Genomic DNA, 144,179 nt, shown 5'->3' with positions numbered 1-144,179 from the left:
TTCTAGATAGAAGTGTAGTTCAAGGTTTCATCTTGCCCATTACTCACTCTGCGAATAAGTGGATTCTTTTCTAAAAGTTAAGAGAAAAGAATATTGGTAAGACCCTTTTAAATCCTTCAAGTTCTTTCTTACTTTGAGTTGATCCAAGGAATGGTGAGAATGGGGAGCCTTCCCTTGTAGGTAAGAGAGACTTTGTCTCACATGTTATGGTTAGTCTACCTATTTTGCAACTAGATTTTACCCAAAACTATCAATTGCAAAATATCCACCAAACACTTGTATAAAGAAATATGACTGTATGTCTTCTCTTTCTTCTATTTTTTAAACATACATTCCACATAGACATATTCCCCTATATATAGATATACTTAAAGAATGTTTACAATCACTATTCTCATGTATAATTACATCTAATTTTTGAAACTATGTTGAATATCAGTTCAAAATAAAATTGATTTACAAAAACAATAAACTGATTTAACATTTTACATCCTCCACAAGATTTTTCTTTCCTCAAGAATTTTTTTGATCAAATTGAAAAAACAATTTGTGCAAGAGACATGGTTCCAAAAACAAAATTTATTATTGTCAAGTCCAACGTCAAACTAAAATGAGTCCTCCACAACTTGATAAATGTATGACCACTGTTGAAAAATTGAGAATTGATAGGGATTATATTCATACTTTCTTCATAGTTCATGTTATAAAAAATATATATTAAGATGTAAAAAAAGTCTATCTTAGAATTTCTCAAAAACCCATTTCAACATTGAAATATTAGAAGATATAGAAGAAACCTTTTCTGCTTGAACATAAAATCTTCTTTATAATTATGCATCAGATTTATGGTATAACAAATAAAACTTCTTGTCTTAACCATACCCAAGGATCAAGCATACCTTATGTATGTGCAAAATAAATCCACAAGTACCTCTAATTATGTTGTTGAACTCTTCTTTGTTTGACATTATCAAAGAGCATCATCAAGAGCATTTGGGACATATATGAAAAAATTTGTATTAGCATATCTCAATAATGATATGAGTTAAATAAAAAATAATCAACAAGAAAACTTTTGTTATCTCTACATATATACCTTCCTATAACAAACACACATCTTTGAAGAAAACAAATCATTCTATTCCTTTCATGCAACATTATAACATAGTAAAAACCTAAAACTAAACTCTAAACATAGACTGCTAGATAGGGCAGGTCTCCTTTAATGGTAGTGACCCTCAAGATAGGGTTTATAAAATTAATTAACACAATCTCTTCTTTCAAATGCATAAAAAATTCCTTAATCAAATGTAATTATATTTGGATTCTGCCATACGAAACCAACACATGGTTCAATAATGACCAAGTTAAATCAAACAACAGTCAACAACAACCATCATGAGCTAACTCATTCTTTAATCATGATCAAAAACATCCAATATCAAATTCTCTTCATTTTCAATTAATTTACACCTTCATTTCCACATGTGAAAAAGTAGTATTTTGCATTAAGGACAAAACTATAGTTCAATAAGAATGCACTTAACTTTGTTGAGATCTGATTAAAAAGATCATTGTTGCAAGAGATTATTGAAAGAGGGAGATTGTTAAAGAAGACTATGTGTTTCAATCATTGTTTTGTCACTGATGTCAATCCTGCTATTTGCTAGTAAGACAGTTGCTTATAAGATTCAAGTACTATCACTTAGTTGATTAATAGAGAGGATTTGATCAGTAAGAGGTAATAATAACACCAAGAGGAAAGGTTGAGTTATGTTTATATAATTAAGTACAAGGATTAGTTAAGATAGTGATGAAATGATGTATTGATAATCTACTTAAGGTTACAAAGGTTGGTTACACTTAAAAACTTTAGAAAAACAAGTTACACAAAGATTGTTTGCCAAGCTTGACCGAGTGGATAGTAGGTGCCGAGAAAAGTTAGTATAAGCCAAGAAAAAAGTTAGTTTGAGCAAAGTAAAAGAAAATTATAGTGTATTCTGAGCAAGATAGTTGACATCGAGTAAAGTTTAGTTGATGCCGAGCATCAATAAACTTTAGTTGATGCTGAGTGGTTTCATAATTGATGTTGAGCAACACAGTATGTGTCGAGCATTAGAAAGTTGATAATGTCGAGCTGCTATATTATGTTAAAGATCAAAGATTTATTGAATTTGAGTTGACAAGTTTATTTTCTTGAAATTTGTGAACCAGATGGAAGATAAGGTTGATGAGCTGGTGGCACAAAATTTTAGGTAAACCATTTCTAGGTGAATTCAAATGGATTCTAGGAGAAGTTTCTATAATATTTGCAAGATATGGGATAGATACATTGTATCCTACCTAATCCATCCAAACCCTAAAATGGACAATGGAAAACAAAGCGAAAAAAGTATCCTAATTTCCTTATGTCTGGTCATGAAGCAAAAAAAAGGTGGAAGAGAAGGTCAAAGAAGACTAGGAAAGAATAGAGTAAGAAGGAAGACAAAAAGTCAAGGACTCTACTTCATCAAGTGACCTAAAAGGTGACTGAATTGGCTTGCTAAGAAAAAAGGCTTAAGGAGATATATGCTTGAAGGGTGAACAAGCTATCAGAACTGCAAAGAATGAAAGCCAAGTAGAATTGAGGATTGAACAATGATCTAAAATCTGCAAGAGAAGTTGTAAGTTGTATCAGATCAAAGCTCTACTATTACTCTCTAACAATTGTATCAGTTTAGGGTAAAATCCTTTGGATTAAGGTTGACCTAATAGTCATTTGAAAATATTTTACTTAGGTGGCATTCCAAGTGAATGGCCTAAAGTCCTCTAACAAGGCTCACTTCTAACTGGGTAATTGAAATCCCTTAACTGGGTCACATTTAACAGTGTGTTGTAACCTTTAATAGGGTTGGTCTTTCATAGGGCATCACTTAAGAAGAGTGAAAAGGAGTAGCATGTTACTAGTGATTTTTCCCAAATTGGGTTTCCACACTAAATCATTGTGTCAAGTGTGTTTGAATCTATCATGTTTCATACTTTACATTCCTGCAAGTTGATTTGATAGTAACCTACAAGTTTTAGGCAATTACATATTCATATGGATGCATGCATGGATATGAATATCTTATGGGTTCACTAAGCTGAGAAGAAAATTTTTATTTGTACATCTGAACCTTGAATAAATGATTCTCACCCCCTCTCAGCTATTCTAAAGAATTCCAACAATTGGTATCAAAGCTATCTACTTAAGAAGACTAGTTTGAAGGTACTAGAAGCACAAAGATCGAGATGTCAAAAAGAGATGTACCCAAGCTTAATAGAGATAACTTTCCTGCATGGAAAATTTTGATGAAGCTACACCTTGGAGGACTAGGAGATCATGCACGATCTACTATCATAGTGGAACATGTTGATCTAGTTGGAACTCTAACTACTAAAGACATGAAGAAAAATAAATAACACAATCAAGCGATGTTGGAGATTGCCTCTGCCCTAAGTTATGCTGAATTTGGTGATATCAAAGGCTATGACACTACAAAGAAAATATGGGGTGTCCTGCACACCATCTATGGAGGAGATAAAAATGTACAAAGAGCTATATTTGAGAGCCTCAGAGGAAAGTTTGATGATATGAGAATGGAAGAACATGAGAATATTTTTCAATATATTGCTAGGATAAAAGAAGTTGTTGGTGCAATTAGAGGAGCTACTGGTCATTAGATGATGATACTATTTTAAGAAAAGTCTTAAGAACACTACTGCCTATTTATGCTATTAGAGTTTCTGCAATCCAAGAATTGAGATGTATTCTAGGAAATAATCTAACTCTTGAAGGTCTAGTAGGTAGACTCACTACTTTTGAGCTATCTAAATTGATAATTACAAACCAGAAAGTCTTGAATATACTTTCAAGGCCAAGTTGTTATTGAAAGATTATGATGAGAAGAAACAAAAGAAGAAAAGAAAGATAAAACATGTGTCTAGTGATAGTGATAAAGATGAGGAAGATATTGAACAATTGGGATCACTACTAGCAAGAAGATTCCACAGAGGAAAAGGAAAGTTTAAAGGTAAGTTACCTATCATTTATTTCAATTGCAATGAGATTGGTCATATTGCTACTAAATGTCCAAAGAAAAAGAACTACAGAGATAGTGATAAATACAGAGGTAGAAGAAATGAAGACAACAAGGATTACAAAGACAAAGGCAAGAAGTGCTACATTGTTGAAGAGGATGATTCTAATGAACATGATGATGAAGTGGTATATATTGCAATGAAGGATGAATCTGATGAAGATGAGGCAACTGTACTTGTGACTTGTGTGAAAAAAAAAATGATAGATGGATCATTGATAGTGGATTCTTACATCACATGACTGGAGACAAAAGTAAGTTCATTACCCTAAATTGTTATGATGGAAATAGTGTAAGATTTGGTAATGATACACCATGTTTATAAAAGGAAGGGTTCTATCAAACTGACAGATAAGATCTCATGTGACAATGCTTACTATGATGAAGGACTAAACTATAATTTGTTAAGTGTGTCACAACTGAACAATTTGGGATGCAAGGTTGAATTTGAAAACAAGATTGCTAAGATATATGACAGAAATGGGAAACTGATTGGAAAATGTGATCAAACTAGAAGTAATCTATTCTATCTTGATATAGAGGATGCTACTTGTCTTGTTGTGGAATTTGATGATGTATGGCTATGGAACAAAAGGTTATGTCATGTTAACTTTTATAACTTGGTTAGTATTAGTAACATGAAGAAAGTTAGAGGTTTTCCTAAGTTGAAAAATCCTAGAAACATGATATGCAAACAATGCCAGCTAGGCAAAATGACAAAGTCAAGTTTTAAGAGTAAAACTAATACCTCTAAAGGAAAACTAGAGATCGTTCATACTGACTTGTGTGGGCCAATTAAAGTGCAAATCTACAAGTGAGACAAGTACATAATGTTATTTTTTGATGATTATTCTAGAATGATGACTGTCATGTTTCTAAAACATAAATATGATGCTTTTCAAATGTTTAAGTTGTACTTAGCAAGAATTGAGAAGGAAATAGGTAAAAGTCTAAAATGCTTGAGATCTGACAGAGGAGGAGAATTCACATCAAATGAGTTTGAGATATTATATAATGATAGAGGAATCAAAAGATAGACATCTACATCCAGTACCCCTCCACAAAATGGAATTACTGAAAGAAGAAACAAGGCTATAATGGACTGTGCCAAAACACTCATGATGGTGAAAAATGTTGCTTTGAAATACTAGAGAGAAGCTATAAGTACAGCTATCTATACCTTAAACCATGTGCAAGTCAAGAAAGGTACTCATTTTACACCTTTTGAACTATGGTATGGATATCCACCTAATGTAAAATACTTTAAGGTATTTGGAAGCAAATGTTACATTCTTAAAGATGTTAGGAATGGTAAACTTGATGCAAAAAGCGAAGAAGGTATATTCCTTGGCTACTCCACAAGAAGTAAAGCTTATAAGTGTTTAAATATTAACATTAACAAAATTGTGGAAAGAGCAAATGTGAACTTTGATGAATATACAAAAGCACATGAGGATGAATCCATGAAAAAGCTAGAAGAATACAAATCATTTGTATACTTTTATGAAGGAATGTTTGCTGAAGAAGATACTACAAATCAAGTTAGAAATCAACAACAAGTTTTAGTGACTGCTAAGTCACACCCTGTGAATGCCAAGCTACATTCAGGAACTGAGTTGCATTCAGATGTTGAGTTATAGAATGAAGTAGATGCACATTCTAATTTTGAGGTAAGTGTACATGAAAGAAATGCTAATATGCTTGACAAAAATATACATAGTGATTTTGAAGCTGAAAGACAAAATGAGAAAACAAGGTCTGAGCCAAGATTGTCAAAATATGTCAAACAAAATGAGGAAACAAGGTCTGAGCCAAGGTTGTCAAAATATGTCAAAAGACATCATCCTATTGTTCAAATCATTGGAAATAAAGATGCTAGGCCAATGAAAAGAAATAAATTGAGAAGTGAATCATGTTTATTAAGCATAAAACAGCCCAAGATAGTAAAAGATGCATTAGAAGATGCCGACTAGTACAAAGCCATGGAAGAAGAAATTGATCAAATAGAGAAGAACAAAATATGGAGTCTAGTTCCAAGATCAGAAGACAATGATGTGATTGGCACCAAGTGGGTATTTAGAAACAAGCTAGATGATAATGGTGAATTCAAAAGGAACAAAGCAAGACTAGTTTGCAAAGGATATGCACAAGAGGAAGGAATTGACTATGGTGAGACATTTGCCCCTATTGTAAGATTAGGAGTAAGAACTCTACTTTCTTATGCTGCATATAAAAGGTTTCAAAGTCTATCAGATGGATGTCAAATCTGCATTTCTGAATGGCATATTAGAAGAAGAAGTTTACATAGAACAACCAAAAGGATTTGTTGATGTTAACAATAAAAATATGGTATGTAGACTGCACAAAGCTCTATATGGTTTGAAAAAAGCACCAAGAGCATGGTGTGAGAGACTTCATAAGTACCTTGTGAAGAGTGGATTTGAAAGAATTGATGATAACAACAATCTATACATAAAGATAGATAAAGGTAAAGGTATTCTATATCTGAAATTTTTGTTGATGATATATTATTTAGAAGTCAAGATGCTTTACGTAAAGATTTTGCAAATCAGATGAAGCATGAATTCGAAATGTCAGTGTTTGGAGAAATCAATTCTTTGTGGGATTGCAAGTATATCAGCTGAAGTATGGTATATACATCACTCATTCAAATTATATCAAGGAAATATTGAAAACTTTTGGACTAGAGGATTCAAAACTAGTAAGTACACCTATGGTAACAAGACACAAACTATCAAAGAATGATGATTCAACTAAAGTGAACCAAACAATGTATAGGTCTATGATTGCTAAGTTGCAATATGTTGTACATAGTAGACCTGATATTGCATTATATATAGGGATTGTTGCAAGATTCTCTACAAATCCTAGGGAGAATCATTTAATGGTTGTGAAAAGAATAATGAGATATCTAAAAGGAATAGAAGAATTTGGTCTATACTATAAGAAGAATGAAAGATTTGACTTAAGAGCCTACACTGATGCTGACTAGGCTAGAAATATTGATGATAGAAAAAGCACTAGTGGAGGAGCATTCTTCTTAAGCAAGAGACTAGTTACATGGGCTAGTAAGAAACAAAGTTGTACCTCACAATCTACTACTAAAGCTAAATATGTTGTTGCTGCTATTAATTGCACAAATATTGTATAGATCAAACAACTACTCAAAGGAATGAAGGAAGAGATCATAGAACCAATGATACTTTATTGTGATAATGCAAGTGCTAACAATATAGCAAAGAATCCAGTGATGCACACAAAGACAAAGCACATTGCTATCAAGTGCCATTACTTGAGAGAGTTAGTTGAAGTTAAAGAGGTGAAGATGAAATATGACAACTCAAAAGAGAAAACTATTGATATCTTCACAAAACCATTACTTAAGGATGCTCATGAATATCTAAGAGGTAAATTAGGGGTGATACCCCTATCAAAGGCTATCTAAGAAAGAAGAGGATTGCCCTGCATCAAACAAACTGATTGTTAAATGTTGCAAATTAATGCAAAGGATATTAATTTAGGAGCTTCCTAAAGTAATCAAAATGCTAAAACTCCAAAATAGTCACAAAGAAAGGTGACAAAGGGAGTAACTAATGAAACTACGATAGTCTATATCTGCATGTTGAGATGAAAATATGATAAATCTTTGGCATTGTTGTCAAAGAGGGAGAGATTTACTAATCAAGAAAGGGAGAGATCAAGAGTCACAATAGATAGAGAGATTTACTTATCCAATAGGAAACAAGTATATCAGAGAAAGACATCAAGAGACAAGCCAAAACAAAGAGGGAGGCATTCTACTGATCAGAATGGAGACAAAGAACAATGTAAGAGGGAGAAATCCTAATCTACTTAGTAAGAGGGAGTTATAAGAAGATGTTTTGTAACCTAATCAGAAGTTGGAAGTTGCTAATAGAGGGAGAAATTTTCTTTTTGGTATTGTCTTATTGTTTTAACCTAGTTAGTTTGAACAAAGTGTTTTACCATTTAGGTGACTTGGTTGATCATTTTGGTTTTCCATCAACACCAAAGAGGGAGATTGTTGAGATCTAATTGAAAAGATCATTGTTGCAAGAGATTACTGAAAGAGGGAGATTGTTGAAGAAGACTATGTGTTTCAATCATTATTTTATCATTGATGTCAAACCCACTATTTGATGGTAAGAAAATTGCTTATAAGATTCAAGTACTATCACTTAGTTGATTAATAGAGAGGATTTAATCAATAAGAGGTAACAATAGCACCTAGAGGAAAGGTTGAGTTATGATTACATAATGAAGTACAAGGATTAGTTAAGACAGTGATGACATGATGTATTGATAATCTACTTAAGGTTTAAAACACTGGTTATAGTTAGAAACTTTAGAAAAACAAGTTACACAAAGACTATTTGTCAAGCTTGACTGAGTGGATAGCAGGTGCCAAGAAACATTAGTATAATCTGAGCAGAAAGTCAATTGGAGCTAAGTAAAAGAAAATTATAGTGTATGATGAGCAAGATAGTTGATGTCATGTAAACTTTAGTTGATGCCGAGTGATTTCATAATTGATGCTAAGCAACATAGTATGTACTGAGCCTCAGAAGGTTGATAATGTTGAGTTGTTGCATTATGTTAAAGATCAAAGATTCATCAAATCTAAGCTGACAAATTTGTTTCCTTGAAATTTGTGAACTAGATGGAAGATAAGATTGATGAGCTAGTGGCACGAAATTTTAGGTAAACCATTTCAAGGATAATTCAAATGGATTCTAGGAGAAGTTTCTAGAAGAGTTGCAAGATATGGGATAGATACATTGTATTCTACCCAATCCATCCAAACCCTAAAATGGATGATGGAAAACAAAGCGAAAAAAGAATCCTAATTTCCTATAAAAGGAATATCTAGTCATGAAGCAAAAAAAAGGTGGAAGAGAAGGTCAGAGAAGACCAGGAAAGAATGAAAGCCAAGTAGAATTGAGGACTAAATAGTGATATGAAATCTACAAGAGAAGTTGTAAGTTGTATCAGATCAAAGCTCTACTATTACTCTCTAGCAATTGTATTAGTTTAGGGTAAAATCCTTTCGATTAAGGTTGACCTAATAGTCATTTGAAAATCCTTTAACCTGGTGGCATTCCAAGTGAATTTCCCAAAGTCCTCTAACAAGGCTCACTTCTAATAGGGTGATTGAAATCCCTTAACTGGGTCACATTTAACAGTGTGTGTTGTAACCTTTAACAGGGTTGGCCTTTCATAGGGCATCACTTCAAAAGAGTGAAAAGGAGTAGCATGTTACCGGTGGTTTTTCCCAAATTTGGTTTCTATGTTAAATCATTGTGTCAAGTGTGTTGATGAAGCTATTATGTTTCATACTTCACATTTCTGCATGTTAATTTGACAATAACCTACAAGTTTTATGCAATTACATATTCATATGGATGCATGCATGGATATGAATGTCTTATTGGTTCAATAAGCTGAGAAGAAAAGTTTTATTTGTACATCTAGACCTCGAATAACTGATTCACCCCCCCTCCCCCCCGCTCTTAGTTATTCTAAAGAATTCCAACAAACTTTAGTACCTAAGTTTTTCAAAAGAGAAAATTTATTTGAATTTATATCAACAGGTAAAGGGATCACTGTTTAAGCTCTACCTTTGCATTTGGATCTGAAATTCATAGAGATTTTGAGATATTAATTTTTTTTATTATATCATATTATATTATATTTGTTCCTGTTATTAATTCTTATATTATTGGCATTGTGTTAAATACCTTATTCTAAGTGGAAAAATGTCAAAAAATATTTCTAAGTGTTCGATGGAAGAGAATACACAACTTTTCTTTAGTAATCATGGTTTTAGAATATGATCAAATTAGTTGTTTTCTTCTTCCTCTAGGTGTTAATAACACTTTCAACCTGAAGATGCATAGATTCCATGTGTCTTATGTTAAATTCAATTTCTTACATACATGTGCAAAAATGATGAGGCAATGAAAATGCATTCCCTTGTGGATCTACTTGTTCAGACTTATGGCTAAAATTTAAACATTTCCTTAACAATTTTTGCTTACAACTTAATATACTTGGAAACTAGTCGTAAATAGTTATGGATCCTTTACAGACATCCATACCATGGACTTGGCTAGGAATATGAGTTTATAACAAGAGATGGCTTAAGATTTTATGTTATAGTGTAACTTCTTTCTTATTTTCAAACTTGTTCAATCATGCATTTTCAAATGCTCAAATTTCAAGAGAAACCAATGTTTGAATCAATTTATGTTCTTCTTTTGTTTGATGATGCATTGTCTCTATGCTATGCACTCTTAGGTTTCAATTATCATTTGGTTTGATGAACAATACAGTTCATACATTTAATATGGAGATCTGAGGGAGCAATCTATATATAGGAGGTTTTCAAGCCCCTACATGGAAAAATTGTTATTGGTGTTCCTATGAAGAATTGAAGGAATTATATCATCATAACCAAAGTTGGGTTGAGTTTTATAACTAGCCACATTTCACAAAGTGGTGGAGATAATATTAGGAAGTGTTTATGCACAGAGACATGGAGTTTCAAAAATTGAAGATTTAAGAGATGCGATAGTTCTCTTGACATTTCATACCTCCACAACATCTCTATAATGAAAAAGACTAATATTAAGGTTGTGATTCCAACAACTGATAAAGCTATTTTTTTCAACTGTGAATGCTAGCCTATTATTTACTGTTTGAAAAGTCTTATCATTTAAATTTCCAATTTTGGTATTAACCAATAGGAAAAATGCAAAAAAGTTAGATCAAAATGTAATTTTTTTATGAAATGTGTGTAGTTTTTTTCTTTAGGACGCAATAAAATAATAACCATCACTTCAAATGTTTGACCTTTTGTAAGTCTATCATATAGGGTTGTTCACCAACAATTGGATACAACACAATGTAATTTGGAACCAATAGCTTGGGTTTATTGTGTACATATGTCAATGCCAACATACATAGTAATTTGAAGATGATTGTTTGGGCTTTGTCCCACTCTTGCTCCAAATTTATTGGGGAAATAAATTCAGTGTACTTATTAACATAAAAGTGTACATGGGTGACCTTGGATGAAAAATGCTAGTCTTTTTTGTATAGTTCACAATACAAGTCTCAAGGTCTGATTTCAAACTTCATAGTAGTCTACTTGACCCCCACTAACAATTGTTAGTATTAATGTTGATGATACTACATTGGTGGATGATCCTAACCATTGGAAAGTACTGACATGTTGCATTCATGAATGTGTTTGTCATTGATGTCAACATAGTATAGTTTTTGTAAAGACGAATAGTAGACATAGATCTTAGTTGTGTAGACAATGGTTTGATTGTTTGGTGATGTGCAATCATGGACATGTTCTACACTATGTCCAGAGGACGTGGTCAAGTGTGTAGAGTCTAAGTTAAAGATGTACAAAAATTGTACCTACTTTATAGAGAACAATTCAAAGATAGAGTATTGGGAAAGTAGTTCCTGATGTTAGTTTGTTATCTTTCATTTGAGATGTAATGAGAAGATGCATAGTCAGATAGTGAAAATGGATAATATGTTGATGATGTCAGCAAGTGCACAAGCCCTAGTATTGCACGTGTAAAGTTTTGTATAGACTATGAGTTGATAATTCTATTGTACTTATAATTAATTAATTATCTCATTATAATTAATTGGGAAAGCCTCAAGACTAACTCAAGGAATTATTTTGAAGAGTGGGATTTGTCCCACTCTTGCTCCAAATTCATTGGGAAAATAAATTTGGTGTCCTTAATTAACATAAAAGTGTACATGGGTGAGCATGGATGAAAAATGCTAGTCTATTTTGTATAGTTCACAATACAAGTCTCAAGGTTTGATTTTAAACTTCATAGTAGTCTATTTGACTCCAATTGATAATTGTTAGCATGAGTGTTAATGATACTACATTGAGGGAGTATCCTAAGCATTGGAAAGTACTGACATGTTGCATTCATGACTGTGTTTGTCATTGACGTCAAAATAGTATGGTTTTTGTAAAGAGTGATTGAGTAGTAGACATAGATCTTAGTTGTGTAGACAATGGTTTGATTTTTTGGTGATGTGAAATCATGGACATGTTCTACACTATGTCCTAATGACATGGTCAAGTGCATAGAGTATAAGTCAAAGATGTAAAAAAATTGTACCTGATTTATAGAGAATAGTTCAAAGATAGAGTATTGGGAAAGTAATTCCTAATGTTAGTTTGATGTCTTTCATTTGAGATGTAATGAGAAGATGCATAGTTAGGTAGTGACAAAGGACAACATGTTGATGATTTCAGCAAGTGCACAAGCCCTAGTATCACATGTGTGAAGTTTTGTATAGACTGTGAGATGACAATTCTATTGTACTTGTAATTAATTAATTATATTATTATAATTAATTGGGAAAGCCTCAAGGCTTACTCAAGGAATTATTTTCAAGAGTGGGATTTGTCCCACTCTTGCTCCAAATTCATTAGGAAAAATAAATTTAGTGTACTTAATTAACATAAAAGCATACATGGGTGACCTTGGATGAAAAATGCTACTCTATTTTGTATGGTTCACAATAAAAGTCACAAGGTTCAAGTTTGGACTTCATAGTAGTCTATTTAACTCCCACTAGCAATTGTTAGCATGAATGTTAATGATACTACATTTAGGGAGTATCCTAAGAATTGGAAAGTGCTGATATGTTGCATTCATGATTGTGTTTGTCATTGATGTCAACATAGTATGGTTTCTATAAAAACTAGTTGAGTAGTAGACATAGATCTTAGTCATACAGACAATGCTTTGATTATTCGGTGATGCACAGTCATGGAAATGTTCTACACTGTATCTTGATGATGTGGTCAAGTGTACAGAGTTGAAATCAAAGACATACAGAAGTTGTACCTAATTTATAGAGAGCAGTTTAGAGGCAGAGTATCAGGAAAGTAGTTCCTAATGTTTGTTCACTATCATTCATCTTAGAAGTGATGAGAAGATGTGTAGTCGGGTAGTGATAGAGGATAGTCTGTTGATGATTCCAATAAGTGTGCAAGCCCTAGTATCACATTTGTGAAGTTTTGTATAGACTGTGAGCCAACAATGTTATTGTAATTGTAATTGTAATTAATTAATTATCTTATTATAATTAATTGGGAAAGCCTCAAGTCTAACTCAAGGAATTGTTGGAATTTGATTGAAAAGATCATTGATGAGTTAGTGAGATTGTTGAAGGAGTATGTTTCAATCATTTTTTTGTCACTGATGTCAAACCGCTATTTGCTGGTAAGACAATTGTTTATAAGATCCAAGTACTATCACTTAGTTGATTGATGAAGATGATTTAATCAATGAGATATAACAACACCTAGAGGAAAGGTTGAGTTATGACTCTGTAATGAAGTGCAAAGATCAGTTAAGACAATGATGAAATGATGTATTGATAATATACTTGAAGATACAAAGGTTGGCTACACTTAGAAACTTTAGAAGAACATGCAAAACCTAGACTCTCTGCAAAGCCTGAACAAAGTTTATAGTGGGTGCCGAGCAAAGTTAGTTCATGTCAAGTAGATCATCAATTGGTGCCAAGCAAATGAAAAATCTAGTGTGTGCCAAGTAACTTAGTTAGTGCTGAGCAAAATGTAATGGGTGTCAATCATCAGTAAATTATGATTGATGCCAAGCAAAATCTAATAGGTGTCGAGTAACACGGTATGTACTAAGCATCAAAAAGTTAATAGTGCCGAGCTGCTGCATTATTTGAAAAGTCAAAGATTTGCCAGATCTAAGCTGACAAGTTTGTTACCTTGAATTTTGTGAACCAGGAAGAAGATAAGGATGATGAGTTGGTGGTACAGAATTTTAGGGTAACCATTTTTAGGCAATTTCAAGTGGATTCTACATGAAGTTTATAGAAGAAACAAGATAAGGGATGGATACATTGTATCTTACCTAATCCATCCAAACCCTAATTTGGATGATGGAAATTAGAGCAAGAAAAGTATTGTAAATTCTTACTTAAGGAATTTTAGGTGATAAGGTGAAGTAGTGTGTGGTCAAGTGATTAGTAGTTGGAGAGTGGTGCAAAAGAGAAGGCATTGAGAAGGTTAAGATAAGACCTAGGAGAATAGATTATAGATGCTCTACTTCATCAAAGGGCCACTGGAGTGACTACATTGGTACTACAAGAAAGAAGCTTAAGGAGACAGAATCTTGAGGAGTGGACAAGCTGGCAGAACTGCAGCGACTAAATGCCAAGCAAATTTGTGAATCAAATTGTGATCTGAAATCAGCAAGATAAGTTGTAAGTCTTATCAGGTCAAAAGCCCTTATTATTACTCTCTAGCAATTGTATCAGTTAGGGAAAAATCCTTTGGACTAAGGTTGGCTTAACAACCATTAGAAAATCCTTTAATAGGGTGGCATTCCAAGTGAATGTCCTAAAGTTCTTTAGCCAGGCTCACTTCTAATAGGGTGGTTGAAATCCCTTAACCAAATCACATTTAACAGTGTATGTTGTAACCTTTAATAGGGTTGGTCTTTCATAGGACATCACTTCAGAAGAGTGAAAAAGGAGTAGCATGTTATTGGTGGTTTTTCTTAAATTGGGTTTCCACGTAAATCATTGTGTTATGTGTTGATCTTTCATGTTTTATTGTTGCATGTTGATTTATCAGTAACCTGCAAGTTTAGAATGATAAGCTTGGATGCATGAATGTTTAATGGGCTCACTAGGACAAGTGAAAATTTCTATTGGACCTTGAGTAATTGATTCACCCCACTCACCCTCTCAGTTACTATAAAGAATTGTAACAATTGGTATCAGAGCCATCTATTGATTGAACTAGTTTCAAGGTACTAGAAGCAAAAAGATCAAGATTTCTAAGAGAGAAGTGCCCAAGCTCAATAGAGACAACTTCCTTGCATGGAAAATTCTAATGAAGCTACATCTTGGAGTGATAGGTGACCATGCATAAACCTCAATTATGGTAGAGCATGTTGATCTAGTTGGTGTACCTACTATTGAAGATATGAAAAAGAACGAGCACAATTAGGTAATGTTGGAGATTGCCTCTACCTTTAACTATGCTAAATTTGATGACATCAAGGGATGTGACACTGTATTCAAGATGTGGGCAGCCCTACAAACCATCTATGAAGGAGACAAGAATGTGCAAAGAGCCAAGTCAGAAAGCCTAAGAGGTAAGTTTGACGACATGAAAATAGAAGGTGAGAACATAGCTCAATATGTTGCTAGAATTAAAGAGGTTTTTAGTGCAATTAAAGGAGCAACTGGTCATATTGATGATGATACTGTTCTAAGTAAAGTCTTAAGAACATTACTTCTTGTCTATGCTATTAGAGTGTTTGCTATACATGAATTGAGATGCATTCTAGGGAATAATTTAACTCTTGAAGGTCTAGTGGGAAGACTCACTGCATTTGAGTTATCCAACTTTGACAACTACAAGCTAGAGAGTCTTGAATCTACTTTCAAGGCTAAGTTGCTATTAAAAGATTCTGATAAAAAGAAGCAAAGGAAGAAGCGACAGATAAAGTATGTGTCTAGTGATAGTGACACTAAAGAGGAAGATGTTGAACAATTGGAAGCATTGCTAACAAGGATATTTCACAGAGGAAAAGGCAAATTTAAAGGTAAGCTAAACATTATTTGTTTCAATTGCAATGAAGTTGGACATATTGTTGCTAGGTGTCCAGAGAAGAGAAACTACAAAGTTAATGACAAATACAAAGGCAGAAGAAGTGAAGAGTGCAGAGAATACAAAGGAAAAGGAAAAAAGTGCTACATTGTAGAAGAAGATGATTCAGATGAAAATGATGATGAGATAGTGCTATGAAGGATGATTCAGATGAAGATGAAGCAATTGGACTTGTAACCTATGTAAAAAAGAATGAAAAATGGATCATTGACAATGGTTGCTCATACCACATGAAAAGAGATAAAGGTAAGTTCACTGCATTAACTCATTATGATGGAAACAGTGTTAGATTTGGTAATGATGCTCCATGTTTAATAAAAGGAAAAGGTTCCATTAATCTCACATAAAAGATCTCATGTGATAATGCATATTATGTTGAAGGATTGAATTACAATCTGTTGAGTGTGTCACAACTAAGCAATATAGGTTGCAAAGTTGAATTTGGAAATAAAACTACCAAGATCTTTGACACAAATGGAAATCTAATAGGAAAAGGAGACCAAACTAGGAGTAATCTATTTTACCTTGACATTGAAGATGCTACTTGTCTTATTGCTAAAATTGATGATTTGTGGCTAGGGCATAAAATTCTATGTCATGTTAGCTTTGATAACTTGATTAGTATTAGCAATATGAAGAAAGTAAGAGGTTTGCCTAAACTGAAAAAGCCTGACAATATAATTTGCAAACAACATCAGTTAGGTAAGATGACCAAGTCAAGTTTCAAAAGCAAAACTTTTACTTCCAAAGATGTTTTAGAGATTGTTCATACTAACTTGTGTGGACTATAGAAGTACAAAGTTACAAGGGAGACAAGTATATAATTTTGTTTGTAGATGACTACTCTAGGATGATGACTGCCATGTTCTTAAAGAAAAAATATGATGCCTTTCAAATGTTTAAGTGGTTTTTGGCAAGGGTGGAAAAAGAAATAGGTAAGAGTCTAAAATGCTTGAGATTAGATAGAGGAGGAAAATTCACATCAAGAGAGTTTGATATGTTATGTAATGATAAGGAAATCAAAAGATAGACATCAGCATCAAGGACCACTCCACATAGTGGAATTGATGAGAGAAGGAATAGATCAGTAATGGACTGTGCTAGAACATTGACAACGGAGAAATATGTTTCTCTAAAGTACTAGAGAGAAGCTATAAGTACAGTTGTTTATACCTTGAACCAAATATAGATTAAGAAAGGTACAAATGCAACACCTTTTGAATTATGGTATGGTCACTCACCCAATGCAAAACATTTCAATGTATTTGGTAGCAACTATATTCTTAAAGATACTAGAAATGGTAAATTTGATGCAAAAATTGATGAAGGTATATTCCTTGGTTATTCCACAAGAAGTAAAGCATATAAGTGTTTGAATATTAACACTAACAAAATTGTGGAGAGTGCAAATGCAAATTTTGATCAATAAACAGAAGCTCATGATGCTGAATCCATCAGAAGACCAAAAATATATAGATCTTTTGTATACTTCTACAAAGGAATGCCTATTGATGAAGAAGTTGCCAATCAAACAATCAACCAACAATAAGTTTTAGTATCTACTATGTCACAACTACTAAATATTGAGCTACATTCAGATGCTGAGTTGTAGAATGAGGAAAATGCACATTCTGATTCTGAAATTGGCACACATGATAGAAATGCTGAGTCACCTGAAAGAAACATGCATAGTGACTCTGAAGCTAAAAGACCAAATGCAGAATCAATGACTGAACCAAGACTATCCAAGTATCTGAATAGACATCACCCTACTGAACAAATCATTGGCAACAAGGATGCAAGACCAATGAAAAGGAACAGTCTAAGGAATGAATCATGCCTACTAAGTAAGATAGAACCCAACACAGTGAGAGATGCACTAGAAGATGATGGTTGGTGCAAAGCCATGGAAGTGGGAATTGAGCAAATAGAGAAGAACAAAACTTGGAGTTTAGTTCCAAGACCAACTGACAAGAATGTGATTGGTACCAAGTGGGTGTTTAGGAAAAAGCTATGTGAGAATGGTGAAATCACAAGAAACAAAGCCAAACTAGTTTGTAAAGGCTATGCTCAAGAAGAAGGACTAGATTATGGAGAAACATTTGCCCCCGTTGCAAGGATGGAAGGAGTAAGAACTTTACTTGCATATGCTACTTACAAAGCTTTTAAATTCTACTAGATGGATGTTAAGTCTGCTTTTTTGAATGGTATACTGGAAGAGGAAGTCTATATAGATCAACTAGAGGGATTTTTTGATGACAATAACAAGGATATGGTATGCAAACTGCACAAAGCACTCTATGGTTTGAAACAAGCACCTAGAGCATGGTATGAAAGGCTTCACAAATACATTGTAACGATTGAATTTGAGAGAACAAATGACAACAACAATCTGTATATCAAGATAAAAAAAGGTAAAGACATTCTAATATCTAAAATCTTTGTTGATGATTTAATATTTGGAGAAAGGATGCCCTATGCAAAGATTTTGCTAATAAGATAAAACATGAGTTTGAGATGTCAATGTTTGGGGAAATCAAATTCTTTGTTGGAATGCAATTTTATCAACTAAAGTATGGCATATTTGTTACCCAATAAAAATACATCAAGGAGATACTCAAAACATTTGGACTGGAAGATTCAAAACCAGTCAGCACACCAATGATAATAGGACAAAAGTTATCAAACAATGGTAAATCTACTAAAGTGAATTAGACACTATACAAGTCAATGATTGGTAAGTTACAATATGTTGTACATACCAGACCTGAAGTTGCATTGTCTATTGGAATAGTAGCAAGATTTTATGCAAACCCAAGATAAAATCATCTTATGGCAGTGAAAAGAATAATGAGATACTTAAAAGGAATAGAAGACTAAAGAATTTGAGTTAAGAGCCTACACTGATGCAGATTGGGGAGGTAATATAGATGACAAAAAAAGCACCAGTGGAGGAGCACTCTTTTTAGATAGGAGATTAGTCACTTGGACTAGTAAGAAGCAAAGTTGCATCTCACAACCCATAGCTGAAGTTGAATATGTTGTTGCTGCCATAAATAGTACAAACATTGTTTGGATCAAGAATCTACTCAAAGGTATGAAGGAAGAGATAATAGAACCTATGATACTTTATTGTGACAATACCAGTGCCATCAACATATCAAAGAATCCTGTGATGCACACCAAAACAAAGCATATTGCAATTAAGTATCATAATGGGAGAGAGTTAGTGGAAGATAAAGAAGTGAAGATGGAATATGTGAATTCAAAGGAAAAAATTACTAACATCTTCACAAAGCCATTACCTAAGGATGCATATGAATATCTTAGAGGTAAGCTAGGGGTAATACCCTTATCAAAGGATGTTTGAGTAACAAAAAAGATGCCCTGCATAAAAATTTGATTGTTGAATGAAATATATTGATGCAGAGGATCTTGCTTTAGGTTTTTCCTAAAGTACTCAAATTGTTGAAATCCCAAATCAGTCACAAGCAAGGTGACAAATGGAGAAACTAGAGCTACAAACTCTATATCTGCATGTTGAAGATGCTAATATGTTATGTCTTTGGCATTGTTGTCAAAGAGGAAGATAAATAGTAAAAACTGATGAGGGAGAAATCAATCAAAAGAAAAGAGGGAGTAAGAAAAGAAAAGATAGAGAAGATGAATGAGAATGCAAAAGAGGGAGTAACAATAGAAAAGATAGAGAAGAAGAACTATAGCAACTAAGAGGGAGAAGCAAAGAAATCAATCAAGATGACAGATCTAAGAGGGAATAGATCAAAGGAGATAGTGTATTAACAAAGAGGGAGTCATAAGAAGTTGGAAGCTATTGATGAAAAGAAAAATTTGTTAAAAAAATTATTTTGGCATTGCCTTACTATTTTGACCTAGTTAGTTTTCATTTTGGTAACATGGTTGATTAGTTTGGTTTGCCATCAATGCCAAAGAGGGAGATTGTTGGAATCTGATTGAAAAGATTAGTGATGAGTTAGTGAGATTGTTGAAGGAGTATGTTCTAATCATTGTTTTCTCACTGATGTCAAACCTGCTATTTGTTGGTAAGACAATTGCTTATAAGATCCAAGTACTATCACTTAGTTGATTGATGAAGAGGATTTAATTAATGAGATGTAACAACATCACCTAAAGGAAAGGTTGAGTTATGATTCTGTAACGAAATGCAAGGATCGGTTAAGACAATAATGAAATGATGTATTGATAATATACTTGAAGATACAAAGGTTGGCTACACTTAGAAACTTTAGAAGAACATGCAAAACCTAGACTGTCTGCAAAGCCTGAAAAAAGTTTATAGTGGGTGCTAAGAAAAGTTAGTTCATGTTGAGCAAATCATTAGTTGGTGCTAAGAAAATGAAAAATCTAGTGGGTGCTAAGTAACTTAGTGCCAAGCAAAATGTAATGGGTGTCGAGCATTAGTAAATTGCAATTGATGTTGAGAAAAATGTAATAGATGTCGAGTAACACAATATGTGCCGAGCATCAAAAAGTCAATAGCACCGAGCTACTACATTATTTGAAAAGTCAACGATTCACTAGATCTGAGCTGACAAGTTTGTTACCTTGAATTTTGTGAACTAGGTGGAAGATAAGGATGATGAGTTGGTGGTACAGAATTTTAGGCTAACTGTTTTTAGGCAATTTCAAGTGGATTCTACAAGAAGTTTCTAGAAGAAACAAGATAAGGGATAGATACATTATATCTTACCTAATCCATCTAAACCCTAATTTGGAGGATGGAAATTAGAATGGGAAAAGTATTGTAAATTCCTACTTAAGGAATGTTAGGTCATAAGGCGAAGTAGTGTGTGGTCAAGTGGTTAGTAGTTGGAGAGTGGTGCAAAAGAGAAGGCATTGAGGAAGGTTAAGAGAAGACCTAGGAGAACAAAGTACAGATGCTCTGCTTCATCAAAGGACCACTAGAGTGACTGCATTGGTACTACAAGAAAGAAGCTTAAGGAGACAGAAGCTTGAGGATTGGACAAGCTATCAAAATTATAGAGACTGAATGCCAAGCAGATTAGTGAACTGAATTGTGATATGAAATTAGCAAGCTAAGTGTAAGTCTTATCAAGTCAAAAGCCCTTATTGTTACTCTCTAGCAATTGTATTAGTTAGGAAAAAATCCTTTGGACTAAGGTTGGTTTAACAGCCATTGGAAAATCCTTTAATAGGGTGGCATTCCAAGTGAATATCCTAAAGTCCTTTAACCAAGCTCACTTCTAATAAGGTAGTTGAAATCCCTTAACTGGGTCACATTTAATAGTGTGTGTTGTAACCTTTAATAGGGTTGGCCTTTCATAGTGCATCACTTTAGAAGAGTGAAAAAGGAGTAGCATGTTACTGGTGGTTTTTCCCAAATTGGGTTTCTACGTAAATCATTGTGTTATGTGTTGATCTTTCATGTTTTATTGCTACATGTTGATTTATCAATAACATGCAAGTTTAGAATGATAAGCTTGGATGCATGAATGTTTAATGGGCTCACTAGGACAAGTGAAAAAAATTATTAGACCTTGAATAACTAATTCACCCCCCCCCCCCCCCCCCCTCTCCAGTTACTCTAAAGAATTCTAACAGGAATTATTTTGAAGATATGGTATAAAGGAAAGATATTTTTCTTGTTTATAAAATATGAAAGAGCATCAAGCATTGGGTTGGAGTGTGAAGTGTGAAAAGAAGTAGAGTGTTTGAGGAATGCAAGTAAGCAATCCAAGAGATTATCGAATGCAAGATTTGTGATCTAGTTACAAGATCAGAAGGAGCAGAGGTCTAGTTGATAGGATGGAGGAAGGAAATACATTTAATTTCTATTATTCTACAAGGAATAATACAAAGATCATTTGGATAGTGGGTTCACTAGTCTTATCCTTGAAGCTATTTAGGAAGTGGATCTAGCTATCTTCCACAACTCCTAATAGGGTTGACACAACTCCTAATAGGGTTGGAATCTCCTAATAGGGATTCAAAGTCTCCTAATAGGGACTCATATGTACTAAGTGTATTCATAGACTCCTAATAGTGTCCATCCTCTAACAAGGAACATTTATATTAGTACATCATCTTGTGGGTATCATCCCCACCAGGGTTTTCCCTCTAATCAAGGCTTTCCCTAATTAACATATCTGGTATTGTTGTGTATGAGTATCTTGTTGTGGTTTCTAGTTATATTGCTCATATGATTAAAGTCTAATAATGTTAATTATTGCGATATTAGTTGGATAACTAATTCACCCCCACCCCCCAATTATATTGGTGCACTATATATTCTAACAACAATGGTGTGAAAATTATTGTTCCCCTAAATGCCCCAATTTGACTAGAAAACTATAGAGTAAATCTATAGAAGAGCTAAAAAAATATTGTATTGAATTCAACTATATAGAGAGTAGTAATTTCTAGAAGACCAGGTTAGAATATCTTTTTCTATGAAGCATTTAGATTGGAGATGATGTTTTAGTGATATAGGAGCATATTAGTCCATAGTGATTGCATGATAACAAAAAGATGTTTTAGTGATATACAAGCATATTAGTCCATAGTGATTGCATGATAACAAAAAAATGACAGTTTTAAGCTTTGTTTCCCTTAATAGGCATATTGAGTTAGAATAGAATACTTGTAAGGACGCTTCTTTAGCCACAAATACTATGTAATTCCTAGCTCAATAGTGGCATACTTTGACCAGAAGATTATACTTTTGAAGAAAGTTGTTGAAGGAGATGTTGTCTTCTAGATGACGATCATTGTTAGATATGCATAACTTAAACCTATCAAATAATCTCTAGAAATTTTATTAGTCAAATGGCATAGGAAGGTGTAAATCTAGATTAGCAATATTTGCTAGAATGTGCTAGAATTGGAGCTTTGGAACAGGGTATAAAGATCTTTGGAAAAATAATCCAAAAATAAATAAAAATTGTCAAATAATTTTTTTAACTCTGATCAAAGATAACAGATTTGGAGAAACAGGAGGCAGTAATTGATTATGAAGTTGGGAAGCACCAAAAGATCGAATTGTGTTGGGGATTGGGGATTTTTGTCAGTACAACATTACTAGAATTCAAAGAGAAAGGAGAGGCATACAAAAGTTATGGCGATGGTGGCTATGCAGATGGTGGTGTATGCAATGGAGGATATAGGGTTTGATCAAAATTAAATTTATGGGGAAGCTTCCAGTTTCAAGTGAAGCTTCCACAAATATTTTTTAAAGCATTTTAAAATTTTACAATGTTGAAAGTTTTGTATTTTCTTAATGAAAATTAGAATTTTCACTTTGCTTCAATGAATGAAATTTCTAAAAATGTCTATTTTTAAATATCAAAAAATTAATGTTAATGATAAAGTATTATGTTTGTATGCCAAAAACATTAATTCTTTATTCTTATTGACATGTTGATTTTTTTTAAATTTAACTCAACGAATGTAATAGTTTTCCTGCCCTCAAGAGGAACTAATTAAATCAAGAAGGAGAAGAATTATTACAAGTGTTACTTGAAACTTAAGCTTGAGAAAATAGGAGTGAACACCTAAGAATTTCATAATAATTTTTAATTTATTTTTGAATTCATTCATTAAATTTTCTTTGGCTTTCCACGCCTCTATTTTCTTTTTCAGCCTATATTAACTGTCTTTCCACATATATCCAATGGTCATATTTATGATTGATGAGATTTATAGGAGCCTCCGCTAAAGATAAATCTACAATGGTTAGCGGTTTGATTCTAGCCAAGTGCCATAGTCACAGATTTTTTAGGTGGGTGCTCTGACTAGAACCTAAATGATAATAGAGACAGTGGTTACAGTACCAAAAATGCTTAGCCCCATGTTTGTGGGTGAAGTGTGGAGAGATAAATAGAAAGTGTGAATAAATTAATAGAAGAAATTTTAGCATTGTATGAAGAAATAAATGTAAAATTCCAGATAGTTATTTTTTAAAGTTGAAAAAACAATTAACACTTAGAAAAATTGCCACTATCAAATCAAAAAAATAAATTTGTGAATAAAAATTATTTTAAAAATAAATAAATCCAAAACTTTAAGGTTTTTCCCAAATTTAATGTACTTATGAAACTGGGAACATAAGTTCTTGTCTTATAGATAAGGTAGAGACTAATAAGGTTGAAAAGTATCTAAGTTTCTCTCATTAATTTTTTCTTCTAAAAATTTTTATAAGAATGTAATAGAAATTGATAAAATTGATTAGAATTAATTTTAAAGTTATTATTTATTTTTCAATAAAATAGTCTACATAATAAAAATATCAAAAAAATTGTTATCTGATTAGTTAAAAAATTAGTTATTATAAGTGCTTATAATGCAAGACTTTGAATATTAAAACTTTAAGTTGATTAAAACATTTATTGGTACTTTAAAAAAAAAATTATCCTTTCATTACTCTTTCATATAGATTTATGTATTAATGGATTCAATCTATATTAGGGGTAAGTGCAAGAAGTTGGGTCTCACTTTTGGGCAAAAAGTGGAAGTGTTTTTCCTATTTTTGAATTTTTTTGTTAATTGATGTCAAAATTTGAGGCATTTAGAGATTGAATATAAAAAATTTCAGCAATAAAAATTTTAGTGTTTCAGAATCTAGTTTTTGAATATGTAATTTATATGTGTACCCATATGATAGATTTTTTTTTTTTGGTATAGATCTTTAAAAACCACTTTTTCAAAATGCCTATTTCAGGACCATACCACACTTGTGTACAGACACCATAATTTGACACAAATGAATGAATTTTCGTAAATCCTTTTAAAGGGAGTTACCTAATACACCTAAGATTGATGATAATATTTTTTCTTAATTTTTTATTGAATATTTTTTTTTATTAATTATTAATTGGCTATAAAGGTAAATTTTAAAACCTCTCATGTACAAACACCATAATTTGATCAAAATTTTATTTTTTTCAAAAATTCTTTTTTTTAACCTCAAAAGAATTGCATGTAGATTGATGACATATAAATTAATTTAAGAAAAATTATAAAATAAAAAAAGTTATTAAAGTTTTAGTGAACTTCACTAGTTTACATTTGGGTACCACCTTTCATTAAAAAATAATGTAAAAATAGTAAATAAAATCATAGCACTATAAAATTTATATTTCTGAAATCAGGATAGTGAGAGCTCTAATGGATTTTTGTTTCATAAAAAAAATTGATCAAGAAGACCCTCTAAAAATTATGGCAAGGCATGAATTTGTCAGTTCAATGCCTTAGCCAAATCTTGAGAGGTCAAGGCATAGGCTTGGTTTCACCAAGCCTATCCCAAACCAAAATTCGAGGTGGGAGAAAAAAATCCCACCCAATGTTGTAAGAAATAGGTACCCATTATTTGAAATTCAAAAAATAGGTAACCGTTTTGAAAATGTCAAATTGGCATACAAAATCCCCACAAAAAACAAAATTTTAAATTTTTAGAAACGAGTACCTATTTTTTAAAAGTAAAAAATGGGTATCTATCTCTAAAAAATACAATTTTTTTATGTTTTCAAAAATAGGTACCCGTTTTTTGAAAATAAAAAATGGGTACCTGATTTTTGAAAAAATGGGTGCCCGATTTTTGAAAAAATGAGTGCCTATTTTTTAAATCTAGGATTGAGTGCCCGAGCCTAAAATGGGTACCTGTTTAAATATTTCTAAAGGAGTACAATCTTAATCTGCGGACTTCCGCAAAATTGAGACCCAACTCCTTGCATGTACCCTTAGATTTGTTTGGATTATTCAATCCTAACTTATTAATTAAAATTAGTTCATCTCTGTATTCCTTATATTCTATCATCTTATATTTCTTATAGTATATATTCCCTTAATGTATCATTGACACAATTTTTTGTTGTGTTATCATGTTTTAGATTATGGTAAAAATAGGTTTTGAAGGGACCCAAAACCCTTTAACAAAAAAAACTAAAGATAGACAGTTAAGCACATCCAGGTTTTACAAGGACCTAAAACCTGCAAAATGAAAGTAGCAAATCCAGGTTTTACATGGACCTGAAACCACAAAAAAGGACCAAAAAACAAAACCAAGTTTTACAAGGACCTAGAACCTAGAGTTTCAACAAATTATTTTAAAAACTAACTAAAAGACCAAAAAACAGAGACCAAAAACCAAAACCACCACCAACGGCTATTGCAATTCCTTGATCATTTTCACCACCTCCTTGTTGACCTCCACAGTATTCTAAACCATGTCAGCAGAAGAAATCTCAATACCCATTGTAGCCTCATCTACCTTCTTCCTTGAACTTTGTCTTGTTCTTTTGCTTGGCCCACCAAGAGATAAGATTTCCTCATTATTTTTCTTTTCTAAGCTAACAACAGCCACACAAAGGCTAGAGGTGACCTGTTCCATCTTGTTGCCACTCTCTTTGATTAAGAGATGGAGTTCATGTTCATATTCTTTTAATTTTTCTAGTATATTTCCAACCTGAACTTCCATCTAGAGGATCTTGGCCCTATCAGTATCCTGGTCCTACTACATCTTTCCAATTCTTTTTTTCAGAGTCATTAACTATTGTACATCCAAGAAGCACCTTGGAGAGAGGAATTTGCCTTGAGCTTAGCAGTATGAAGGAAAGAAAGCATGACACCCATGCCAGTGGGGTCATCCTTCTCCTTTTCCATATCTACCTCCATATTATCCTTATCCTTTCCTGTATCTTCCTCCATCTTTTCCTCTCTATCTTCCTGGGGTTGTTTGGTCGAGTCTTTTTTCCTCTTCTCTAGCATTATCCAAATCAATATTTTTGTCATGACTTTCCTCTACCTCGACCTTTCTAGATTTTCCTTTGCTTCTAGAATAAGCATTCACATTAGAATTGAAGTTCCCCACATCAATATTCTCCTCATTCTCAATATTCATTTCCTCATTTTTCTCTGAGTTTTTAGATTTTGTAATTTCCTTAGCATATTTTTGAGGAATGTCCTATTTTTTACCCTTCTTTTTCACACTTACCCCTTCCTCTCCCTTACTCTTCCTTGAATAGGTCTCACTAACATACACTTTCTTTTTCTTAGAGGTTAGGGAAGAGATGATAGATTTACTCTTACAATAATTTTCAATTAAAAGAATTAACCCTTCATGTAAAACTGGATGGGAATCTTTTTTTCCTATGGGCTTGAAGGCTTTGGAGTAAAGAAAATCTTAGATAAAATGGGAAAGAAATCCTATCCTTATACCGAAAATGATTTAGGAAGACAAAATGAAATTTATGAACTCTTTTTGCCCTACCATCAAGGATAAAGTACTCACAGATGCATGAGAGGACATCCCCCCAAATGACTTTTATCTGGCTCAACTCCTCCTCTTCAGTCTTCGGGAACTTCTCGATAGCTGCATTTGAAATACTAATCTCCTTGATGAACTTAATTCCATCTTTAGGAAGCCCCATGAATTTAGCAATGAAGTCTTTAGTCGAATGCACCGTAACACCATGCAATGTTACCCTTTCATTGATCCAATTTTTTAAAAAAGCCTCTATGATATGAGGTTTAAAACCATGAAAGCACTCTAGGTAAGGAGTAACATTTCCCTTCTCTAGAATTTGCCAAACATGGGCTTTAGCCTTCCATGCTTTGCAATTCTTAGGTTCCTATTTTCTCAGTTCCCCACCCATATCAAGGAATTGTTTTTCACTACAAAAAGACAAAGTATATCAGACTAGGAGAAATGAAGAAATGAGAAAAGTTGAGACAATCATAAAAATGGAAAAAGTTCTCATTAAATCACTTACGTGCCAAACACAAGTGATACTCATTTTTTGATACTTGGGAATATAACACTATCCTTTGTACTCCCAATTTCACTTATCTTTAAATTACCAATCTTAGGTAATATTTCCTTCCATCGTGTGAGTTCTATCATAATTAATAAGAGCTTTTAAATCCACGCTCCTACTGAGGTCATCATGCCACCTCAGCTTACTTTCCTTTAGGATAGCCTGGTTGGCAATCCAATCAACCACAATGTTTCCTTCATGGTAGACGTGAGAAAAAGTAACTTTTTCAAATTTAACCATTAGGGTTTTAATTTCCATTGAACTAGCATCAATATACCATATGGTTGGGGTTTTACCATTAAGCATGTTTATGATGTTCAAAGAGTCTCCTTCTAGCCAAAGGTATCGATAACGAGTTTTCTCTGCCATCCTCATTGTGTAAAGAGCAACAGTAGCCTCAGCTTTATGACTAGTTGAAATACCAATAGGAATAACAATAGCATCTATTATATTAGAAAAGTGATTCCTCAAAACCCCTCCGCATCCCGCTCTACCAGGATTTCATTTGCTAGCACCATCAAAATTCCCTTTGATCCATCCTACAGGAGATGCCTTCCATCTAATATTCAATCTTAGATTTTCTTTATTAGTTTTAGAAACTATAGAATGCATTGGATTGTCAATTTGGAAATCTTCATTGCACTTTCTCTGGGAATTGGAATTTTCCTTTATAGCTCTGATAATGTTTTGGCCAACCACCCACTTAGGCATTTCTTTGTTTCTAAAGATTGTTGTGTTATCATGTTAGTATGTTTAAAATATTTTAAATAATTACTAATATAATACAAATTATTTAATTTTTTTATTGATTTATTTCAATTTTATATTATTATATATGTTGAAAGTTCACAATTCTAAAACATTTTTCAATGACTTATGTCCTCTAAGTAGCATATTCTAAATTTAAAAATTCAATATAAACTAAAGGGAATAAGAATTAGGACTTAAATATTAATAATTGTAAGAGTCTTGAACTATTGATAGCAACATTTAGCTCTTTACAATTTTCTTGGACTATTTAATTCTTTGTTAAGTTTATTTACAATTTAATGTGCATTGGTATTTTTCTTAAGGGCCATTTAGAATTTTATGTATATCAAGCCTATTTTTTAATAGTTTTGATTTTGATTGTATGTTAGTTTGTCCAATATTAAAGCTTTCAAACCTTACTTATTGCTTACATTTGTTTAACCTAATCTTATTTCTTCTCCCAAATGATTCCTTGGAGGAGGCCATATATTACATATACTTATTGTTACTAAGGGCAAAAACCTATATACTCTTGTTGGTATGATTTTTTCTAATGTTTTCATTGTTGGTTAAAAATTTACATTATTGTGTACAAGGAGAATATTATTGGAGTAATATGTGTTATTGGTTACCAATATATATCAAGATATAGTGTATCGATGAAGCTATTGATGAGAAAGAGATTAAGTGAAGTGTGTGGAAGATTATAGAATGAAAAACTCTAATTAGGTTATCAAGTAAAACTAGTGAAAAAGTAAAAATAGAGAAAGAAGAAAGAGAATAATGAATGATGTAGTGTTGTTGTAAGAAGCTATCAAAAGAGGAATAATGAGCTATCAAAATATGAATAATGAGCTTGTTGGATACAATTGATTAATTGTGTGTTGTCTTTGATGTTACACAAATGTCATAACAGTTGTCAGTCAGTGCATGCTAAGCTCACTTAGGCAGTGAAGACAATTTTCCATGTCTACCGAGCGTTCCTATGCAAAAGATAGTGTCTACCAAGTTCACTCAGGCATCAAAGGAATTCATGTAGGAAAACAATGTTGATTGAGCTCACTCAGTTAATGAAGGAAAGTTGGATGGTATCAGTGGTGACCAAGTTCACTCAGTTACCAAAGGATTTTTGCAAGTTTGTAGTGTTAACCGAGCTTCTATTGGTTAACATAGAAAATTGCTTCTGAGTTAGTTTCTACTGAGTTGGGTCAGCTAATGAAGGATTTTCTTATTTTGGCATGTGAAGCTTAATTATTTTATCTATTGATTCCAGCTAACTATGGTGACGAATATTAGTTTTTTAAATTTTACTTGAGCCAACTTGACAATATGAAAGGTATAAGTAAAAGGTCAAGTTGTGTTTTCAAAGTGTGCAAATTATATTGAATGAATTGCAAGGGATGAAGAGAGGAATAAAATTTGAAGGATAAGTAGAATATCCTTGTGGAGCAGAAAACCCATATTCGATCAAGAAGGATTAAGTACAAGCCAGAACAGAGATCTGTAATCAGCAATTCAGTTGCATCTCAATTAGGTCATTTCATTATTACTCTCTAACCATTGTAGCAATGATCTAAAATATCTTAACAAAGTTGGTCTAACAGCCATTTGTAAATCATTTTACAAGGTGGCAATTCTATTGAATTGTTTCAAGACCTCTAACAAGGCTACTCCTAATAAGGTGATTAAAGCCTTTAACAGGGTCACACCTAACAGTGTGTTTTGTAACCTTTAAAAAGGTTGGCTCCTAACAGGGCCCACTTCAAAAGAGTGAAAAATAGTAACTAGTTGCAATTGGTGGTTTCTCCTAAATTGGATTTCCATGTTAAATATTGGTGTCATATGTGCTCATGTTATTGCTTTCATGCTTGCAACTAAGATTAAGTAATCACTAACATTATCTTAAGATCTGCAAAGTTAACACATTGAGTTACAGTATTTTATATGTTTGCCAAGAATCAACAGTATTCAATTTTTAGATTGTAATTTTGTATTGACATCTAAGGGATCTAGGATTTATTCTAGCAGTAAATGATTCACCCTTCACCTCTTAGTTACTCCTCTTATATTTCCAACAATTGGTATCAGAGCTTTTGTTGCTTGCAAAGAAGGTCTCAAGGACCTAAGTTAAAGATCAGGATGTCTTACAAAAGAGAGATTCCAAAACTCAACAGAGTCAATTTTGCAACACGACAAGGACTCATGAGGTTACATCTAGCTACAATTAGTTACTCAGGTTGCAAGTATCTTGATATTGGATACAAAACTCCCACTGAAACATTATCAATTAAAGGCATTGCTGAGAAGAAGAATCATAACATCATGATGATTGATATTGCATCTGCTCTTAGTTATCGTAAATTTGATGAGGTAAAAGACTGTCAAACTGCTCATGAAATGTGGACCAAACTAAAAGATATCTATAGAGAAGATGACAATGTAAGAAGAGCCAAAGCAAAAAGTCTCAGAGGAAAATTTGACCAAATGAGAATGATAGAAGATGAGAATGTTGCAAAATATGTGGAAAGAATCAAGGCCAGTGTAAGTGCAATCAGAGCATCCAGAGGAGACATCAAAGAAGAAACTATTGTAAGTAAAATACTCAAAACTCTTCTTCCTATCTATGCAATCAAAGTGTCTGCTATTCAAGAAAAGAGATGTGATTCAAATAAAAAATTAGGCTTGGATGCCCTAGTAGGAAGACTAATAACTTTTGAACTAGACAACTTTGACAACTATGTTCCTGCTTCAAAGAATATTGAATCTACATTTGAAGCCAAGCTCTCACTCAAAGAAAAGGTCAAGAAATCAAAGGCCAATCAATCAGGTAGTGAGGAAGAAACTGAAGAAAGCTCTGACAGTGATCTTGAAATTGTTGAAGCCCCACTTGCAAAGAAATACTCCAAAGTTAAAGGAAAACACAACGGTAAAATCCCTCTAATTTTATTTTCTTGTGAAGAAATTTGTCATGTTGTTGCTAGGTATCCAAACAAAGAAGGAAAGGATGAAAAGAAATCCCACAAATACAAAGACAAGAAGGAATTCAAAGGTCACAAATCCTACAAGGACAAAGGTAAGAAAACTTGCTTCATGGCTAAAGATTTTGATAATAGTGAAGATGAAATGGTGTATATTTCTATAAAGGATGAATCTAATGATGAAGAAGATAAGATGGCACTTAGTTCTCATATTAGCAAAGATGATATATGGATTATTGATAGTGGATGAACACATCATATGAATGGTAATAAAACCAAATTTGAAAATCTCGAATACTATGATGGAGGCAGTGTAAGTTTTGGAAACAATGAAACTTGTTGCATAAAGGGAAAAGGTCATATCTCATTAACCAATGAATTTCTGTGTGATAATGCCTATTGGGTTGAAGGAATAAAGCATAATCTACTAAGTGTGGCACAATTGAACAAAATTGGATTCAAGGTAGAGTTCATGAATGGCAAGGCAAAACTGCTGGATGACAAAGGAAATCTGCTTGGATCAAGCAAGAAAATAAAAGTTAATCTATTTTATCTTGAACCTGATGAATGCTCATATTTTATTGCTCAAGTAGAAGAAAGTTGGCTATGGAACAAAAGATTATGTCATGTAAACTTTGATAATATGATCAAGATAAGAAAACATAAAAGAGTAAGAGGAATTCCTAGTTTGAAGAAACTTGATGTTGGATTGTGTAAAAATTACCAAATTGGTAAAATGGGAAAGACCAGCTTTAAGAGAAAAACTATCAGTCAAAAGAAGTCTTGGAAATTGTGCATACTGACTTATGTGGACCCATTGGAATAGAAAGTTATAGTGGAGAAATTTTTTTCATTCTTTTTGTTGATGACTATTCTAGAATGATGAATGTGATGTATCTAAAAGAAAAATCTGAAGCCTTTGAGAAATTCAAATGGTATCTGGCAAGAGTTTTAAAAAAAGCCTAGAAAGAAATTGAAGTGTTTAAGATCAGATAGAGGTGGTAAATTCATCTCCAATGAATTCAACAATTTCTACATTGAAAGAGGAATAAAAAGACAAGTATCAACCCCTAACACACCTGAGCATAATGGAATGGCTAAAAGAAGAAATAGATCCATCATGGATTGTGCAAGGACACTAATGATTAAGAAGAATGTTACTATCAAATACTAGAAGTAAGCTATCAGTACTATAGTTCATACCTTGAATCGAGTTCAGTTGAAGAAAGACTCAAACCAAACTCCCTATGAACTATGGTATGGCTACAAACCTAATGTAAGTTACTTGAAAGTATTTGGTAGCAAGTGTTATATCTTGAAAGAATCTAGAAAAGAAAAATTTAATGTAAAAGGTGATGAAGGCATATTTCTAAGATACTCCTATAGAAGTAAAGCATACAAATATTTGAATTTATCCACTCATAAGATAATAGAAAGTGCACATGTAAGAATTGATAAGTTTGTAGAAAGGAGTGAAGAAGAAAGCAAAAGGGAACTAGAGGATTACAAAAGATTTGTCTACTATGAACCTAATACCCTGCCAAATATATTTGAGAGAAAGGAGACTTCATCTCCAGAACTCCCCATATCTCCAATGGTTACTGAGTTGTAGAAAGTGCAACCTGAGTCATAGGGACCCAAGTTACATTTAGAGGCTACCGAGTTAGTTCAAATTGAGCCTAAAGTAGTTGAGCCATAGATAGCAGGCCCAAGACTAAATTTGAAGTTCATAATGAAGATAGTAGAATTCATCATAAGCCCAAAGAACTTGAATTGGTGAAATACATTAGAAGGCATAGGAGATAAATCAGATGGAAAAATGACAAGAAGAAAATTAAAAGGTACATGTTTACTTGTTGAATTTGAACCTAAAAATGTTAAAGATGCTGTTAAAAATGAAATTTGGATTGAGGCTATGAATGAAGAGATAGAAAAAATAGAAAATAACAATACTTGGACCCTTATTCCTAGGCCTAAGAATAAAAATGTAATTGGCACAAAATGGGTATTCAAAAATAAGTTGAATGAAGATGGAAAAATCTCTAGAAACAAAGCAAGACTAGTATGTAAAGGCTATTCTCAAGAAGAAGGTATTGATTATGGTGAAACCTTTGTCCCTATTACAAGATTAGAAGGTGTTAGGACTCTACTTGCATATGCAACTCACAGAGGATTCAAAGTATATCAGATCGATGTTAAATCTACATTCTTGATGAGGAAGTCTACATTGAACAAGTAGAAGGTTTTGTAGATCCTAACAAAAGGGACATGGTCTGCAAATTACACAAAGCACTATATGGTCTTAAAAAAGCTCCTAAAGCCTAGTATGAAAGACTCTATAACTATTTGATACAGATTGGTTTTCAAAGAACAAACAATAATAGTAGTCTATATATCAAGGAAGGACTAGATAAGAAGATTGTATTGGCAGAAATATTCGTTGATGATACTTTATTTGTAGGAAATGATGACTTATGCAAATAATTTTTAGAAGAAATGAGTAAATAATTTGAAATGTCCATGTTTGGTGAGATAAAATTGTTTGTTGGATTGCAGATTTAGTAGAACAAAAATGGTATCTATATCACTCAATCTAAGTATATCAAGGAGATACTAAAGAAGTTTGGAATGGAAGATTCAAGACTAGTTGGAACTCCCATGTGTACTAGACACAAGCTTACCAAAAATGATGACTCCAAAGAAGTAGATCAAACCTTGTATAGATCAATGATTGGGAAATTATAGCATGTAATACATACAAGGCCTGACATTACCTTAGTAGTTGGGATAGTGGCAAGATTCTCAGCAAAACCCAAAGAAAACCACATGATGGCAATCAAAAGAATCATGAGATATCTTAAAGGTACTGAAGATTATGGTTGATGGTACAAACTTGGAGGCAATCTAGACTTAGAAGTGTTTACTAATGCTAATTGGGCAGGAAGTCTTGATGACAGAAAAAGCACTAGTGGTGGAGTATTCTTTCTTAGTAAAAGACTGGTATCTTGGACAAGCAAGAAGAAAAACTACACATCTCAATCCATAGTAGAAGTAGAGTATGTGGCAGAAACAGTAAACTATTCTAACATTGTTTAGTTCAAACAATTGTTGGAAGGAATGAAGGTTGAAATCAAAGAGCCAGTATTCATATATTATGATAACACCAGTGCAATCAACATATCAAAGAATCTAGTGATGCATTCCAAAACAAAACACATTGCTATAAAATATCAGTTTGTAAGAGAATTAGTATAGGACAAAGAAGTCAGATTGGAATATGTGAATACAAAAGAATAGATTGCAGACATATTCACCAAACCATTACCAAGGATGCATTCTTGTATCTAAGAGGTAAGCTAGGGGTCATGCCCCTATCTAAAGCTCACTAAATAAAGTTTAGTGATGCATCAACAAGAACCAAGTTGAAGATCAATTAGTTGATGTAGCATTGTCAAGAGCATATTGTAGATGAATTAGTACTCAAAGTACATTGATACTAGTTAGAACTGTTGACTTTGGCATGTGTTGTCAAAGAGGGAGAAGTACACTGTCATATCTCTCTAAATTTTTTGTTATTTCATAAAGGGAGAAGTTCTCTAAGGTAAGAGGGAGAATTTTGCAAGAGGGAGAAGTTCTATAAAGGAACATCAAAAGAGACTGAACTTGGTAGAAGATTGTTGCAAAGTGAAGTTTACTGATAGAGGGAGTCTTGTTCTCAAATTTGCATTATGTTATGACATGTTGTGTTGCCATCAATACCAAAGAGGGAGATTGTTGTATACAATTAATTAATTGTGTGTTGTCTTTGATGTTACACAAATGTCATAATAGTTGTCAATCAGTGCATGTCAAGCTCACTTGGGGAGTGAAGATAGTTTTTCATGTCCATTGAGTGTTCCTATGCAGAAGACAGTGTCTACTGAGTTCACTCAAGCATTGAAGGAATTCATGCACGAAAAGAGTGTTAATCGAGCTCACTGATTAATGAAGGCTTCTGAGTTAGTTTCTACCGAGCTGGGTCAGCTAATGAAGGATTTTCTTATTTTGGCATGTGAAGCTTAATTGTTTTATCTATTGATTCCAGCTGACTATGGTGATGAATATTATTTTTTTTAATTTTATTTGAGTCAACTTGATAATATGAAAGATATAAGTAAAAGGTCAAGTTGCATTTTCAAAGTGTGCAAGTTGTATTGAATGAATTGCAAGGGATGAAGAGAGGAAGCAAATTTGAAGGATAAGCAAAATATCCTTGTGGAGTAGAAAAGCAATATTCAATCAAGAAGGATTAAGTGCAAGCCAAAATAGAGATTTTTAATCAACAATTTAGTTGCATCTCAATCAAGTCATTTCATTGTTACTCTCTAACCGTTGTAGTAGTGATCTAAAATCTCTTAAAATAGAGTTGGTCTAACAACCATTTGTAAATGCTCTTATAAGATGGAAATTTTATTGAATTGTTTCAAGACCTCTAACAAGGCCACTCCTAATAGGGTGATTAAATCCTTTAATAGGGTCACACCTAACAGTGTGTTTTGTAACCTTTAATAGGGTTGGCTCCTAACAGAGCTCATTTAGAAGAGTGAAAAATAGTAACTAGTTACAATTGGTGGTTTTTCTCAAATTAGGTTTCCACATTAAATCTTGGTGTCATACATGTTCATGTTGTTGCTTTCATGCTTGAAACTAAGATTAAGTAATCACTGACATTATCTTAAGATCTGCAAAGTTAATAGATTCTATATTTATCGAGATATAATATTTTATATGGTTACCAAGCATCAGCAGTGTTGGAAATCTGATTGAAAAGATCAGTGTGAGAAGAAGATTGAAGATCAAAGAGGGAGATTATTGTTAAAAGAATGTTTTCAATCATTTTTTTGTCATTGATGTCAAACCTACTATTTGTAGGAATGACAATTTCTTATAAGATCCAAGTACTATCACTTAGTTGATTGATGAAAAGGATTTAATCAACAAGATGTAACAAGAGCACCTAAGGGAAAGGTTGAGTTATAATGGAGTGCAACAATCAATTAAGACAATGGTGAGATGATGTATTGATAACATACTCAAAGGTATAGAGGTTTGCTACACTTAGAAACATTGGAGGAATAAGTTGTAACAAGGTTAACTACAAAGCTTAAACCAAGTTCATTAGTGGGTGCCAAGCAAGTTAGTTGAAGTTGAGAAAATTCTTAGTTGGAGCTGAGCAAAAGGAAAATCTAGTGTGTGACAAGTGATCTTCAGGTGTCGAGTGAAGTTCAAGTGCTGAGCAAAGTATCAGATGCCGAGCATCAGAAAATTTTGGTGCCGAGCATCAATAAAAACCTAGTTGATGCTAAGTAGCACAGTATGTGCTGAGCATCAAGATTTCAATAGTGTCAAGCTACTACATTATTGGAAAAGTAAAAGATTCACCAAATTTGAGCCAACATAGTTGTTACCTTGAATTTTTTGAACTAGTTGGAGGATAAGGATGATGAGCTGGTGGCACAAAATTCTATGTAAACCATTTTTGAGAAAATTCAAAAGGATTATTCAAGAAGTTTCTAGAGGAAACATAATATGGGTTAGATACAATAAATCCTACCTACTCCATACGGATTGAAATCAAAGGAGGGAAGATTGAATAGGAAAAGGAGTTCTAGACTTCTATTTAAGGAGTCACAAACCAAGAAGCAAGAGTGTCTACTACTGGAGTGCCAAATTGCGAAGTGGTTAGAAGGGTGTCAAGGGAAAGACATATAAGAGAAGAAACAACAAAGCACAAAGAGTTTGCTTCAATGTATGGTCAAGAAGAGATGATTGCACTGGTACATTGAGCATGGAGATTCAAGGAGACTAAGCTTAAAAGGAAGGCAAGCTATCAAGAGTTGCAGAGATTGAAGGCCAGGCAATGTGAAGAGCTGAAGAGTAATCTGAGATCTGCAAATTAAGTTGTATGTTGTAATTAGGTCAAATATTTTCTAATACTCTCTAGAAATTGTATTAGATATGAAAATCCTATGGACTTAGGTTGGTTTAATAGCCATTTGTAAATCCTTTAACAAGGTGGCATTCCAAGTGAATGTTCTAAAGTCCTCTAACCAAGCCCACTTCTAATAGGGTGGATAAATCCTCCAACAAGGTAAGATTTAATAGTGTGTTGTAAGCCTTTAATAGGGCAGGCCATTCACAGGGCATCACTTTAGAAGAATGAGATTTGAGTAGCATGTTGTTGGTGGTTTTTCCCAAATGGGGTTTCCACACAAATCATTGTGTTATGTGTTGATCTCTTTGTGTGTTATGCTTGCATGTTGATTTACAATAACATGATGAATAGGAAAGTTAAGGCTTGGGTGAATGAATGGTTGAATGGGCTCACCACAGTTAGTGAAAAATTTTGAATTGGACATTTGGACCTTGAATAACTAATTCACCCCTCCCAGTTATTCTAAAGCATTTCTAACAAACAATATTCAGTTTTTAGATTGTAATTTTGTATTGACATCTAAGGGATTTGCGATTTATTTTAGTAGTATATGATTCACCCCTCCCCTCTCAGTTACTCCTCTTATATTTCCAACAGAGCTATTAGAAGAGGAACAATGAGTTATAGGAAGAGAAAGAGTGAGTTGATGTAACAAACCTATTAAGAAGAAGAAAGGAAAGTATAGGTCAATTTATTGTTTCTTATACCTAATGAGTTGATCAACAAGATTGTGAAATCCTTTAACAAGGTAGTCTTTGATAGGACTTTTGAAGTTATATTTTGAACTCATTATGTAAAAGCTCTAATCAAGTGAACACCGTAATAGTGGGATTAAATCTCTCGACATAATAGTCTTTAATAGGACTCTTAATACTCTTAGCTAGGTATTAGACCAAGGGTTTTTTGTGATACCAAAATCAGTGTGTGATGTGTTCAAGTTTATGGCTTAAATGCTTATTGTATTTTATTTTTGGAACTCATTAACTACCAGTATAATTGAGGAAATAATATAATGTTATTAGTTATATGCTAGAGGTGATTATTGGTAATAAGATGGCACGATGTTTATCGGTTAGAAGGAGGCAAAGTGTTTTGAGGGTAAGAATCAAAGTACTGATTCACCCCCCCTCCTCCTCATTACTTCTTGACACTTGTAGCTACCAACAATTGGTATTAGAGCAACTGGTTCTCAAAGAAAATTTTAATAACTTGAGTATGTTTGGGACAATGATTGGCTACAAATATTAGAGAGTGTTGGAAGAACCATTGAATGATGTGAATGAACAAATATTTGAACTAAAAGACAAACTAAGAGCCTCTTTTGGAAAATAAAGGAACTACCTGGAAAGCTACAAATGAGTTTGGATGACTTAGATAAACAATCTGAAGGAAGTGTTGATACAAAGGAAGCAGATACTACAATAAGAGAGTTAAATGGAAAAGAATGATCAAGTATTTGAGAGGAACAAAAAACTTAGAGAAAGGATCAGTTTGATAAGAAAGGATCAATAATTTGAGGCCGCTAGGGTAATTGAATGATTGGATAAGGTAGTGAATCTTGAAAGTGAGAAAAATGATGTTGAAATGAGAATTCACAATGAGTGGAAAATATTTGGTCATAGAGAGAATGAAATGAACTACAAGCTCGGAATGACCTAATCAGTAAAATTGGTAAGAGGAGTCAAAATATTGAAATTAAAATGAAAAACTAAGGAACAAATACAATGATCTTGACAATGTGTTGAAATTTGAAAGGGAATTAAATGCGAAACTAACAAAGTTCAAAGATAACATGATGGAATTGAACAGACTTCTAATAAAGAAAAATGCAAAAATGTCTACCAATACGATCACTATCAAAAAATTCATAGAAGAAAGAAGTGAATTATAAAATTCTAAGAAATCTATAGTAAAATAAAAGGAAAAAGGTAAAGCAATATATGGAGAATAGAGTCATTCAGAGGATACCTCCAATTACAAGAAAAAAAGTGTAAAGAATATATCATTCAATAGTTACTACTTTAAGTGAAACATGTATGGACATAAAGAAAAACAAACAAACATTTTAATGGCTATTTTTACAAGTACAATCAATATGGACATAAGGAAGAGAGATGGAAACCTAGAATATTGGCAATTAATAAGACTAAATATTTTCCAAAAGACTTTGGAACTAAATTAGTGAATTGCTATGAATGTGGAGTAAAGGGACATAAAGCATTTGAATGCAAAACAAGAATATCATGCCCTTGAAGATCGTTGAAAATGTCATGTTACTTCTGCCTTTAATATGGACACTACATGTACAACTAATATGGACACTACATGTACAACTATTGGTATCAGACTAGTACCTACCATAACTAAATTAGAAATGGTAAAGGAACTATAAACAAAGAACAAGTGAGGAGTGAGATGCAGAGGATGTGGGTAAGAAAAGATGAAGAAACTACTATCATTTATGAAGTCCTAATAAGAAAAAGTAGAAGGTTTTTAGTAAGTATATAATAGAAATTAGTAAAGTAAAAAAACCATTGTGCTATCAGTTGATAGAGATAGTTAGTTACTATCTGTTAAAATTAAGGGAAAGTATTTAAAAGCTTTCATATCAAAGAAACAAGTGAACATTAAGAGAAAAATTGTAATCCAAAAATTTGAAAGAATGCAATATCAAAGGAATAGATATGTTGATAAAATGATATGATGAAGAGGAACCACAATATGATATATATTCTTTAAAGGTCAAGGATCTAGTTGGTGCTAGAGCATTATCACAAATAACCGAAGAAGTAATATTGACAGAGGATGTAACTGGATATCTTAAAAGAAAGAAAGGAAATTTTTGAAATGAAGAAATTAGAATGACATAGGAAGAACTATTCAACACTAGGGAGCTAAAAGATGATGAATTTGGCCTAGCACATATTGTTCATGTACCTAAAAATCCTGACAAGGAATGGATTAAAATTGTACTTATAGGATGCATAAAGAATAGTTATGGCTTAAACATGGGAAAGTAGATATTACCAAAGAGACTATAAGTGCATTCATTGGACTACAAGGAAATGGATGAAAATGTGTTAAAAAACTAGACTTAACAATTTAGATTGATGAGCTAGTTAGATACAGGACATATCAAAAAAATGTTTGATGTAAGATCAATCAAAGACAAAGGCGTAAAGTTTGCTTCTCTAGTGATTGGGTATAAGATCTATCAGGCTAAACATGATGAAAAAATACCAAGAGGTGTCATACAAGTATCTTATGAAACTTTTATTGAAGAGATGCAAGAGAATCTTGGATCTTTGAACAATCTTGCATCAACCAAAAATATTTATTATTTCCTATACCAGTCTATTGTTCATGAAGTAGCCATTGTTGCTTTTGTTGTCATGTTATGCATAGATGTCATCATGTTCACCTATCCTAGATCCTTATCCTAAGTGCACAAGTTCTTATGTTCTATATTTCTTGAGTGTTGTGTTGTTCTTTCTAGTCTTATTTTCTATTGTTTTCATCCTATGAAGTGTGTTATTTTGATTGCTGCATTTCCTAGTGATTGCATGGTATCTTGTGCATTTTGGAGCTAACTCATTATACATGTGGGGAACTACCTTTAAGTTCACATCATTTTCATGGATCTTGGTTTACTCTTCGAAGTATGGACCTATATTGCAATTAAATGCTTGACTAGCTGACTTGTGGCTTAGCTGAGTATAAAAGAAGCTTGGTTAGATTTAGGAAAGTAGTATGATGATAGAAGATATTAGAAGTATTATTATAGAAAGAAGATATAAGATGTGATCTAAAGCTCTAAGATTGTATAATTCTTGTTTTGTATGAGGCCAAAACCTAGAAGGCCTCATAGTCAGGCATGTTATGGTTTCTTTATATGTTAAGTGAAATAATTTCACGTATAGAGCTGCTTCATCTAGCCTTGCATTATCTATGGCTTCATTTATTCATTTCTATCTTTTGTGTGCTTCTTTGAGTGGGGATTTTTGAATGCTTTAATTTGAATTTATTCCACATACTATATTGGAATCTATGTATCTCCCTACATCATGAAGTCAAAAAGTTCAATCTATGTGAGATGCTAAGAGATTAGCTAACGATGAACCTACAAAAGATTAAGAAACAAGGACTCAACATATATTTCTTTGTGCCAAATCATTTTATTGGCATAGGAAACTTAAACTAGGAAGACAGTGAGCTGATTTTGTACCAAATAAATAGATTTATTGAAACCTTAGGAAGAAATTACAATAGTCTAGTGCAGTTTCAATTTAGAGAACTACAAGAGAAAATGGAAAACACAAACATGATTCCAATGAAAGTTGTAAGAAAGTATAAAAATAATGTATGTTTCTAGGAAGCACATACTCATGCATTATGAAAGTTGTAGTTCATTATGGCTATGAAGTATCAATTGATGAACTAGAACCAATAATTGAGCTACTACTAGATGAGGCTAAGGATGAAGGAGTTGAAATATTTGGAACCTATGAAGAGAATTGTAAAAGAATAATTATGGAAGAAAATAAGTCTAAAGGTGAAGGAAGCCACATACAAAAGACTACTAATAATATACCATCAACATATGAAAAGATAAAGAAACATAAATAGGTAGTAGAACAAAAACACATGAGACAGATGAAATCAACAACACAATCCAAAAGAAGAAAACCAAGTCAAACAATAGGAGGATCACATGCAAACATGCAGAGACAAGTGATGGGATTAGTTTTGAGGCAACCTAGAAGAAGTTTGCAAATAACTTTTGAGGAGTTGGCACATGGAGTGAAGAAGTATGGAACTATTAGAGGTATATTAGATTACAAATTTGGAAAGTGGAGCGAAGAAGACAAGTTAGTATTTGAAGAAGATATAATGTGCTCTATACACATATTTTCATATTATCCAAGTAAGTTAGAAGAAAAAATTAAAATAAAATTGTATGATAGAAGTTTAATCAAGTGGAACAATGCAGATAATCTAGAAAGAGATAGTCAAGAGAGAATGTTGCATTTGGTAAAGCTAGATCTATCAATTGAAGAGATAGATAGGCTACTGCATGAATATGAGAAGAAATTTTCAATCAATTATAGAAAGGCCAAAATCCTTGTAAGAATGGAAAAATATGTCCAATAAGATACTAAAAGAATGTGGAATATCATCTCTCATATCACAGGTACTACTATAGGATAATAACCATTGATTGGAATAATCTATGATTTAAATGAATAGCGAAGTGAACATATTGACCTTACTAGTGAATATAGTCCTATTGAGAGTGAGTATGAACTAATATCAAGATTAGAATTACAATAGGAATCGTCAAAAGAAATTGGAGGACATAAGCAATTGAGTGAAGACCATGAAGGCAAGAAGAGTGAGACACTTGAAGGAGTAAGTGAGGAGGAAGAAAACATAGATGAAGCAAAAAATGAAGAAATTGATAAGGCTTCTACTATTAGAGTAACAATCTCTGAATAGGGACAAAGTAAAAAAGTAAGAAACACACAAGGAAATAGTGAATTTAAAGAAGAACAAGTTGCAAGAATATTGCAAGATATAGTACAAATTAATAAAGTTATAGGAAAAAGGAAAAGAGATAAAGAAAGTGAAGAAGAAGAAATTGATACTAGAGTTGAATTTGAGATATTAAAGAGACCCTATGCTGAATTATATCATGAAAACATAAAGCTTTATGCAAAAATATTACAAGAATGAGAAGATTTGTTGAGTAAAATGGAAGATAAGAAAAGAACAAAGATAGTTAAAATAAAATTGAATGCACTATTTCAACTAATGCCACAAGTAAAAGTTGCTAAAGAAATGGAAAGTGGAAGATAGCTGCAAACATTTTTGGAAATAATAGGAAATAATTAAGCTACTAAGGAAGAATTGATCACAAAGTTACAACAAGCAACTGATAAGGACAGACTCCTTAAAATGATTGAATTGTTATAAGATAAATAGAGTAATTTGAAGAATGCAATAATAAATGGATTAAAGGATATAAAATTAATTATAATGATGACATATGGTACTGATGAGAATTATTAGAATTTATCATTCTATATGAATCTCATGCAATAGAAAATGACACTTACAAAATTAGTCTTGGATAAATTATGAACTGGAATAAGTACAAATACAGTTGAAAAGATCATAAAAGTGAAAGCTTATATTGCTAGTATTTCAAGCTTATAGAGAAAATGGGAATTTGTAATAGTAAGTATAAAAAGTGAAATAAAGTACATAAATTTCAAAAAGTAAAGGCTGCATGGATAATGCCTCCTTTGGCATTGTTGTCAAAGGGGGAGAAGTTTGGTTTGGCCAAGTTTGGTGAAGTTAGAAGTGTGATAGTGAACGCATGCTTAAGATGTAAGGGGGAACAAACAACAAAAACCAAATTTTAATATATAACATTTCTCCACCAATGCCAAAGGGGGAGATTATTACTAAGGACAAAATCCTATATAATCTTGTTGGCATGAGTTTTTCTAATGTTGTCATTGTTGGTTAAAAATTATATTATTGTGTACAAGGAGAATGTTATCAAAGTAATACATGTTATCAGATAGTAGAACATATCGAGAAATTGTGTATCAATGAAAAAAAGATGAGAAAGAGATGAAGTGAAGTGTGTGGAATATTATAGAATGAAAAACCCTAATTAGGTTATCAAGTGGTGAAAAAATAAAAATAGAGAGAGAAGAAGGAGAAGAATGAATGATCCAATGTTGTTGATACTCTTAGCTAGGTATTAGACACTTTTAATAGAGTGTATTCATTCAGAAGATGACACTACTATAAAGATCTTAACCAGGCACCTTATTACTACAGTTTAAGTTGTGGGTATCATACCCACCAAAAAATTTCCCTTTGACCAAGGGTTTTCTGTGATACAAAAATTAACATGTTATGTGTTCATGTTTATGACTTAAATACTTATTGTGTTTTATTTTTGGAACTCATTAACTATCAATATAATTGAGGAAACAACATAATGTTATTGGTTAAATGATAAAGGTGATTATTGTTACAAGGAGGCAAAGTGTTTATGAGGGTAAAAATTGAAGTATTGATTCAACCCCCCCACCTGAAGTACTTCTTAATACTTTTATGTACCAACACTTATTGTCATTCACCTAACTTTTCCTCAATGATTTTTTAAAGTAGCACTTGCACCAATAATGTGCAATGTTTAAGATGATAACATCATTTACTATATGGTATTTGAGAGATATATTTTTATATAATCAATATATTAAATAACATTATTTAAATTTAAAAAACAACATTAAGATTACAACTCCAACTAAACTGTGTAAGCATGTTACTAACATTGTTGAATGTAAACATATAACTAAAGCAACACTGATTATTTCATATTAATATTTATTTCTACAGGGAACAAAAATACTTCTAAAAGTGTGATTTGTGTAAAATTATTCAACTTCATTTTCTAGTATAGCTAACCATTCATGTGAACAATGTCTTCTACAAAAACCAAATATGGATAAAATTTTAAAAACAAAATAATTTACTAATAAGCATGTAAATTACAATAGAGGTGAGAAGCTTTCATGGTTTTGCCCAATATTATAGGAAGTTTATTAAAAATTTCAGTGTTATTTGTGCTCCTATGTTAGACACCATCAAAGATGGAATGAAGACAAGGTTTCATTGGACTCCTCAAGCAAATGATGGGTTTGAGACACTCAAGAAAAAGATAGCTATTCAACCCATTCTTGTGCTACCTAGTTTTAACAAGCTCTTCAAAGTGGAGTATGATGCTAGAAATGTGGCTATTGGGGCAGTCCTAAGCCAAGAAGGGAGACCAGTGGCTTTTCATAGTGAAAAGATAAATGATGAAAAGAGGAATAACTCTTCCTATGACTTAGAGTTACATGCTCTAGTTCAAGATACCAGAAAGTGGAGGTATTACTTTCTTACAAAGGAGTTTGTGGTATTTTTAGATAATCAAGCCCTCAATTTCCTTATTTCCCAAGGTAAGCTCAACACCAAACACATGAAGTGGGTGGAATACCTACAAGCCTACACCTCTAACATCAAGCATAAGAAAGAGTGCAAAATAAGGTAGTTGATACCCTAAGCAGGAGACTCCTCACAGTACGAGAGGTTTAGTTACAAAGCATTGATATTGATAGCTTCAAGGACCTATATGCTAATGATGAATATTTTACAGACATCTATAGGGCATGTAAGGAGTATAAGAACAATTTTCATGGTGAATTTTCTGATTACACTTTGCAAAATGATTTTTTGTTTAAAGGTAGGGGGATCAATGAGGGAAATTTTGATTCAAGAAAAGCACAATGGGGCACTTAGTGGTCATTTTGGGGTCAATAAAACTCAAGAGTTAGTCACTAGGTTCTATTTTTGGCCTAGAATGAATAGGGATATCAGACAATATGTGGAATATTGTGTGGTATATCAAAAAGAAAAAGGCAAATCTTCCAATGCAGGTCTTTATCAACCCCTTTCAATTCCTAGCAGGCTTTGGGAGTGCTCGAGTATGGACTTTGTGGTAGGGTTACCAAGGACTAAATAAGGGTTTGACATTATTTACGTTGCAATGGACAGATTCAACAAAACAACACATTTTATCCCTTGTAAAATAGTCCATGATGCTTGTCAAATTGCTTATTTTTTCTTCAAGGAGGTGGTAAGAATCCATGGATTACCTTTGAGCATTTTTTCAAATAGGGACACAAATTTCATGAGCCATTTTTGGAAGACCTTGTGGCACAAGCTAGGCACAAATTTGACTTTGGATCTACCTACCATCCTCAGATAGATGGTCAAACTAAGATCATTAGTAGGAGTCTTGGCAACTTGCCAAGGTGCCTTACAAAGGAATATGAACAAGTTTGGGATCATCTCATTGGGAAAGTTGAATATGCATATAATGATACAATCAATAGATCAACTAGTAATAGCCCTTTCGAAAATTTTTATGGGTTATTGATGCATCAACTTCCAGGAGTCATAACTTTTGACTCGGACATGGGTTTTGGCTAAAATTTTATAGGTAGTTGCATGAGGGGGAGTTATTTGGATTGATGATTGAGCTTAGCTCAATAGGTGGTCATTTTGACATTTTTTTGGGAACCTAAAATTTTGTCTTGACCTCCAAAATTGAGTTCTTGTGTTTTATTCTAGTTTTTTAGAAAGTTGTTTTTGTAATAAATCCAGAATCACACTCTTGATTTCATAGATTAGTTGGCAATTCATCTTGCCTTAGTTTGGGGCTATTCTTGGAAAAAATTAGGATTCATAGGATGGATTTTGGAAATTACCAAAAACAAAAAATTCTATTTTTTCCAAAAATCTTCCAAATATGGTAATTTTTAGAATTGTAATAAGCAGGTGTTTTCTTTCATTGTAAGATAGAATAGAGTTGGAGAAGTTTAATTAAGAATCTAGTATTTTGAAAATATCTAATGTGTTATTATTCTCTAAGTATTATTTTGAAAGGGGTTTGGGCTACATCATTTGGTATCAGAGAAGGAAGATGGTTGGGAGAAGAAGAGGAAGACAAAGAGGAGGTGTTACTCCAATGCAAAGATTTATGTTGGATATGCAAAGGTAGATTGAATAGCTGAATGAGAGAATGGATAATCAAGGAATATCAATAGCAGAAGGAGAGGACAAGTCATATGAAGAGGGAAATCAAAGAGGTGTTAATAAAAATGAAGTACATGAAGAAGAACCCTTGGAAGAGTTGAGCTATGAAGATAGAGTGCTTCAAGCTTTAGAAGGAAAAATGAATGAATCAAGATCAAAGTCTCAGACTGTGTTGGTAGTCTTAAGCTAGAAGAGTTGATAGACTAGCTAAATGAGATGGGTAAATTTCTTGAATGGAAGCCTATGGAAGAGAGAAAGAAGATGAAGTTTACCTACACAAAATTAAAGGGACATGTAATGATATGGTGGGATCACGTCCAAAATGAATAAAATAGAAAATAAAAGGAAAAGATCAAAACATAGAGCAAGATGGAGAAAAAGCTTCAGGAAAAGTTCTTACCATTAGACTACTCACAAACCATGTTTCATAGGTTCTAGAATTTGAAGCAAAATCTATCTTCTATACAAGAGTACACAAATGAATTCTATAAGTTATCCATGAGAATAGAGCATCAAGAAGATGATAAGCAGGTGGCTACTAGATATATGAATGGCCTTAAATTCTCTATCCAAGATGAACTGAGCATGCATCATGTTAACAGTATGGAGGAGGCCTACCAATTAGCTCTAAAGGCTGAAGAAAAGAAGAATTGATAGTACAATCAGAGGAATAGAGGAGGAAGAAGGGGTCCCTTAGCACCATTTTGAGGAGGTTCTAACTACTATCAAGGAAAATCCTCCCAAGGATTTGAAAGAAATACAAACTCCAGACAAGATCCTGCAAAATAGGAAAGAGCAAGGGGATTTCAGTGAGGACGAGGTGATGGTAGTAGAAGAGGAGGAGAAAACCAACAGAGGCCCGTTACCTATTTTAGATGTGGACAAGGACATAGAGCCTTTGAATGCACAAATTATAACATGCCAAAAATAAATCAAGGAAGATAGCCTAGAGTGAACCTAGCTCAACTAGAAGAGGAGGAGCAAGAAGTCTCACCAAATGTAGGAGAAACCCTCATGATGAGGAGATCAATGATCATCCTAGAAAAATATGAAGTTCCCACAAAGAACTCTAATGGTTTGTGGCTCCAGACTAACATTTTCAGAACTAGATGCACTTCTAGTGGAAAGGTATGTCAAGTTATTGTTGATGGGGGTAGTTGTGAGAATATGGTATCTAGAGAAATGGTAGAGAAATTAAATTTATAATGTGAGAAGCACCCTCTCCCTTATTTTATTGCATGGTTTAAGAAAGGAAATGGAGTAACAATTGATAAAAGATGTTTAATCAAATTTACCATAGGAAAAATTTATAAGGATGAGATATGGTGTGATGTTATCCCTGTGGATACTTGCCATATGTTGTTGTGGAAGACCATGGTAGTATGATAGGAAGTTCATGCATGGTGGGGAGAAAAATACTTACACATTTTGGAAGGATGGCTCTAAAGTGGTTATGTTGCCACTTAAGGATGAAAAGAAGAATGAAACCATCTTGTCTGCAAGAGAAATTGTCAAAGAAATGAATGTAACAGGTTGTTGTTATGCACTAGTACTAAAAAGAGGAGAAGAATAAGAAAATGTGGTGCCACCAGAGGAAATGAAGGTGCTAGATGAGTTTGTTGATGTTGCTCCTAAGGACCTACTTGATGGTCTCCCATCCAAAAGAGATGTTCAACATCATCTTGATCTTATTCCTAGAGAAACATTACCTAATCAAGTAGCCTATTGGTTGAATCCAACACAACATGCAGAGTTGAATAAACAAGTGCCAAAACTGATGCAAAAGGGTCTAGTTATGGAAAGCATGAGTCCATATGTAGTACCCATATTGTTGACTCCAAAGAAGGAAGGCACATGGAGGATGTGCACTAATAGTAGAGCAATCAACAAGATTACCATTAAGTACTAGTGTCTTATTCCTCTGATAGAGGACATGATGGATGAATTAGTCAGAGCTAAGTACTTCAGCAAGATTGATCTCCAAAGTGGCTACCACTAGATCCACATTCAAGAGGGAGATGAATGGAAGACAAAATTTTAGACAAGAGATGGTTTGTACAAATGGATGGTTATGCCTCTTGGGCTTTCGAATACACCTAGCATATTTATGTGGTTAATGAATACAATGTTACAACCTTACATTGGTAATTTTGTTGTAGTTTACTTTGATGATATTATGATCTATAGTAGAAGCAAGAAAGAACACTTACAACATCTGAGGATCATCTTGAGTGTCTTAAGGAAGTAGAAGCTCTTTGCGAACTTGAAGAAGTGTAGGTTCATGCAAACTAGTTTGACCTTTCTGGGCTTTGTCATTTCTCAAGCCAATGTTCAAATGGATCCAGAAAAGGTAAGAGAAATCTTAGAATGGCCCAATCCTTCCAGTATAATAGGAGTACAAATTTTTCATGGATTGGAAACTTTATTGAAAATTTATCCAAAATTTTAGCAATATTGTAACCCATAATAGACTGTACCAGAGGAAGGGAGTTCACATGGACACCAGATGCTAAATAGAGTTTTAAATTCTTGAAAAAAAAGGTAATTGAAGCTCCTATATTGACACTTCCAAATTTTGACAAAGTTTTTGAAGTAGAGTGTGATGCTTCATATGTTGGGATAGATATTGTTCTTAGCCAAGCAGGTAAGCCTTTGGCCTTCTTTAGTGAGAAATTGAATGAAGTAAGAAAGAATTATTCTACCTATGATTTGGAGGTCTATGCAGTTGTTCAAGCATTAAGACGTTGGAGGCACTATCTAGTCCCACATGAGTTTGTGTTGTTTATTGATCATATTGCTCTAAAATATCCCAACACACAAAAGAAGTTGAATAGTAAACATGCCAAGTGGGTATCTTTCTTATAGGGATATACTTTTGTCTTGAAGCATAAATTTGGGGGAAAAAATTAGGTTATTGATGCCTTGAGTAGGCATGCTACACTATTAACCACAATGGAAACTAAGGTCACTGGTTTTGATGCTATTAAGGCCTTGTATGAAATTGATGATGATTTCTGGGAAATTGTAGAAAAACTAAAGGCTTCATCTTCTAGTAAGTTAGATCATGTGAAAGGTGACTATTTTATGAAGGATGGTTACCTCTTTAAGGGTAAACAACTATGTATACCAAGTGGATCCATACGGGAAAATATTATCAGGGAATTTCACAATGGTGGATTAGCTATACACTTTGGAAATGACAAAATAATAAACTTGGTTGAAGATAATTATTATTGGCCAAGATAAAGAGAGACATCACTAAATATGTGGCAAGGTGCAGAATCTGTCAAGTGGCTAAAGGACATTCACATAATACAAGATTATACATGCCTTTACTAGTACCCACTCAACCATGGACTAACATGAGTATGGATTTTGTATTGGGTCTCCCATATACTCAACGAGGTAATGATTCTATTTTTGTGGTTGTTGATCACTTTTCAAAAATGGTCCACTTTATTTCTTGTAAAAAGACCAAAGATGCAACTAGAGTAGTATAACTATTCTTCTCAGAAGTTGTTTGTTTACATGGCCTTCCAAAGACCATTACCTCTGATAGAGACACTAAGTTCTTGAGACATTTCTGGAGGACTCTCTAGAGGAAATTAGGAACATAGTTATAGTTTAGTAGTGTTTATCATTCTCAAACAAAGGTAGTCAATCAAAGTTTGGGAAATCTATTACGCTACATTGTGGGGGAGAAGCCTAAATAGTAGGACTTGGCATTGCCCTAGGCAGAATTTTCCTATAACAGTCCTAGTAATAGATCCGCTAGAAAATCTCCATTTCAAATTTTCCATGGTCAAAACCCTAAGATGTTCTAGATCTTGTGTCACTTCCCTTCGGAGATAGAATTAGTGATGATTGAGTTTCCTTTGTTGAACACCTTCACCAGCTCCAACAAGATGTCAGAAAAAAGTTACAGGATAGTAATGTGTATTACAAGAATGCTACTTGGAGACAACAAATATTTGTTGTTGATTACTTTGTGATGCTTTACTTGAGGTGTGAATAGTTTCCTACAAGAACCTATCATAAATTGAAGTATAAAAATATTGGGCCTTGAAAAATCATCAAAAAGATTAATGATAATGCTTATGAGGTTAGCTTACCAAGAAATCTTGATATTTCCCCTATTTTTAATGTTTTTGATTTATACACATTCCATGGATATCTTCCCAATGTATACAAGGGCCATGGAGTGGATTGGCAACATCACCTCCCCAATAAGAAGAAGGAAAAGATTACCAAAATTCTTGACAAGTAGACTACTTCCACATGGCATGGCCATCATAATAGATACATGATACAATGGGATAGGTTACCTAAAATAGAGAGTACATGGTTATATAAGTGGGCAATAATGTAGTTGGATCCAATAAAATTGTAGCAATTCACAGACAGCCACTTGCAAGAACTGTGTTTCTTTCAAGAAGGGGAGAATGATGCATCAACTTCCGGGAGTCATAACTTTTGACTTGGATATGGGTCTTGACTAAAATTTTACAGACAATTGCGTAAGGAGTTTATTAGATTTTTAATTGAGCTTGGCTCAATAGGTGGCCATTTTGACATTTTTCCAAGAGCATGAAATTTCATCTTGAACTCCAAAATTGAGTTTTTGTGTTTTTTAAGTTTTTTAGAAAGTTGTTTTTGTAATAAATTTGAAATCATAATCTTGATTTCGCAAATTGGTTGGCAATTCACCCTACCTTAGTTGGGGGCTTAAAAAAATTATGATTCATAGGATGGATTTTGGAAATTACCAAAAATGGAAAATTCTATTTTTTTCTAAAAATCTACCAAATATGGTAATTTTTAGAATTGTAATAAGTATTCTTCATCAGAAAGAGTGCTAGATATTGCTTCCATACTAGTTGTATACTCCTATTGTACCTTCAAATGAACTTCATCAAGAGTTCCTATAGGGACAACATAGCTTGTGGCTACATCATTGGAAAATTGTTCACCCATACCTTTGAGATAGAACTTCATCATGTCACACTACTCTAGGCAATTCTCTCTTGTAAACTTAGGACCTTCCTTCCTTGTCATTGTTGGATCTTTACCTCAAGCTTTTAAGCTTCACCATAGTAGAAGACTATAGCTCTCATACCAAATATTGGTCCTAAGGTGTCAAATTACTTAGATGGGGGGTGAATCAATAATTAGCCAAATAATCAACTTTTCAACCTTTTTTAAAACCTTAAACAACACATAAAATAATTCATCACATGTAAACATCCAAAAAGTTGACAAAAGATTTTGGTATCACAAAAACCCAACTTGGATGAAAATTATGGTGGGTATTAGTACCCACAAATATTCTTTTGAAGTGTTCCTTATAGGGATCTTAACCTTGTTAGGAGTTATAAAGACACTTTTAGCTGTCATCTCTTACAGAGGACAGGGTTGTCGGTGCACCAAAATATCAACCTATCAATGCTCAATATAACCAATAGTCTTATAGAACTTCAGGAGGACATTAAGCCATGTCACAAACCCTACAATGGATGCTGACCCATTACCAACAATCCCCCTCCCAGCATCACTCATTATGGCCTATGAGATTCGAACCTATAACCAAGCTCTGCTACCAATTGTTAGAAAGGTTAGGGTTGTTGCACCAAAATATTGACCTGTCAATGATCAATACACCCAATAGTCTTATAGAACTATAGGAGGTGATTAAGCCATGTCGTGAACCTTGCAAGGGATGTTGGCCCACTACCAACATCATCTTATTAGGGGATTTACCTTTAGCTCTGCTAGGAGTGTTACCCTATTAAGGGTATCCTTGTTAAAGGAATTTGATTAGTAGTTAAAGTTCCACCCTATTGAAGTATTTAAAACAAATGACCTATTAGGATCTACCTAACTAAGGTGTTTTGACTATTTTAATTATTAGGGAACAACAAAAAGAATGATATGTGTAACAATTTTTCCTTTGCATGATCAAATCTACTCAAACTCAAACTCACTTCTTAACACACCTAACTTCTTCCTAGATGGATGACACCTTGCACTTATTCACCACACTTGCTAACAATGATCAACTACAATAAACTAGTTACCTTTACTAGCATATATCAAGCTTCCAAGTCCACTTCCTTAATCATGCCCTATAATCTGATATTAATGAATATTTCAAATATCATGTTGATATCTAACCACCATAATACAATGTCATATTCCACCAAACACATATACATGATCAAACTAACTAATCCATATAATTCTTTTCCAAAGGTCAAACATGTTTTGAATAACTATTTTATTCCTCTAGAATCTTCTCAATACATTGTCATCAAACAATGTGATTCTATGTAATCACCTCCATATTTTCATCCAGATCACCGAATCACTACTAACTCAGCTAGATTCACTACAACTATAATATTGGTCATCAATCATCAGCTAATTGATTATTACACAAGAACTCATTCTTCTTTAACTTGTTTATCGAACTTGTCACTACTTCACCGATCACCTTTCCATCCTAGAACTACTTTTCCTATAATGATAGTGCTATCATAACTACATAAACATCGCTATGTTATTCAAATAATCTTGTGATAACTTCACTCCGTACAACATAGATTTGAAAAGCTAATCAAATCACCTATCCCTTATCACTAATTGTTCTAGTAGTTGTGTAGTCAATTCACCGATCATCTTAATCTTCACATCAATAGTAGTAGTTACCATGTGCACTTCAAAAGACATCACAATGATCACATCCATTGAACATTATGAAAATACTTTTCTCATCATAATTGTGCTCAATAATATACTGTGAACACTAGGTCGATAGTTTACATCAACGACAACACAATAATTGGTCATCATGAAATCAAATAAGTACAATGAGATTGCTAAATTCACCTAGTCATCACACCATCAATTATATTATTTATGCCAACAAATGTTGGAAATAATAATAGGAAATTAAACTCTGAGGGGGAGGGGGTGGGGGGGGTGGGGGTTGTTCAAATTAGTATTTCAAAACTTTAACCATAAAACATTCACCACACATCCATCTCAAAATTTAGCATGTAAATTAAAATAGCTAACTACACATGCTCATCCATAGCATGAAACAAATAACACATAACACAATAAGTTTGTTACCCAGAAACCCTCCAATGAGAAAGTAAAACTGGTGTGGGGATGACAACCACAAATCTTTACTACTGTAGTTCTAAAGTGTAGCCAGTTACGGTTACAATAAGGTTGACCATAAACTATGATCTACCCTGTGAAAGGTATACCATGTTAAAGGCTTACAAATACTGTTAGATCTCACCCTATTAAAGGATTTAAACACCCTACTAAAAGTGTTCCATGTTAGAGGACTTAAATTTGTAATAAAACAAGCACTCGATTAAGATATCTACACAAGCATATTTAAGACTACTCTATTAGAAGATTTTCTCTGCATCACTTGTTGTAAAGATTCAACACCATGATCCTTAGGTTAGCACTCTATTTCTAGATGTCAAATATTCTCTTTCTTGGTGTGTACTTGATCCTTCTAATCAAATATGTCTCCTATGTCCTCTCTCTTCTTTCCTTCTTCTATCTAATTGATTCTACAATTTATAATATTATCATAACCTCCATAGCCACTACAAATGCTCTTTCTACACTTAGCATTTTTCTCTCTTACATATCCTTCTCTTCTTTTATGCATTAATTTTTTTTTATGGTTTTTCTCATTAAGTAAATACAAGTTGGCTAGGGTTAGGTTAGAATCAATGGCTAAGGTTGATCCATTTTTCCACTTAGAACATCCCTCAATTTTATTGGTTGCATGTACTACATAGGGATTTGTAATATACATCTATATACATAATCTAGAATCATAAAATAATTATTAAGTTGGCCCAAAAATTATTTACATAGAATTTTGTGCCATTACAAACAACTATGTCCAAAACTGTTCACTCGGCAATTGAAGTCTTCAATGGTTGGCATTCACTATATCTTCAATGTTGTAACTCAATTCCTGGATGACTCGATATACTATGTTTACTTAGCTAATGAGTGACTTGGCACTAACTATCTACTTGGCACATACTAGTGCTCGACATTATCTAAGTATATTACTTGACATGTATTGTCTAGTAACTTATGCTCGACATGCTTTGATCTATTGGCTTGTACTGTAATTCTGTTAAATAATGACTAAGTGTTTTGTCACTGCCTTGTCAAAACCAATCTGAGATTAACAATCTCCCCCTTTGACATGAGTGGCAAAAACACATTGTCATTCATATACAATATGTATTATGAGCATAACTTAGAATCTATGACTCAACTCTTCTACCAAATTTCAAAACTTCAAAAAATTTCAAAATAGATGACAAACTATCATACCTCATTCCTCCATTACTCCCCTTGAGTAAATGTTTCCTTTCTTTATTTGAATCTAATACTCCTACTAAGCATATTTTTTGTACCCTATTTCTGCATAATGACTCCCCTTCACTTCACTATCCCCCTTAACTTTACTATCTACCCCTTTTTTAACACTTATGTCATGGGTGGTATACTGATAGTGTGTTTATCCAAAAATTATTTATGGATCTCCATTAAGATTTTCAATGCTACATCCCAATTTTTAAATGCTACCTCTAGACATTGATACTAAATTTCTAGCTTGGTAGCAAGGTTAACTAAGTCATCATGAGTGGAAAGATGAGAATCTTTCTTCATCAATATTTCAACATAGGCTAGTTCCTTGTGCAATACTTCCATATGTGGTCTCAACATGGATTGGATGTTGATCAAGGAACTAATAAAGGTTTTTTCAGGATTTTCCATACAATAACATTTAGGGTCACTCATTGCTATGGGATTATCAAAAGCACTAGTTTCTTGCTATGGCTTTCCCTCCTTCATGCAAGTGTGACATGTGTCTTTATCTTCTAATTATAGTAGACCGCTATGGCGATTACAAAGCGGAGACCATATGAGCTTGCTTTGTGTAGAATACATTTGTTGTACTAGTGAGAGGAATAGATCAATGTGTTTGTGGAGGTTGCTGAGAGGTATTCTAACCCTTGTTGTTGTTTTGCTACTTCTAAAAACTTCACACCATTAGAGTTTGGAGTTTTTTGGTCCATTTTTTTTTATTGATCTTAGTGATGCTTTGTTTTCTTCTCTCTACTTGAACTATGATAGCCTTAAGTGTAGATAGCATGCATGACTGTATGAGCAACTCTTGATTTTGGTATTTGAACTTTCTCAATCTGATTTTGTGTGTGCACTTGTTGGTCCCAATACCCCCTGGTATCAAGACATTTATGACTACCTATATGCCCAACCCTACCTCCCGACTTATCTGAGAATGAACATCAAGCCTTTATCTATCAAGCCGCTATATACGTCATCATTCGTGACACCCTTTACAAGAGAGCCTTTGACAAAACCCTTCTCAGATGCCTTGACTCACAAGATGTTGAAACTGCCTTACACAAGGTACATGAAGGTATACATGGAGGCCATTTCAATGGTTTGAGTCTAGCAAATAAACTTGTTACAGCTAGATATTATTGGCCCATCATGGAACAAGATGCTCATAATTTTGCGAAAACCTGTCATAAGTGCTAGATACACAGTAATCTGATCCATGCACCAACGCAAGAACTTCAACCAGTTATCTCTCCATGGCCCTTTTCACAATGGGCATTTGATCTCATCGAAGCTATTTCTGCCCCTTCCTTTAACAACCATAAGTTCATTATTACAACAACTAAATACTTTACCAACTGGGTTGAAGCCATCCCCCTAACTTTCACCACTGGAAAGCATATTTTAAGATTCATCCTGAACTATATCATATGTCATTATGGAGTCCCCTTGACTATTATTTCTAATCATGGTAGCTCCTTTCAAAATAAAGATGTTGATAAGCTCTGAGAGAAGTACAACATCTACCATGGATATTCTAGCATTTACCATCTACAAGGTAATGGCCAAGTAGAAGCATCTAATAAGACCATTGTCAAGATACTCCAAAATATTGTTAATGGCTCTAGTCGAGACTGAAACTTGCAACTGAATCCAGCTCTCTAGGCCTATAGAATAAGTGTGTGTGTTCCCACTGGCACAAATCCATACTCTTTAGTCTATGGAAATGAGGCAATCCTTCCTATTGAAAATTGAAATTTCCATCATTGAGAGTTTCCCTACAAGATGTTGTTGATAATGAAAACTATAGAGTCTCCAAATTACATGAACTTGAAATGCTTGATGAGCAGAGGCAAATTGCCTTAACCCATCTACAAGCTTACCAAAATTGACTTAAAAAAAAAGTTTGAGGTCATCATTTTAAGGTCAGTGACCTGGTCTTGAAAATGATCTACAAGAATCAACAACATAGAGAGAAGCCAAGCAAATTTGAAACAAATTGGGAAGGACCCTGTGTCGTCACTCCAACATTTGGGTCTAGAGTATATCAACTAGTGCCTTCAGAGGGTGAACTATTACCTATATCTACCAACAACATGCATCTTAGCAAGCACTATACTTGATTCTTTCTAAAAGTCCTAAAAAAAATCAATAAATAGTAGATAAAGTCTTGAAAAAAATATTTTTTAAAAATAGCAAAAAGTTTTAAAATGGAAAAAAGTCCTAAAAAAAGATACAAAAAAGAGAAAAAAGTCATGAAAAATGGATGCCTTGATGAAAACTTGGTAAACAAGCATCTTGACACAAAAATTTGAGTCAAGAGAAAAATTTCATCCAAAAGTGAAAACTTGGCAAATAGGTACTTTGGGTAGACCGTGGTGAAAACCTGGCAAACAGGTGCCATGTGTAATTAGTCGTTACTACATCTATCAGGATTCCATCTTGTCTCCTCCCCCCCCCCATTCCTTGATCACATCCTTCATATTGCAAGACACCTCTTGTTCTTGATCATGGCCCATGAATTGGTTGATATTCATTATTATCTTATCCAAGCATCACCAGTCTATACATACTCTGTCTTTGTCTTTGGCCTATGTACATAGTTTGTGTCTTGTCTGGGGGCATATTACCTACATAGTGCATGAGTTTGAAATTGAACTAGAGGCATGTCCCTAAGAACACATCATCCATTGGACTTATCGTATATATGATTGGAGCTAACACTTGTGAATCCTTTATGATCCTAAAAAAAATCCTAAAAATTTAGATATGATCCTAAAAAAATCCTAAAAAATTAGATAAGATCCTAAAAAATCCTAAAAATCCAGATATAATCTTGAAAAAATCCTAAACATTTAGACATGATCTTTAAAAAATACTAAAAATCATAAAACATCCTAACAAAACTATAAAAATCATAAAATATCCTGAACAGGTCAATAAAATCATATAATATATTGAAAAACCAATAAAAAGAATAAAATTATCGTTAAGTAAACCCTAAAAATCACAAAACCCATTATATATTTGCAATAAACTTTGTAAATATTCACTATGGATAATCGCCCCTTTTGCTTAAACACTTGCACTTCTTCAGACTGAAACTCAAAAAATTGCACTTCAATGACAATCACACCTTGACCCAATACTTAAACAATGTGACCCAACAATCAATCCAACTTATCACTATCAACTGAACCAAAAATCAAACCTATCACATCACAAATCTAACACAAAACCAAAAACACTAAAAACCAAGTAATAATGGATAGGAATGGTTGTTGGCTCATGTTGTTTAGTGAGTGATTTATTTTTGCTTTATTTTTCTTCGATCATGCTCCTATGCCACTCGATGATATAAACTGATCTATGAGAGTGGATAGGATTGTTCATGATCATTTTTTTCTTTTCTATCTGTTAAATGTACCTTTGAGAGTCTGGGGCATGTATATATGCCTCAAGAAGGACAAAGTCATTTTCTGTCTGCATCGTTCTTATTTACGCAAAAGGCTTGCTCTGGCCTTTTATGGCCATGATGTGTTGCATTCCATTTTCCATATCAAAATATAACTCCTTCAACATATAGTGCACTTTATGAAAGCAAAAAGCCCTCACCCCATACTAACTGGTCTTCATCTCATCTCCCTTGTCTTCTAACTATTGGCATTTTATTGTATTTGTCATTAGTGACAACACTTATTCGATTATGAATGATTACAAAGTTCATCACTCAGCCTACAATGTATATCGAGCATTCAGTGGTTACCTTGTAGGTTCATCACTTAAGTAGTTTATACCAAGCATTCCTGAAGCTATCGAGTGAGTGTGCAGTCTAGCAATATCTACCGAGCATACAATGTTCATCGAGCTTCATAGTGTCTATCGAGTCATCAGTTTGTGTGATGGAAGCCAGTGTTTACCGAGTGATGGAAGTATAGTGTTTATCGAGTGAGAACAAGGTAAATGAAGGATTTAGTTTTTACCGAGTGATACTATATCTATCGAGTCTCCAATGGTTACCGAGTTCCAAGCTACATTGTGTGATTAGTATGGATTGAGCTTCTACTTCTACCGAGTGCATGACGATGCCGAGTAATGCAGTGGATGCTGAGTATCAGAAGGTTACCAAGTCAGCTTGAAGAACCCAAGTTTTCTACTGTTTGCCCAACTCAGTAATATTTTGTTCACTTGTATTTTGGCTGACCTTGCAATTGTAATTATTGGAATGGTATCTATGTAATGTATTATATCATTTGCAATGTATGAGTATGAAAAAGGAATGGACATGTAATGCTTTGAGAAGGATAAAAAGTGAATCAGTAGCAGAGTAGAGTATTCAGCAAGGTCTACAAGGAGCAGTAAAGATTCATCAATCATAAGAGGTGATCTGTACTTCAAGGATCTAATCAACAATCAAGTTGTAAGTAGATCCACTGTTTCAAGTGAATCAGTTTTGTAAATCCTTTAACAAGGTAGACTTAATAGTCTTTGTATAAATCTCCTAACAGAGTGCATACTTCATTGTATATTTGTAAATCCTCTAAAAAGGTGGATCTAGCAGTCCAAATTGCTCTTAACAGGGCAGATCATCAGAAGTGATCAATGTAAGCCCTAACAGGCTAACTTCATACTGCAGTAACAAAGTTTGGTGGGTATCATCCCCACCCAGTTTTACTTTCTATTTGGAAGGTTTCTTGGTCACCAAAATTCTGTGTTCATGTGTTGTAAATATTTATCTTTCTCATGCATACAATAGATTAGATGAATGAATGATGTATGGATCAAGTATTGAATTGATTTAAATTTTTTGAGGTTATTGATTCACCCCTCGCCTCTCAATAACCTAGTTAGTCTTGATTGTTTCCAACAATTGGTATCAGAGCATTGTGGTTCTCAAGACAAAGTTTGACAGCTTGAGCAAAGATCTAAAGGACAAATGGAGATATTCAGACTTGAAAAAGCAATTGAAAATGAAAAGCTAGATCTAGAAATGGCCATGGCTCAACTCAAAGAAGCAAAGGAGCATCTTTCTCAATCCCTGAAGAGAAGTAAGGAACTTGAAAGACAAATGAATGACCATCAGTATGTTGAAGAAAAGATTTAAGACCTTTTACCATCGAGCAACTCAAATGAAGCAAATGAGGCAATCAAGGAATTCCTAACAAAGAATGGCTCTCTACAGGAAGAAGTAAGAAAACTTAAAAGAGAACAAGAAATCCAATCAATTAGGATATGTGAAATCTTGGAACAAAGAAACAAATCTGAAAATGAGACAAATGAAAGGATCAATACAAATCAAAGTCTTATCAATCAACTATCCAATGCAAATGAAGAAATCATGAATCTAAGATCTGAAAATGAAAGCCTAAGGATTGATTTAATCACTGAAAGACAAATCAGTGAAAGATTTGAAAATGACCTAAATGTTGAAAAGCAAATCATTGAAAGAATGATGAAGTCTCAAGAAGATATGAATCAAATAAACTAACAAAATGAGCAGAATCTTCATAGAATAAAGGGTAAAGCAGGACTTGGATATAATGAAGAAGGTGAATCTTCCAAACAAGGTGCTCAAAGGAATCAAAAACCTACTTGCAATCATTGTGGTAAGTTAGGTCATACATCAAACAAATGTTGGAGTAATGGAAAAGAAGAATTCAATAGAAAATGCTACAACTGCAATCAACATGGTCACAAAGCTAATGAATGCAAGGAAAAACCAAAATTTGAAGGCAAATGTCACAAATGCAAGAAGCATGGTCATAAGGTATTCCAAAGCAAATCAAAATCATTCAATCTAGCTGAACAGCTTGTTAAGGCAATCTTTGGATGGGATTACAATACCTGGTGCAGATGTCATTATTGTGGAGAATATGGACACATTGGCAAAGACTACTCAAGGCATCACTTGAGAAAAAGAGATACAACAGTAAGATGTTATACATGCACTGAACTCGGTCATATAGCCAAGAATTGCATGAGTATAGGAAGAATTGAAGATGAAATGAAAGCTAAAGCTGATAACATTCAGAAATAGATGAGACAACAGTGGATTCCTAAATCTACCGAGCAGAATAGTTCAAACGATGGCCATGTCACTCGAGAAATGGGTGACTCCACCATTTCCAATTAGATTCATAAAGGAGGATCTGGAACTATATCATCAAGCTATATCTAGAGCAATTCCAAATGAAAGAAAGCAAAAGATCCAATTAGTATTTCAGATATGAAGGGTCACAAGAAATCAGGTCATACCGAGCAAGGTCAGTCACAGACTCAACCGAGCTAGGTTGGGAGTAACAAAAGTTTTGTTCAATCACTGAATTGCAAGCTTCTATTGAGCAAGTGAATGAATGACAACTTGTCAAGCACTATGTCATCTCAGCTACTTTCGTACCGAGCATTAATGACAAAATTTTTGTCAAAAAGGCAGAATTTGATTTCATTCTTCACAGTGATTTCAGAGCTAAGATATTTTTAGGTGCATTCAAGCAAATTCTAAGCGATTTCAGGCAATTTTCTAGCAAAGGATTTGTTCAAAAAATTTCTATCTTTTACCGAGCATCAATGGCATCCGGGAGTAGTAGCAGCACCAAGGCAAAAAGAGGTTCAGAAATGCTAATTAAAGGTGTGGAGTGGAAGGCGCCAAATTTCAAGCTAGTTCCAGCAATTGCAAAATCACTCGACCCTAGTGGAGCTCAATCACAAACTCCACCAAAGGTACTTCTTATCAATGATATTCGTACTCATTTCAGATGTTCTGTTCAAGAGATTGGAAACCTAGAAATGGACAATGCCCTAGGAGAAATGAGTGTTGATGGCTCTTTGAAACCCGAGCATAAGCACCTAGAGACTAAAGGATTAACCCATATCTCGTATATGCCAAGAAGTTTCCAGATTAAGTGGATTAGGTACATCCTTAGTCATGTGCAAAATGGTCAACTATGGTTACAGCAGCCAGTATTAATCACCAAGAAGATGATTCATAGGATTACTGGTCTCCCCATGCTAAGCAAAGCAAAAACTACCAAAACCTAGGTCGAGACGAACTTTAGAAGAAAACCCTAGCTGAATGGGATGGTAGAGGTTTGAAGGTTAGCATTGTTTCTAATGTTGAATTAAGGTTTTTCATTCACGTCATTGCTCACAAGATTTATAGCTCAAGTCATTTGAATAGTGTGCCCCTATGAGGCTGTGGATTTGGCATTCAAGGTTGTGAAGAAAAATCTGGAATTTGATCTGTCAGAGTTATTGTTAATACAACTGAACAAGAATATGGATAGCATTAGGACTTAAAAGAACAACCCTTGCAAATTTGGTTCTTTGTTGACATGTCCTTCTTCTATGTACAAAAATTCTTTCCATCCAAAGGAACTGTTGTGTGGAGAAAAGATATTCCTATTCTATATCAGATCAATGAGTTTGTAGCAGAAATGGGTGTAAACTTTGATAGCACCATGGATAATTATTTTGAAGATTTCAAGGAAAGGATGAATAACAGGTTTCAAATTCCACCAAAATTGGTTGAAGACTACAAAGATGATGTATGCTTTATGGTTGATTGCGATAAAGTGCACATTTAGGCAGTCAAGCCCCGAGTTGCATGGGTGAAACCTCTTCCTTATGAGGTGAATATTGATGAAACCAGGAATATTATGGAAGCGCTAGCGAATGAGCTAGTAGATCCAAAGAAACCAATTTTTGGAACATATGGTGAGGTAAAGGCCAGAATTGAGCTTGAAATCAAACTTCCTCAAGCAATTAATAAAGGCAAGAGAAGGTTGCCAAGTTAAAAACTGCTACCGAGCCCCTAATGATTACTAAAGGAAAAGGTGAGGATGAAGAAGAGGAGTAGGAACCAGAAGATATAAAGGAAGAATCAGAGAAGGAGGTAGAGCCAGTCAAAAAGAAGGGTGTGGTAATCATTACCAAGCCACCTAAAGCCTCCACAACTGTTTTCACAAAGCGAGAGAAAGGTAAGAACAAAGGTGAAGTAGTATTCAGCAAGCCCCAACTGACCTTCCAAGAAAGATTGAAATAATTGGAAGAGGGAGCTGGCATCACAAATTTCAAGGCATTGAAATTTGAAACAAGGATTAATGCAAAGAAAATGCAGATTGAGGAACTGGTACTTAACAAGATGGGAAAATGGAAATACTCCCCAAACCAGCTTGCCCCTCAAATCTCCAAATAGCTATTGGCGAGATTGCAACCAAGGTGGGAGTCGGCCACCCAAATGGCCAAGGACATATATGAGCAATCCTTGAAGGATCTTCTACCGAATCTTACTAAAGCAAAAATAAAGGCAGCAATGAAGAACAACAAAGGTAAATGATGATTAGATTTCACACATGTTTGATTTTAATTAAGGACATTAAGCATGTTGTAAGAGATGCAAAAAACATGTGGAAGAACATCTATCATCTACAAAAGCCCAGTAATGATCCTGTAGAAATCAAAGATGATAATGATGACAGTGACAATGATGAAGGAGATAATGCTCCATGTGCCACTTTTGATGTTGAGGACTATCAAGCACTAAAGGATGGTGATGAAGCTAAAGAGGAAGACAAGGATGAAGAAGATCCAGTAAAAATTGCAGCAGAAGTTATTGCATCCCTTCCTCACTCTCCACCAAAGACTATTACATCTACTATGGAGATAGCTTCTGCAAGTGAGACTGTGAGCACAATTGCCACATCAATAACTCAATCATCACCTTTCATCTCCCAGCTGCAAGTATCTTCAATGGAAGTGTCAAGCACTTCATCTACCAAGCTGCATCCCTCTTTATCAGCCCCTGAGTCATCTATTGCAGCTTGTATAGTAAGTTTGCCAGTTTATTCTATGGTTTTGTCATCCATAGCTTCAACTGCATCAATTTTTGTTCCACTTAGTACTTCAGTTGTAAATACTCCAGTTGGTACATTACCTATTGATACTTCATTTTTGAGAAGCACATCAATTTTGGATATAGTTAGCACCTCTCTCAGTTTTCCTCTAGTTAGCTCAATTCAAGTTTTTTCTACTAGTCCAACTTCATCAACTATTGTAAGCATTGAAGTAAAACCAAAGACTCCACTAAAACTTTTGCTTACTGGCAAGGCAATTGATGAGGATATAGAATTGGACAAGGAAATTATTATACCTAAGATAGATCTAGATACTGTCACAGTTGATGAAATGAGACTCGTCAGTCAGCGTTTAGAGCAAAGAGCAAGGCAGAAACAACTTAGAGATGAGAGAGATAAAGAATTCACTATAATTGTAAGTGCTAAAAATATAATTATTGAGGCAATAGGTGTTGATGTGGATTCATCTCAACACATTTTGTTACAACTAGAAGAGGTCATACAAAAGTTCAATGAGGACACTTTTGGTCAAGAGAAGTTTATAGAAAAGGCAGAGAAGAAATTTGATAATAAAGTGCTTGAGCACATTGCAATGAAGCAAGTTGAACTATCTTCAATTTTGAGAAATCTTGAAAATTCTTTTACAAATGTAACATCCCTTTTTGCCAAGCTATGTGATGTTACTGAGTACACAAAAGAAATAAAGGTAAAATTGAATAAAATTGATGAAGATCTGAAGGTCAGTGCTCAAAAGTTGCAGCTTGACCCTAGTCCAAGCTCCACACATCACATAAAGATCAGATTCCTGTCAGATATGTAGGTAGAACTATTGAGAGAGGAAGCAAGGATCTGGTCTACACTATTAGACATCCAGAACATGATGCTTCCTATCATGGACACAATGCAGAAGCACATTGCTTATTCAAAAACATTGATCCATGATTAACAATTTTTGTATAGCAGATCATATGATTGAACTTTCTGCAGAAGTTCAAGTGGCTTTCTCCACCTGCAAAATTTTGCAAAAGAATTGGGATAAGACATTGGCTCTTATTCTTGAGGTGCATTCTGAGTTTTTCTCACATTTTGGTGTCTCTGTATAAGTATGATTACCTTTGGCATTATTGTCAAAAAGGGGGAGATTATTGTGAGTAAGAGATAGTAAGAGTCAAAGAGGGAGTAAGAGACAATGGAGAAAATAAGAGAGAATATATTGATATATGTACAATGATAAGCTATGTATATACCATGCCATATGTATGGGGGAGATATGTAAAGACATGTAAGAAATGTATATACAATAGGTTTACAAAGATCAATTTTGAAAAATCAAATTCAGTATGTCAGTGTACACAATGTTTGGCTCATAAGTTTTTTGTCACTAATGCCAAAGGGGGAGATTGTTGGCATTGTATTGTATTTGTCATTAGTGACAACACTTATTCGATTATGAATGATTACCGAGTTCATCACTCAGTCTACAATGTATACTGAGCATTCAGTGGTTACCTTGTAGGTTCATCACTTAAGTAGTTCATACCGAGCATTCTTGAAGCTACCAAGTGAGTGTGCAATCCAGTAGTATCTATCGAGCATACAGTGTTCACCGAGCTTCACAGTGTCTATCGAGTCATCAATTTGTGTGATGGAAGCTAGTGTTTACCGAGTGATGGAAGTATAGTGTTTATCGAGTGAGAACAAGGTAAACAAAGGATTCAATTTTTACCGAGTGATAGTATATCTACCGAGTCTCCAATGGTTACCAAGTTCCAAGCTACTTTGTGTGACTAGTATGGACCGAACTTCTACTTCTAGCGAGTGCATGACGATGCTGAGTAATGCAGTGGATGCCAAGTATCATAAGGTTACCAAGTCAACTTGAAGAACCCAAGTTTTCTACTGTTTGGTCGACTTAGTAATATTTTGTTCGCTTGTGTTTTGGCCGACCTTGCAATTGTAATTATTGGAATGGTATATATGTAATGTATTATATCATTTGCAATGTATGAGTATGAAAAAGGAGTGGACATGTAATGCTTTGAGAAGGATACAAAGCGAATCAACAGCAGAGCAGAGTATTCAGCAAGGTCTACAAGGAGCAGTAAAGATTCATCAGTCACAAGAGGTGATCTGTACTTCAAGGATCTAATTAGCAATCAAGTTGTAAGTAGATCCATTATTTTAGGTGAATCAGTTTTGTAAATCCTTTAACAAGGTAGACTTAATAGTCTTTGTATAAATCCCCTAACAGAGTGCATACTTCATTGTATGTTTGTAAATCCTCTAACAAGGTGGATCTGGCAGTCCAAATTGCTCTTAACAGGGCAGATCATCAGAAGTGATCAATGTAAGCCCTAACAGGCTAACTTCATACTATAGTAATGAAGTTTTGTGGGTATCACCCCCACCTTAGTTTTACTTTCTATTTGGAAGGTTTTTGGGTCACCAAAATTCTGTGTTCATGTGTTGTAAATGTTTATCTTTCTCGTGCATATAGTAGATTAGATGAATGAATGATGTATGGATCAAGTATTGAATTGATTTAAAGTTTTTGAGGTTACTGATTCACCCCTCCCCTCTCAGTAACCTAGTTAGTCTTGATTATTTCCAACATTAACGTCCATCTCGCTCACCACCTCAATGGTCTCATACTCTGATACACCAAAAGCATCATCATCCTACATCCCTGCATATGTCAAAAAGTCCAAAAAATCCAAAGCAATATGTATATCTATAAAACATGGCCCATTCATATCATTTTACATTTCAGTGGTATCCATTTCATGAGAAAAAAATGTGGCAAAAATAAAGATACCATTTCTTAAGCATAACATGTGATAAACCAATGCGTGATGTCATCATGTAAAATCCACATAGAAAAGCATATAAAGCATATAACACACATGCATAATCCATCTCACATAGTCATCATAACATACTTTCATCTCATAAATGTCTCAAAAAGTATCAAAGTACATGATCATGGTTTACATGAATACTAATTGCTTGTAGGCGTGAACCATGAAAGAGCATAACAAAAGCAAAAAAAGCCCCTCTACACATGAGCGTGTCTACATCAACCTATGTTGTCCCTGGCCTTATGACCTCTGTTCAACCTTAAGGATGACCCCTGGCTTTTTTATGGTGGCCTCATCGGGCCCATCACACCTCCACTACTCTATGTCCTTTGTGTTCACCGAGAATGAGACCTCAATGCTCGATAGCTCTCTACCTTATGCTCTGGTGGCACTACCATCTCATACTAATCCTTCTAATATTGTGTCTCTACATGCGCTACTACCATCATTGTAGCCAACTCTTGACATGATGGATCCCTAACACTGCTAGCAAAGTCTCATGACTCCTGGACTGCCCTCTTGGCCCTCCTCATCATTGTATCCCTCTCTGCCATAGCCTGATCTCGTGCAGCTATCGCTACATCCCTCTTTGCTACAACCCATTCTGACTGACTTCAAAGCTCTCTGATCACCTCCATAAAATCTAACTAGCTAGGCCTTGCCTGTATTGGTACTAGCATCCCCCTTGTGTCATCCACTGGATCCTCCTCTATGTACATTGCCGCAACAACCACACCTCTCTCCCCCTCATCATCTCTCCCCTCATCGTCATCCTCCCCAAATCTATCCTCCCCTTTACCCCCCTCGTCATCCTCTTCCCCATCACCATCCCCACCTTTACTATCCCACCCTCCTCCTCATCATCTCCCTCGTCATCATCTCCCTCATCCCCATCTCCCTCATCATCATCATCCCCATCCCCCTCATCATCCTCTCCCTCCTCTGCATCCTCCCCCATCATCTTCCCTATCCTCATCATCCCCACCTCCTCATCTCCCTCCTCCTTGCCCTCACCCTCACCATCCACATTCTCCTCATCATCCTCCTCCCTACCCTACTATGCCTGTGGTCTTGCCTGTGGTACAGGCACTGCGAGATCTGTCAACGACCTCGATCATTGTTGAACAAACCATTTATTATATGTTGTCATTGTACTCACATCTAGCACATATGTCCCTACTCCCCATAACCTAGGTTGCATCTCCTCCAACTGTGCATAGGACAGTTGTGTCCTAATCGATGCTCTCCACTCTCTGATCTCTGCCCTTGATTAAGAAAACAATGCAAGCCTTGTAGGCACATCTTGCCTCTCACCAAATTATCAGCATACTCACTCATGTAGGTACATCTTGATCACCAAGTGTCCAATCGCTATGCGCCCTATCAGATATAGCTCCTATCTGCAGTATGAAAGGTGGACCTCATCATCATCCCACCCTAGACAATCTTTGTACGATCTCTATATGAACTGTGTCATCGTATCTAGCTGATGCTTGAAGAACCAGGTGTACCCTAGTGATCCTTGTGCCATCATCCCCTATAATTATATGCATAGGGCATATCCTCAACCAACTCCCTCTCCACAAGCAACCTAAATACAATAATATGCTTGTAAGCCCATATCTGCAGTAATGTACCTCTAGTGATAAATGTCAGTCCACCTCTATACGCCAACTAATGGAGATAATAATATAGCATCTCAAGCATGCAAGTCTCCCATGCAAACATGATCCCCTCCATAACCATCCTCTCTAACACTCGACCCCATCCAATAGGGAATCCATGCTTCGTTTATCTGGTATTAGTAGTCCATCAATGATCCAATAGATCATAATAATAAGACACTCATGTCGTGAAACTAATAGCTCCCATCTAATCTCATAATCTCGGATCCCAAGCTTTGTATCTCCACAGCCAAAAATTTGGTGCAATGCTGCTCACCTAATAGCTAGATCATATACTACCAACGCCCTGTGGATCAAAATTTGGAGGATGTGCTATACATCCTCTAAGGTCACAATGGCCTCTCCTATAGGAAGATGGAATGAACTAGTCTTTGAGTGTCATCTCTTAGTCAATGCCGTCAACAAACCCTTATTCCCTCTCACCTTAGGCATGAATGTAATATGGTATAGTCCAAGTTCTGTTAGGATCTCCCGCTCATCGGTAGTCATTTGATGACGTTAAACCAAGATTTGTGGCCTATGTTCCCTCGTCTACCATAGGGGCAGATCCTCCTGCATAACCATATCTTGTATGTCAACCTTTTGTGGCTTTCTACCAAGTCTAGCCTAAGTTTGACCTAGGTTTGACCAAGTTTGACCTTAGTTTGACTTATTTTTCCTATTTTTGACCATGTTTGACTAGGTTGAACTATGTTTTAAACTCTTTCTAGGGTTTTTAACATACCAAATTTTAGGTCATTCCGAGTTCAACAGCTTTGTTTTTGACATTCTACCTACCTCTCTATCAATTTTCTCCAACATCTGGCCTAAGTTTGATTAATTTTGTCTATGTTTGACCATATTCACCTAGGTTAACCTATGTTTTGAACTCTTCCCAGGGTTTTGAGTATGTAAACCAAAATTTGGGTCATTCTGGGTCCGTTTGCACTCTTTCTGACCCTTTGCATTGCTCCTTGTTAGCATTCTACCAGGTTGCTCTAAATCTGACCTAATTTTGACCAAATTTTACCACTATTGACCATGTTTGACCATGTTCACCTATGTTTTGACCTTGTCCTAGGGTTATGGGCATGTGTTCCAAGTTTCAGGATGTTCCGAGCTCATCTTGACCCTTTTTGGAGCCTTGGAGCATCCTGGAGTGCATTTGGGCCCCCAATTGCACTCAATGTGCACTTGGATGTGTTTTGAGCATAGTTGGGGCATTTTGGTGGCCTAATATAGCCTTGAGACTTAGAGTGGGCCCTGTTTGACCCCTAACTAATACCCAAATGCATGAAAAGCATAAAATACACAAAGGGGGCCTCTATGTACTCACTGGTGGTCTTGCATCTGTTTGACAACAGTAGGTACACTCTCATTTGCCACGATGTTGTTCCCTAGGTAGTCGGTCCATCTCCCTTGCTCTAGAACTATTTTTTTCCAAATGAGAGGGTGAAATAACTTCCAAACCCTCTCCATGCCCTTTTATAGTCTCATTTCTACCTAGAGGCATTTTCTGTGTTGGTCGCAATACTTTTTGCATCTCGAACCCCATAACTTTTGCATTGAAGCTCTGATTTGTGATATGTCAATTGCTATGGCTTTGTCTTCTCGTTGTCAACAAATTGATATATTAGTTGGCTTTTTTTGATCAATTTCTCTTGGGGGCACCCATATATACTACCCCTACTAGGGCATGCTTTCATGGTCTTTTCATCAGTATTCTTTGACACAACACTCTAAATCACATTGTATTAAAGAGAGGCAAAATATAGATGCTAAAAAATGGTTCAAGTCTATGGTTTAGTCACATTTTCATAGTAACTTGTCCCATTTCTCATTTTACTAATTTTGATCTTTTGGCCAAACTTGATTATCATTCAAGTAGGTTTTGATAATGTCATTCATCATTCATATTCCCGTTTACATTAATTGTAGATCATTTCAAAAGTGATTGTCATTTTATCAAAACTGTATCCATTCAACCCAAAACCATTCCAATATCATCATAATCATCCCAAATCAACCTGTAATCATCCTAAATCAACCCAGAATCACCCCAAATCAACCCAGAATCACCTTAAATCAGCCCTAGTCAATCCAAAATGTGTCAAATGTCTCAAATCTATCATCATCTATCCAACCCTAGGCATTTTCATGTCTCTCAATGCCTTGGAAACCTATCAAACCTATCAAACTTGACCTTAGCACTATCATGTCCCTTAGCACTAGGTCAAACTGTCATTCACATCATCTAATCTTTGACATTCTCGAGTCACTCAGTATCAGATCGTAACCCTATCCAATCAATTTAATAACATTGACAGTGTTCGTTGATGTTATTATGATCAATCTTATCAATCAACTACGATCATCTGGCATTTACAAGATCTGTAAATGTCACGTGTTCTTAATCCATGTCATATATGTTATCAATCTTAACCATTCAATCATTTTGGTCATGGCTTTGATCTGCCAACTATTATCCTAATCAATCTTCATAATCATCGCTTTTTCATCAAAAGATTAATCTTGCATTTACTTCATCAAATTGGCCAATCATTTACTAATTCATCATATAGGATTAGATAACCCATGATCTAATGCTATGCCATTTCAATCATTTTCATCCAACACTATTAATTATTCTTGTTAACCAATGCCCTCAATTAATTGATATTTATTAATTAATTGATTCATCTTCACAAACTATGAAAATTATCAATTTCCTAAGTCCTATTTTCCACCTTTAATTTCTAAATTACTAATTTCTATTTGTGTGGAATAATGAATTTTTAATTCAAATATTCCACATAATCTTGACACATGGACATCTTACGTCATAGATCCTCCATTTATACTTGGCTTAAATATGTCATATTTGATATATTTGATTCCTTATGCATGTCTATAATAAGTCTCCATCGTCATAGATTCTTGGCTACAAGTGGCTTTGGTGTGTCATGTGCACGTCATAGATTTCCATCCACTTTTAACTATGTTGACTTTCATGCATTATAGAATCTTACATTTGGCATCTTCTGTCATAGATATTCTAAGGAATATCATGCCAGGTTGCACATTCAAGGTGACAAGTGTCCATCCTCTCATTCAATTCTCTCCTCTTGTGTGTTGGCTACAAATTGAGCCACATTGCTCTCATTTTCGATCCTTACACCTCCCTTAGAGTTTTCAATCTCTTAGAACTATTAGGCTTGAACCACACTTCTAGTATTCTCAATAGCATTATCTCATCATAGGCTTTTGATTTCAATTGTATATGCACTATAGGCAATTGGAGCTACATCAAATGGAGAAGAAAGAAGGACATGGGAGCTACAACTAAAGAGGGAGTTTTACTTGTGTTGCTTTGCTTATTTTAGTTGGTTTTCATGGTAGATTAGAAGGGTTTAGTGTATTTTGATTGAATTTTTGTGGTCATAGTATGCTAGGTCTTGACTTGTTTTCTAGTCCTACAATACCATGTCATAAGAGGTTAAGAAAAGTGTGAGGAGTGAGGATGAAAATGGATGATGAATGAAATAATGGTAAAGATGCATAAGTGTCTGGTCTAGTACTAGGCTTTTGTGTTTTTAAAAATGGGCACTAGGAAATCTAAATTTTGACAACGACAAGGTTAACAAAAGGTGTTAATGGGTAACATGCAAATGTGCTCTTTCAAAGTACCTACGATCAATAATTTTTGTATTAGTTGTATAAGTGTCTACTCTAGTACTAGGCTTTTGTGTTTTTAAAAATGGGCACTAAGAAATCTATATTTTGATAGTGACAAGGTTAACACAAGGTGTGAATGGGTAACATGCAAATGTGCTCTTTCAAAGTACCTATGATCGATAATTTTTGTATTAGTTGTGTAGTTCTCGTCAATACTAAACTATTTATATTTGAACTGAGATGTCAAATGGGTAGATTTCGATTTGTAAACTATAATCAAGATGATATTCTAGATTGATAGGTGGTTTAACATTATCTTTAACAATTTCAAACTATAAATATAATTATTACTTTATTATCAATAAAATATATCAAATGTTACTTATAAAAATAAACATCCACTACAATTTAAAAACAAAAATCTAAGAGAAATTACAAATAATATATTAAATCTTATAATTTATTTTAAAATAAAATTTAAAATTATTATTATCTTCAAAGAAATAATTTAAATTAATTAAAAAAATTACACTTCCATAACATCCACAAAAAAACTCCCCTTTTCTCCTCTCCACAAATAAAACACTTGCCGAAGTATGTCTAATTTTTTAACTTCACTTTGAAGTGATAATCTCAACCAACAAACCCACCGAAATAATTAAATGATTGTTCAGAAAAACCTTTCCTCAGCGACTAAAATTTAGTAATAACCAGCAGGTAAGCAGATTGCATCATTTAAGGTGTACGAGAGGAGGATTCCCGAAGGAAAAGGGGGAAAAATCCAACGGAACCCCAAATTCTTTGCATATAAATAACATATGAATCTTGTTTGAGACTTCCGAATAGTTCTTATAAATGCCTCAGGCTCCACATCCAAACCCACATTGTGGTCCCCATATTTAGTAAAGAACAATTTGGAGCCCAGCGATGTAAATGATCTCTTAATTTCTACATACATTTGTCTCTCTTTCAGGGTGTCAATAGAGGACCTTACAACACAGATCCTGAAATTTAGATCTCAGTGGAAATATATATTAAGCGGCAGGTATTAAAGCAAAATGTGAAGGTCTGGGTTCAGTTTTAGGCGTTGGCATTGTGTTGAACTCACGGTCAAATGGACGAGGAAGAAGAGCGGGAGAAGTTTCTTGAGCAACAACATAACAATGAGAACAATGATAATGCAGCTCAGATCAAGGCTGAGAGGGCCAGTTTTGAGATGGACGAAGAATCGCACGGCATGCGCGGAAGCAGAGGCAGTAGAAGAAGAAGAATAGACTTGGCGTCCATTGATAAGAGGTATTGGTATGCATTAGCTCTCCCAGCGTTGTTCCTTACTATCTATTTTTCTACCAATTTAAACACCTGGTTTGGTTCCACTTCTGATCTCAAGGTTCAGTTTGCCCCTGACCAGCCTAAAGAAGCAGAATTGAGGGCCCTGTATTTGCTGCACAAACAGCAGCAGGGCCTCCTAAAGCTTTGGAATTATTATAACAATGCGACTTTTTCAACACCCAATTCCACGCATGCAATAACCAATGCCTCTTCTGGTAACTCCTCATATGGGTCTTCAAATACCACCTCCTCTGCCCAAATACCACCTTTGAATTCCTCTTCCAGTGTGCCTTCTTCCCCTGATGTCGGCTCTGAGAACATAGCTGCATTGAACCCAAGCTTTCTATCCGGAGCTTTTGCTACGGAATTACTAGCACAGATTAGGCTAAACCAAGAGCTTCAACAGACTTTATTGTCACCTTATCGGTCTGGGAATGTATCAGATTCAGAGCAAGCGGGCGTTGATTCAGCTCTCAATTACTACGGTGATGAGAACAACAAATGCAAGCTACTAAGCCTCAATCCAGAAAGGAAGACAATTAAGTGGAAACCACGAAAAGATCGGTATCTCGTAGCAATTTGCTTATCCGGTCAAATGTCAAACCATCTGATTTGTCTGGAGAAGCACATGTTCTTTGCAGCCTTGCTCGGCCGAATACTTGTTCTCCCCAGCCCTAAATTTGATTACCAGTACGAACGTGTCCTGGATATTCAGCACATGACCGATTGTTTGGGAAGCAATACTGTGATCACCTTTGAGGAGTTCTCTAATAGAAAGAAGGAACGTTTACATATTAATAGATTGATTTGCTACATGGCTACACCACCTTGTTTTATGGATGAAGATCACGTGAAGAAATTTAAAGCCGTAGGGTGGTCTGTTTTAAAAACAGAAGTTGCTTGGCCTGATGATGCTCATCGGAAAGGCTATCCTTCACATCCACTTGCTGAGGAAATTGTAAAAAGATTTTCTGTTGATGATGAAGTTATTGGAATTGGTGATGTTTTCTTTGCAGATGTTGAGGAGAAATGGGTGATGCAGCCGGGTGGTCCCCTTGCACACCATTGCAAGACTATTATTAGGCCAAATCGTTACATAGTTTTGACTGCCCAGCGATTTGTGCAAACTTTTTTAGGAGGGAATTTCATCGCTCTGCATTTTCGCCGATACGGTTTTCTACAATTCTGGTCAGTATCTGAATCTATGAATTTTTGTAATTGAAAAGTAAGGTTAATATCTAGCATTAGACAAGAAGCAGCATCTTATAACAAGTAGATCCTGATCTTCTTGTAAACAATGAATTCATTGCATCGGTGGGAGGCTTAGGATGAAAGTCTTGAATTATCTGCACATTTTAAATCTTGCATGATGGACATTGCAAACTTTCCTCTGTTGTTTCTACAACACCACAAAGTAGAATATTTTCATCGATTTGTATACATTAGCATTTCTGGTAGTAGTTTACCAAGTTGCATATTTTCCTTGAATAAGAATATTTATTGTTGCATGTTTAATATTCCTATTCTTTTTTTTTTTGTGTTAGATTGCACGAAGAAGCTTTAATTTTTGGCTTGCAAGCACCTTTTACTATTAAGTTCACAGGCAAGAACACTTATTGAAGCCATAACTACAATAGATTTGGTTTCTGGATATAACTTTCCCCTGAATGGAGTCAAAAGCCAAGGAAGTGCAGGATGAAATGTATTGCCATTTAAAATTGTATGCTTGTCATATTATTCTTTTTCTTCTGATTAATTAGCTGTGCGTTCTTTAGGGGTCCACAACCCCAAGATAAAGCCAAGCAAAGGCTAAAAGCATATCACCAATACATATTACAAAGCTGGATATAATTACCCCTTCTATCTGTTAGGCCTCTTACCACCGGTTTCATAAGCATGCAAGAACAATTCCTTCTAATACCTTTTTCTGATTTGAGACCCAAGTCAAATTCATCCCTGCTGATATTTCCATATCATTCCACTCCAATGATTTCAGAATCTGCTGATGCTTCCCACAAGAGAGCCTTATTCAGTCTGACATGGGGATTAAATGACACATTTGCAAGCAAACATTGGAGGCTGGCTTGGAGCCTTCACAGCACTTGTTGAAGGCATGAATGGAAACTTCAATGATTGAAGGAATCACCTGTGTCGGCCTCTCAGTAGGAATCAAAAGGTAATTAAACAAGCCTCTTGAGTGGGATTTTTACCCTTATTAGCCAACTTATGAGGCTTAGAGAGAATAAGAGACTCACCCAAAGAACCCACGACAAATGAATGATGGGGTTGAGCATTTCTTTATTTAATATTATGATGCTTGGCTAGAAGATTTATGTTTAAGGATAAAACCCTGAGCAGCGACATAACTTGTTTAATTGCACTTGCAACAATGAAAAGCAAGACCCTCATGATTCAAAATTCAAATGCTCAACATTGAATTCAAGATGGGGACGTCTCCTGTACTTGGGGATGGGGACAGGATGTTTTGGGGACGCCCAGGAGTCCCTTGAGTGTCTCGGGGACTTCTGGAAGTTTTCTGTCCCCAGATGTCTCAATAGTGTATTTTTATTTTATTTTTTATTTATAATATTTGCAAGCAAATCATGTGGGTATGTATTTGGCTGATTGACTGACATTTTCAGTGATCTGCAAACCTAATATGGGCGATTTATTTAGGATAGCCAGCATAATTTATTCTCTTTTGTGTATCCTTACTATGTGTTTCCATTGCTTATGTATGCTGTGCACCGTGCTCAATGAAGAATACTTTCAGTAGAATCACATGGTCTTAACTTGACCTTGAGTCTGAATGTTTTCATGCAATGATGCTGCTTATTTGTTTTACAATCTTCTACATGTTTTAATTTCCATTATTATTCAGTCTGTTTAATTTACAAACTATTTTCTTTGTGATCTTCAGCTATTTCAGGTTTTTGTCTAACAGAAATCCTGTATGTGCCTCATTTGTCTCATCATGCTCTATCAGATTTGTAAAGGTTGCTATCCTTCTAGAACTTTGGCTGGATTATCTTTTTTTCTTCCTGTGACCGTGTCAGTTTTGATATAGGAAATACTGGATCTCTTGTACTTAGATTTGAGGGCTGCGTTCTCTTGGGTTCAATCACATGACATTATCTAAGGCATACTTTGCAAACTTAGACTTGGCAAACACAAATTTATTGACTTGCCTAAAATTCAGTAAAGCTTGGCAGCTTTAAGAAAACTTAGATTCCTTTAAAAACTCTGGGAATATTCCAGTTATGATATGCAAAGGAAGGCTGATTCATGAGTTTTTGTAGTCTTTTTGTGAGTTTTTCTGCTTTGGTCAAGTAGGGAGTCAAAACTTGAGGTACTTGTTTTGTGAATTCACTTGCGAATACTTGCTGAGTAGGTATAATATCATTCAAAGTACTATTTGCATTAAACGCAGTGACATTTTTTTTTGTTTAATTCTTCAAAGTTTTTAAATATCCCCAACCTGACATAATCCCCAAATTTCTCAAAACACAGTACAGAAATTTTAATAAATTTGCATGCAAATGATTTTTAATTCATTCAACAAAATACCAATATCTCGCTGTGTTGTCCTTCATTTTGTCATCACAAATGGAGGCAACACTATGAAACTTTTCCAATTAAGTTTCATATTTCTCTAAGGTAACTCACTATTAGATTGGTAAAGATTGATCATACAATTATCTCAATCGATATAATGAGTCTTTTACTGAAGGTTCTTGTCAAGTCCTTTTTTGTTTTTTTCAGTTTGTTAGCCTATACTTGATTTTTGAGGCCTTCAAAGTCCGTTTTGCATTTTTTTAATGTTTGTTTGGATTTCTTTTGTCTTTTTGTTTCCTTCAATATCTTGCGTTTGGTCATGCCCTTGTTTCAAGCTATCTTGGGACTTAATCAGAGTTTTTAATTGAAAGTTATTAAGGTTTAAGTGCATGTGTAATCGAGTTTTAGAACCCCGATTGCATATTATAAATATTAGACCTTATAATTTGATGTTATGTTGCACTTTTTGAAATTTATGACTTAAAATCACTTTATATAATGTTTTAAAGTTATATAGTTGCACTTTTTGATCATTTAAGTCATAACTTAAGTGATTTAAGCTATGTAGTGCACTTTTGAATCTAATTTGATGTTGAGTTGCACTTTAATGTTTTAACTTAAAACATTTAAGTGAAAATCTCACTTCTCAAACTATTTACATATGACATATAAAATGTTAAGTGCAAATATGTAAACAAAGTGCGACTCATTTAAGTGAATCAATTAAACATATGCTAAACATAATCTCTAAGTTGTGCAAGTATCTTACACATGTAATTGCACCCAAAAAGTGTGATTTTGTTTGTATTTTCTCACCTCAAGAGGCAAATCGCGCCTTTTTGGGTATATTGCATGTTACATGTTACATGTTTTTGAATATGCAACATGTAAATGGTTTCCTAAACCATGATTTGACTTGTAAGTCTACTTGTTTTTTCATCAAAGCAACTTGTTTGGGTGTTTTTACATGCATTTTGTAAACCCCAATTTGCTCTTTTACATGCAAAATAAAACATGTAATCCACCCATAAAAGTGTGACCAGCTTTGGACATGCATTTTTATGCAATATGCAAACATGTAAATGTCTTGGAGAAAAGCAATTTGTATGTAAGGGCAAGAATGCAATGTGTAAATTGTCTTCTAAACCACAACCTACAATTTGCTCTTGTTTTTCAAACATGTAAAGCACCATCTAAAATGTGATTTGCATGGAAAGCCAAATATGCAATATGCATCATGCATTCTAAACCTTGATTTGCATGGAAGAAGTCATTTTAAATATGTAAATGGGCTGGGAAAGCTCGATTTTCACCATAAGCTCACATTTAAACATGATTTCTTCTATCCATTTAGGCATCCATGTTTATATAAGCATACTTTGTTTAAATGCATCACATTTTAAACATGTAATGGGCCATCTAAACCTTGATTTTGCTTGGAAGTTGGGTTTAATACTCCTCGCATATTTTAAATATGTGTTGCTCACAAGAAGCCCAATTTTGGGTGTTCAAGTAAAAAAGGTTACTTGTAAATGGGCTGGGAAAGCCTGATTCATGCTATAACTCTATTTTTACACATGCAAAGCACTTACAATTAGAGTGTTTTTTTCTCATTTTTTTCCCAAAACTTGTGTTTTTCTTTGTTGTGGATTTGTTGGTTTTTGACGATTTTTAGAAAATCATGGGGTTTTACACCTTCTTCTTGAAAACAAAGGATTTTGACAATTTTTACAAAATCATGGCTTTCTATCTTCAAGTTCAAACATAATGCCTTGATGATTTTTTATAAAATCACGATTTCTTGTAGATTGTTTTGGGTCATACCTACGGTCTCTAGGTAAATAATGTTCTTGCAAATGCACTAGAGTTTTGAGAATTTTTTCACAAGATTGTGTGTGATCTTAGCATTCCATGAAGGGTTTGATGGTTTTTTCTCAACAACATGGTTCCATATGCAACAACTTCTTTTGACAATTTTTTTTCACAAAATCATAGCTATTGTGTTTTTTGCCAATATTTAATCAACAAAAATCAAAGTTTTCCAAGAAATTGATCTCAGCTTCTAGTTAACGGGAGTGATGTCCCAGTTAGCCAACATTAGGTTGAAAGGTGGTCGACTTGCTTTTGTTCTTGATCATATGAGAAATTTCTATAGAAAACGGTTGGTTGATTAGAAGTCCAACTAGGGAGGGTCTAAAAAATAGGCTCATGTGGCAAAGCATTTTGAGGAGTTTGCCTTTTATGCATTCATGGCCGAATGACTTGTAGATTATGTCGTCTTCTGCAAGGTAGGTAGTAGAATGACCATTAAGGGAGGGTATTTAGGTTATATTGTAATATTCAATGTTGTGGTCATTTATGCAACTTTTTTATCCATTTTGTTAGTTTCTCATAGTTTTTTTTTTCTTTAAGATGTTTAGTTAAAATTTTGTTCTCTCTTTAGTTCTTGATCATTTTTGTTATGGAAAGATCTCCTTGTGATTAGTTTGGCTGACTTGTGGCTTGCAATCTTGTATATAAGTGTTATAGTAGCTCTTGTTTAGAGGAGAGTTACAAAAGGGAAAAGGTGACAAAGTGTGGTGATAGGTCTTAGAAGGTAGGTAGTGTTTTTAGTAATGATGCATGTCTGTCAAAAGTTTGGAAGCTACACTTGTAGACTAATTTGATGTACATCCTTGTTCCCATGATAATAAGAAAATCCATTGCATATTTGCCGGTGTTGATTAGTATTAGGCATTGTGATTTCTATTGTGTTGACTCTAGTTGCACAGTTGGGCCATCTGCATTGGGGAAGCTCTAACCTTTACTTCATCAGAGAACATAGTGATTGACAATGCAAATAGATATTGCCAAAATGGCTTGGGGGTAGAGGTCTCAATGGGGTTGAGGGACATTGATTCCCATGGGGATTTGGGGTTAGTACTCATAGTATCCCTTGCAAGGTTTAGGGTATCACTCTTGGTGCATTCCCTATTGTTGTACGCGTTGGGTTCGGAGTTAGAGTCCCCACCACTAAGCCCAATTTAGGACCTTTGAAATCACATAGATGTTCATGGTGTAGACCATATTTCATAATTTATCAGTATGCTTTTTAACTTTTCTCCATCACAAATTCTTCACTATTTCCGACCAAATTTTCATTTTGTAGAGAATTAGTGATGAAGCTAGAGTACTAGACTTGTCTAAATGACAATGGCTTCATAGTTGAAGTTAGGACTGTTGTCAATCTTTGTCATGTCCCCAAATTTTAATGTAATAATTAAATTAAATTAATTAATTAATTGGTCCCAGAATTTAAATAATATAATAAAAAGACCTTTAATTAGTTACTTTAATTAATAAATATGGGCCCTAGTTAATAATATTTATATTTGTGGTTTCTATTGATTTATGTATATCTTAGACCCATCTTTTTTTTATTTGTAGGTGTTGTTGTTTCGGCATTATTTTTGAACCATCGGGAAGTTTCTCTGTAGGGGTATTTATGACCGGTTGTAGGTTGTTTGGTATACGATTTGGATTACTATCATTGTATTGCGAATTCCTGTTGGAGTTCTGTATTGTTCACCATTTCGGAAGTGGAAGATCTTCCCTATTTGGCTATTCTGGTCACAGTGGGATTCAACCCTCACCCTATTTTGATCCTGTATTACTTCGCTTAGATCTGGCAAGTTTGAGCATCATCTATAGAAATTCTTGTTCCATTTTGGCAGATCTCTTGCAAACATCCTCATTGTCTGATAAATTGTTATTATTGGTGGAATCATTGTGATTGCAAATATATATATATAACTGTGCCCTTAGTCAAGTATTGACAAACTTGTGGTGTGACAACTCCTCACCAAATGTCTCCTCTTGTTGGCATTGTACGCCCTTCCGCCATCTACCCTCACAGTACGACAGACCAATATCACTGTAGTAGCACTTGTTCTCCCATCGTACAGACCACCATACATGTATTCCATTCACTTGACACACACCGCACAACCAATCTTGGCTACAGTTCGACCATGTAGTGAACACGGTACACACCAACTTCACATTTGCCTTACGACCTGTAAGATCATGTAATGAACACCGTACACACTAACTTCACACTTGCCATACGACCTGTTACCATTGCCGACAGAACATTCTATGCCTTTTCCACTACGTACAATCAATCCTGTACATCCTCCATCGTACAACACACACAATTGGCCACCAAAGCAATTGAAAATCTTCCCTCCAGATCCTCACGTTCAAACGCAATTGACTCTGGCAAATCGGGACATTATAGTGGTATTAGAGCAATTGCCTTCGGGTCGAGATTCCCTTTGGAAAGTCATTGCCTTTGGGTTGAGATTGCCTTCGGATCGAGATCCCCTTTAGGCTGAGATCGCCTTCAAGCCGAGTCCCCCTTTGAGACATTACAATGGTATCAAAGCAATTGCCTTCGGGTCGAGATTGCCTTTGGATCAAGATTGCTTCCGGACAGAGATCCCCTTCAAGCCGAGATCGCCTTCGGCCGAGATCGCCTTCAGGCCAAGTTCCCCTTTGGGACATTACAATCTTGAATCTTTTCAGTTTTTGGACAATATCCTAAAGTTGAAATAAGACATTTTGATTAATTTCTTGTATTTGGAATTTCCTCTTGAAATTTGTTTAGTCTTTTAGGCTTTTGGAGCTACAATCAAAGGTTCTCTTATTGCTGGTATGCTCTCAAAAACCAGTCTTAATGTAAATTTTCTTATAATAATATTTTTTTTCAGTTTCTTAATTGCCACTTTTAAAAAACAGAAAACAAAGACAACATGGATCATAGAAAATAAACAATAAATCTATGTTAATTTTCTATTTTGCCTCTATGTCATGTCCCCCACCCCTGTCTAATCACATTAACCGTCACTTAGCCTATTCTCAACTATCTTGGTAGGCTAATGTATTTAAGCAAGGAATGTGGAGCCGGGGTGATTTGTTTGTTTCTGCTAGATCAGTGGCATCATGGTTTTTATGTCCATGTCAGCTCCTATTGTTCAATGATTTTTGCCTTATATATTTGGGATGTGGTTGACACAACATCAGTTACACACAGTTTGCAGATTCCCTCAATTGTAACTGACGCGTGCATGAACAAGGAAGAGTAACACCCGTTGGAAGGGCGACTATCATTTTTATGGCTTGGTGAGCGAGCAAGGAGAATAATGAAAAGAATGAATGAAATCATTTCACAATTTGAAGGAATAATTTGTGTTGTTTTGGATGAAATCTCAAATACAATATTTCTATTTCAGTTTTCTTATGGGTGGAGCAAGCAAGTGGATCTTATTGGAATGACAGATTTTTTTCTTTTTTCAGTTTCTTAATTGCCACTTTTGAAAAAACAAAAAGCAAAGACAATATGGATCTTAGAAAACAAATAATAAAACTATTTTAACATTCTATTTTGCCTCTGCGTCATGTCCCCCTCCCCTGTCTAATTGCATAAAATGTCACTTAGCCTATTCTCAATGTTCCAATAGGCTAACATGTTTAAGCAAGGAACCTGGAGTTGGGGTGATTTGTTTGTTTCTGTCAGCTCAATGGCCTCATGATTTTTATGTCCACGTCAACTCCTATTGTTCAATGATCTTTGCCTTGTATATTTGTGATGTGGTCGACGCAACATAAGTTACATGCACTCAGTTCGCAGATTCCTTCAATTGTAACTGTTGCATGCATGAAAAGGAAGAGTAACACCCATTGGAAGGGTGACTGTCATTTTTATGGCTTGTTGAGTGAGCAGGGAATATCATGAAAAGAAAGAATGAAATCATTCTACAACTTCAAGGAATAATCTGTCTGAGTTGTTTTGGACAAAATCCCAAATACAACATTTCTATTTCAGTTTTCTTGTGGCTGGAGCAAGCAAGTGGATTTTATTGGAATGACAGACAATTTGGTCACGAGAACCTGGGAAGATTGAAACACTGTATCTGTGGGTAGAATGCTTGGAGGACGTAGCCCTTTCAGGACCCTCTCTGCGTTTAGATCTCTACCTAGTCGCAACTTGTTCTGAAAAGTATGGAATGGTGGCTGAGAGTGGGGAGAAGAAGTTTACCAATATAAGAATCATCAACATGAATTTCTGGGCAAGCGATTGATTTCATTAATGTACATGGAGGCCAGTCACGGGTGTGTTGAGTTTGACAGTTCTGGAAGGAGTTACCATGCTTACATTCATGAGCGGAGGACCACAACTTGAGTGTCAATCCCAATGTCACACTAATAGCCTTGAATGTTGCTACACAACTGTAGTTCGAGTCTACTTACAGTAAGCAATGATAGTAGGACAATTGTCTGTGTGGAATCATCACTATTTTGTGGGGGAGCTTGAGACAGCATGAGGTATCTTGGAAGCATTGTGCAGGAGAGTTGTGGGAGATACATCAGACCAGACAACACTCTCTTCAAGCTCTCTCGTAATATGGTACTTGCAAATATTTCCTATGTTCAAGCAAGCTATATTATATTTTCTGTAACTCTGAAGTTCCAATGCAAATTTGTTGGGTGATTGAACAACAAAGTATTATTAGATTGTTATTGGTCTGTGCTATGTTTCCCATTACTGCAACCTCTCTTATGTAAATTTAGCTCTAACAGAATGCATGCCAGTTGGCAATGTTCATATAAGCTCAGTAGCTATTTCCACGCTTAGCAGAAAATAGTGGCAACTTTGCTAGGAATCCAAACAATCACAGAGGAAACATTCTTATCTCTTGTTCAATCTACAATCAACATACAGACCAGGGTCACTACAGTGGTATTAGAGCAATGAACCTGTTGCCTAGTGGGCTTTCACTTTGAATGCATAAATAAAACAGGGTACTTCAGAGTTTGGAGACCCCCACAAATTCCAGAGGGCAGAACAACCTCAAAGTTATTGGAATTCATTTAATGGCTGAAAGGGTTCTAAATGCTGATGAGGAAGTAGATAGGGAAGTAATGGAAACCTTTAGAGCTCTTAGGGAAGGGCAAAATCACATTGCTAATGTACTGCAGCAACTTACTCAGGCTATACAACTGATGAATATTGAGCCTAGAAGACCCCAAAGCCATCACCATGAGGGTGGTAGTGCAGCAGGAACACCATGAGGCATGGGAGCAACCACTCGAACCACATAGAAACCTTTAATGTCAGTATTTGCTGAACATAACGAGTTTAAGGTTGTTAATGCTGGAGCTGTAAGAGACATTCCAGATGATGTCATGGCTACATATGTTGAATGGGATTTGTTACCAGTCAATGTTAATGCAGTTTTAAGCTTTGTTCAATATATGGGACAGCGAAGGGAATTAATGAGAACAAGACAGGATAGGAGGCCAAGGGCTTCAAACAGGGATCTAAAGCATTGAACAAACTTGCCTTACCAATAGTTGATGGTAGTAGAAAAAGTACATCCAGGGCATGGATACATAAGTTGGATATGCTTCTTGCTCTCAAAGCAATGTCTGAAACTGAAGTAATCAAGTTTGCTACTATGCATTAGATGGACCAGCTTATGATTGGTGTTATCATGGCTTAGTCACTTAAGACCATGACATGATTGACGCTTATGAAGAGTTTAGTAACAAGGTGATAAGCAGATTTGAATGGAAGGATAGATAAGTTTATTATAGGGAGTTAGCTCAACTCAAGCATAGTGGTGCTTTGGACACTTAATGATGAATTCAAACGGATATCTATCATGGTCCCTGACATGACAAAAAACAAGAAAGTGATGTTGTTTGTGGAAGGTTTGAGCAAGAGATGCGAGGGATTTGTCAAAGTGCTGAAACCAAGTACACTCCAAAATGCAATCAAGATGGCACTTGATATAGATAGCTTATTTTCAGTGGTTCAGCCTTCCAAAAAGCCTTTTAATGGGTCCAACACCAATCTGAAATCTTAAAATCAGAATAAGGGTACTTCAGCAAAGGTAGATTTTGAGTCAAGGAATGAGCTAAAAAGGAGGAATTTATGCTTCACATGCAAGAAACCTTGGTCACCGGATTGTAGATGCCTTGGGAAAGGCAAAGCTCATTATATTGAAGTAGTTTTTGACGACGAAAACAAAGGCAATGAATCAGATGACAACAGGGACGAAGGCACACAAGCAGCCCCAAATGGAGACAATTGAGAGACAAGTTTCAGATCAGCCTCCTACAGTTGACACCCTTTTGGGAATTCCTAAAGGTAGTCTTATTCATCTTAAGGGAGTAGTTAAAGGGCAGCAAATGGTCTGCTTGGTGGATATAGGGGCAACACATAACTTCATTAGCACCTCTATAGTAGCAAAAATAATGTTACAAGTGAACATAGTTCTACATTTTGATGTTAAGGTTGCTGGTGTAGATCTTGTTAATTGCTCAGGGATGGTTTCCTAGCTTGAGGTTTAGCTAGGCAGTTACACACTTACCGCTGATTTTTATGGTGATTGAGTTAGGAGGGATGGATGCTATTTTGGGTTTGTAGTGGCTTAGACTCTTGGCCGGTACACTATTGATCACATTCTGAAACAAATAGAGGGGAGATCAACAGGTCATACTTCAAGTGATGGTTAATAAGGGTCCTAGGATCGCCTCGACTCATAGGATGGAGTCTATCTTGAGACACAATGGTACAAAATGGACAACGCATAGCTTTATCTCCACTAAATTTGTTTCAGATTTAGAACAACATCATATTGATATGCACTCAGTCCTAGACAAACACAAAGGGGTTTTTGGTGATATTCCTCCGGGTATACCTTTTGACCACGAATTTGAGCATGTGGTAGAGTGGAAAGAGGTGTGAAGCCAGCCATTTTGACACCTCATCAACACCCTAGCATTACAAGGAGATAGCGAGGACTATTCGAGAGTTACTTGACATGGGGCATATTAGATGAAGCTCGAGTCCATTTGCTTCATCGATGGTTTTGGTTAAGAAAAAGGACGGGACTCTACGAATGTGTATTGGCTACAGGGCCCATAACAAAAGGACTATAAAGAATAGGTATCCCATACCAGACATTGATGAGTTGTTGGATGAGCTACATGGGGTTGTTCAGTTTTTGAAGATTGATCTTCGTTCAGGGGACCATCAAATTAGAGTTTGTGAGACATAGGACGTATATGAAAGCATTTAAATGTCATTACGGATACTACGAGTTTTTGGTGTAGCCCTTTGGACTCACCAATGCACCTGCTACATTTCAGTCATGAATGATCCACATATTTAATAAGCAATTGTATAAGTTTGTACTGGTGTTCTTTGATGACATTCTGATTTTTAGTAGAACGTGGAAGGAGTTTTTACAACGTTTGGATGAGGTTCTGAGTATCATGGAGCAACATTTATTATTTGCTAAAGAATCCAAATGCAAGTTTGGTTCAATACAGATCCTATACCTCCTACATGTTATTGGGGCTAATGGGGTCAAGGTTCATCAGGAAAAGATATTGGCTATACTAGATTGGCCGCCATTGAAGGATGTGTCAGATTTGAGGGGATTCCTTGGGTTGTGCTCTAATTACAAGAGGTTTGTGAAGGGATTCTCTTAGCTTGCAATACCACTTACTAATCTCACGAAGGCGGGAGCTTTTAGGTGGTCTACAAATATAGAGGTGATATTTGACAGGGTCAAGTGGGTGATGAGTACATGCTCGGTGCTAGCATTGCTAAATTTCACCAGGCCATTTGTTTTGGAGTGTGACACCTCAAGTGATGGTATAGGGGCAGTACTTATGTGGGATAAACATCCTATCAAATATGAGAGTAGAAAATTGAAAGATCATGAAAAATTTATTTCCATTATGATAAGGAGATGCTAGCTAGTGTGCATGGTCTAGTTAAGTTCCGACAATACTTGGTGGGCGGGCTTTTTGTAGTAAGGAGTAATCATAAGAGCTTGCATTTTTTCTTGGCTCAGAAGGAATTAAAAGAAAAGTAGTAAAATGGATCAGCAAGATTCAGGCTTACGACTTTGATATGAGTAAGAGCAACGTGGTAGCAGATCCACTTTCCAAAAGACCTGCCAGTGCTAGTTGTTGTGCTATTTCCAAGATTTTAGCTGATTGGAAGTCTCAACTATTAGTTGAGTATTCCAAGAATACATGTGCATATGAGGTCATGAATGAGCAGATTTAGGACAATAGATTTAGGGTTATAGATGATATTATCTACTACAAAAACCAGATTTACTTAGTTCTTGAATCCATACTTAAGGAGCAAGTTATGCATGCCATTCATTTATCTAGGGTCTTTTAAGACATATAGGCAGATTAGAGAGCGGTTCCCATGGAAGGGCCTCAAAGATGATTTTTTGCAACATGTTAAAACTTGTATGACTTGTCAGCAGAATAAGTCAGAGCACATGTATCCAGCTGGGTTGTTGCAGTCGTTTCCAGTTCTTGAGCATAAATGGGAGAGTATATCCATGGATTTTATCACAGGGCTTCTGAAAGTGCAGGGCAAGGACAACATATTTGTTGTAGTAGACAAGCAAACAAAGTACACTCATTTTTTTTGTTGTAGCAGTTGATTGGACAGCTTCATAGGTGGCAACACTATATTCTTTAGGGAGATTTTTAGGTTGCATGGCCTACTTAAGACATTGTGAGCGATAGGGACAAAAAATTCCTTAACACATTCTTGCAAAAAATATTTAGACTTGCTTAGGTACAACTGACTCCCAACACCAGGTACCACCCATAGACAGATGGGTAGATAGTGAATAAATGGATAGAAGGGTATCTCCGCAACTATATTTTAGGACAACAATGAACTTGGGTAGATGGCTACATTTGGGTGAGTATTGTTATAATTCAACTTATCATGGCCATTGGCATGTCACCTTTCAGAGCACTTTAGGCTACAATCCATTATCTTTTGAGGACTTGTCTTTATTTGATAACAAAACACTGCTAGCCAAAGATTGGTTATAAGAACAATAGGAAAACCTTGTAGCCCTTAATGAGAATATATAGCACACCCATAATCAGCAAAAGGCCTATGCTGACCAACACATGACAGAGAGATCATTCGAGGTAGGGGACATGGTATTTTTACTTTTTCAGCCGTATAGGCACAACTCACTTAAGAAGAGCAGATCGAAAAAATTGAATCCTTGATTTTATGGTCCCTACAAAGTGTCAAGAATGGTTGGAGAAGTGACTTATGAATTAGAATTATTGAGAAACAACAAGGTCCATAACGTTTTTCGTGTTTCTTGCCTCAAAAAAGCGCTTAGACAATATGTTATGAGTTCACTCAATTTACCTTCTCTAGATGAAAGACATCTTGAATTAGTTCTAGCTAGGATATTGGATACGAGGGAGAAACGACTACAAAACGGGAGTATTTGGTATAGTGGAGGGACTTACCTATTGAGGACACAATGTGGAAAGGTGAACACATATTGCAACATCCTGCATTGTGATTGCTTGAGCACAAGCGATTCTAGGAAGGGAGGACTATCATGTCCCTCACCTCGGTCCAATCGCATAAACCATCACTTAGCCCATTCTCAACGTCCCGATAGGCTAGCATGTTTAAGCAAGGGACGTGGAGCTGGGGTATTTATTTGCTCAGTGGCCTCATGGTTTTTATGTCCATGTTAGCTCCTATTGTTCGATGATCTTTGCCTTATATATCTGGGATGTGGTTGACGCAACATCAGTTACACACTAAGTTTGTAGATTCCCCTTGTTGTAATTGATGCGTGCATGGCAAGGAAGAGTAAAACCCGTTGGAAGGGTGACTATCATTTTGATGGTTTGGTGAGTGAGCAGGGAGCATCATGAAATAAATGGATAAAATCATTTTGCAACTTTGAATTTTCAATGCAAATCTATTGGGTGATTGAACAACAAGGTATTATTAGATTGATATTGGTCTGTGCTATGTTTCCCTTTACTGCAACCTTTGTTATGTAAATTTAGCTCTAACAAAATGCATGCTAGTCTACAATGTTCATATAAGATTAGTAGGCATCTCCATGCTTAGCAAAAAATAGTGGCAACTTTGCTAGGAATCCAAACAATCACAGGGGAAACATTCTTTTCTCTTTCTCAACCTACAACCAGCATACAAGATAAGGTTGTGACACTCTATTACCGTGTAATTATTCCTTCTTTCTTCCAATGCCAACTAGTCATTGTCATAATATTGATAGTTGTGGAGACAAAAGGGATGTTTGAGAGAGCCTTTCTCATGAAGGGGGACATCCTAGAAATGCCCACTCTTTGACGAAAGTATCTTGGAGACCTTTACTTCTTGTTGGGGGTGGGGGCTGGGGTTTGTAGACATTTTTGTGGTATCCCTATGCCACATATGTTATGAAAATGACAAGTATTAGGAGGTATGCATCCCTATGGAACATGTGGTTTAAGAGTCATGTAGTATTGAATTGTGATAGTTAGAGTGCAATGCTTTTGGCTGCAAATCTTGTTTAGCACCCTTGTATTAAACATGATTTGCAATATCATTTTTGGCAAGGAGGTTGTAGAGCCAATGATCTTTTAACATGTAGAGAATTGACACTTAGGTGAATGTTGCTAATCCTTTGACAAAACTTTTAAGTACTTCTAGTTTTTGTTGTGTAGGGAGGAAAGTTTATCCCTTTCCCATGCATGTGTTATCTTCTTAATACCACAAACTTTCTTATGGTAAATCTTGAGTGAGTTGGTGTTGGAACTTTGTAGTGCTATTCTTGTGTAAAGAATTTTGGGTGAGAAAATAATTTTGAATTGTTCAAGATCTTGTTGAAAAATGTTTGATTGCAAACTAGTATAAGGGTCTAGAAGCCTATTTATAAATAATGTTGTGGAGTTAGACCTTGTGGTATGACACGAGGTGTGTTATAACTTAGTGTTTCTATGGTAGGTGTTGTTGAAATGTTTGCAGCTACAAGAGAGTGTATCTACCTTTGGTGTTTTGCCATATGATATTGATTCGTTACATCTAAGATATTACGAGCCGTATGGTAAATATCTCATGTTGTCTTTGAGCGATTCTTATATTCTTTCGAGCCTTCACTTGTGTTGTGCTTTTGTTTGACCTAACTGTTCCATAATGGTTCGAGCTACAGCTATATTATTTAATGTTCAAGCTGTTTGAGCAATGAGATTGACATTTATTCATTCTTGCCAAATGAGTGTCCTTTCATAGTGCAAATTTTGATATGGCAATGTTCCTATGATGACTTGGCAATTTTTCATATTTTTGGTTTATGAGTTGATAATTTATGTTTTGATGGTGCCATCGGTTCATAAATTGTCACTGGTTCATGTTCGTAGGATGTCGTTTGGGCTTTGTAATGTACGTCCCTTGTTATTTTAGGTGTGTCTCTTCATACTTTCGAGAGTTTGGTTGCACGGTGTAATGGTGATGAAGGAAAAACATGGGATTGACACATTCATTATGTAAAAGGTTTTCACAATGATTTTGGTTTCGTTTGTTCATAGCTTTGAGTGTATTTGTCAAGAGTAATATATGTTGCATCTACATATTTGATCTAATGATGATCGTTGTTCTCTTTTGAGACTTTCATTTATTATCAGTTATGTGAGAATTGAGAGATTGATAGTTATTTGTGTAATCTACAATCAAGATGTTCAATTTGTAAAGAAAGTGACTCACGCTTATAGATTGACTGTTTAAAGCATCAATTATAAGTGAGAAAGTTTGTATTTTTTTTTGAGAACTCAAAAGGCATCATGATAATGTAGGCATCTCAACTTGTCCTAAGAGGCTATAGATTCATTATTAGGCTTGTGAGCTAGCCAATGTTATACCTTATAGCATTGTTGTAAACTCTCTCAACCAATACTTCCTTATGACTACTTGCTATGTAGGGAATTCACAATACCTTACTAGGTTCTTTGAATATTTTTCTGTGAACTTGGGGAGTTTTTGTTTGTGCCTGATTATAAGCATTGACACATAAGGATGGAGGCAAAACTTTCACCTTCTTGTGCAACGAGGATCAATCCTTCAATGAACAATTTTCTTCAGTTTCGCTGGTTTTTGAACCTATGATTGTAAGCTTGTAAATTCTAATTTTTTCCTTATTTGGTGTTATAAATCTTGTTGACAATCTCATTGTCATCCCATAATGATTTAAATATGGCCTTGAAAGTCTTCTTCAACTTGTCCTAAGAGACTATAGCTTCATCATTGGGCTTTGTGAGCTAGATTATGCTATATCTTGTAGCATTGCGAGAACTCTCTCAATCAATGCTTCCTCATGATTGCTTGCTATCTAGATAGTTTTACACGTCTTATAGTGCCTTGCTAGGTCCTTTAAGTTTGGCCCATTTCCTGTGAACTTGGGGAGTTATTGCTCGTTGACATGCAAACTTTGATGCAGGATAGGGGTAGGGGTAGAAGTGATGTCAACAACAATTTGGGAGAGCCCAGAAGTCATCACATTGGACTTCCTTCACAAGTCACTCTCATTCCTTGTAGTCCTTTAATTAGGTCTGTTCTTTCATAACATCTAGAGAATATTGGATAACTAGAATGTAAACACATTTGGAGATATGCTTTTGGTTCTTACAACACTTATCTCAAAACGAGGGAGGATTTCTTCGTAATAATTGGGTCAAATTTGGATTGTCCTTGTTGGAATTAGGTCTAATTTGGCATTTAGGGTTATGGGCAACTAGAGTTTGGTTTCTAAATGATTCCAAAAGGGTGTTCAAGCATTGTTTTGGCTTAGACAGGGTTCATACACTCCCTTCCACATCCCCAATGTCCAATCCACTCTTGGTTTGGTGCAATGCACATAGTCCTTAACTAAGGTTTTTAGCCTAATACATGAAGCTATCAGACATAGTATACGGGGATGCGTTCCCCCCCCCCTTGCCCCACGCCTCAGAGATGGGGACACATCGGGGACTCTGTTCCCCCGTCCTCTGTCGAGGATACGGGGACCTCTCGATGTTGACTATTTGCTGATTCGACTATTTATGTCCAGTGTTCGATGTTCCAATTAAATGCAATGTATTCAAGTATTTACTCTTTTGCATCTTCATATCATATTGCAATATATCTTTTCATAACTAGCAGTACCATATGTATAGTATATACAACCCCTCTTGTTCGCCACCACCATCCCCAAATTAAGGCTGATTTGCCCCTCGTCCCGGAAACTTGTTCCATTGTCCCGCCGTTCCTAGGGTGGCATAACTATGGTATCATACTTAGAGCATCACTTTCACATGTGGAAACCTTCTTCCTTGTTCTTGCAACTTTGGTATATTGAACAACATATTTTAATAGACGATTCCACCAATTTTTTAGAGTTTTCACTCATGGAATTGTGTTCAATGTATTTTTCTTTGCCTTTGGATGCCCTATGTAGGGTTTTGACCTACTTGGAAAGAATTCCATGCATATCCTTCAAAACTTAATGGATTTGAGTGAAACCAATTGCAATGGTAATCTAGCTCAGTCTAGTTTCATCTCCAACCACTTTTAGGCTAGTATGGATACACACAAGTACGTGCAACTTAGAAAAACAAAAAGGAGGCATTCAAATTTGCAAAAAATAGTGTTTTTATTGGTTGTTCAACATCCAAAAACTTCATCCAACCCCTTGAGTCGATGATATACGACCTTTTACATGTTTGCAATTAGTTTCTAATGGTCCTCGGTCAATTTTTAAACTACAAACTAACTAGCACAACATTTTTGCACTCTATGACAAAATATTCAAAAGTTGCTTGATAACATTGTGTAACTTTGACTCTTTGACAATTACATTTTTTCATTCTCCATCACCTAAGAACCCAACCATGACACCAATTAACCTAAAATGGTAAAAAATGACCATATTACATGAAAGAAAATCACACAAAGCCAAAATGCCAACTTTGGACACTTAGGACTTGATAGACCCAGGGTGCTCCTTGACCAGAGTTGTTGTGGAAGTCACCGTCTATCTCGGTTGGTTGTTTACTATGTCTTGGACCTAGTTGGGTTATTTTTCTTTTGATGTTCCAATGCTTTACTTGCATTCAAAGCACGCACGATTCTTGCCCCTTGCACTTTGGTTGCTTTCATCTTCGTTCTTAGTCTCTCTTCTCCTAGGGATCTTTGATTTTGTTCCCTTAATTCTTGGTTCCTTCAATATGGATAGTTGTTCTATGTAGTGTACATTGTTGTTCAACATCTTGACACTTCTTTTCGTCTGAAATTTACTATTTAGACGGGTTACTTGTTTTGTTAGTAAGGTCTTTTTATGCTTTATCAAGGAGTGGTAATTGTTTGACAATTTCTTCCCACTTTCCCTTTGAGAGTTCTTTGGTGAAGGTTTTCCCCTCTTCCTAACTACAAGGTTGTCGCTTCAACTTTTACTTCTTTATTGGGAAGGGCTTTGACTTGGGAATCATGGAATTGGATTTTCCTTGAATGTTTCTTGTAATCTTCTATTTTGTCTTCATTGTTCTACAATTGGTAAAGATCTCCTAATTACCTTGGTCTTGATCACCTTGTGGCCTCTTCTTGCTTTTATTGGGATCTAAGGGCATGAACTGCTCAAATTTGAATGGATTTCCTTTAAGGCAACAATGCCAAATGGTTATTTCTATATCTGATACTGTAAATACATGAAGTAATAATAAAGATGAAAATGCATACTAGATACATGAGTAAAATATATCTTTATTTGCACATGAAATAATTACGAAAGAAGAACAGAGACAGTAAGCGAAGGATTGGAGTTGATCCCACTACATCTACTACATTCCTTGACGATACACAATACATCTAAAGGATCCGATGATTGTCAAGAAGAAGTATGCGCAAGCCACCTACAAGGGCATTTGCAATAATGGCTGTTCCCCTTCTTTTCTTTTTGACACGCTGTTTTCAAATAGATGACCACTTACTATTCATAGAAGTGGCCAATTGCATAAGGGATTTCAAAATAGGGCAAAGGACATTGTGGATCAAGGCATTGTGTGCTGTGCATCAGTTGGCTTCCTTTCAACTTAGTGAGATCAATATATTGTTGGGAAATGGTGACAACAATCAATCAAACCCCCCAAGTTACATAGGTCCTAGGTATGAGGAAGCGCACATTGCCTTATTGGCAAATAAAAACATATTCTAGAGGCATTAATACTACAAATTAGGAATTCATGAGCTAAAATACAAGTTCCAATTACTTTTTGTGCATAGAAATATTGTAAAAATAATCTACTAATTAATGTCATTAGTGTGCATTTAAAGCACAATGTTTTGAAGGTGGTTGATTGTGAAAAAAAATGAAGGATGCAAACTTTATTTCTAAAAGCCTTAAGAGTTAATAGAGATGATGGATTATTAAAAAAATGACCAAATTATAATAGGGACTCTCAAACTGCAAGGCAACAAGATTATTGGATGAAGCAATATATCAGTAGTTTTTTGGATACCATGTTCCTTTTCTGTACAAATTATTGATGAGGAAGTTTGGCATAAGATATATTTAGTGATCTTATAGCATTTTTTGATCTTTCTTTAAGTTGGAGCCATTAAAACTGTGTTTATGAAATTTTGATCTTTACAAAACATTACCATAAGTTTGCAATAAATTATGATTATAAGTTCATGACATCTGTTTTTTAAAATTTTAACTTAAATTTCGATCTTTACAAAACATTACCATAAGTTTGCAATAAATTATGATTATAAGTTCATGACATCTGTTTTTTAAAATTTTAACTTAAATTTCGATCTCTTTACAAAACATTACCATAAGTTTGCAATAAATTATGATTATAAGTTCATGACATCTGTTTTTAAAATTTTTAACTTTATATTGTATACCACATTAGGTTGATGAGGTTTGATACAAATAGCCCGCAATTGTAGATGACTTGTGGAGGTGCGAGAGACACAGCGTCTCAAGACATTGTGTCATGACCCTGTCTAAGGAAGAGAAATTAAACTGGCCCAACGACTGAAGTATCAATAATTAAAAAAAATATCACTAAATAAACAACAACATACATAATTAAGGCATCAATCATCATAAAGGCAGTGATTTAATTATATAAAGACATCAACTTAATTAATAATCAAAGGCAGTGCTTAACAAATAATTAAGACAGCTGCTAAATTGGTTGTGAAGAGACCCCACTCTTCAAGAAAGGATAACCACCTTTCAGTGTTAGGAGAAGTTATAAGGGTAGAAGATTTTGGATTGAAGAGGGCATTGATTCAGGAGGCAGCAATCTCAACAAACATTGACCCATCAAGGAATTAATTTTAAAGGGACATCAATTATAAGAGAGAAAGACAATATTCAGCGTAAAAGGAGAAGTAATCAGCATCAAAGAAGGAGAATCACGATGAAGATGAGGACAGAAAGAAAGATGAAAGAACATCAGCAGCAATATAAATATTAATAGAAATTTATAAAAGAAGGTAGATCCAGATCTACTATACCAAATAGCTAATAACATTAACAGCTATATTTGTGTGCAAATTCTATAGTTAATTCGGAAGGGGACATTACAAATGGTATAAGAGCTCTCTTCCTGCCAGCCTGAGGGAACAGAGAAAGATACGTGTGCTAAAGTTGGATGGATTTGATGTCTATGTAAATGGAAGTTTAGAGATTTATGCACGCAGTCTTTTCATCAGTTTTACTTGTCATTTATAGCAGCTACATCTGGTTTGGAGTTGATTACATTCAGCATGCATTTAGAATTTTTTCATAAATCAAAATAAGAGGCAGTTAGAGGTTTGGATCCTGCACATTCAGGAACATGTCTTACAATACTTTGCTTGCCACGCCAAGGCATGGTTGCTCAGTACATTAGTTTTCTTGGCATTCTAATTTTGGTTTTAAAATAGTTTGCTTGGCATTCTTATTTTGATTATACAATAGTTTGCTTGACACAGGAATGCATGCATGCACACACATAAATGCAGAGAGAGAGAGAGAGAGAGAGAGAGAGAGAGAGAGAGAGAGAGAGAGATGTATCGTGCAGATGTACTCATCCACGCTGAAATTGTTAGAACTGTTAGCTGAACCAGTTTGTGTTTTTATGATGTTAAGGGCTGATTGATAGTTATACAATAGTTTGCTGTAAACAATTTCCTTCATCAATTTGACATGTTAAATATACATGCATTTTTGGTTGTCAAATGCTTAGTTGACAGTTCTGAGAGAGAGAGAGATACATGTATGTTTTGTGCAGCTGTACTCATCCACGCTGAAATTGTTAGAAATATTAGCTGAACCAGTCTGTGTTTTTATGATGTTAAGGGCTGATTGATAGTTATACAATAGTTTGCTGTGGACAATTTCCTTCATCAATTTGACGTGTTAAATATGCATGCATTTTTGGTTAACAAATGCTTAGTTGACAGTTCTTTTTGTCAACAAATTCTTTCTTATTATTAATATTTTGTAGTTTTAACTTTTAACATGTTTTCATGCCTGAGTATATAATATTTTAGTTGCATATGGGCTTTGGTCTAGTGATTGCTGTGTTTGACTGGCATTTTGAGATGTGTGTACGACAACATGGTTCATAAGCAGGATATGTTTAGAACGCATGCTATGCCATTCTGTAACTGTAAGTGGTACATTCTATATTTAATTGTCAATGCTATTTTTTTAATAATCAGTTCTTCCAAATGCATAGCTTAATTGGAGTTGGCCTCTATTCTGTTATAACTAAGTGATTCATTATGGGCATGTCACAGAGTGCAAATAAACATAGGAAATGGGGAGTATATGAATAATTAATAAAGGCATTGTAGAGAGGAATTAGTTGTATTAAACACAAGTTGCTTCTTTCAGGTGCTTAAATCAAATTCAAGTCTATCTTGTGCTAGTGTCACTGACCACTAGATAAGGTCTGTGGTGGGGGTTGGAAAAGGCTACATTGAAATATGAAAAGGTGTAAAGTTCAGATACATTTGAAGAATCCATGCCCCCCAATTCCTAAACCCATATTATTCTTAGAACTTTTCCTGCAGCCTTTCCTATCTTTACTTCCCGTATGAATTACAGATTGTGCAACTGAATGTGTCTGTCATGCTATTGAATAATTAATGTTTTAAGTAGGTAATCAAACTTTAGTTGGTTGGAATATTTTGATGTTTTTTGTTTTTTTGAAGTGTACTTCTGGGTTAGCAAAAAATGGTCTTAGTTTGGTTTGTGTCTATGTCAGCTTGTGGGTGTGCGTTTCTTTCTATTTATTTTTAAGAAGAGGAATCAGAAATATTCTTAGCAATCACTAACATTATGCTGCTGCTGTCCTTTTGTGACAGTAATTCAAAAGAAGAGAGTTGCTTCTTTCCTATTCCACAGGCTGCATCTTGCATTCTTCGGAAAGTCCAGATGTCCAATGCACCTGTAATTTATCTCTCGACTGATGCAGCAACAAGTGAAACTGATCTTTTACAGTCATTTATGGTGTCAAATGGTCAGACAATTCCTCTAGTCAAAAGGCCTGGTCACGATGGGAAGATAAAATGGGATGCACTTCTTTATCGACATCATCTTCATTCTGATGATCAGGTTTGTGCATTTATGTCTCGTTTATTTTTCCTATAGCTAGCTAGTTGTGCAGTACTCTGAGAGACAATTTGTTTTGGGATGATACTGAAAACATTGTTTTATTTTGTTGTATTTTACACTGGTTTTATATTTTTGGGATTTGCAAATTGTTAATTATAAGGCCCCTATTACATCTTTGTTAGAGTTTCTGTATATGGTCTTGATATCTGTGACTTATTTGGCAATTGTTCATTGGTTAAATTTCAACCTCTACACATCTTACTGGATGAAAAAATCTATATCATGAACAGGAATTTTCTTTTCACAAAAATTTGTCACTTCTCAAATTTATGCAATGATGTTTTATAGGCTTATAGAGTTGGATCTGGATCTAGGAATTAACACACCACTTCTAAGAAGCCTAAAGACTAGACTAAAGGAAAAAGTGTTCCACCACTTTACCAAATAGCTGGAAAGAGTATAAATCGTGCCATATAGGTCATATGTTATCAGCTTTTGTTTATAATCTTTCATTGTCAAGGTACCTTGCAGACGACATGAGACATAGTGTGTGCACAATACATACGAGACACTAAATCTTTAAAGCAGGTTTTCATTACAGAATGCACAGTGATGTCATTTTTTATTATGGGTGTTCAAATAATACCCCTTTACCCCCACTCCCCCAACTAGCAGAGCATTCAACAAAATGTTAAAAAGCCACTGCATTAACAACCCGGAGACTGGATGACAGGGAAGATTAAAATAATGTTCTACATATAATATCAAATAAAAACCAGCCAAGCCTATAGCCCTAAAACAAAACCTTCAACCATGTAATAGCACACAACATGCAAGGAACTGCGGGAGCTCTGAGAACCTCCTATGTTGTAACATACCAATCTAAAATTGCAACCTTAGTTAAAACTGAATTGTACGAAATCAAATTTTTTCAAGGATTTAGATAGAAAATTTATTACAGAAACTCGGATACACGCCATTACATATCTTCAATAGACTATTATTCAGTTTACAGTCTTCTTCTCAAATAGGGGCCATATTGAAGCAGACCCAGATTAAGATATAACCAAACTCAGAAAATATTAGATTTTCAACTTGTAAACACTGAGATCTTTGTAGAGGAACCTTTTTATTCATTCCCTTTGGTGTTGCAGTCTCCACATGGAGAAAGGCTTGCTCAGGATGTCAACTGAGTGTGCTTGGACTCTGGAGTGGTTTGTATGATCTCAGTCAGCCCTTGTAATTCCCTTACACAGTCTGGTGTATTCTACGGATTGATGTTAGTTTTCGCTGACCAATGATTAACCGTTGATTACCTCTGCTTTGCTGTGTCAAGAGACAGCAGTAAAAGTGAATAGTTGCTACAGCAAATCTGTATTTTTTTAACTCTGTTACAGATGTTTACCTTTGATTCCATGTCGATCCTGTGGATGCATTTTGGGTGTGATTCCTACTTAGGCTGCCATCTGGTCTGGTGGTCCTCCACTTCTTACAAACTTCAACACTGCGCTGCCCCCCAGTAGTTGAAGACTCAAGTAAGAACCCAATCATTTGATGCAACAGTAACCTACTATGCAATGAATGAACAGAAAAATACTTATTGCTGGTGCTGGCAGGGTCTTCGTCCCACCAATAGTTGAAGACTCAGGTTTGTGTCTGAGCTTCAGTTGCATTTGTAAAATGCAAGAAGCTTGAAATGCATCCCTGCTTAGCCAAGGTTACCACCTCATATATATATATATATATATATCTTACACAAGTCGGCCTCAATTACAAACTGTCCAAGGGCGGTTAGAGAAGGTCGGTCCAGGAAAGGATTGATTTATTTTATAAATTTATTTGTTCAATTTTTATAATTAATTATGTTATTAATAAAACAATACTTATCTATTATTTATTAATGAAATTAGGGCTGGTCAATCCTATTAGATTAATATCTCATATTATTTAATGGGCAATATTGTAGTTATTGTAAATATTAGATTTTTTCTATCTATATGAACGTTCATTATTGAACCATCTGTTCTGTAATTCTTTAAATGATTGCTTTGATCATATCTTAATTCATTGAACATTTTACTAGAACATGGTATTGTAGTAAGTTCCTAAAAATTTGAATGAATTTTTTTTAGTTTTGTGAAAAAAAAAAAAACGATTTCTTTACATGGAAGTTTTTTGAGTGAGCTAGACCTCTGATTTTATTAGAACACGTGTAGGGTTTCTTAGAGATGATGTTTAAAATCTTTAGAGCCCGTTTGTTTGTCGGAGCTCAAGTGGTATTGGTATCTACTAATTCCTAAAATTTCTAGCCCGCAGTTTGGATTCGCTAAATTGGACTTGGCATTTGGGTTTCGTATTCCCATTTTGGCCCAAAATGAGAATTTGCTGCTTCCATCTCAGGAGGTAGAATAGGAATTGGCAATTCCAATTCCCATTTCCCCTAGGGTCCGTTTGGATCGTGGATTTGTGTGTAATGTCCCCTATCTTTTGGGCCCCCAATGGAGTTCTTAGCTTTTCATTCTCCGAAGGCTAAATGGAGAAATAAATTAAATTAAAGTCAACAAATAAATAAATCTAAAGGTGACTTTATATTTAATTAATTTAATTTTCTAGAAGTACAACTAATTATTGCATTGGAAAGGGGGAAGCTTCTAAAGAGTGCATTAAGAAGTACAACTAATCATTGCATTGGAAAGAGGGAAGCTTCTAGAGAGTGCAATTAAATAATATTTTATTTCCTTCTAGAAGGGTGAAGGAAAAGAATAAATAGAGGCGAGAGCTTCATTGTTAGGCATTCGATTATTGTCAATTGCATTTGATATAAACTTGGTAGAAGAAACTAAGGGTTTCTGATTTCAGTTAGCCATTGGAGAGCGTCAATTCTTCAGTGTTGCAACCATTTGAGGTGGTGAAATATCCACTGAATTTGGCATTCAGGAGAGCTTCATTCTGGAGTTCTATTTGTGCTTAAATTGGAGAATACATTTATTGCTGGCTGCTATAGTGCCATGAACAATGACATGAACAGTGTCGTGAACAATGCCGTGAACAATGCCCGTGCTGCAGTACTTGGCTTGATTATGATTGCAATTTCATCTCCTTCATTGGGCGATTTGTATATCAGGTTCTACAATCAATTTGCATCATTTAAATTGGTCATTTGGCATTGTAAAGGTGGCTTTCATAAGTAGTTGTAGATGCACATTTTATATTAGATTTATAATGTCATTTCTACTTAATTATTTTTGTGGTTGCAAAGCTAAGAGCGTTGGAATATTATGTTAAGCATCGAATTAGAAAATATCTCACCAAAGGAGTGATAAGTTGCAGGTCTATATATTTGATGTAATGTGCATATTTATATCTTCCATGATTCACATAATAGTATGCATGCCAAGCATTTGACAAAATACCAATTGGCTGTAAGTGCACATTTTTCATTTAGGATTCATCCGTATGCATTTGAAAAGCCGAAAGAGAATTGCATATGCATTTAGTTCTTTTTTTAGATATAGTAGCAATCAATTACTAGCTTTTAGATTCCCTTTGATATAATTTCAAGCAAGCATAATCAGTCTGAGACTCAGAAACAACAAGCATAGAGATCGTGTTGGAAGTGTTTGACAATTTTCCTTGATCTACAAATCAATAAGTCGAGGTTCGAATTGACAAGGGATATTACAGTGGTATCGGAGCTTGCTTGCAAAGTGTTTGACGACATGTCAAACAACTAAACGAGAGAAGAATTTGGCGTTTGACAAAGTTATAACCAGTTGGGGTTATTACATTGAGTGGGAATTGGAATTCGAAATCCTAAAAAATTCCTAATCCATTGTTTGGGTCTACAAAATAGGAATTGGAATTCGGGGAAATGTGGATTCAGTATCCCCATTTGACCCCCAAAACAAGAATTCCGTCTCCCCACAAAATACTTGTTATTTGGATTTCTTGTTTAATTCCCATTTTAAATCCCATTTTTTGAAAATGAGGATTTCAACTAAAGTGAAATTTAATTGGATTTGACATCCGAATACCCATTTGGGAGCACCTATTTTTGAAATTTAATTGAGTTGTAACCGAGAGAGAGAGGCGTTTCAAGAAATGATACCCTTTGCATCTACTTTGGGCACCTTTGAACGTCATTTTGCAAAAATTAGTGTCGCTTGAAGAAATTAGAAAGATTATTGCAGAAATAAGTACAAATACAATTTTTTTAATTAGGGGAAAAATTTCGGCTATTGTTGCACCTGCTCATATATTTGGATTAAATAAAATAACTAGTACCACCCATATCTAATTTCTTTTGTCTTTCTTTTAAATTTTTTCTTGAATTTTTATTTTGCAATGAACATTGACATTTTCGGCATGTGTGGAGTTGGAAGCACCATGAACATGACCTTGATGGAGATACTAATCGCCTTTCTCACTGTAACTTTTATATTAGTATTTTGAACCAAACAGGCTTGGAATAACAAATTTCGAATATCAAATATTTTTGGGTTTCAACCAAATAGTCCCTAATAAATTCCAAAAACCGTAATATGGATTTCAAGTTCTGGAATCCCAAATCAAGGATTTTAGATTCCAATTTCTAAATCATATTCTAGCAACCAAACATGCCCCTAATTTCATATCATAAAGATTTCAGATCCATTGCTGGGAAAAAATTAAAATTTGGACAGCAACTGGGCGTTTAACACTAAACTGGATATCTTGCCAAACTCAAATGCAACCATGATGTTTCTTGACACACTAACCATTGTGATCTTTTTTGCTCTAGCATTAATATGCTGCGTCAATTGGGCATTTAACATTGAACTCGTAGCTGCCCACCTTCCTCTAAAATTTCCATGTCTCTCCCTCTGTGTTGAAGATTCTGGCATCCTGCAGGTCCATCACTAGCATTTTGCCCTCACTGTTCGCCGGGTTTACTGTCATGATGCCCTTTTTTCCATTGGGCCTTTGAAACTTGATGGTGTTCAAGGAGGCCTCTCTTAGCAACTCTATAAAACATTGGGAAAATTGACCTCAGTTCTGTGTTTCATGGTGAGTATGAGGGGTTTGGGAAAATCTGTTTCTAAATACAGTGGTACCTCCCTAGTACTTGTGGTTTTGGAAATCACTGCCATGTTTTCATCTGCGAGCACTGTCAGTAATTACATTGGTAGATATTCACAGCAAGTAACAACCAGAGCTTGCAAGCCACACAGATGGCTGGAAAATCCAATGTGAAGGTAGAAAAAAAATTTAAATTGTTCCAGTTCCAATTCCAATTCCAATTCTAATATCAATTCTGTAGAACCAAACATAGAAAATAACATCTTCCCTATCAAATTCCAAGTGAACCAATCGGGTCCAACTATTTTCCCAAAACCCAATTCTGAATAACAAATCCAACATCTGATAAACTCTATATATAAGACATGCAACATTTGCTAATGCCAACAGCCAAATGGGCCCTTAGTGTCTGTAAATTGCGAATGTTTTTCTTGACGTCTTGTGTTCTTAATAATTGTATTAGAATAATATCTCTAAATATCTTGTTTATTATTCTTTTAATTTGTCAATATTGTAAATCTTGTAAATATTAGTATGTTTCTATTGTTTTTATACTTTCGTAATTAGAATGTTTCTAATAACAACAATTGTTTCGTAATAGAAACATCGTCTTTGTATACTATAAATGTGCATCTTGTTCATTCATTAATTTATCCGATATATAACCAATTACTTGTGTAATATGTTACTAGAGCTAATATTTTCAAGAAATTTATAAGTTCTTTATGATTTGTTTTCGGCTAGTAATAGATATTATTTATTAACAAGTCGGGAAAAGATCTTGGCCTTGACCAAGGGTACTAACAATCAGGGGCACTAATATCCCGAAACGACACAGAACCTAAGAAATATTAGAAGATACAAAAAGCATACAAACAGAGACCAAATTATGTTTATGTATTGTTACCATCTCTTGAATGCAATCGAAGAACCATATCAAAGGGGTCTTTCTTAGTTTTCTTCTCAATTTTCCCTTTGACAGTCTCTCATCCATCCTCTAATTTGGCTGTTGTGTTTTGGTGATCCTGAGATCTATCTTTAGAAAGTAGACCACTTGTGTTCTCATTTGCTTGGTTCTCAAAACTCAAAACATCATCCTCCATAATACCTCTTGGTGAAGCAGCCACATCCCCGTCCTGAGACAATCATGGTCTATGCTTCTTTCTGTTTGGTCTTTCAACACCATTGTTGCTCACATGCCCCACCTCTTTCAAGACTAGATCAATATTACCATTGGTTCCATTAAGTTGATCATTTTGAGAAAGAGGGGCCATAGGGGTAGGCATAGTTTAAATTCTCGCCGACTTATCGCCGATAAGTCAACTTATCGCGAGAAGTTGAGGGCGGCAAGAAATAACATGATTTTATCGCCATGTTTTGATGTTGAGAAATCCAACTTCTCGTGGCGAGAAAAGGGCGATATACCGGCGATAAATCGGCAAGTTCTCGCGATATTTTAAAAACTTCTCGGGGCCAGTGCCAGTTATATGCAACGATTTGGAAAAAAATGTCATTTCATTTTTGTTTGTTGCATTTGGCGTCTTGGGTGGGGAGGAGAAGGGTTTTGGAGCAGCACTTTGGTGTTTGACAACGATTTGTAGCGATTTTCAGCGGATTAGGAGCGGATTCGAAGCTCTTTCCAAGCAAATTTGGATCCACAAGTAAGTTTCTCAATTTTTTTTTCTTTTGAGTTAAACTTTTTTTTTGTTTTCCCATATTTGCATATCTTGCATTTGTAATGTTCTCTAATACATTTTATGGTTTTAGAGTGAATGAGTCATGACAAAGAGACAAAGACCTAACACCATTTTTTTGCAATTTTTCCAAAAACAATCAAGTTTTTCTCAATTATTTCAAAACTTTAAGGCTAATACATTTTTTGTTTTATTCTTTGATTTTCTAGCAAATATGGCTTCCTCTGCATCTAGGGCAGCAACATCTTCTAGTGGTCCCGTAGCATATCCGTCTAGATTCATAGGCACGTGCCCTAAAGGGGCTAGAGACTTTGCATGGAAATATGGCTTTGAAGGAACAAAGTATAATAGTGTCATATGCATAAAATGTGAAAGACAAATCCCTGGAGGCATATCTTGTTTGAAGTACCACCTTGCTGGTATAGAAAAGCGTGACACAAGGATTTGTGATGCGAGTACAGAGGAAATAAAAAGGGAGATGATTGCTTTGCTTAGTGCCCAAGAAGAGAAGAAGTTGAAAAAGGAAAGGGCAAAATTGGCCATGAGGGCAGCCATTTGCAAATCGCAAGGTATGTTTCCTTTTAAGTTTTAACAATTATTTATTATTTTTGAATCACGACTAATGCTTGTGCTAAAACAATTATCAATTTATCATGATTCATAATGAGATGATGTGGGTTGTGTCATGTGACTAGGTATCCCAGCCACCCTTGATGAAGAAGAAGAAGCAATTGAGGGGATAGTGGGCTCTTTTCGTGGCCCAAGGATCCGCCTACAGAACACACCTACTCGTGGCGGGTCCTCGGGCTCAGCTTCCACTTTTGCTGGGTCTAGTAGACTGCAAAGCTCTTCTATTGATGGTTATTTTGTGCATAGAACACACGTGGAGCACAACCATCATTGGAGGGTATTGGATGGAATTGTGATGTGCATGCACAACTTGACATTCAATGTGCTGATTTTTGGTTTTTTAACAAGCTCTCCTTCAATGTTGTAGCAATTCCATATTTTCTGAATTTTGTGACTGGTTGTACAGTAGTGGGAAAGGGCTACAAACTGCCTACTCCTACAGCCTTGAGTGGGAGGTAATTCACTTGTTTCAAACTTTAATACTTTTACAGTTTTACAATTTACTTGTTTTTGTTTAAAGTAATTTTTCTTAATCAAACTCGTGTACTTAAAGTGAATAGCATTTTTTATGTTGTGCTTGTAGATTGTTGAAAAATGCTGTTTGTAGGGGCAATGAAGTGGTTGCAGAGCAAAGGTTAGAATGGAAACAGTATGGCTGCACCATACTTTCAGATGGATGGAAGAAATCGTACCATCGTCAACTTTTTAGTTTCTTTCAAGGATCAAGTGATCTTTTTTAAATTCTTGGATGCCTTGCCTTGGACAAGATAAAGATGGTTGAGACTTTGGCTTGAATTCTAGAGAACATTGTGATAGAGGTTGGGGCTAAAAATGTGGTGCAAATCATAACCGACAATGCAGCGGCATATGTGGTAGTGGGTAGGATTTTACAAGAAAAGCATAACACACTTTTTTGGTCTCCTTGTGTAGCACATGTTATTGACCTTCTTTTGGAGGATATAAGGAAATTGGATTGGGTGAAACCGGTTGTAGAGGAAGCAAGGACGATAACAAAATATATCTACAATCACCCTTGGGTCCTTCGCTTGATGAGAGACTACACCAAAGATGAGGAGTTGGTTAGACCCGCGGTCACAAGATTTGCAATGATTTTTTTAACGTTGCAAAGTGTTCTTAAACATATGAATCCTTTGAGGCAGATGTTTGTGTGTCCAAAATGGCTATAGTCAAGTTATTCAAAGAAGGTCGATGGGCAGAGTGTTGCATGCATTGTGTTTGACATCCAGTTTTTTGAGTGAGCTTCAGAAATTGTGGATGTGAGTCGGAAACTTCAAAATTTGATTTTTTTTTTGTACTTATTAATCGAGTCTTTCATTATTATTTTATAACCCTACATTCTGATTAATAATTGTTTTCTGCTTTTCAATTGTAGGTGGTGAAGCCCTTGGTTAGAGTTCTCCGCTTGGTAGATGGGGAACAAACCCCAATGGGGTCCCTTTGTGAGGCCATGGATAGGGTGAAAGAGGCTGTAAGAAATAAGTATAGGGGAGAGAGCCTAAAATTTCAGCTCTTATGGGATATTATTGATAGGAGGTGGAGCAATCAGCTCCACCAACCCATTCATGCAGCAGGGTATTTCCTCAACCCTTGTTACCGCTTCTCTCATCATATGCAGATCCCAATGGAGAGGTCATGGAGGGCTTTAGTGAATGCATGCAGAGGATGGTACCCAACATTGCAGTGAGATACCTCATTGTGACCGAGACGGAAGTGTATCAAAATGCAATGGGCAAACTGTTCTCCTTAGCCTTGGCAAAGAGAGGCAGACAAACTCAGACACCAGGTACAATATTTGGAATTTCGAGTCTCTCACATGCATGTTAAGTAGATAAATAAGCTACATAAACTTGTCCTCCTCTTGCTTTCTAACTCTTTAATATTTATCTTGCAGATGCTTGGTGGCGAAATTAGGGTGGTAAGGTCCTTAATCTGCAAAAGCTTGCTTTTCGCATCTTATGTCAGCCTTGTAGCTCATCTAGTTGTGAGCGTAATTGGAGCTTGCTTGTATCTATTCACACAAAGAAGAGGAACAAATTGGCACAAAAATGCCTAAATGACCTTGTCTTTGTGCATTATAACCTCAAGTTGTGCATAAGAAAGATAATGGCAGCAGCAACTGAGCCACTTGATCTGGATGACATAGATCCTTTTGGCGATTGGACAGCAGAGGAGCAACCTTCACTGTTCACTGAGGATGAGATATATGAGTTGGAGAGGGAGGCTATGGAGGAGGGTGGTTTTGCAGTGGGACTAGACGACATTCAGGAGGAGGGCAGTGAGAATGAGGAGTCTGAGGACAGTGACAGTGAGCACAGTGATAGTGAGGATGAGGATGATGAGGAGTCCTTGCCAGGGCCAACACCAGCACCACCACAGACGACTGCTACGGCTAGAGCTGCTAGACCCCCTCCCTCTCCCATAGTTTTTACTAGAGCTACTGGGATGGGGAAGAGGAAGAAGTAGGCTAGTTTCATACTGAACTTGACATTTGTATTTGCTTATATTTTGAGTCTTTGACAAAGACAATTCGGTATTTACTATTTGTAGCTTGTTTCAGAGTTCAGAGTTTGTAGACTGTGACTACATCGACATTCCACATGAGTATGCGATTTTGTTACTTATTGCATTTATATATATCTAGATCAGCTTGTTTGGTTTGTTTACTCATTTACTGACTCAATACATGCATCTACTTATTGAATTTTGTGAAAAAAATGCATTTTTAATCAAATTAAGGTCATTTTAATTCCCGATATTTTCATGAGAAGTTGCCGATTTCTCTTTGATATTTGTTGAGAAATTTTTTTTTGGCCTCGTCGAGAAGTGGCTGAGAACGAGAAGTTGAACTATGGGGGTAGGCACCTTTTCCCCAGAAACAACCTTAGAGAAACTCTTTTGTTTCTCATTAGTGTAGTGTTGTTGAGATGCATCCAAGAAACAACCTTAGAGAAACTCTTTTGTTTCTCATTAGTGTAGTGTTGTTGAGATGCATCCAACCACCAAGAAGCCTCCTTGTGTACTCTGTTTTTGGCATGAGTTTACTACCATATGTCCAGTTTGAAAGCAATGCCTACATCTAAAGGGGATCCTTTCATAGTCTAGAGGCTGCACCAAACAACGTTTTGAAGATTTAATAGAAATTTCTATGGGGAGCCCATTAGAGATATCCATCTCTACCAAAATGCAAGCAAAAGTGGAGTAAAGGAGATTAGAACCTTTTGCCACCAATAAAAATTTACTTAAAGAATTTTCAACAGTTGCAAGACAAGAATCAAATCACATATGTAAAGGAATATTTGGAAGCCTTACCCATAATGTGATCCTTTCAAAAACTTCAGTGATTGGACGAAATTCTGGGTGCCATGGTTTAAGCATCAAGATAAACATCTCCTCCCAGCTCCAAATCTTATCACTTATTTTTGTTGTGAGGATTTTCGAACACCACAATAAAAAACCACTGATGATGAGTTTCCCCAACAATGCATTCCCTTGCACACCATTTACTGGCTCACCATCAATCACCCCTACAACATTCGGCTGTAAACAGCCATTGATTGACGAATATCTGCTTGTTGAAAGCAAAAACCTTATTTTCTTATTTAAGCGTTCAACCCAAGTTACCGGTTCGAGTTCGGTTCGAAGTTCGAGAACCGGTTTGCAAGTTTGTCAAAATTGTGGATTGGAGTTTGGGTTTGTTTGGGTTCGTTCGTACAAAAACATGTAAAACATACACACACACATATTTATGAAGCATGAGTTAAAATTAGAATGTAGCATAGTAATTCTAGTGCTCATAGGCTTAATGAAAACGAAAAATTCCATCCCAAGGGATGCTGTTGGTACTGGGCACTCTATAGTAGTCCCCCACCAACCATGGTTGCTTGTAGCTCAAGAACAATTCATCAGGGATGGAAATTTGTAGTTTGGATCAGTAGATTGGCATTTTGAACATGATAAACTTGTGTGCCAAAAACAAGTTTAAATCACATTTTAGGGACATTACCTTCACAATGCTGAGTTTCCACCCAATCTACAGGGTAAAACTAACTCAATGAGGTTTCTTTGCAGGCCTTCCTCAGACCAGCAACATTGTGTGATTCCAACAGGTTAAGAGGATGTGACAATTTGGGATGGCTCAAAGACTACCAATATTGTTAATCCGAGAGTTTCAAAAGGATCTGTTACATGTTTTGACAAGGGAACTCTCACGAGGAGACCCAAAGTAGATTGAAAGAAACAATTGGTTTTGCAGGGAATAAAGCATTTTACAGAGATGATAGGGAAATAGAATTCGTGGCCATCTTGACAGGATGTTGTAAGAAATGAAACGACACAGTCTTCATTCACAAAATGAGGAACACCACAGAACCAACTAAGATGAAGACTTAGAATAACCACTTTTTTGCTATCCATGGGGCCTATACTTCATGCGGTTTCAACTTGTTTTGCTGGTTTTCGGCATGGTCTATTGGGTTCAAGCTGGGTTCCAAGCAGGTTGAACCAGCAAGGAAAAAATCAAAGCCTGCCCGGATTGCCCTGCAAACCGGCTCCGAAGCAAAGGAAAAAATCAAATCCTGCTCAGATCACCCCGTGAACCGGCCCTGAAACACAAAACAATTTGAATATGGGTTGGTTCAGGGGGTCTAGGGGAAAACCCTACTAACTTAGCCTTCAATCTATCGTCATTGCTAAACAATGCCTCAGATTTTGTCTTTGGCTGGACACACCCAAAACATCCATAAAAACTAATCATTCTTGATCCCAAACCATCATCGCTATGTCGAGACTGCTGAAAATGCTTCTTCAACCCAAAAGGATTCGAAACCCTAGCCATAACTCCTAGAGATTTCAAACTACTCTAGAGCGTCATTTTTTCAATTTATTTATTGAAATTATTTGCTACAATTTTTCAAAATTATTATGGTTTGTTTTGCAGAAATTTGTTTTTTACAACTCAACTAGGGTTTTGTGTCAATCTTGACACCATTTTCTATAACTTGCTTTGGCACCATTCTTGGTTTTTTTTTTGGCTCTCTCTTCTATTGATCACTTGTGCATATGAGAAATGACAGATTTTTCGTTGTTTTCTGGTCTTCAATGCTTGACACGGTTCTACAAATGGCCACTTGCCATACCTTCCCTTTCATGTTTGTGTTTTTTAGCAAAAATGTGTGGTTTCTTTCTGCTTGACGGGACTGTTTCTATGATTGTTGTCATGATCTCTAGATTTAAAAAAAATAAAAAATGTCTCCACTTATTGCAACTCCAACGTTTTGAGATGATGGCTTTTGTATATACAACCACTCACAGTTTTATGCTTGCATCTCATTTCTTCTTAGTGCCTGTTGAGGGCTTCCAGTTTTTTTACCTTTTGTATCCACTATTCTGACGTATTTGATGTTTTATTGTGCAAACCATCATAGTGTAGGACTTATTGAACATGACGGGTTTGTATCTATTATTTCTAACCATTTTTTTGATGCCTTCTCTTTGTGGGACAAGTCTTTTCCCAGCGTAATTTATTTTATGAAATTTATGTCTTATTCTGTTTGCAAATATCCATGTTGAGACATTGTGGGTTTGTATTTTCTTGCAATGTGATTTTGCATCAAAATCACTTGGACTTTTTGAACATTTCGTGATTTGCAATGGATTCTACACCAAGGTTTCTTTGATTGGCTAGGGATTTTGTTAAACCTGCGATCTTCTAGCTTCTAGTTTTTGCCATAATTTAACATTTTTTAAGATTTGCAAATCTCTTTTTTTCAGCCGGCTTGGATTTTTTTAAAACCCTTCAATTTATTGGCCACAATAAATTTTAACCTATAATTTTTTTGGATTTTTTGCGAAGATTTCTGGTATCCATCAAAATTTTCTAGGTTTATGAAAATTCCATACATTGGGATTTCCCCCCAGTAGTACTTTGTGCTTTTTGAAGTATGTAGTTGAATCTTCCTTTGTGCATTGGGATCAATGTTTTGGATTCTGTAATAAGTTTTTTGCCTTGTTAGAATTTCTCGCTTTTTTGTGTCTTGGAAAGTGTGCACAATGATGTCTTTGACTAACATAATGTTGGAAGGAAACCAACGATTCAATAACAAAGATTACAACACATGGAAGCAGTGAATTGTGACCATTTTTGAATGTCATCATGTTGATGGGCTTGTTTTGGGTAAAGAGCCTTGCCCTACTGAACTTGGACAAGATCAAGATAAATTTGACGAGCACAACTGAGAAGTACTCATGCTTATCAAACTTTCAGTATCTGATGATTATCTGCCACAAATGCTATCCAACAATATAGTTGCAGAGATCTGGAGTATTTTGGCAGATCTCAATGAGACTATAATGACTCCTTTTTCCTGCCACTTGAACCTATATTCCATAAATTAGTGCACTCAAGCATATTGAGTTAGGCAATCATTATTACTAACCAAATATGTTGGCAGATTACTCCATAATAACCATCATAATTCATAAATATTAAAGAAATGCACCATCAACTGATAACTTAATGATCATAGTCTAGATATAACATTTTAAGGATATCTTCATATATATCACATGAAGCACTTCTTTCTTCCTTACTGAGGATATTGTAAGGTGGAAGACTTACTGTGCCAATGGCATGTGAAATAGACTATATGCAACCTCCCTCAAGGCATAACCTGATTGTTGGGACAACTGTCATGTGCATGGAATTACTCCACCTCTCCCTTCCACAAATTACCTACTTGAGGACAACTTAATAATGGCTGGGAGGTAGATTCCTATGATCCATAATTGGAACATCTAAGACATTCTTAAACTTATTTTTTATGTATCTACTTATTCCTCATGAATTAGAAATCTATTGTAATCATATATATAAATAATTTGTAATTAAAAAAATCTATTTATCAAATATATAATTTAAATTCACGATAGTTAGTATTAAAGTTGATTCATATTAGTTAATGTCACCGGGTTAGTATTAACATTGTTGCTCATTATCGACTTCGTGTTGCACTCGATGAGCATGTCTTATGATGATCCATTAACATTAATAGTTAGTAGTTTCATTGACTATATATTGATTGGTATGAATAACATTAATATGGATTAATATTGATATTAGTTATATATTGATCAGCAAATTATAATGATCAATTATAGATACTATATCATATTTAATACATATGTTAATATTAGTATGTTTTAATATTAATATTGGTTAATAATATTGATTATTCTATATATTGATCAATAATATTTTGACTAGCTGTGGAAATCATCTCCTACTTATCAATATTTTATTGATTAATTACTTATATTAATTGACATCGGTCTAGTTATTGTTCTTTCTAACTATAATATTAATTGTATATTAATTAATAATAACATTAGTAGGCAAGTGCCCATAGCGCAATGGTAACTTGTGATCCTCTCATCTGGGAGGTCTTGGGTTTGAGTCTACTAGAGCTTAACATGTAATAATATAGTTATAATTAATCTCCAAAATCAATAATTATAATAATTAGTCAGTTATATATTTATTTGCATGGCTACGGTGACATTCACAATAATTAAACTGATTATATAACATGGATATTGTCAATTACAGTTCATGGATACAAGTTAGTGTACTCGAGAAGTTCTTATTGTACTCTAAAATCACTAAATTTATCTGAGAAATTCAGTTGTTCTGCTATGCACTTACAACCCAACTAAACAAATACTAACTGTAGAAGGACTGCCTAAGTGCAGGAAAGTTTGATAATTCAATGCTAAAAAATCAATTCTACAGAGTAGAAACTCTTAACAATTATAGAGTCTCGCTTCAGTCAATTATAAGATATAGCACACCAAATTTGCAGTCAACATCGTATTTTAAAACATTCAACTTGCAGCACTTTGTTAAAGAACCTTCACAACACTTGTTTTACTTTTGAATTCGCATTCTAAAACTAAAACCATATAATTCTTCCTTATATTCAAATAAAGGGTGCTTACCAGTTGCTACCAGCTCAAGGAAATATCTTGATTAAATAGTTGAATTTAACAACTTCAGTTTTCTCATCATCAAGGGAAATGATCTTATAGATTGTCTCATAATGGTGTCCATTAATTTTGTCAAAAAACACATTTGCATAGTGCCTCAAATTCATCTCTCATGTTATTCTATCTTTCTAGAATCTAGATGAACCAAGTAGAATTATCATACAGTATACACTTGAAAACACATGCATGAATATGCGAAGATGCAAAGTATACACAAACCATACACAAAGCATATGCACTAATGCATGAAGGCACAAAGCATACACAAAGTATAAACATTGATGCATACGTCCCATTATGACCATTCCATACCTTGGGGTGGCCTACTTAGCTTGGGGGAATATGCACATGATTGAGGTCAATTTTGTTTTATAATTTATTTATAATATATATGATCCATTCTTTATTGATATTATTGCATGTACATGTGTATGTATGTTTAGATTCATTATCATTAGAATGGTTCTACATTTTACCCTACAGGATGGTAGGATCATGCTCTAATACCAATTGTAATGAGCCCCTTTTCATACCACTTGATCTATTCCATAAATTAGTGCAATTGAGGCATATTTAGTCAGGGACTCATTATTACTAACCGAATATGTTGGCAAATTACTCCATATTCACTATAAGAATTCATAAATATTAAAGAAATGCAAACCATCGACTGATAACTTAAGGAACATAGTCTAGATTTAACATTCAAGGATCTCTTCATATAGATCACAAGAATCACTTATTTCCTCCTTACTAAGGATATTATAAGGTGGAAGACTTATTGTGCCACAGGTGCGTGAAACAGAGTACAATCGACCTCCCTCAAGGCATAACCCCAGTGTTGGGACAACCATCATGTGGTTGAAATTTCTTCACCTCTTCCTTCAACAAATTCCTTACTTGAGGACAACTTAAGAATGGATAAGAGGTAGGTTCCTATGATCCATGATTGGAACATCTCAAACATATTCTTAATGTATTTGCTTATTCCTCATGAACACACACACACACGCACACGGTTATCCTCAATTTTTGTTTCACAAAATTGGGGCAACCCTATGCATTTTTCTTATGGATTTGCAGGTGCATCCTCTTATTTTTGACGTATTGATAAATTATCATAAATATAATTCATTATCCCTGAATTGAACTCAATGTTGCTCTATCTTGCATTTCTTTTGAAGGTTTCTGTTGAGTTGAATCCCAAATTGTTTGCTAGTAAGAGTTATTCTTCTTTGACTGCAAAAGCTTGATTTTTTACAATCCTTTGTGTCCTTTCTTCATTTTTTCGTGTGTGGTAAATAGTTTTTAGTCTTCTTTTTGCCTTAGGTGAAAATCCCTTGGAATTTTGCTCGTTTTTAAGCTAACTTAGGTTGAAATCAAAGTTGTCTAGCTCAAGTTATAAGGGTAAATGTGGGTTTTTTTTTTCAGGACAATTGCATATCTCGAATAAAAAACCTTATAAATGTGGGCTTTTTATTGGTGAAAACATTATATAAAATTATATTTGATTTTGAAAGTGGATTTTGTGGTCCATTTTAAAATTGCAACTCATTATGAGTTGATTCGACTAAGTTTTTTTATGTTTTACAAAAGTAGCCTATTTTAAGACTATTTTTCATGTTACTTTTTCAAAAGCTATTGTTAAATATTAAATTTAATTACATAAGACAACTTAAATGCTTAAAAGTGGGGTTTTTATCACTCATTGCATACATCAACATGCAAATCACTATGTAAAAACCCACTTCCAATAAATATAGAACTTATTAAATCAATGTAAGTGGGAAATTCTAAATCAATTATATATGTTGTTGCACGAATAAGTTTATTTGATATATATTAATGTATTCAAATGGAGTTCTTGAGACTCATTGCATATACATCTTTTAAATCACCATTTAGTGGACTTTTGAATTTAAATTGCCTGTTTTTATAACATGTAAATGCTCTCCAAAAGTGAGTTTTCACTTAATAGAGATATAAGTGGCAATTTTGGACCCAACTGCATGTATATGATGTTTAAAAATTCATTTACACTTAGCCTAAGCCAAAGTGGCAATTTTTAGCCCAATTACATGTTGTTTAAATACATGTAAATGACCATGAAAAATGCGTTTTTAATGACTTATATCTCCACTAAGGCACGGTGGCGAGTTTTAGATCAATTGCATATCCTCTTAACATGTAAATGATCCCAAGAAGTGCATTTTGCACTAAGTCATAAGTTAAAGGCTCATAGTGGTGATTTTTAAACCCTATTGCATGTGTTTTAAAAATGTGTTAATGTTCTCTAGAAACATGTCAATGAAGGCATTTGTACAATAAAAGGTAAGTGGCAATTTTACTTAGCATTGCATGTGTTAAAATAACAAGTTTTCCTTCTAATATTGTGTTTTCCTCTTCAAGGATGAGAGCGACAATTTTATTAGTGGGGCACGCATTTTGGTATATGTGCTTGCCCTTCAAAAATGCATTTGAAGGTAGCGTTTGATTAGATCTTGATAGGTGGCAATTTTTCCTTGCTATTACATGCCTTTTTAATGCATGCGATTGCCCTCCAAAAATGCGTTTGCAAGCAGCAAAGTCTCCTTTAAAGGTACGTGGTGTTTTTGTGAGAGAAAGCATGTTCTTTATTACATGCATTTGGTAAAAAAACAGCCCGTCTAGGGAATGCTTTTAGCAAAAAACACTGCATTTCTTCATGGTTCTTGGTTTCCAATCAATTGAAAAAGAAATTTAGGATATGTATTTCAATTTCCAGCTTATCCTTCATCATTTCCAAGCTTAAAATGATGCCCTAGATGCTGCTTTTGATTGCATTTGCATGTGGCATTGATTTGGTCAAAGTTTGTTGCAAGTTTTTGGCATTTAAACTCTCTAACAATCTCCACATGCCCAAATTCAAATCTTGACTATCTCTAAGGCTTGGAATTCAAAGTCTATATAGGTCTTGTGATATTAAACAAATCTTAATCCAATATCTTTTGTATTTTTTTATAGATTTGTCAAATAATTGAAAAATAGTTGTTATTTGTGGTTGGTGGAGAGAGGTATGTTTTTCCCTTATTATACTTAAGGTATTTTGGTTTTGTTGAATTTTGTATTGCAAGCATTTCAATTTCCATTTTCAAATTTGCGTTTTTTTTTGTATATATATTGTCTCTTTTTTTTTTTCTGTCTTCTTCTCTAAGTTGCTTGTGCAAGGTTTCATTTACTTGCATATGCAGTTGGGATAAATTCCTGTTTTAATATGGAAGCAGGTCCCTCTTTTCTCCGCACGAGAATGCAAGTGCAAGTCCCACCAATATGCATTCCATGAACCATGAATGCCCTATGGGTTGAAGAAGAATTTCCCACATGCTTGCCAGATACATAGTATGAATTGCACCTATTAAAGCATGCTATGTTTCCATTTCATTACACTTCACTTTTCATTTTGCACATCTTAAAGTTTGATGTCTGCATATGCAATCCACTATAAAGAACCCGTTTTTTGGCTATTCTAGTCATATTTGAGCCATTCTGAGCTTTACCCATAAGTTCATTCTAGTGTTACCAGCCTCAAATTCAGCTTGGATTCAGTCAGGCCCAAATTGGGCTTGAACTTGGTCTCGATGATCGGACTTGGCCAATTAAAAAATCCATGAAATTCAAAGATTTTAAAGGATTTTAAGTTTTTTTCATGCATCATTTAGCCAATTAACATCAAATACACAATAATTGAGATAAATAGAAGCTACTTTGCACACATATACAACTTTTCATAGATCACACAAGTATAAATGTGAATTTTTGAAAGAAATTACATAATGTTAAACTAAATAACATAATAGAAATCTGAAATATAGTGCAACTGTCAAATGTCTACAATATGTCAATATCCATGGAATATGCAATTCATGGAATCAAAAGTTTAAAACATATATCAAAAGAAAGACTCATAATAGTTTATGTCTTCCTATGAGTATGCCTAAGATAGGTCATGGAAGCCTCTAGAGCCATCTTCTCTCCTTGTATCTAAGGTTGAATCTAGTGACATGATCAATCTCATCTTCATCCTCATAATTCTCATCATCAGAGTGACAGAGTCACATCCATCACTCATGGCCTCAAGGTCCTGCACTGGGTCTCCTCGTGCTCTAGCCTCCTCCACTGCGATTGCCATTGCCTCTTGCTAAATGAATCTTTGGATCTTTATAGAGAAAATCAATGCTCTTATATCAAACTTGGATAACTATTATATTTATATATATATTATAGTTATACTGTCATGTTCAATACATACGTTAGATGTATTTAATGTATAGACTAGAAGTGACTGAAATTATTCGATATTCAAATGAGGATATGATGTAATGGGGACAACTTGTATCGAGTGATTGCTGGTAATTGTTATGCCCTTGATATTGATATTGATCATTCCAGCAGTCATCGATATCATCTATCATTTATATAATATGGAGAGTCAATGTCCACGGAGGGAGATGACCACAAAGAGTCATAACCCTCTATGGGCTTGGCTTTGGTCATTCACGTAATCATCGATTAACAACTCTCGGTTGTACTTTAATCAGTCTAAGTTAAATATCGATGCTTTCAATAAGGATTCGATTCCATCAACATTTTATCAATATTTAATATATTCAATTTAATCCATATGTATATGCATGTTTGTGAATATCTATATATGGATATATATACATATATAAATATATAACTATTAATATTTATATATATATATATGTATGTATGTATGTATGTATGTATGTATGTATGTATACATTATTTCACAAATACATCTATATATATAAATATATTAATTTCATAGTAAAAGTTTGAAAGCTTCAATTTGAATGAAGCTATATTCTTAACACCGCTGCCTCTCGATCAACCTGATCAACCCACCCGATCATCAACCTTTGTGTTCCACCCTGCTTGTATATCAACCTTCTCTAATACAATAGGAGATGTGTCAGTGCCCAAAATCTGTTTGTGGCGGAAGTGAAGGTTGTAGTGAACTAAAACAAGATCATTCTACCTTTTTGTTGTCAACCTGGGTCTCCTTGTGCTCTAGCCTCCTCCATTGCCATCGCCACTGCCTCTGCCTCTCGATCAACTTGATCAACCCACTTCAAGTCTTCATCATTGAAGACAGGATCATCGGCCTCTGTATTCCACTCTGCTTGTATATCAACCTTCTCTAATACGATGGTAGATGTGTTGGTGCCCAAAATCTGTTTGTGGCGGAAGTGAAGGTTGTAGTGAACAAAAATGAGATCATTCAACTTTCTTTCTGTCAACCTCTTGCGCCTCTTCAAGTGTACATGCTCGAATATACTCCAATTGCGTTCGAATCCTAAAGCACTAGAGGGCTGGCTCAAGATACAGACTACGATCCTTTGTAAATTTGGCACCTTTCTGCCAAACATATCCCACCATACATTTGAAATAAGAAAATTTTAAATCAGTTCTATAAATTCGACTTTATCAATCTAGATTCTAGATTCTAAAGTGGTAATAAAATAAAATTTAGAATTTGGAATCATATATTTTTACTTGACATCAGTTTTGTCCGGTTTTTCTTGCATAAGTTTTGTGAAAATAGGTCTCCTAGTGCTTTCTTATACATCTCTATCTCACGGACTATAACTGTTCTAACAATTGCATCAAGGGACATTCTCTCTATAACCATCATAGAGGCCACTCAACACCTTTTCATCACTCTTAAAATTTGGGCTGAATCCGTTTACTGGATTAAAAAAGTGGGCAGTTGCATGTATAGGCTTGTGAAGTAGATTGTGCCATTGCTTATCAATGACATTCCATATGGGACCATATTTTTCATGATTCCCTGCATAAAAAGCTTGAATGGCCTCTTTTGCACTATTCATGCCCTCATAAATGTAATCCATTGAGGACTTATCTCCATCAATAATCCGTAGGACAACAATAAGATGCTCTATAAACTGTAATCATTGTGAAAAAATAAACATTAAGCTTTAAGTTTTCCGTTTAAAAATGAACAATGTGAATGTTAATAAACATAAACAAGTGAAGGTTGTTTGTGGCGGAAGTGAAGGTTGTAGTGAACAAAAATGAGATCATTCAACTTTCTTTCTGTCAACCTCTTGCGCCCCTTCAAGTGTACATGCTCGAATATACTCCAATTGCGTTCGAATCCTAAAGCACTAGAGGGCTGGCTCAAGATACAGACGGCGATCCTTTGTAAATTTGGCACCTTTCTGCCAAACATATCCCACCATACATTTGAAATAAGAAAATTTTAAATCAGTTCTATAAATTCGACTTTATCAATCTAGATTCTAGATTCTAAAGTGGTAATAAAATAAAATTTAGAATTTGGAATCATATATTTTTACCTGACATCAGTTTTGTCCGGTTTTTCTTGCATAAGTTTTGTGAAAATAGGTCTTCTAGTGCTTTCTTATACATCTCTATCTGACGGACTATAACTGTTCTAACAATTGCATCAAGGGACATTCTCTCTATAACATCATAGAGGCCACTCAACACCTTTTCATCACTCTTAAAATTTGGGCTGAATCCGTTTACTGGATTAAAAAAGTGGGCAGTTGCATATATAGGCCTATGAAGTAGATTGTGCCATTGCTTATCAATGACATTCCATATGGGACCATATTTTTCATGATTCCCTGCATAAAAAGCTTGAATGGCCTCTTTTGCACTATTCATGCCCTCATAAATGTAATCCATTGAGGACTTATCTCCATCAACAATCCGTAGGACAACAATAAGATGCTCTATAAACTGTAATCATTGTGAAAAAATAAACATTAAGCTTTAAGTTTTCCGTTTAAAAATGAACAATGTGAATGTTAATAAACATAAACAAGTGTTTGAAACTTTAACAAAAATAGTGAAATGAAATGGAAATGAGCACAAAAAGGAAAATTATCTCCACAATCTCCTTGGCAGGTTTCCAAAAGCCACTTTTATCAAAAACCTGATCAACCACCTCAACTGCTACATTGAGCTTTGAATATGATGAATTTGTCCACTCCTCACATACAAACATACCTTTCAAACCAAGCTTTGTGTTAAGAAAATATTTCAATATGAGAAGATTTGTTGCAAATCTAGTGACCACTGGATGAGACAACTCTTTATTCTTTGTGTTGCCTCATAAGGTTGAGGAACCAAGCATGATTATATATGAACTTGCAAATATTCCTTGCTTGCTCTACACATTTATTTATTTAAGGAATTTTACCTAGATCCTCCAACATGAGGTCAAGGCAATGGGCAGCATAAGGGGTCCAAAACAAGTGGTGGTGCTTCTCTATAAGAAGTTTACTAGCTACAACACGATTTGCTGCATTATCTGTCACAATTTGCACCACATTCTCCTCACCCACCTCCTTCAACCAAGGTGATCGGGAGACGGGGTCTCCGGTACTGGTACCGATGCCGGTACAACAATTTTTCAAAAATAGGAGACTGGATACTTGGAGATGGCAATTTTTTTTAATAGTTTAAAGAGTCTAATACTAAATACAAAATTTGAAAATTGTAATACTATAAAACTAAAAGACTAAAGTAAATAATAATAGTAATGTCACATTAATATATAGTCAAATATTTCAAAACTCACATAATTACAATATTGTATCTTATTGGTCTTAATTTTTGCATTAAAAACATTAAAATGAGGGCTAAAATATATAAAATTATTTAATATTATATTATACATTTATATTTTATCAGGAGATTTCACTTTTTGGATCAGGAGATTGGGAGACTTCGTCATGAAGTCTCCAACCTTTTTTGAGGTCTTTGAAGACGCAAAAAGTCTCCAAGATGCGTCTTGGTCTTTTAGACATGACTTTTAGGGGGGAGACAGCTCTCCTCGTAACCATGCCTTCAACACTCCTCCATGACTTCACAAAGATACGCAACATTTTTGGTCTTCCCCGAGGCATCAACTGATTTCAAAAACAGTGTGAAACCTGAGAACAAAATCACAATGATAAGTCAATTTACACCTAAATTGTTAAATTCTAACTTTCTAAGTACAATATTGAATTACTTGATGAGGAGACAAGAAAATTCAGTAGTGTTGTATTTCTTCTATTAGTCCAACCATTGATTATGATGGTGCAACCCTTCGCGACCCATATTTTATTTTGGTCCTTAGTTTCAACTTTTACATCAGCAATGTGATGTGCCAAAATATGACCTTTTAGCTCCTCATCATTAGGGGCATTGAACCTCGAACCACAAATAGTAACAACATCTATTGCAACTTGCCAATAAGGAGATCTAAAAGTTAAAGCAAATTAAATAAACAATATAAGTATATTTATTATGCAAGCAAGGGAAGACATACAAATTAAAAATTAAAACTATAAGTACCTTGATGCATTAAATGGAAGCTTGTTGTAGAAGAAGAAATCTCCAAGTGCCAATTTTGCTTGTCATGCTGCTTCTTATTCTAAGCGACACTCTCAAGTGATGGTTGTGCACTTGGAGTTGTGCGTGGAACAAAGATGGAATCAAGTGAGGATCTTTGCTTACGTATCCAAGGTCCAATGCTCGTAGTTTGAGATGTAGTAGTAGAAGAAGGTGTAACTAGAGGGTGACCATGTTCACGATAACTTGAAGAGCCCTCTACACTTCTAGTTCCAGCTAATTGTGCCATATCTTTTTGTTGCTTTTTATTTTAATGCTTTCTTCTCTACAAATTCCTCTAAGAGAGCTTGCATATCATGCACAACATCTTGAGGTACCTCCTTGCATTTTTTGATATCACGCTTTGGTATATGTGCAAGGTGATATTTCAATCTGTTAATGCCTCCCTCATTATATGTTGTCATACAATGCCAACATGTCACGACTTCTTTCTTATGCCTAGGAATAGCATGTTTCCAAGCCCCATCCCTTGCTACTGCACTAGGGTTAGCATCAGGGTATGTTTTGGGCCTAGTTTCACTACCCTCAAGTTGAGACATGAAGTTGCTATTGCTGCAATACACCATAAATAAAAGAAATAAGCACTTATAAGATAGAAAATCCAATTCTTTCAAGTTTTTCATTACCATAAAATGGAACAACTCTAAAGAGTCCAAACACATGGAAATTAAAAAGTTCATGATTGTAATTTTTTTTGCGAAATAGCAAAAAAAAAATGTATCTTACCTCTTCAAATTTGTTCTAGAAATGGAAATGTAACCCAAGTTTGAAGAAGCCTCCTCCAAATGCTTCTTTTAACTCTTCTCAATGCTTATATGCAAGCTATATAAAGTGGCGCAAACAATCAACAACTGATATATGAGAGCCAACAAATTTTCTAATTTATTTCCTAAAATCCCAATGCTCTTCCCTCAACTCTTTTTTCTCTATTCTTTGTGTTTGCAAGTGATAAAATGGCCTTTTTAGGTCTAACTTATGCTTTAGAGTGTTTACATACCAAACAAAACAAAAAATAATAATATAAAAAACAATTTTTTTAGTCCTTTTCAGATGCTGACTATCAGCCAAGTTTGCCTGACGGGACTCGGTGAGTCAGCTGAGCTAACAGACTTGACGAGTCAGCCTTGACTCGGCCAGGACTCAGCCGAGTCCGAGGCAATAAGCCATTGGCCTTGTTTTTCTTGGCTCGCCCGAGGACTTGCCGAGTCTGGCAAGGACTCGCTGAGTCTTGTAACATTGGTTCATTCGCTGTCGGCAACTATTCCATCCATTCTCCCTATCCATCCCTTGCCAAAATCCGTGTTTCTACACAAGAAAGATTGATATGGACCCCTCAAATGATGATCTTAAACTATGGGATTTTTATGTAGTAGTTACACAAGCACAACATTCTGAGATGTCAAAGGAGATTGCACTAGCAAAAAGTATAGACAAAAAGAAGATGAAGTACCAGTACGATTAGTCTCGCAACTCCATCTCGCCATCTCAAGTGGCTTATTACATTGAGGAGGTTCGTGATATTGATATATCACATATGTACACAAAAAGTTTCCTCACAAGGGTAAATGCTGAAGCTACCAAGAATATGACTTGGATCAAGAGGAGTAATATACACTTATCTACTTTTACATTGGCCGCTCATGAACCTAAGTTCATTCTTGCATGTGCCAGACACTTTCATTGGCTTCAAGAATTGTCACAGATTGGGAATGGTAATTTGATCAGTAGTCTTAGCCTAGAAACTATTTATCGCATCTTTCATGTTCCTCATACTCCAGTAATAACCAACATGATGGAACAAAAGGCATTGGAAAGATGGAACTGTGACATGGCTAAATGTTGCAGATATGTTAATGTCAATTGGTTGAGCACTAAGAGGTTGAATCTTGTTAGATGGCCAAAGGGCATGCGTCATTATGATTTCAAGGAGGAGGTTAATGATCTCATCACATTGCTTAGCTGCTTAAGTGGACTCAAAGATTCAAATGTTTTCGAACCTTGTATGTATAACTACATTCACCTCATCTTAAGAGCAAAAAATAACGTACCAGAGTATTCCAGAGTATTCCATATGAATTCTTACACGGTGTATATTGCTGCTGCCCTAAGTTCTTTTTTAGGCCTATCAACCAAAGGTAACAGATTGTTGGTGCATGTTTCAGAGTATTATGATTAATTGCCTCTCAATCAAAGTCCGATACACTATTGTGGAGTACAAGATGCCTTCTTTGGGCATTATATGTGCTTATTTGATAAAGAACTCCCAAACAAGCACGCTTCTGATGAAGCATGGAATAGAGTCAATGAGTATGGCTACATGTTCCTACAGTTTGCTAACTTCACATGTACAAGTTGGATATTTCAAAGGAGAGCCATACACTATACCTAGATATCCTACATACAAGATTGTACTTAGGGAGCTAGCCAAGCAACTCATGGAGATATAGGCCTATCAGTCCAATTTGCTGAGACCGGGAGTACCTTCAAGAAATCCTTTGAAGATTGGCGAATACTCTATAGGCACTGTACCAAAAGCCAAGAACATGGAGTTCGAACTTCAAAGAATCACTCTAAAGAAGTTCATGGCAAGAAGTTGTTATGATTGGAGAGGACTAAATGATAAGATGAGGAAGTAGTTCATACATGTATATTGCCTTGAAGATTTGTTAGATTGATGTGCATATAGAGGTGGACATACGGTACTTGGATTATAGTTGGTTGACATTGAAGCAAATAGTAGACTTCAATCCCTGATGGGGTTGAAGATGATGATCATATTTTAGATCCTGACTATGTTCGACATTAGATAGAAAAGTTGCCTATCCTTCGTCCTACATGGTCAAGTAAGGAGACCACCTCTATTTGGGATCGTGTTTAGCCTATCCTTGCTAATACCAATATTTGGTTGACAAAGAACAATCTAAAATGCATCAAAATCAAACCCGGAAAAGATTTTGAATCTGCTGGTCCGATTGGTATGATGGCAGAAATAACGGTCAAAGGAAAGAATGCAACTTCATCTTTAGCAATTGTGCCTCTTGCTTAGTGCTTACCAGAGCTCACAATCAAAGGAGGGAAGATTACGGGTATGATACTTGAGGTAAAATAAATTGAATCTCGAGCAATCCAGATTGATTCAAGTGATGATGATACAATTCAAGGAAAGGAACTCACTATCCCAGCTCCACCTTCCATAAAAGTTAACACAACTGCAACTATTCCAGACTCAACACGTGTATTAGATGAATCCCCTAATTTACCTTTGAGCATGGCAATGGATGCATCTCCATTGAACATTCACCTCTTGAAGACGCAGTAATAGTGACTCTAGCACAACCTATGTCCTCAAATGCACCTGCACTGGAAACAAAAGGTGATCAATATAATAACGAGAATGTGTTTGATGCATATTCTATGTCACTCCCCTCTATTTCAACTTAGTCCATGGCATTAATTGATGTAACCTCAGTTTAGTTCGAGCAATTCATGATTGAGGTTACACATAGTATTCCGACACTTGTAACCATTCAAACTGAGACTCTTGCCATAGTCAGTACAATTATTCAGTATAATCCAATATAGACCATGATGACTATTGCTACAGTTGGCACATCTTGTTTCAGCCTTCCTCCATGGCTAAGCACCATCATGCAGAATAAAAAGAAAGAAGCAATCCCACTAGAAGAGTTTGGCAAGCAAGTTGCCAGAGCAGAGGTTTCAAAGAACAAGAAAGCTAAAATAGTTTCTCGGATTGTGGTTGATGACAACATCAAGTATGTAGAAGTTGCAGAACCTCTTGTTGAAAAACCAACAAAAGAGATGCAGACTGCTGATTACAAGTTCTCCAGAATTGAGCTTGGCAAGCAAACTCGTTTGGGTTGTTGACAAGATGCTCAAGTTGCACTTGACTCATTAGTTCTGAAAAATGACAAGTTGTGGGAAAAGAAAAGTAGGCTGAAGAGAGAGAATGTGCATCTTTTAGAAACAATATAAGAGTTAAAGAAATCTTCTTCAAGTATTGAACCTGTCTCTTCCAAGTGCACAGAGAGAATTAAAAGAAAGGTGCAAACTGTAGGTGAATGGGCTGCTAGTATGAAACACAGGGAGTTCAAATCATTCAACATCTCTACAGGATGTTGAGGAAAGGAAATGAAGTTGTTGCCAAATTAAGGGATATCCAAGAATCACTTAAATGACAATTAGAGTTGCTGGATGGAGATATTAGTGCTTGGAACAGCATGGACTTTGATTTGGATGCTTTGTGCTACTATGAAGTCATCTTATTTGATGAGATGTATCATGATTATATGCATTTGATGACTAACAAAGAACAAGTCTCGCAACAACTCATAAAAGATGTAAAGGCAACAGTGATCAAGATTAATAATCAAGATTACGTGATTGACGAATGCTACAAAAAGTTGTCATGTGGAGTTGTCACTGAAAACAATGAACTCAAGAAAGAAGATATCCTTATAGGGTTCACTAAAGCAATTCATTTATAGCTTGAAGTAGACGATTTCAATATTAGTGTGATAAATGGACTTGCAAGCTAGAAGTGTTTACTAGATGGTCTATAGAGAAAAAAGGAAGTTTCTAACAAAGAAATTTTGAAAGCAATAATTACATATTAAAAGATCATAATGGTTGTTCAATACATCGGTGAGATCGATGTTGAAGTTATGCGTGACTCACTGAACAAATTTGCAAAAATAGTTGAGACTATGTGAAGATTTCAAAATTTCCATATGCTTTAGAGTAGGCTGATAAAGGTTGCATGTAAAGAGCAATTATGTTGTAAGTATAAGATAATATGTCCGTGCATAATCAGCTCATGTAGTCAGGTTGCAATCACATTAGGTATGCAACTTTGAATAAGTCAAATTAGTTAGTTAGGAGTTTGTTAGAGAATAAGTCAAGGTGGTTGAAGATTTCTTCTTTTCCCTCTTCCTTTCTCTCTTCTATTTTCCTATGTAAAGAAGAGAGCTCATTGTAAATAATCATCTATTGCTTTATAGAAGAGGTTGGGCCTGTAATTGGAAAACTATGTATTTTTTGTTGCAAATCTCTGAAGTGAATAAAGAAGCAAGTTTTCCCAAACTTTGTGTTGTGAGGCTTGGAATCAATCTTTGTTTTCTTATGTTGCATTGATTAATTCATCTTTGTTACTTCTCTCTTTGTGAAGCATTTGCACATTCGGTGTTGTTCTTGAAGACTCTGAGGTTTTCGAAACAAGATTACTTTAGTTTAATTATGGCTGCAAATATGAAGAGTTAAAGACTTTGTGTTTTAATTCTTAATATATCATTTCAAATTGAATAGTTGATAAGAGACTTTGTGCCTTATTAGCTAGTCATCCTTTTATTCAAAGAGGATTAATAGGAAGAGACTGTGAACTCTTGTTCTCAATTGCATAACATAAGTTGTAACTGCTGTCTTAAAGTTGTTTTTACATCAACTTCGAAGCCACTAGTATTATCGTAGCAGTAGATACCTTTTGTTAATTCACAAATAGTTGTCAGAGTAAAATCATTGCTGAAAAAAGAGGAATTCATTTAGAGAACCACCCTTTTGTCAATTCCAATTAGGTTTCTGTTGTAGCCACCTCTGGTAAGGATTGAGTCTCCCCTATTGCTGAGAGGAGAAATTCATCTCACTACACCGTTGTGTAAAGTTCCCATTTTGTAAGTTGTAGTTCTAGTGACTTACACAATTTTTAGCTAGTAGTTTTCCCCTATTGTTGAGAGGAGAGATTTATCTCACTACATTTTTGCCTAAAGTTCCCATTTTGTAAGTTGTAGTTCTAGTGACTTGCAAAATTTTTAGCCAACAGATGGATAGGATGATGGGGACAACCTTCCAAATCGAATCTAGTCTGATCCTATGAATAGGGCAAGAACTTGTAGCCACATTGACATAATGTCAATGGATGGTCAAGCCCTATATACTCAGTCTTGAATGAAATTAGTCAAACTATCATCTTCCAAGAAAGGCTGAAGCTATTGGAAGAAAAAATGTATTTTAATTCTTGATTTATTGAGTCCCACATTCAGAGCATATTATTATATGGGGGTGGGAGGGGGAAGGTGAATAAATATAATAACTCTTCCAAATTTAAAATTTAATCAAAACAATTGCCTCACAACAACTCCAGCCCTTTTATAATAAATTTGGGTGGTTACACAACTGTTTAACTTCTCAGGCAATTGGTACAACATTACAAAATTTTCAATATTGTGATGTTGTACTTTGTACATTTTTAATACAACATTCTTGATGACCTTGTATTTGGATTTAAACAAATTTTCATGTGAATTAAATAATCTCATCATTTAATGAATAACATTTTGAGCTTCAAATTTCATATTGGCTTCCTATAGATTTTAGAATCCATGTAGCCGAGGTGCTCCTGCACCACTCTCTCCGGCTTGAAATTTTTTCGAGTCCCTTGGCAATGTGTACAATGACCTGCAAAACAATATCTGCCTCTTTATCTGCAACACTGAATTGATGCCTTTGTTGCACTCTCAATCCTGCAACTGTGACTCTCATCAATGAAATTTGAATGGTTGCCTGCAATGTGCTGATCCAGACTCAAGTCCACTTCTTCATGCTGCTACACAACCAACACCTTGACTCACTAAGGAGTCCTCTCTTGCCTCTCTCCCCAGGTCTTGTGGCTATCATCTGGACCATCTCCTTTGGCCTTGGATCATCTCCTGTGATCCTTTTGATAGACCTCCATGTCCACCAATCTCTTGTGAGCGAACACGCACCTGCAACCAAAACTCATTGACTAAATCAAATATGAATCTTCTTTGAAGCTAGGTCCTCGTGTGAGTGTCCAATCCTCTCACTCTTAGGAGCTTCTAGCTCTAATACCACTTGATGCAGAGGCATCCAGTAATTTTCCTGAATCTGCAAATCTAAACATCCTTTCATTGTCACAAACTCGACAGAAAGAAGCAACCATGTACAAGCATAATTGATTCTCATAATTCACTAATTCTTTAATCTTTTCCTGTAGCTAAACTTTGACTATCCAATTTGGAGAATAATGGGCAACTATCAATCATTAAACCCACAATCCATTTTGTATATCTTTTCGCCAAGATACAATACCAGGAAGCACAAGTCAATCCATTGTTCAACCATTAAACCCAAATACTCAGTAAATTGCTAAATCTTCCCAGGTTCGGACTGATTTGAAATTGAATTAAATGTACACTCCAATAAAACATACCAATTCCCTGACTATACTGGTTTTCCATTCACAATCCCAAAATTAATATATCTCAATCCTTCCCATGAGTACATCTGCAACAAACTTATAATCTGACACCCATTAAACTTCACACACCCATTAAAACTTCACAATTCCAAAATACAATTACAAAAGAATTATGATCTTGAAAAAATCCGTAACATACAGTTCAAACAAGAAATTGATCTAAATACTGTTAGACTTGTAACCGATACCATTTCCATGAAAACAAGCATCAATTTTCAAAACATTCAACTTAATTGATTCATATTCTTACACAAAATATCGATACAATAATTGTTTTGAAAAGGAATTGGTATATATATTGATCCATGATCTTTATCGTTTCCAAGAATCTCTCAGAAACTCAAAACCAATTCATTAATACATAACCGATATTATTCCATCAAAATGGTATTTGAAGAATCTTTTTTTTTCAAACTTGAATGACTTTAAGACAGTTGATTCTTGGAATTGATCTCCCAATTTCATATCTATGCCTGATACTTGTATCCAAACCATAGTTTTATAATAAAACTTAATTATCAAACGAGTTTCCGGCCCGATAATACCAGACCCACAGTCAACCATGAAATCAAATTGCCCTTCTATGAACCAGTTTCTAGTAGCAACTAATAACAGAAAAAGAAACTAGATACCAAATCGATAATCATGGAAATATATATGAAAACAACACTGAATATGTAATAACCCCAACTTCGACAAACACCAAATCTCATTATAATTCAGTTGTTTTGAAATTCACCAAACACATGGCAAGCACTACTGTCACCACTAAAAAGCGGGATGATAGTTTTTGCTTGGGATGTTAGCTCGGAATTTTATGAATATTGTGATCTTCTAATGGGTAAATGCATATAACTTGACGTAATACCGATTCTCCAACTTATTCGAAAATAAACTTCACATACACAACTTAAATTGGTATCAGATGAATGATACACAATTAAATGAACAGATCTTCTCTATTCATTGCATAAATAGTACTTATTAAACACCCATACAATAAGATGTAAAATGTAACAATGTATGAAACTTCTCCACCAGTCGCAGCCTAGGATAAAATGCTACAGCAGTCTCAAAGTGACGCCCAATAGCAGAAGATCAAGTGTTCATTGGATGCAGATTTAACAGACCATAAAAGCAGACCAAAGTCGCTCCATATAGTAGGGCACTGAAGTGTCCAATAGGGCTGAAATTCCATGCCCAAATTCAGTTCCCAACACTGCCCAGACCAGGGAAATATGCCTGATAGGGCAATCCTGTTCACCTTATCTATGCAGATGGAACTACACTGAAAGCTTGCCCAAATGTGCAGCAATTTGGCATTAGTAGCAGGGATTTGATTGCCAAATGTAGGACAGAAACCACGGTGTTTTGTAATTGTAGATATCATTCACGCTGATCCAAGGATGATAAATGCCAAACTTCAGTGAGATCAAATGCCCTAATGCAAATAAGAATTATCACAAACTTCCAGTACAGTAGTTGTCTTCCAAACTACAACACGAGCAGAAATGGAAGACTCCCAAATTAATTCACAAGACTCAAATTCCAAAACTGTTATACCTCAACAGTAAGTTGGAAAATAATAAGTTCCAACAATTAATCTTCTCCTTAGCCATAGGAAAATATAGTAGGAGATATGACAAATTGTATACCTCAGCACAGTTGCCAATGCAACACAAAATAAAATCTCAGATTCAAATCTAAATACTTCAGTTGTAGATCCAATGGAAGAACTCAGAATTCAGACCTTTATACTTCAGCTAGGGCACAAAAATCAGAACTCAAAAAAAGCCACAAAGGCAACAAAAGAAAAAAATGTATTGAAGCGTGCCTTTTCCAATGAAATGAGCTCATATTTATAATGCCTTGTTGACAAAAGTTTATAAAAGAACTCAACTTCAAAACTGTGGAAGTTTCCCAAAAGAACTCAGCTCTTGAAACTTTCCAACCCAACATCACTTTAAATATTTAATACTTGGCTTAGGCTCAAAATTGTGGAAGTTTCCCAAACGAACTTAGCTCTTGAGACTTTCCAACCCAACATCACTTTAAATATTTAATACTTGGCTTAGGCATATAATAAATGGCCCCTTCCAATGATGACTCAACCCTCAACTTAAGTGAAATTATAAAGTTAAATTATAACTTTATAATAAGTCATTTAATGATTTAATAATAATTTGGCCACAATAAATATAAAACTCCCAAAATACTCATCATTTAAATATGTTGTCTAGAATAGGAGTCATACCTATTATTTTTCCATGTGACCAAATGTACCTTCCAAAAATAGAAAGGATCCATCTCAATCAACACCCAACTTACCACAAATAGTAAGTACACAAAACCAAACCCAAACGAAGTGCAATTTGAGCCAAACGAAGACCAACTTGTAGCTTACTGAATAATGGAGAAGATAAGACCCTCCTAAGCCAAGCCATTGCCTTAGAAGACTCTCTATCCACAATAATTAGCTTACGAGGATCACAATGATAGGCTAATCCCTGTAACTCTGATATTTATGAAAATGGGGACATTACAAAATACAACCCAACATTGTAATCGATAACATGGAAAAGGAAACAATTTGAATAAAGTCCAAAATTTATTAACTTCCACATTCCACAATCATAGCTATCAATGGCCAGAGGTTCAAAAGATTTTTGCCTTTCAATCCATCATCAACACTCTATCTTCTTCACAACAACTCCAGCCCTTTTATAACAAATTTGGGCAGTTACACAAATGTTCAACTTCTCGGGCTGTTGGTACAACATGACAAAATTTTCAATTTTCTGATGGACTTTTTATCATTTTTAATACAACATTCATGATGACCTTGTATTTAAATTTAAACAAATTTTCATTTGAATTAAATAATCTCATCATATAATGAATAACATTTTGAGCTTTAAATTTAATATTGACTTCCTATAGATTTCAAAATTTATGGAGTAGAGGTGCTCCTGCACCACACACTATAGAGCATGTGAAATCTTCTTCTAGGTATATAGACTACGATGCTTCTTGACACTCCACTCATTGATGTGATTGGTTCACAAACTTCACCTTTCACTGATTCAATCATTTTTGGACTAGGAAAAGGGTATGTTGTTATCAATAAGGGCAACGTGCAAATATAGTTTGGTGGGAGGAATCTCATATTCCTCAATGTGTATTTCATTCGTGGTATGGAACTGAATCTTCTTTCAATGAGCTAGATTATGTGGTATTCTCCTTAGCTTGATTTGGTCTTTAGTTCACACAAGTGTTCAGTATTTTGATCATGTGACTTGCACTACTGTGGCTGTTGGTATCAAAGATCATGGTCTATATAGACTTGTGGATACAAGTGATTCTCCGGAGCATTTCTTTGCAGCTAAATCATCTTCCATCAATAGTCTCAAGCATCAATAGAGCATCCACCTAAAGATTCACGAACTTGCTCAACCTGTTTAGGAGGATCCAATTATGAACTTCCCTGAGATTTAGGCTCAGAATCATTGAGTTTGTAGGGCTTGTCAGGTTGGGAAGCACACCATTCAAAGATGGTAACTCATGGCAAGCCTCAAAGATATTGTAGTTGGTTCATGCTAATACATCTTTTGTTACTGGTGCCATGCAGTTCTTGCTTTTTGTTGATGATTTCATTTGTAAAGTGTGGGTGTACTTTCTTAGACAAGAATTAGATGTGTTTATTGTATTTCAAGATTTTAAGGCCTTAGTAGAAAAAGAGTCAAGTCGTCCCGTGGTTGCTCCGAGGTCAGATAATGGGGGGTAGTTTTGTTCTACTGCTTTCTCCAACTCTGGTGATACACATAACATCAAACACTACTTAACCACACCTTATATTCCTCAGTAGAAGGATGTCGTTGAATGTTTAAACCACACTATAACTAAAATTGATAGGTAAATGATGGAACACGAGCGTTTCTAAGAAATTTTGGGCAGAAGTTGTATTCACTACAATCTATGTCCTTTATTGGTCTCCCATATAAGTTGTTAAGGGGAAGACTCTTGAGGAAGCTTGGACTAGTCGCAAACCTAGGATTATTCGTTTAAAAGTCTTTGGCTCTTTAGCATATGCTTGGATTCCAGATGCCAAGCACTCCAAGTTGGATTCCAAGAGTTAAAAACTTATGTTTTTAGGCTCTAAATGGAAATCACAAGGTTTATCGACTAATTGATATAGACATTGGTCATGTTATCTTAAGTTGTGATGTTGTCTTTGATGAAGAACGAGGACATTTTTAGCTTATCTTGTTTGTGCTAGATTTTGAGGATCAACCCTTGAAGGTTGTTGATTTGGGTGTCTGGCTTTCCATTTGGTTCAAATAATGGGAGGGACGATGAAGACTCTGAATTTGATGATGCATTACTTGACTTTCCTTTGGATGTTGTTTTTCCCATTGAACCTATTCCAAATCATTTTCTAGTTATTTTTCCTGCTTATGATGTTGACTCTTTTACTCTCTACGCTAGATGGTGGGTTAAGACCATTAGTAATCTCTATTTCGATGAGCTCATTGAGGGCAGATCTTCTAGAAACAAGAGCAAGTAGCAAAACATAGCTGACTTTTCTCCCATGGCTAACATTGATAGGATTTTTGAGCCTCATACATATACTGAGGCTAAAGAAACTCTTGAATGGGAAAAGGCTATGGAAGTTGAGCATCATAGTCTTATGAAGAATAGCATGTGGGTTCTTTTTGATCTTCCTCTAGGGAAGAAGCCCATTAGCTGCAAATGGGTGTATAAAGTCAAGTACAAAATTGATGAAGCCCTTAACAAGTACAAAGCTCATCTTGTTGCTAGGGCATTCTCACAGAAAGAATGCATTGACTATAAGGAGACATTTGCTCCTATAGCCAAAATGAGTACCATATGGTCTGTTCCTACCTTAGCAACTCAATTTGGCTCCTTTCTTAGTCCATTAGATGGATGTTAAGAGTGCCTTCCTCAACGGTGAGTTGTAGGGGTAAGTCTACATTACATAGCCTCTTGGTTTCAAGGTTGTTATAAAGGAACATTAGGTGGGTAGATTGTTGAAAGAACTCTATGGCTTGATATAGGTTCCTCAAGCTTCGTACACCAAAATTGACAGTAATCTTGCAAAAAACGACGTTTAGAGGAGTCCATTCGATTCTTAACTGTATGTTTAAAGAACATTGGTGTTGATAAACTTCTTCTTGTTGCCTATGTTGATGACCTTATTATCATTGGTAGTTGGGCACTTTTGATTGGTCATATCAAATAAAGTTTGTGTCAATCTTTTGACATGACAAACTTGGGACTTCTACACAATTGCTTAAGTGTTGAAGTTTGGCAAACATAATGTCATGTCCTCTGCTTGAATAAGGATTCCATAATAAATAATAAAACAAATGAATAAATAATAATATTAATTTAATATTATATAATAATAGAATTAAAATCTACAACAAAATACTATTAATATTAATGGATGAATAAACTAATATATTAAATAAATTATCTTATAATATAATATTGGAAAATATAATATATAATAATATTATTACATTGTTACATTGTTTACAAAATAATAATACAATGATGAAACAAACATATTATAGCTATTATTAAAATACTAACAGGTATTGACAATGTCATTTGGTCAATTGTATGGGTGGATGGGTCATAATGTGGCAAGGGACAAGGCTTACCAATGGTAATGACTATCGACTTGTGACAAATGGTATTTGATGTATATTGCAAACATATCCTCATACTCATCGCACTATTGCCTGACAATTGATAGTTATATATTAATTGCTAGCTTGTGATGTTGGTATTGGCATATTGTCATCCTCCTTATAAATGGTGACCAAACTGTTGCCGTAGAATCATTCTCATACCTTCTCGCTATTTTAAATGTCTTCCATATCATCAAACTTTCCTAAGAGCCATACAACACAATTATGTGGCTAAGGAGTAATCAATATAGATTGTGCCAGTGATAGGATTCAGTATGAATGATAAGCGACATCATTTATATGTAATCCTCAATAAAGATTGATGAACATTAAAGTCGATTGTTACTGGATGTATCAACCAGCTAGCAAGTTGAATTACAAGACAAACCGCAAGTACTTGTAGACAACAATTAGCTAGAATTCAAATTCTGATTACTAATGTAATCTATTTTAGTAAACAAAATACAAAATAATATAGGAAAAAACCAAATATGGGATGTGTCTTATAGTCCAAAGTGATATGACCCATTGGTATTAGAGATATAAAAAGAAAGTTTCAGTAAGGGGAAAAAATCTCAAAATCTATATAAATAAAAGTAAATCCAGAGATCTCTGCATCCATCAAGCACAACAAAGAGATGATATTGAAAAAGTTATTTAGGTTATATATATTGGGAACTCATCAGATTGGAAGAAGGAAGAAGAGTCTAATCATGTTGAGGGATCATCATTTGAAACTCTATCTTTTATTCACTATCTGACAAGCTCAAATCAGAGAAAGTCAGTGAGCATTAAGAATCATTCTGAATCAGTCTCATCCGATTTACTAAGAGATCTTATTGCACTCAGTACTGATATAAGGTCAAATCAGTTGGCATACATCCAACTATTCAACCAGGATGACAATTATTGAAAAGATATTATAGTTTAAAAGTCAACTATCCTACAAAGAGTAACATATACATAGCATGCTTGAAATGATACTGTCATTACTGGTATCTTATCACTTGCATCAATATTAAAAGTAGTGAGATAAAGCAAGGATAGACTATTCATAATAATTGTCCTAGATTTCTGTGTTATCTTAATGAGGGACATTTCATTGAAGGTAGTTGCCTTTATCTTAGTCTAAGTATATTTGTAGCTTGCCAGATAAGTTTCAGATAAAGATTGCAAATTTGCATCTGCAATGATGGAGAAAGGGTTGAAGTTGAGAGCCAAATCAAATTCACTTGTGGTGAATGAATCAACATTAAGGCAATTGATGGGCAGTCTCATCTACCTTACTGCTACTAGGCTAGATCTCAACTTTGCAGTTAGCTACATTTTACGCTTCTTGACAACCCCTAAGGTCAATCATTAGGTAGCAATGAAGCGTGTGCTGCATTATGGGAAGGGCACTTTTGACTTTGGTCTTTTGTACAACAAAAGTCACGATCCTAGACTTATTGGTTTTACAACCTCAAACTAGACAAGTTCCACGGATGACAAAAATTCAACACCAGGGCATGTTTTCAGTTTGGGATCTGGTGCATGTTAGAATGTGAGGTTGATGCTATCCAATTGCTTTTGTCATTTAATGATTTTCATTGATGTCAACATACTCATGTTGCAGCCACTGGTGTACCGGTTGCTGTGTAACCGGCTTGTCAGTGTATCGGTTGATGTGTACCAATAGTCTGTGTATCAGTTGGTGCATTCACCAACTTTGGTGTGTGATCTATATCGTGGTAGATTGTATGCTATTGGTTTGATCCTATTTGAATATGTATATGTTTTCGGTCCCAACTACGTAATTGTAATGTGCTGCATATATTTGCTGGAACTGAATGCTTGGGACAAGGTATTCCGTATTGGCCCAAAGCATGGCATGTTGTATTTGTCGAGTTGACCTTCATTTCTTTCTTTCCCACCGCGCGAATGTTCTGGTGTGACCTATCTCAAATGTTTTGGTTGACCCGGTGGATCTCATCATGGTGTATAAGTAGGGCAAGCAGTTCAATTGTTTGAGAGAAAGTCATTGTGTATACATGTATTATATGTGTGGCTTTTGTGGATTATATGTGAAGTGAGTATGTATCTATGCGAAGGATTTCCCTGTTCGTGCAGAGCAGTTGTGTATCTTAGAGGTGGATTTTATTCCTTTTTATACCTTCAGACAGTGAGCCCCTGGGTATCGACAGTGAGCCTTATTGTTCTATTGGTGAAAGGCTTGCTCAAGATGTTGATCACGTGTGCTTAAAACAGTGCGTACGATCTCAGACAGCCCTGGCAATTCCCCCCAACAGTCTGGGCATATTCTACAGATTGATGTGAATCTTTGCTAAGCAATAATAGAACTGTTTATTTGCTGAATACATCTGCTTTTCTGTGTTGAGACTCAAGAGACAATACTAAAGGAGAAGTTGATTTTGTTGCTGTGGCAACTCTGTTTTTTTTTTCCCCGTTTCAGATGTTTACCCTTGATTCCATGCATATCCTAGTGATGCTGTTTTAATGTGAATCCTCTATGGGCTGCTGCCTGGTCTGGTGCTCCTTCACTTCTATAAACTCCAATGTTGCATTACCTTTGTAGATGAAGACTTGGGTAAGAACCTGATAATTTGATGTAACAGTAACTAAATAATTATTTCTGGTGATGGCAAGGGCTATATCCCACCAATAGTTGAAGACTCAGGATTCCATCTGAGCTTCAATTGCATTTGTACAACGCCAGAACTTTGAAATGTATCCCTACTTAGCCAAGGTTCTCATCTCATATATATATATATATATATCCAACTTGAACAAGTTGGCCTCAATCGCAAAGCATCCCACGAGCGGTTAGAGAAGACTGGCCCAGGAAAGGATTAATCTATTAAATAAAATAATTTATTCATAAATTTAGATTTTTTTTAGTTATTAAACTAAGATTCATTCATTATAATATTTATGAGATTAGGGCTCGATCAGGGACATTACAAATGTGCCATCCAAGTACCTAGTGAGGCCATCTTCCATTACCGAAGGCTTGACTGTATACACCATTGTTAGAGATATTGACCTGTTCCGACATAGATATAACTGGGCCAATGGCTTTGTCAATACCTTTGCTTGAATCTTAAGTCTTTATAAACTAAGCTTTTTGAATTCTAAATGCACAAATAATCTGCTCTCCTCCTGTTTGGGTATGGTATGCCACTTGGGTCCTCTAAAAAATGTTTACCGATAAATGACAATGGCAAGAAAGATTGCGGTGACTCGGTGAGCAACACCTCCTTGGGGACTCATAACATGGCTTAATCTCCTCAAATGGTTTGGGTTAAATCTGGTGTTTGTATTGGGTGTTGATAGTTCAAACTTTTGGTGCAATGGCAAATGATTCCAACAATTGGTGTCAGAGACTTGGGTAATAGGTTTGAGTCTCCTCTAAGTGGGTGCTGAGGGGGAGATTATTGAGTTGGTGGTCAGCACCTCCTTGGGGACTCATGACATGGTTTAATCACCTCTCATGGGTTGGGCTAAATCTGGCGATTGTATCGGGTGTTAATAGTTTGAGTTTTGGCCGCAATGGCAAATGATTCCAACAGATTATTAGTGCTGCCGACTTCAAAAACAAGTGAAAAGGGGCATAGAAAATAAACATTTATGAATACTAAAGTTTATAGTATTAATTGTTTCTCATGGCATTTGTAATGGTTAAATAAAAACCATGCAAATTGCTAAAGGCATATTTGATCAAGTCTTCCTGCACAAATGACAGGATACCCTTTATACTAAAATAAAAGAAACAGATCTTCAATTAGAATCATCAAAAGGGTACAAAATCAGCATAGCCCGAAGAAATAGATCTTATAATTTATTGTACATCTGAGGTGGCTTTTGTTGCCATTTAAGACCCTGGATGACTACCTGGTGACAATTTCTAGAGGAAGATACATATGAGTAGGGTAAGCCTGAATCTGCATCAAAGTTTGCCTAGGGAAGATAAGATTAGCTACTTCATTGAAATTGCCAGAACTGAATTCCTCAAACACTTTCTATAATACCTACCAGGGAAAAATGTTGCTCCCTTTGAATTGTCTAGTTATTGGGAGTGGTTGGGTTCTGGGAGGGTCAGAGAGGGGGCGGTGGCAGGGTGTAGAGTATTGGGGGACTACCCTTAATGCACAATTCAGGTTTGGAATGCATGAGTGAAATTTTTTTATATTAAGAATCTCAAACATCACTAAACATATCTCACCAAGTTATTCATCAAATCTTAAAGAAGTTGAAATATTTCCAATAGATTTTAATTCATGAAAATGTGAAGCGCATTGCTCCAATTTCTATAAGTCTAAAGAAGGTAGGAAAAATCAGAACAGAAGCATAACTCAACCATAAAAATTAGAAAATCCTATGAATCTTAAACTGCCATCTAGAGTCTTTTAAAGACACCTTTTATCATATCTTGCTGTGCCAATTACAATAACATTACCAATATAAAAGTACAAAAAAAAGGATTTTATTCAAGGAATGACTGTACGAGAAATCACATTTGATTGTTTTATTTCAAGGTAGTGTTCCGTTACACAGAGCACTGCAAGGAGTACCTAGTATGTATCAACAGCCCTTCCCTGATAGTGGAAGTCACTTAGGCCATGGACATCCAACTGTTTATAATGTGTTGTTCACTGTTGAATGATGAAATTTGTTTATTCTCTGATTTCTTATGAAGTGTTCTTTACAGTTTTGTTCAATAGTCTGGAAAGTCTGGATGTGATATTCAAAGCACCAGCTCACATAGATGGCCAGGCTCATAAGTTTTCAGTTCTCATGGATTTGATTGTAAACTGTGACAACTTCCGTTAAGGGTTCATTAAGTCATGCTTACTTCAGCATATTCTTGTTAATGTTCCAGTTTTTCTGGTCTGTTGAGAGCACACCTTCTTTGGCTTTGATTTTTCTACAAATCCCCATTGTTTTTAGCTGATAGTGCTGTGAATTGTTAGTGAGTATCCCTGAAATTTCTATTCATGTCATCCTTCAGGAAATTAAGGAGGCAGCAGCTATTGCGTTAATTTGTGAGTCAAGATTGATGGCCACTGGATAGGGAATTTCAAAGTGGCAATATCCTTAGATGGGAACCAATATACAGATCATGACAACTTGTCAGATGGATTTTGAATGACACTCATTACATAAGAAGCCATAGAGCCAATCTCTCTACATCACATGTTGGGAAGAGTCCATTGTGATGATGGTGCTTGTGTATTGCTTTGCTATCTTGTATCTTTTGAAGTTATAATCAGCATTGGATCTTTACAGAATCAACAATTTCAAGGTTTCATCCTATGTCAGAATTATGTAAAGACTAGAATCTTAGGAGAAACCACTTGTACCTTGAAAGGGATTCACAATCATTCTTCTTTGCACACTTGACCCTTTTTGCTTTCAAGTATTGATTCAATGTCAACCTTTGAGATTTGGAGAACTGGTGGCATGGGTTGAGATGATGAGGAAGAGTAAAAGATTGGTGAATTGGAGACAGGAGCAGATGAGATAGAAGCAGTGGAAATGTATATAAGCAAACAGATGAGTCATTAAGCAAAGTGGAGGGTGGGAATGATTGATGGTTGTTGGATTAGATGAGCTCAATGGTTCACAGAGGTTTTTATTGTTGTTAGAATAAGTGCTGGGCTAACCTTCTGAGGGATTGCTGCTTGTATATTGGAAGGATCCAATGCTATCTTTTCCATTAGGTCTCATTTAATTGATTGCTTCTGGATGACCTCACTGTTAGGTAGATATTGGACCCAAATGCTTCGAAAAGCTGCCACCTCTATCTCCTTTCCATTCTGGTCTCTCTTTTGGGATATATTAAGGATTTACAATATCAGCTGAGTATGGAAAGAAGACACAAGAAGTAATAGACCTTGAAACATTTTGTATTGGTACCATTCATATATAAAATTCCTGCAATCCTTGCAAAGCTGTTCCTGGTTCCATATTGATTCCTTTGAGCATTCGGAGATCCCTTGGTCAAACTAGGCCCAGAGCTCAACTAGTGTTATCTTATGAACTATGCTTGACCCAATTATTATTTAGTTGCCTTGAGAGAAATTGGCTTTCATAGTCAAATATCTTCTGGATTTCTCAGGTTAACTGGCAAGGCACAAAGACAGATATATGAGGACATTTGGTTGTTGCAAATTTAATTCCTATTCTCTGACAAGTGCCCCTCTGCATCTTGTTATGGTGTAGAATGGTAGCTTATATTTCTGTGCTAATTTACTGCTTCTATGTAGCTATTAAATAACTAAATAAGTCAGCCTCACAAATATCAATGTAAACAATTGCTTCCAACTGAATAAAGTTCATATTGCTAAGTTTCTAACTATAAAATGGTCTAATTCAGGGCCATTCTTAGACACGGGATTCTGTATAATTTTTATACAAGACTGGTAGGTTAGTCTAGTAATTGACTGATTTGAGAAAGGCTGGAGCAGCGATCCTTTTAGTCAATCTCAAAAGGTCTCTTTTGAATCTCTATTGGTTTTGAAAAAAAAGTATTCTGATGGTTTGAATTGAGTTTGGAAGTTCTTTATTAATTGGTGTCCAGTCAATAACATATCTTCAACTTTTCTTGTTTACTAGATTTTATGATGCATTCAAAATCTCAAACCAAATAGATTTATTTACCACTTTATGTTGGCCACAGTGTGATATGAAAACCTGTCTTTTTCAAACCCTTGAATACTTGTATGTTCTTGCTTTCTGCCTTTCTTTCTACTTAATTTATTTTTCCCCCATTCTGTAGAGAGTTAGTATAAATTGCATTAAAATGTACACTTGTGCATGGATACATTAATGCTTATTTGTTTTTAATAAATATAGTTTAACTTCTAATCGGTTGCATGCCTACACTTGTTCATCTTGTCTTTTGTAGATTACGATTTTTCTTTTATGCCATTTCATGTCATAAAAACTTTGGACTGATATCAATGCATATGTAAATCATGAAGGTATTCGCCATGCTTGATAAAACAATTTGTGCACTAGCAAGTGTTTTCATTGGGACATCTGGATCCACGTTTACTGATGATATATTAAGATTGCGGAGAGATTGGGGAACTGCCTCAGCTTGTGACGAGTTTCTGTGCCAAGGCGAGAAACCAGATTTCCAAGCAGACTTGCAATGAGAAGGAAAACCATACACTGGGGCAACACATATTGTGGGCATTTGTATGAACCATTGGTCTCCTTGGTTTGAATTGTGTGTGTTCACTTAGCTTCTGCTTGTGACGTTGTAAAGTATATAACAGTATTATTAAGACGTGTTTTTTTTTTCTTTTGTTGTATACTATCCCTTTTGCCTTTGTTACAGTAGCAGCAAAAAAAATAGCCATTATTTTTCATAAGGTGAACTACATCGTTGGTTCCTGAAGAAGTCAGAGCAAGCTACTACATTCTGCTTCAGCGAGCTTTGAAAAGATTATGCCAGCTGGTTCACAAATTTAAAAAAGGATATCTTCCTTAGCATTAGCATATTGCATTTACAAATATGCTAACTGCCATTTCTACCAGGCGATATTGTAAAGCAGTAGAAAATTTATGAATTGAATTTCGGAATTAGGGTACTTCTTTTCAGTAATGGTCTAAAGCTTTTTGCAGAACTATCTTTATCTTTGTAATAAACTCAATATGAATAAATATATTTCATTTCTTTTTTAACATGCAATTGCATCTGGATTAAATTGTGTTAAATAATTTTTGCATCAATGTTTTGGATCACTCTGCGATCTATCACCAGGATGAGAAAGTGAGCATTAGAGAGAAAAGGAAGAAAAATGGATAAAGTTGCCGAACTGGACATGTTAAATAGAGTGGGAGAGGTGGAAGGAGAGAGAGGGTGCCAGTGGTGAAGGACACTAATTTTTTTTGGATTAAATCGACACTATTTTTTTCCCCATTATTCACTTATGTCTGACTTCAAATAGCAAGTGAGCTATTGAGATTGCTATGGGTGTGAAATCCATGTGCTGATTTGGGCTAAGGTTTAATCTGTACTCCAGTGGAAACAAATTCAAATAAACAATTAATTGTAGAAGTTTAGATAGCTTTTATATTCTACTTCTCTGACAATATTTCTGAAGACAAATATGTGAACTCGAGTAATATAGTTATGTTTAAATGAGTTTTCTTTTAGACGAGTTGCTGTTTTTTTGCAGATAACTGTGTTTTCTAATATTACTTTTTCATATCTGTGCATATTTTTTTTGTTTCAAGTTCATGGATGTTAGATTGTGATTTTGTTTTGTTGTGATTAGGACATTTCACTTTTTGGTTCTAGGGGCAATACTTACAGGCCTAGACTTTGTTTCATTTAAAGATTAAGAATGACTGTGACATCTTTTTACTTTCTAGCTATTTTATTTATATCTGTAATATTAGGCATTCGTCAATTAGTAAGGTGAAGTTATATGCACAGAGATTCTCTTTTTATTCCCTTTTTGTTTTTGTGCATAAGCATGTGACAACGTTAGAACTTTTTTGGGTAGATCAGGAACAGTTGAAACATCCCTAAAAGTTTTGGGCAAATGCTCAGGGTAGAGATTGTCACAATCGACCTATACATGGGTACGCATCATTGCGACCATCCCTTAGAAACAAGCTCAAATTTATAGGCAAAATGGTTACAGTGTTGGGATTTTAGAAAACTTGTTATAGATGCTTTCGGGACTTCGTATGTCGGTTATTTAGATGTGAAGTAGCTTATTTCCTCTTTTGTTTCTAGATAGATGTAAATCTTTCCTAATATTAATATCTGTCCTTATTATCATTTTCCATTTCAAAATTACATATTTAGCAAAGAATTATTGTCCAATTTAGGGCTTGAGTCATCACTTAGGCTATTGGGGCATCTTCCTCCGTAATGTACAATAGTGAAAAGGAGGTGATGTACCTTATTTGCACCGCTTCTGTTTTCATTTTGTACATTTTGGTGAACCTGTCTCATAATATTTTTTCTGTTTTTGATTTTAGTAGGTAGATTGCATTTAGTCCATTATGTGTTAAATCTTCATATTTAATTTGCTAGTTAGATGTACTTTTCGTTAATTGTGTTTAGTTGACATTTGCATATCTCTTCCAAAGTTCATATTTATAAACATTAGATCTATCCATCTTTCATCTTCTTGTGCACGAGTGTTATTACATTGAGGCCTACTTATAAAATTCTAGTTAGGATAAATCAGACTTATGGGTTCCTTTGATCCTTAGTCCTCTTTGTTTCCTAGGAATATTGATAACATGTATACGAATAACATTTCTCTTAGTATTGAGAACAACATTTCCCACTCTTCTCCTAATGAAGATGAGACCTTAAGATTTCTTCCTATTCAAGTTCAAAA

At 35.1% G+C, this 144,179-nt stretch overlaps 1 protein-coding gene across 1 annotated transcript; it reads left to right on the top strand.

Annotated features, from left to right (window-relative positions):
* The first annotated feature begins 73,197 nt into the window (after positions 1-73,197).
* Positions 73,198-142,500, top strand: LOC149572751 (O-fucosyltransferase 5-like). The gene is made up of 3 exons (XM_089813838.1): positions 73,198-75,029; positions 97,654-97,903; positions 141,792-142,500. The coding sequence occupies exons 1-3, from the start codon at positions 73,624-73,626 to the stop codon at positions 141,966-141,968; spliced, it is 1,833 nt and encodes a 610-aa protein (XP_089669964.1). The 5' UTR covers positions 73,198-73,623; the 3' UTR covers positions 141,969-142,500.
* The last annotated feature ends 1,679 nt before the right edge of the window (positions 142,501-144,179 follow it).

The sequence above is a fragment of the Cupressus sempervirens genome, chromosome 2 (genome assembly GCF_028749045.1).
Source record: "Cupressus sempervirens isolate cs-2001-9-10 chromosome 2, ASM2874904v1, whole genome shotgun sequence".
Lineage (NCBI taxonomy): Eukaryota > Viridiplantae > Streptophyta > Pinopsida > Cupressales > Cupressaceae > Cupressus > Cupressus sempervirens.
The sequence above is the reverse complement of the archived record's forward strand: the minus strand, read 5'-3'. Positions and strand labels throughout refer to the sequence as shown.

Coding starts and splice junctions, on each gene's coding strand:
- LOC149572751 (XM_089813838.1), top strand. CDS start 73,624: ATGGACGAGGAAGAAGAGCGGGAGAAGTTTCTTGAGCAACAACATAAC. Junction 75,030..97,653: donor TACGGTTTTCTACAATTCTG/GTCAGTATCTGA, acceptor CTTTTGTGACAG/TAATTCAAAAGAAGAGAGTT. Junction 97,904..141,791: donor ATCTTCATTCTGATGATCAG/GTTTGTGCATTT, acceptor TAAATCATGAAG/GTATTCGCCATGCTTGATAA.